The sequence below is a fragment of the Equus przewalskii genome, chromosome 1, assembly GCF_037783145.1.
Source record: "Equus przewalskii isolate Varuska chromosome 1, EquPr2, whole genome shotgun sequence".
In the NCBI taxonomy this organism is placed as follows: domain Eukaryota; kingdom Metazoa; phylum Chordata; class Mammalia; order Perissodactyla; family Equidae; genus Equus; species Equus przewalskii.
The window spans coordinates 49,340,962-49,462,857 of record NC_091831.1 but is presented as its reverse complement, the minus strand read 5'-3'; the positions used below and the strand labels follow the sequence as shown (position 1 = coordinate 49,462,857).

The following is a 121,896-nucleotide window of genomic DNA, read 5'->3' as shown; positions in this document are numbered from 1 at the left end:
TCCTTGAGATTCCTTGGCTTGTAGACACATCACTCCAGTGTCTGTTTCCTTCGTCACATGGCGTTTCCATATCAGGCCACATTCACAGGTTAGGACGGAGGGTTAAGACTTGAGCATATCTTTCTGAGGGACACAATTCAGCCCACAACAGATCATAAGTGGCGGAGCTACGGTTCTGGAACACCCCCTAGTCATCTGCAGAGCGGGGTGTTCATGCCCCAGGAACCGGTAAAAATGACCCACTGGGAGTGTTAAGAGAATATTAGAATGTCTATTTTTAAATTATATCTTTTAAAAATTTCTACTTATGTTTTACAATGCCCATAATATATTTACAATAGTACATGAATATGTTCTATCCAGATACATATATATTCAGGGGATACTCAAAAATTTTAAACTGATCAGAGTATGAAAAAAACAATTAAGGCTCTGTACCTACTCTTCTCCCTCTCACCCATCTAGTAGACTGGTGTATTACTTTCTCTCTTAATCAACTGCCTCAGCAGGATAACACTCCACTGTGTGACGTTTGTAGTAAGGTGTGCTGGCTTCCCCACTTCTAGTATTTAAACACTTGAAAAAGGGTTTAGTTTGAAAAAAGAACAGTTACCAGGCCTGAACCAGGGAGACAGGCAGCTGGAACTTTAAGAACGAGGGAATTTGACAAGCATTTGTTCCCTTCAATTTGTATCTTTATATATTTCAATAGCTTTTGTCTAATCACCAATTTTCTTTCTTTTCTTTCTTTTTCTTTGGTGAGGAAGATTGACCCTGAGCTAACATCTGTGCCACTCTTCCTCTATTTTATGTGGGATGCTGCCACAGCATGGCTTGACAAGAGGCACTAGGTCCATGCCTGGGATCCAAACCTGTGAACCTCGGGCTCTCCAAGCAGAGAACGCAAACTCAACCACTATGCCACCGGCTGGCCCCTATCAGTTTTCTTTTGACACTTCAAACAGAGCTAGTGTTTAATATAATTTAGGTCTGAAGACATGCTGTTAATGGTCTGAACAATTTGATGTCAACTGTTGGGGGAGAGCAGGCATAGACTTGGACTTTTTTGAAATAGAGATTTTCAAAAGAGGAGAGCCACCACACACCAGGAACCAGGTCATCATCACGCTTCTGTTCTTCAGATTTCGATTCTACAGGTTCCCTTTTATGTTCGATACAATCCCAAGACCCACACCCCTCCCCCCAACACATACAGGTACTTCCAGGAATTGTTTTGCTATCTTAAGGGAGAGAGATCAATAATGCTCACAGGTAAACAAATCTCAAAAAGTTGATAATGTACATTTGAAAATCCATTTGTTTATATGTTTTAAAAACGGGGAAGTCAAAGCAAAGAAGACAAAAGTGTATAAATTTGAGAGATATTCAGATATCCATGGAAGAGAATTGCTCAGAAGAACAAAGCAGAGTATAACATTACATGAGTCATGGCCTTTCTCAAGAGAGTAAAAGTAAGCATATTTTTATGAGTTGATTGTTTAACTCTTAGAACATTTGACATGGGGTCTATTGATTGTGGAGGGGCTGATCTCCTCCTCGTGGGTTATTTGAGCTCCTCTGTGGGCCTAGGTATATTTTTGTCATAATTTATCCCACCTGTGTCTGTCAATTCCTTTCCACTTGCCTCCTCCCGTGACAGTCTGGCTCATGTTTCTTCAAAAAGCTCTAAGCCAGTTATTAATAACAGCCCAGAGAGTCTCCTGATCCATCTAGGAGCATATGGTGTTTTCACGAAAGAGAGAGATCATCTCCTTGACTTTGAACTTCGCTTTTTGAACGCCTGAACAGTAAGTTTTTTAAAAAATGTGGCATTTTAAAATGTTGATGTAGGAGGGAAGTTTAGTGTGACTCTTGTTTGCTTCTGGTAGAGGGAGAATATAGTAAGACAACACTTAGACTCCTAAAGCTTATTTCCCCTCCCTGCATTTCAACATCTCTCCAATTTTTATAAGGCTGATTATACAATAGATTAATGAATTAGAATTTTATTCCTTCCATTTCCTTCTGGCTAAATAAAAGCAGGAGGAGAAGCAAGGGGTTAATAATATCTAAAGTACTTGACCAAACCTTGTGGCTGTGCTCAATATTCCTGTCTCCTGGTGTTTCTTCTCCAAAGAGAGGATTTCAGTGATTTCAGAGAAATTTCACATACGGAAAGTATCTGCAGGGGAGTGTTCAACAGGAGACGCGGGCTGTGTCATTTTTCTGTCATTTTCTTGAGATTTGGAAGATGGTGCCTGTCCTGTTCCATGGATTCATTGCCTTCTGTTTTTTTTGTTTGTTTGCTTGTTTAGCCAAAGGCTTTGTCTTTGCAGCCTTTTAAAAAATAATGGTTGCTTCTGAGAGTCCTGCAAAGTAGGTCACTGTGTTTTCTGTCTGGAAAAGGAGGACCCTGAAGCTCAGAAAGACTGATGCCCTGCTTGGTCCTTGTGGGCAGAGATGAAACCTGATGCTCTGGTCCTTCTTCAGGACAATGGGCTCGTATAGTTTTCTGCTGTGGTTACATACATTCAACTCTCTTGAACATGCGCATTAGGCTTCTGTTGAAATGTGTGAGGGAGGCATCACAGTGAATGGGAAGGAGGCAGATGCTGGCCTGGTATTGAGCCCTGGCTTGGACCACTAACAAGCTGTATGCCCTTAAATAAGTACTCAATCTCTCTGAGCCTCAGTTTCCTTGTTTGTGAAATGAGCGTCATAAACTGTTTTACAGCATGGTGGGGTTTAATCTTAACGTATATAAGTGGTCAAGTATGGTAACATTAATTATGAAATCCTTCATTTGAATTTTTCCTAAATCTTCTTAATCATCGCTCATTTGTTTCAAATTCAAACCTAGAGCCCCCAATGTGGTCTTTGATGGGGAACATCGATCTAAATTGTAGAGACAATGATTGGCTTTTACTACTTTTAATAAGTTCATCTTTAGGATGGTGGAAGCTGTGTGAGTGCTGAGGGTGGGAGCCTTGGAGGATAGTGTGTGGTTAGCAGTTCAGGATATTAGGCTACAGCTAAGATCCAAGATGATGGGGAATTTCCCAAAACAATTTCAAAGCATAAGCTGGTCTTAATAAACTTATCTTCTCGACTCTGATCAGCATTCTAAAATTTTTCTTTTCCTGTGTGTTTCTATGGTTCCAAAGGACTGGTAGATTCGATTCTCTATCTGGATGAAACAGAAAGGAAGGTTGTCTCAGAGAAGATCTGCTTCCCAAAGTGCTACCCTATAACTCAGGAGGTACGATGAGATTTTTGCTGTCCTTTATGAGCTTTCGTTCTGCAAATGTTTATTTAATATCTACTGTGTGCAAGTCACAGTGCTAGGTTAACAAAGAGACAATAAACTCTAAATGTAGCAGGAGAAAGAAGTCATTTCATGGGTAAGTCTGATTGGGAGTCAGAGTGGGCTTGTTCCATGGTATATGAGAAGAATAGACAGGATACTGTAGGTATTCCACAGGGCCTTCACACCCAAAACTTACTCACTGAAAATGGGCATTATAGGTCAGACTTCCCCTTGGAAGCGTGTACTTTCTTGGAAAATGATTCAGTGATCTTCAGGGCTCCTCCTTGGGTTCACCTTCTAAGTCATGAGCCTGTGAGGCATAGAACAGCACCTTAAAGTCACATCTCATCCTTCCCACCAACCCCCATGTTTTTTATTGAGCACCTATTTTGTTCCAAGTTCTATGCTAAATGCTGGAAATATAATTCTGCCTCAAAAGAGGTCAAAATCTTTTATTTAACTTGAAATTCTGTTCTCCAATCTAGCCTCCAATCCACCTTAGCTAAACAACTCCAAATAACATTGAGCTGGTTTCAAAAATCAAATCTTCACTTTAATATTTTAAAAAATCATCGCTGATGAATTTATGGAGAGAAGTGTGTGTTACAGAATAAGAGGACAGTTTAAAAGGTTTTGCCAGTTGCTTTCCAGAACTCAAGCAGGTCCGGAGATTCTCCATGCTCCTCTACTCACCAAGCCCAAACCTGGGATGACACTTGTCTGGACGTATGAGTTCTGCAGATAAAAAGCAAAAACCTAACAAACAAACACCCTTAGTGCCACTCCTGCTTCCTCACATCATGAAAGGACCAGTGTTGGATGACCCTGCTGTGTTAGGGCTTCCGGGTGAAGCCTTTCAGGGCTGGTCCCCAGCCAGGGCTCTGGGCAGTTCCAGAGCTTCTGGGCCTTTCCGGTTTGGTCTTGTAAGAGTGCATTACAGCTGTGATTCATGGAGAGGGTTGGGGAACTTGGCAGGGAGAAGGTTGAAAACATTTTAAATATTTGGTTCCAGAATATTTCTTAATGTTAAGTGCCTGTAATTGAGTGATGTCTTCTTAGGGGTGACGCATAGTCTCCTATTTGGGGCAGGTATGTGGTTGGTGGGAAATCTCAGCCTTTAGGCATCTTGGTAGCGGATGATTAAAAGGAAATGTTTGTTCATGTGTAGAAAAATAGTCCATTTTAGGGCCAGAATCTTTACTTAAAGCATTTGAGCTATGGTCATAGATGGCTTAGGAAGGCCCAAACTGGACAGGTGTTGACACAGAAAGGACGCATGAGAGGGACAGTTGAAGATAAGAGAAGAAGAGTGGTTCCACATGGGGTGATCAGTGGACCCTCATGAGTGCTGCCAGATGAGCCAGCGCCCTGCTGTCCCCATGTCTGTGTGGCTGCTGCAGCTTCTCAGGACTTTCCATCTCTTAAGTCCATTTGTTTCCTCTCATCCGTCTGAGTCACTCTTCTCTCTTTGGGATAGTTGGGCTGCAGAGAAGTGGCATCTTTCTGATTCTGCTGCTTCATCGTACCAACCACTATTTTGTCCAGTACCAGGCAGCACGCTGGGCTCTTGGCTTACCTTTTTGTCAATCCTGAGATACTGCAGTGACTAAGACTTTGGAGCCAAACAGACCTCCACTTAAATCCCTGGTTATTCTGGGTCTGTGATCTTGAAGAGCTCACTTAACCCCTCTGGTCTTGTCTCTCCATCTAAGGAAATAGGAGTGTTAATAACTCACCTCATAAGGTTTTATGAGATTAAAATCGAAGCATCTGTAGGCCCGTCTTAACTGTAGTTACGAATAAAATCCTTTCAAACTCCTGCAAAACAGATATTATCTCTGTTCTCCAGATGAGGTAGTAGGTGAGGTTGAGTGCAGGGTACAAGGCTACAGAGTGAAGATCAGCCAGAATCAGGATCTAAAACCAGTTCCATCTGGCTCCAAAACCTACTCTCTCCCCACTCCACCTTGCTGATTGACCATCTGTGACAAAGCATATGTTTTTGTTTTCAGTCAAAGTTCACTTTGTCCAGTTCTGTGCCTCATGAGCCTGACCTGCCAAGTTTCTCAGTTTTCACTTGTGCTTTCCTTTATTCTGGACTCTCTGGGCTTACCTTGGCCTGAATCAAAGAAATTGGGAGGTGATGAAGGTAGAATATCTGCAAACAGCCAAGTCTGGTGAAATGCAGAATCCAGTTTATCATAAATGGCAGAAAATTGCTGAGGCAATTATGACAGTAGCTCTGAAGAAAAGTAACTGTGTGACATCAGACAAGTCACTGTACTTCTCTGGGCCTCGTTTGTCAAATGAGAAGTTTACAAAATCTCAAGTCTCTTTTCCAGTGATGACATTTCCATAATATTTCAGACCTTTCACTGCTGTTGGTTTTCTTAGCTAGAAAGAGAAACATCTTCTCGAAATCATATCTTAATCAGGAAACAAGGTACAACAATGATGCTTGCAATCATTTAAGTGTAAAGCCCTATGCCATTTAATATGATTCTCACTGAAGCTTTTTCTCATATAAGGCTCATAGCATTGATGAGTTAATTTCTCAGATGCATGTTGAATTTCCTTTATCATATAATTCAGCTTTGGGCAGAATCAAATGGATGCAACTTGAACTCAAAATAGTCAAGAAAGTGTAACTTTAACTCAAATTCTAGAAACTTACAGAACACACAAAATCCATGTACCATTGAATGTGCCTGAGTTTATAGTTAACTTCTAAATGACTCAAATTTGAGGTGTTTACATCTCCTGCCCTGCCACACCACCATCCATTTCTGGAGTTTTAAGGGCACACATCTCATTAGGCTGTAGAAACGGTAGCCATCCCAACAAGACACTTCTATCTTAAAATCCTGTAGCGGTGCCAAATTTTTGTTGTCTTCCAACAGCTTGACTTGGTTCCTTAATTACAAGCAAAAAACAAAAACAAAAGCAAAAACATAAACAAGACATAATTCCCATATGATTTCCCAAATTTCTAAAAGATAATTTTATTTAATATAAATTTTACGAGAAAGAGACATACTCCATTTGGAGACAAATTGAAAGCACCCAACTTTGGGATTTTATTTTTAAAATATTTGCTGGGAAAAGTAGTCTTACGATATGTGTTTTTCTTGTTGTGATTGACATTTGAACTTTAAGTCTTCCAAGAAAATTTCTACTTCATGTGCAATGATTAAATCAATATTTGTTGAAAACTAATTAGCTAATTAGCTTCAGATAGCATGAGGCACTGGGATCCAGGATGGGTAAGGCCATACCCACTTTCTAGAAAGACAGCAACTGCTTCTGGGGTGGTGAACGCAAACAAATAACCATAACACAGTGTAGTGAGTTGCGATGCATTATAGACAAGTGGGCAATAAATTCTGCCTGAGGAAGTCAGGATGGATCACAGAGGAGGTAACAAGGGTTTCAAAGGATGAGTAGGCATGTGATAGTTTTATGTGTTTAGGTGCTTAAAGAGAACCTGAGAGGAGTGATTCATTTAAGAGGTACTATCTAAGAGGTAATATGCTAGACTATAATTAATAATAATAGTCACCATTGCTTATTAAATGTTTGTTGCTGGGCACAAGTATTAACTCTTTTAATTCTCACACTGCCTAAGAAGTAGGTACTATTATTATCGTCCCCATTTTATAGAAGTGCTAACTGAGGTACAGAGAGTTCATGTAACTTGTCCAAGATTTCACGGTAAGTGGCGGATCTGAGTTGAACTCCATCAGTCTGATTCCAGACCCATCTCTCAACCACCACGTCCTAGAAGCATTCTTATTGTTTCTCCGTCCAGTTAATGTTAAGGATGTCAAGGGGAGAAATTTGTCAGTCATAAGTTGATCAGTGGATAGATAACAAACTAATAATAAACAAGAATAAAATTGCATATAGTAAAAGCTAATAAAAAACGGTACTTTCAGCTAACCTGATTGCTTGACAGTAAGCTCGTAGTGCTGTTCTGTGACTATTCCATTTACAAAGAGTAGACTGTTTAGATGTGAATAAATTAACAACTGGCTGTCGAAAAGATATTCTGGCAAATTCAGGGTTATGGGGGCCCAGAGGGGTAACTGCAAGACTGTCCATCCCAATCTTCAACATATTCAGTTCACATATACAGAAGGGAGCCAGAACCGAAGAGGAAGAGTGGCCATTAACAATTACATGTGGATATTTCCATTTCAGTATAGTCACTTTCCATTGTAATATAGATGTTTTCAAAAGTAATTTTTCATTTAAAAACATTAATAAATCCATGTAGTTGAAAGAGGTGACACCTGCGGACTGGAGTCCTGGGTTAGTAGTATTTAGGTTCCAGCATAGAATACTGAATAGTCTTGGGCCATTGCTCCATCTCCCAATAGTGCATAATCACAGCCTGGCACATATTACACCCTCAATAATCGTAATTATTATACTTTACTTAAGTTTCCTATTCAGAAAAAATGAACAGATTTCAATTATGTCTCATTTTTCAACTTGTGTCTCTAGGGAACTTCCATTAACATTATTTTGACCATTAGATATTGATGGAAGCAAAGAGTAGGATTCGCAAATTCTTGTCAAAAAAGAAAATATTTTTTGAAATGTGACTCATGCATCTAAGACTATAAACTTGAATCCAATGAAAAGTGTTTTTCTTTTGATTGAAGAAGAGACTTTGCAAAGTATGTTCTGTTCTTTGTCTTGACCAAGAATCCACGCTTAATAAAGGGAAATAGTAGAGGTTGAGAGAAATCAAGAAAAGGGTGAAGTCTTAGTACTAGTAATAATTTTATATAATAGAGGATTTTTTGTTTGTTTGTTTTGCATTGTTTTGTTTTTGCCAAGGGACCAAGACAGTTAGCAAATGCACTCTTCTTATAGTCCCAGGAGTCAGAGTTGATTTGAGAATACTCATTTTACATAAAAACAAAATTGTAAAGGTTTTAAAGGCAAGAGCCTATATGCTGATGCCAGAGTGAAGAAAGAGAATACAATGATGTTCAACCCCAGAGAGCAAAGATTATTGCTACTCTCCATTTGTCTAAGTTACTTTGTGGGATGCCACCATTCAACTCTTCAGTAAACAATCAACAAGTCAATTGGAATTAGATTATTTGGACTCATGATTGAGGTAAAAGAAAAAATAAAGACAAATTTTAAAAACTAGACGAGAGAATATTCATTCTATTTTCAGTACAGCGTTCCATAAAATAAATTGATCCCCAGTGCCTTCTGGAAATAGGGAAAAGAAAGGTAGGTAGAGGCATTAAGATGGGAGGGGAAATTATTTGCCGTCCTCTGAAATTTCAGTGTGAAATACATTTGGCCCAAAATAACCTAGGATATCTCATATCAGAAATTGGAGGTGATGTTATTTTAGCTATGATTTTTAAATACTACCTTCAAAATAAGAACACAGTCTTGAGATAGTCACACTCAATGTATTCTGGCTTACTTTTAGAAGTGTCCTAACTTGTTTGACATTTGTTTATATTTTTAGTGCACAAAAAACACTAGGAATCATTTTTTTTCTGAAAATTGCTGCTGTTAAATAATTTTCCCCCCAAAGAATGTCCCTGCGATCCCGAAGAAAAAACGCTTGATTAGCAAACTTCTACCTAAGTAAGTAAGAACTTATTAGGTCAAATGTAAACCAAAGTACTGTGACACGCATAACTTTAATCCACAGTAATATGTGAGTGTGTTAGCAAGCTTATGATGATACAAATTTGTGTCCTTCCAATGACTGAGCTCTTGAAACAGATCTAACATCAAGGAGAAGAAACAAACAGGAACTACCCACATTCCTCTTTCTAATGAGCATTTTGAATGAGACAAGAACATGTTCGTTAGCAAAAGAGACTTAATATGAACTCAAGGAAAATTAAATTTATCAGTGAAACATTTTAATGAAAATATTTGTTAACATGATTGGTTTGACAAAATTAAAATGAGTGTATGTTACTTTTCAATACACAGAGAAGAAAGAGGACTAGCAATTACGGGACTACTTTCTTTAGTTCTCTGAAGTTACATAAGCAACATCCTTTTAAATGAAAATGTGAGAAATGGAAAAAGCAAGGGAAAAAATATCACGCATAGTCCTTCTACCCAAACTTGGCTACTCTGACCACTATTGACATTTGTAGGTATTTCTCTGTTTTCCTTTTTTAATATTTCAATCGTAAAGTCTAACATACATACAGAAAAGCACGTAAAACTTCTATGTACGGTTTCACAAGTAGTTAAAAAGTGATTCCTAATGTAACTGCCACCCAGGACAAGAAATAAAGCATTGCTGGAACTCCCCACCTCTCCCTTCCCTTCGCTCGCTAAAGTCACCACTCCCGTGATTTTATAGTAGCCAGTCCCTCGTTTTTCTTGATAAATTTACCACCCACACCATTGCCACCCATATATACACCCCTGAACCATGAGCTTTTAACTGTTTTTCTACTTACATAAATATTATTACATGATATGTTTTCTTTTGTGTCTTGCGTTTTAAAAATTAAACACTATGTTTGTAAAACTGACCTCTGTTTTCATATTTATCTGTAGCTTAATTTCATTATAGTATAATATTCCATTATATGAATTTATCTACCTACTAATGGGCATTTGGGTTGTTTCTAAGTTGAGGATATTATGAGTAATGTTTGGATAGGTGTCCGGGTGTGGATATCCATGCATTTCTTTAGGATATACACCTAAGAGCGTAATGAGTGGTCAAAGGTATGGATTTTAATCATATTTAAATATTTTAACGTAATTTTCTAAGTAGTGTTCTATTCATAATTGTAATAACTATCATTTTATTGGATAAATAATCTTCCATTTGTGGCTGGATTTTAAAGCCTGATCTTTTGTAATAAATTCACTCCTCCATTTTCTAATTTTTTTGTAAAAGTGATGCAAAATCTTAAAACTGATAGAATTTACAGCAGACATGCAATCACATGAGTTATGTTCTCCTCTGCAGACAGAGAAATTTTGTTTGTTTGTTGTCATGGAAGATAATGAAGCCAATATATTTAAAATAATTTTTAGGGAATTGTTTTGTGTTGAGTTATATTTGACGTACAACATTGTGTAAGTTTAAGGTGTACAACACATTGATTTGACACATTTATATTGCAATATAATTGACATAGTAGTGTTAGCTCACACCTCTATTGCCTCACATAATTATCATTTCTTCTAATGTTGGAAGAATTAAAATCTAGTCTCTTAGCAGTTCAATGTTAACAACAGTTTTATGGTCTGTATTCACTGTACCGTGTATTAGGTCTTCAGAACTTATTTATCTACTAGTTGCAAGTAAGAACTCTTAAACAATATCTCTACCCACCCCCCTTCCCCCAAGAATTGTTTTTTAAAAGCATGGTGATTGTTTGCCCTGCCAGGAAAATCCTAGAATTCAGCTTAACCTTTCTGTTAAAGGTTTAGTTTTTAGCTATACAATTCTGTAATAAGTTGAAATTAAAGCGTCATATTTTTCAAAGTGCACTCTTTGACATCTCCTTCCTGACTTCTTCGAGAGTAGTTTTAGAGTTTCTCCATGCAGGCTTTCTGCCCCTCCACTTCATACACTACCTCACTATCCAATAAAACCTTTTGATATGCTTTGACACAGGAACCAAGGTTGCTAAGAGACCACCTGTGCTGAATCCACTTTGTTCTAGCAAGAGCAGACGGAAAGAACACCAAGGAGCAGTGTTAGCTGTCACTACCTGGGATTAAGGCAGGTGAGAAATGGGTTTCTGCTCACTCTTCCATCCCCACCAGTTGTCTGGTCTTTCCCTCACTTGCTATTTCATTCTCTCCCTTACTGTTACTGTCTTACTGTGGAGAAAATTGAAGGTACCCCTCAGAGCACAGACTGAAGAGACACAAGCTGGAGGCTGAGGCTGTAGGAGGGAAGGAAACTCAGTTTGCAAACCCATGTATTATTCTTACCCCTTGTTTCTGAAACATAAGCAAAGGGAATTGTTGAATGTGAGGGAGATTCTAGAAGTTTACTTTGCCAGCGATGGCTGCATGATTTGCCACACATCGCTCTCTCCTCTAGGAACGAGGCTGGTTATTACAGAAATTAATTAAGATTGCTAAAAGTGGGAGAAGACAGCACCTGTATAAATCTCGTATATCTCTTCCTCTCTCTTTATCCTTCTCTCTTAAAACTCAACCTGCCTTTTTGGTTTTTGAGTGAAATTAGCAGAAAATATTTCCCTACCTCAATCTTGCCACTTTCCAAAGGTATTGATGTTCATCTTAAATTGGGTGTTAGGGACTTTGATGTAAGGCTTTGAAAATTACTTGACTTATTTGACTTTGCATTCCTGAAAAGGGCATTAAGAATGGTTCTAAACTCCCTATCTGACAGGCCTTTGGTAAAATGTTCCAACAGTGTGCTAAACAAGTCACAAATTAATACCTTTTACAATTCCATAATACTTTTTAAAATTCCAGCTACTTTTTAAACTGTTTGATTAACATAGAAATGTGGAGGAAATAAAACGTTTAATGTCTTATTAAGTGACCAAAATATTAGAGAGATGATCTTGAGGAAAGATCAAGGAAATGAAAAAGAACTTTTATTGTTTAATTTTTAAAAATTTTATCACCTGCCTTTTTCCATGTCTTCAAATTCTCATTTCCTGGTAATAATGACAGCACAGGTTGGAAGAATGGCAATTTTACTGATGCCAGTAAAAAGGATTATAAACACTTTCCAGATAAGACTTCATAAATAATCTTACTACTGATAACATGAAAAGAGATGGGTCATTCTGATAGTGCCTTGAGCTGTTTCCTTTAGAAAGAAAAGCAAGTTTGGCATATAGAAAAACCTATGAGTATGGCAAAAAGTGGTCAAAATTAGCAAGTGAACAATATTTTAATTAGGCAGAAAAATATTTTAGTTTGTTGGTTGATTACAAATACGTACAGAGCACTGCCTGAAAGACATTTCTCCATCATTTTTTTACGGTGCAAATATTAGGTTGAATTTAAAGAATCAGGATTATAAATGTGCTCATTTGAGGATACTTTTCTCTTTTTTTTCCCCTAGGGAGCAGGAGCTTTCTGAATATGACGTGTAAAAACTGGATATTAATTTCTACTACTACCCCCACAAGTCTGGAAGAGGAAATTGTGGGAAGACTTCTAAAAATTTTGTTTGTTATCCTTGTTGACTTAATGTCTATTATATATGTTGTTATTAGTTCTTAGTTCTGACTTCCCTTACTTTACATGTAAATTCCATATTGAATTCCAGTGAATAAAAATTTGTAGTCTAATATGTTGAGTAAATTTAATTTGATGACATCTCCAATTATTCTCAAAGCCAACAGAACATTACAATAAAAACAATATTGTGTTTAGTACTTTATGGTTTATAAAACATTCATAAATTGAAGTGGAATTCTTTCCCCCCAAAATCTACACTATTGAGTCATAAAATTTCTTGACTTTTAGCACAACTGTTATTTGGTAGATTGACTAAACTTTGTCGGTAGAATATGAGTGAAGTTGATTTTTTAAGGATGCACACCTATGTGAAATTTTATATGGTTCTATTTTTAACATAACAAGCTTAACATAGGATAATTTTTCCACCCGATATACCAATAGTTTATATTCATTTTCTTGTACACATACTTCATCTGTGTGGTGGTAGATTGTTTTTCTTAACCCCGGACAATTTTTTTCTACCAGCAAACACTAAGAGGAATAGAAATACTAAAAAGAGATTCTTTTAGGAAAATAGAACTTAGAGAAAACAGGGAGCAACCTGTGTTGATTTTCCATTTTGGACTAAATACTCACAGTATGTGATTTAACATAAGGCTCATGATAATCCTTGGAGGCAAGTGTTTGTTGTCCCTATGTGACAGACACAGAAACTGAATTTTGGAAGAATTATTCTAGCTTGAGACCACCACCAGGAAGTGGTAGAACCAGGTCTCAGGCCTTTACAGTCCGTGATATCGTGTTGCCTCCAAAGATAGACAATAAATAAAAAGACAAGTGTGGGCTCTGTAGAGCTCAACTTCTTTTCGTAGTAATGTTTTATTCAAGATCCTATGGTTGTATTTTAGTGTACCCCTACTTATTCTTATTCCATATTTAAAAATCTTTTATGAAGAAGAAAGATTGTTTACTCTTTTCTTATATCTAAATTGATAATGTATTTTCTTGATTCCCTCATTTTCTGACAGTGTTAAAATATAAATGTTGAACTTCTGCTTTTTTTCCCTAATTAGTGCAATATATATTTATCTATTTTACTGAGGTAACATTGGTTTATAATACTATATAGATTTCAGGTGTACATCACCACAATTTTAAGCTTTTGAAAAACAAAAGTCTCTGTGTCTTTTAGACTTTTTGACATTTTACATGGGACACACATGCTTCACAAAATTCTGATATCTTCCACGTGCTGACCATCTTCTCAGGCTTGGCCCAATCATTAATGCAAGGTTTCATAAGAGACCTAATGAAGTGTGAAAAGGATCTGAGACCTTTGAGACTTAATACTTAACTGACCCTTACTTAACCTTTCAGTGGTGTTGTATATTTAACCGTAAGCCAAATAGAGTCAAACTATTTGAGCATTTGCTATAACAGAAAGTCCTGTTTCTTTTTCTACACTATATTCTTGGACCCTTCCTTTTTGATATATGGGCCACCTCCTTTTGATGTGATGTGTTTCTCTCCAATTTCTTCTAATTGGGATTTGTTGGAGCCAATTATCAGGTGACAAGGGAGTAAAGTCACTCCCATCTTCAGGCAACCGTTTCTTTTCTCTATGTGCTTCCAGGCACTAGACAACATGGTGGAGAGTATTGACTCTGAAGTGAGACTGCCTGAATCCAAATCTTTACCTCTTACAGTTTAATAACTGTATGTCTCTACTTCCTTACCTATAAAATAAGTGCCTGTGTCTAGGTTTGTAGAGAGGATGAAATGAGATGACTTGTCCAAGTGCTTAGCACAGTGCTTGGCATATGGAAAACTCACCATCCATGGTGGATTGGTGTTATCAGCATCCTCAGGTGGGAACAGAGGTGATGTGGCTCCCTTCAAGCTGAGTGTTAGCAAGCCTCAATCACCCTGCCTGTTCTCCACTTCCCCCTTGCCCTTAGAATGACCTCGCGTTAACTCATCCCATTGGCCCAGGGATGTGATTGTGTTCCACTGGACCCTGGCATAGTTCTGATGGATGTATAGGTCTAAACTGGTTGACTCTGCAAGGCTTCTTGTGGTTAACTTATTTTGGGACCTGGCAATTACAAACAGACATCACAATGTAGATATTTTATAAATATCCTTTTTCAATAAGTAATCAGAGACTTAATATGCAAGTGTTGCTGCTTTGTGATGGGAAATAGGTCACTTTTCCAAAATGCTTGTTCAGTTCCTTTTTGCCAGTCATGGTGCTGGGCAGTGAGGTCAAAGCAGAGAACAAAGCATAGTTCCCGCTCTGCTGGAGTTCATAAGAATGACTACCCAAATGGTGCAATTGCAACTGGGAGAAGTATGAGGAAGGACATGCCCAGGATGTTATGAAGGGTATGGCGAAGGATGTTCTAAGGACTACAGTAGTAGCAACTCTTGGGACTTTGCTAAACATGCAGAATCATAGTTCCCCCCAGACCTACTGCAGAATCTGCATTGTAATCAGATTCCCAGGGATTCATATGCATGCTACAGTTTGAGACACACTGATGTGGAGGGAAGCTCACTGGATTAAGTGTTCCTACTGTATGGCTACTGAACAGCTACGTGACTTCTAGGCAAGTGGATTAGCCTCTCTGGGTCTCATACTCTTCCTATGTTAAAACAAAACAGAACCAAGAAAAAACCAAAAACAGCATTAATACTACTGGCTTTGCATATCACATAGAAATACTGTGAATATTAAATGAAATGGACTGAAACTTACATGAAAATGTATAAGAAAAAGGAGTTACATAAATCGAAGACATTGTTATAAAAATCATGAAGACTAGAGTAGCTCTGTGAGGTAAGAGACCTGTGATGACCTCCAGGAGAATTGGAAAAGGATTGTTTTCATAAATGGCAACAATATCCTCAAGACGTCTGTAAGGATGCAGCCTGGGTTGGGTACATTCTTCCTTGGTTGGATTTCTGTGGAGTTTCATAGAACTTAGTGTTCACGTGCACTGTTATAATCAACCCTCCAACTGAACTGGATGGTGTTTCTTGACTTGCCACTAATAGATATGAATTGTCTGGCCATGCCTGAGCTCAGATATGTACATTCTGTTAATTTCATAATCTCTCTTGGTATCAAGTGGCCTTGCATCCTTCCCAATTTTGTGGTCCCTTGAAGAAGTTATTCTGAATTTGAGAAAAGAGGTCAGAAAATGTCTACTAGAATTCTTATTTATAAATGGCAATACCTGGAATTGAAGTGCACTGTGCTAATTGCTTTGCATACATTACACAATTTAATCTGCACTAACAAGTCTATGAAATGTCTCCATTTTGCAGACGAGGAGCTGCAGGCTCAGAAGGACTAAATAAAATGCCCAGGTTCACACAGGACATCCTGACTGTGGTGACACAGTAAGGAAATGAGAGAAGCAAGACCTTCAGCTCAAAAACATCTGCCTCTAGAACTCTGTTCTTGAGCATTCGGTTATTTTGCCTCATACCAAGCAGAAGTTAATTACCTCACTGGCTCCTCATTTGGAAGGCAATAAATTTTCTCTGCAATGAATCATCCCAATCCTACCCTCAGGGATTCAACGAGTAAAATGCAACCTGTTGCATTTTCCCTAAATGTGTTATGAAACCTTGCGATGTGTTGACTACCCACCTTCCAGGTAACACTTTCTCTTTTCCAAAGCTTCAGTCTGTGACAAAATGGCTTATGTATTCTCCAGTCATTGAGCTCCATTGTTTCAGGTTATCAAATATGAAGTGAGGTTTTATAAAAGGGAGTCTTGGATCATTGTTCTGCATTCAATATACAAATAAGTTTAAATTGCATCTATAAAATCATTTAATGTAAATTTTTTATAATTAAAAAATCTCAAATACCATTTTGAGTAAATTGTTTCCAAAGAGCTCACAAGTAACATCCTGGTAAATGTGCCAATTGCTTGGGCTTAATAATAACACCTTTTGAGTGACAAGCACTCTACAGTTTATGAAGCATTTAGCGATTCTTTAAGTGCTCACTTGAATGAAATGACTTTCAAGAAAAATAGGCCAGATAGCCATTCTGAGTTAGGATGGACAGTTCCTAACTCTGGGGCATGATTAGGATGAACAGCTTCTGTAGAGACTGAGGTTAGGGTTTGAGAGAGGATCTTAAATGTGTGGTGTTTGTGTGGCCATGCAGACCAGGTTTTTGTTCTGTGTTGCTCTCTGCATGACTGTTATTTGCTGACCTTACTGGGAGCAGTCCTACTAACTGAGCAAGCTGAGGGCGAGTTGCCATGTAGGCCAGTCTGGGATCAGCAATAAGCCCAGACTTATTTATAAACCCACAGGATAGGTCCCTGAGTGTGCTCTGCCATCTCACCTGGGACCATGGTGAGGGAAGATTAGCACGAGAGCACAGAAAGTCCTCGGTGGCCACTGGGGTTTCCAGTTTGAGTCATTTGCCCTTTCGTCTGGGAGTTGGCTAAGGACTGTTCTCTGGATGATTAGTGTCCCTGGACTTCTGTACAAGGTGTGATCTCAAGGTACAGAGACTGACCTTTTGGGTGTTGCTTACGAAGTTGATTACGACTTGGATCATGGAGATCGTTTACTCAATAAATATTCATCAAGCAGTCACTGTCTCTCCGGTAGCATTCTGGGCACAGGGAAATACTGTGGTTCCCGTCCTCATGGAGCTTGCCTTCTGGTGGGGGAGGCAGACAACAAACTGATAAACACAAGAGAATGTCAGATGGTACTAAGTGCTGTGGAGAAAACAAAACAGAGCAATGAGAAAGAGAGTTTATGTGGGGGAAGAATATTTTAGCTAGGAGGAGGATCTCATAAACCTTTCCTGAGAAGGGGACATTGGAACAGAGGCTTGATTGGCGAGGAGCCAGCTAGGTGGAGACCTGGGGGAGGAGTGACGACTTCAGCTGCAGGTACGAAGGCTGTGAGGTACGTAGAGCTCAGCAAAACATTAGGAAATTCAGTGTGATGACAATAAACTCTCTCTAGGGATTGCAATTTCTCCAGGATTGTTCCAGGCTGATCATGTCTGGCCCCTAACTTGTGACAATGTTAGGAACCTCCATCGCTCTATTAGTCGAATTAAAAATCTGTATTTTTAAGACCATACAACTCATCTGTTTGAGGTGTTCAATTCAATGATTTTTAGTATATTTATGGAGTTGTGCAACCATTACCACAATCAATTTTAGGACATTTTCATCACCCTAAAAAGAAGCCCCATATCCATTAGTACCCATTAGCAGTTACTCCTCATTGGCCACCAACCTACTCTCCTCCTAACCCTTGAAGACTACCAGCCCTGGCAACTACTAATCTACTTTCTGTCTCTATAGATTTTCCTATTCTGGGCATTTCACATAAATAGAATCAGACAATATATAGCCTTTTGTATTTGGCTTCTTTATGGCCAAATAATATTCCATTGTATGGATATACCACATTTTATTTATCCACTCACCAGTTGTTGGACATTTGGATTGTTTCCACTTTTTGGCTCTTATGAATAATGCTGCTATGAACACTCACGTACACATTTTTTGGGAGGGCATGTTTTTCATTTATCTTGGATATATACCTGTTAGTGGAATTATTGGGTCACATGCATCTCTACATTTAACCTTTTGAGGAACTGCTAAACTATTTTACAAAGCATTTGCCCCAAATCTATAGTTTTTGGAAAAGTTTTCACGCGACCTCTAGGGGAAAAAGAACTTTTTTGTCACTCTGATAATCTTCAGAATTTCAAATGTTAAATAGGTAGATTATGAAATAAAGGCTAAAGATGAAAGCATTTGCCCTTTTCCTCTTAATTTGATCTGAGTTTTAAAACCTCCATCTATTTTCTTTAGATCTCTATTTTATGTCTATCTAGCAATCACAGCTTATTATTTAGGTCATCACCCATTTCATGTCAAAAGTTAATTATATAAGAAATTCTTCTCATTTCCATCAAGTACCTTAGGTCAGATAATAAAGGTCCAAGTTAACATGAGATTCTTTTTCATTGATTGAGATTAGATTTATTCAATTAATATTCATTGGGTACCTACTCTAAGCTAGGCATGTTCGAGGTTCTCGATATTTTCCTGGCTGTTTTCTACTTTAGGAGGTTCACTTTATTAGTTATGGGTTGAGGAATACTGTGCAGTACAAATGATTCTTACAGCTCATTTTCTATAAGAAGTCCCTTTGCAGGTTGAGTTTTTGGCTTTTGACATTCATTAGCTGCATACTTCTCCTTATAAAACATACTATTTGGGCCGTACTTAGTGAGTCAAACTTATTGTAGATTATAGTTGTCAGTGCGACAGGAGTTCCATTATCTATTTCTTTTCCCACCCCACAGCAATGTTCATTTTTTGATTTATTTGGTGGTGTATTGTAACACTATTGGCTAAGGAACCTGTTGAAAAATAATCTTGACCAGCCAAAGAAAAGTTGAACTAACAGCCTTTCCAAGAATTACATCTAAATCAGAATCCAACCTTTTAGCTCATTAAGACCGTAGTTTACAGAAGGTGGACCCAAGTTGACACCTGAGGAACGACTCAAGTCTTCTTGGTCAAAAGGCTAATTTTCAGACTGTGTTAGTCACTGGACTCTGTTGATCTCCTGGGCTGGTTATCATACCTGCCTGTCACCACAGAAACTCTTCTTGAATGAATTTCAAAAATTCAAATGCAGGTTTTGATGAGACATCTTTAAAAGATATTATATATGACAACCATTCATAATTATTGCAAATTTGTCAATGGATAGAATTTTCATCTTCTAACTATATATAGGAGAGGTAGGATCAGAACCCTAGTTGGGGTTCACTGTTATACTCATGAAAATAAGCACTTACTATGTGTTAGGCTATTCTAAGCATTTTATCTGGTTTAATTCACTCAATCTTCAGAACTACCATATAAGATGGGTATTATTCTCCTCATTTTACAGATGAGGAAACAGGCAGAGAGGACAAGGAACCTCATCAAGGTTACAAAGTTAATAGGTAGTCTTGGCTTCAGGGTGTGTGCTCTTATCCTCTATTTCATCTGCCTCTCATCATTTAACCTCTTGGAGTTTCTGTTTCTTCATCTGAAAAATTAGAAGATCAAATGCCACATTGAGTGTGAGGTTATACCTGCTAATCTCCAAGGCCTACTCGAGTTCTAAGACTCTGCTTCAAATTTAGCTGTCTCAAAAGAAGCATTCATGACTATGTGTGGTTAAGAGAAACAATCAAAGCACAAAGTATCCTGGGAATGTTAAAATACCCAGAAACAGCCTCTTTGAGTCTCCAAGGACGTCTGGAGGACCAGATTCCATGGAAGGAAATGCCCATAACCGTTATTATGCATGACATTGAGAGTTAATTCAGCTTTCCCTTGGCAGGTGCCAGAGTCTGTGTGATCAATCCAAGTATTTGTACTGTGGGTCATACCACTCTAGATTTAGCAATGTAATGGTTTTTCTCTAAGTGCAGAGTGATGGATTTGGTTATGGATAATAAGGCTATTGGCATGCCTCTGTCTGAGCCAGCTGTACTTCTGGGGTTTGATCGATGTTTGCTTGTTGCTGCCAAAAGATCTGGCCCCTTCCTTCTAAGGTCTCTTTAGCTTAATAATTAACCCTGATTCTTCTTGGTTAAGACAGGCCTATTTCCAGGGAACCTTTTGCATTTACTTTGCAGGCACCACTACTCACCATACTAGTATTGAACAGGTTTTCCACTTTTTGTTTCTGCTGCATATGTTCACCATCCATGATCATATTATCCAAACCACAAACCAGGAAACTTGAGTCTGACAAAAGAATTTTGTACCATTTCCAACTGCAAACGAAAGCTTGGAGATATATTTTAGATTTGGAGTTTCTTGGAAATTTTTATACTTTACTGGAACAATGAGATACGATGTTTGAAATTTGGACTATTCTAGAGGGTCCTGTAATTTTCCAGCAATTTTTTATAAACTCTTATGGGAAACCTGGAAGTCATCCCAAACCTTTCTTTTTACTAATCCGCATATCCATCAGTTGCATGGTACTTCTTAATCTCTCAAATTGGTCCCCCTATCTTTTCATAATTTTATAGGTTTTGGCTCAACTATTAAATCAGCCTTCTAACTAATCTCTCTCCCAGTCTATCGTCCAACATGATTTCTAAGAGTGATCATTTTGAAACACCAACTGTGTCCATCTGTGTCATCCCACTGTTTAGAATCCTTCAGCGGTTCCTCTTTGCTTCCTGGATAAATCCTTTATATGGAGACAAGAACTCACATGGCCTAACCCGTTGTAGAGGACATTTATTGTGTTTTGACTAGTCAGCATGCCAATTTGCTTTGGGAGAATTCTCTCTCCCTGAGTGAGTACTCTCAAAGTGCCCCATCTTCCCCTGAGAGATGATTATATTGCCCAAGCCAGGTCAGTCACACTCTTTCTTCTGGGACTTTGAATCTTGAACAAAAGCCTGCAAAGATGGAGAAAATAGTCAGAGCCCATTGATTTCCTGAGGAGGCTCTGTAGTCCTTGCCAACTAGATCTCCAAGTGGACCTGCGTCCTCCCCAGTTCTCCATTTACTCTATCTTGCCAAGAGATGAGAACTGTTGCTTGCAATCAAAAAGCTCTATTTTTGTTTACCTTCCACTTCCCACAAATACTCTTCCCATTAATCATTTCTACTTACCCGTCGTAGTTCCCTAGCATACTATGGGAGTCTCTCATGCCACTAAGACTTTGCTAATGCTCTTCCCTCTGTCTTGGGTTACCTCCCTCTCAACCCAAGCAATGTTTCCTTCTCGGGGTTCCCTTAATGCCGCATAGGTATCTTGACTAAGGTATTTAGTGCATTCTAGTAATTATTTACCTGTTACTCTTCTTCCCTAGATTGCAAGACCCTTTGTTTTCACATAATGGCTGGCACAAAATAAGTGATTAAGAATTATTTGATGAATGAATAAATAAGAATTGACAATATGTTTTGTAGTTCATGCATGGGGATTTATGTTATAGACAAGTGGGGATCATTTCCAGAATTCAAGAAACAGGCTGCAAGCTGTAGTTCATAGAATCATTATAAAATGCATGAGACTTGCCGTAAGGTAAATTGCTGTTGAGATTAAAGCAAATTTATTTACAGTAGGGATGGTGATGATCACAAAGTCATGTGACAAACACAGAGCACTTATTCTACTAGCGAAGTTTTTTTTAACTAAGTAATTTTAAAATATTATTTTTAATACAACTTGGTTAAATAGTATAGTGGTTAGGAACACAGGATCAGAGTCAGACGGCCTGGGTTTAAATTCCATACCTCTGTGTTTTTTTCTTTTGAGGAAGATCAGCTCTGAGCTAACATCTGCTGCCAATCCTCCTCTTTTTGCTGAGGAAGACTGGCCCTGAGCTAACATCCGTGCCCATCTTCCTCTACTTTATATGTGGGACACCTGCCACAGCATGGCTTGCCAAGCGGTGCCATGTCCGCTTGCCAAGCGGTGCCATGTCTGCACCTGGGATCCGAACCTGCGAACCCCGGGCCACCGAAGTGGAACGTGCAAACTTAACCGCTGCGCCACTGGGCCGGACCCCCATACCTCTGTCTTTTCATCTGTAAAATGGAGGAAATTGTATGTGCCTCATACCTGCTGGTTATGGTCATTCTCTGTTTGCCACTCTCCCCAACACAATCCAATTTCTGCCCTTCTTTGCTTTGCTCTGTGCCTAGGAGGTTGACCCCTCATGGGCAACATTTCCCAGGCTCCCTCAGTGCCCGGCTTCTGCTTGGCTTTGGTCAATGGTAGGCACCACCAAGAGATCTGAGAGCAGGGAGAGAGGTGGGGGTATTCTTTCCACATTCGTTTGGCACTTTGGCAATAAAACTCATCTCTTCCCAATTCCAGCTCCCTTCAGGGGGGATCCCTCCTTTGCAGGTTTGTTCTCCCAGGAGCTGGTGACACTAGGTCTCCCTTTGTTACTCCCCAGGACCAGTAGTTGCTTCCTACTGTCCTTCGTCTTTGAGTGTCTCTTGTTGATTCCTTTAACCCTGCCCATTTCGCTACAAACATATTTTCCCTTAAGATTCCTTCACTTGACTACCTGGGACAAATTCTGTTTCCTTCCTGGACCTTGACTAATACACTGCATATATTAATTACTTAAAAATGTGAACTATTATTATATTAACTTATTAATATTAAATATTTAAATAATTAAATTAAACAGATAATTATCAATGTTAAATATTATCATGGTATTAAAACACACACGGCAATTGAGTAGAAGGCAGGATTCACATGCATCTTTAAAATAAAACAGACGACCTCAAACATTTCACTTCTGCAGCTGGTTGTTTTGCCTATGGTTTGGAATAACTCCCAAGTACTTTGATAGAAAAGCTTAAGAAGCTCTACAATGTGGTGGGTGGGGGGATAGAGATGAGCATACCCATACAAAGTGATGGGGTGGATGGGGGAAAATGCATTCACTCTGTTAGATTCATTCTATCTCTGTTGATTTCTGTCTACGTTCAAAATCTTACGGAAATACTTGACTTTACATTTTTTTCCCTCAAGGGTATACCTTTCTTTATAATTTTTAGTTTCATGGGTTTGCTACCATCTACTAAATCATACGCAATAAACCAAAGTTGCAGCATGCCGAATAGATCTAAGGTGACCATATTTTCCAAATAAAAAACGTTTACTTGCTGAAATCATGGGGCAAAGTTTTGGACTGCCCACAAATTTTGGACAGTGTAGACCCTTTACATAGAGGAGAGGTCATGCTTTTTCTCCTACATCATGTAATAAAGAAGAGAAGAAGGCTAACACAACATTTTGACTGAAATATTGTTTGGAGCTGTCTGAAACTTTGTTATGTAATACACAGAAGTCAGACACATAGGCACATTAAAAAAATTGGCACTGTTTCATGAAGAGATTCGATTCAATGGTCTTTGTTTATTTTAAAATAATATTCATCATTTCCACCTGTATTTTCACAAAAAGAAATTGGATCCATCGGTACATTTGAACTTGACAGCCTACCTTTGGGAATAAACCCTTCTCAGATAATTTATTATCTAATAGGATTACATCAGAGATCTTGCAAGCTGAATTTGTAACACACGATTCCATGAGTGAATTAAAATGTCGGAAATGACCTTAAATTATCCTGAACACATGAGGTAATTTTATCCCTCTCTCTTTCGTCTTTGTGCAGACGTTACTGTGGGCCAAGTGCTGTGCTGAATCCTGGGAACAAGCACAGTGAGAGGCCAGATAGCCTAATCTTACAAGTGTGGACCGTGGACTCACACTGCCTGTGTTTGCCTTCTGTCTTTGGTGCCCTCTAATTTGGGGCAGCTCACTTAACCTCGTGCAGCCTTAGCTTCCCATCTGTAAAATGGGTAAAATGTAGCACTTGCCCTATGGGATTAAATGAGATAATTCTTACGATTACTTGGAATAGAATAGAACTTGGCAGAGTAGGGCAACTGAAGAATTTCAATGATCCCTTGCAGCAAAACAATCACTGACAGTTGAGCATGCATTCATTCATTTGCTCATTTGTTCATTCATTCATTCAACAAATGTTCACTGAGCCAAGTTTTAATTTGCTGCTGCTACTGTGCTCTAGGGAACACTGACGAACAGGGCAGAACTGGCACCTGTTCTCCGGAGTTTATAGTTTTGCTATGTAAACAGACAATGAGCACATTAAAGATGTCATAATTCCTATATAGAGAGATATACTGGGTGCTTTGGAAACTGATGTACATGAAGGCGTAGCTCGTTTTTGGTTATGGCCTTGAAACCATATGATGCAAGTCAAAAGGATGTCAAGTGGAAAGTGCATATATGTGTACATACACACACACACAGGAGGACATGCACATTCTATGTAATTTTACATTTCCGATCTACTTTTATGAGAAAATAGAGTGATGGTTCAGAGCAAGGTTCTCTGTAGCCTGGAGGCCTGGATTCGAACCCAGCCCACCCCTCATTAACTGTAGGCAAATTCTTTAACTTCTCTCTACTGTCTTTTTATCACCAGCAAAATACAGATGATAATAATTCCACCTACTTCTTAGGTTTATTGTGAGCCTTAGATGAGTTAATACATGTGAGATGTCAGTCCTCAGTGTTAGCTCTTACCAGCCCTGAATCATTTTTCTAAGGTGCAGTGGGAAGAGCACAGGCTTAGCAATCAGCGAGACTAGGGTGTGAATCCCTCCAACATTTAAGGATTGAGTGACTCAGCAAGTAACTTAACCCCTCTGAACTTCAGTTTCCTCGTCTGTAAAATGGACATAACAATACTTATCCACATGAGATTGCTTTGAGGGGTAAATGAGATAGCATAGTTCTTGGCAATGACCAGGCACTCCAAGAACTACATTCATCCCTTTTCCCCCTTCCCCGAAGACTAAAACATCCTTTGAGCCAGAAAGCATGATGAAAATAAAGGCAAGAAAAAGATGAAATAATATTCTGGAGAATTGCAAGTAAAACGATGATATAGTATGTCTTTAAGGTCATTTTTAACACTTGAAAATTTGTCCTTTTAAACCAAAGCTCCAGGAGCATAAGAGGTAATGATTTATCCACTTCTCTTATTTTCTGATCTTTTTATCTGTTAGGGTGTGAGAGAATGAAACGGAATTAATAGAATGATCTTTAGATCTCTGAGCTAACTGCTATAAAAACTCTAAATTCTATTTTTATTTTTGGTTATTTTTATTTGGAAGTGTAGTGTCTTTGTAGCTACACTTTCATTCATAAACAGGGGAAGAACGACGAGAGCAGAAGAGAAGAAGCCTGCCCTGGTGTAATAAGTCAGGAAGGAAAGTCTCGTTAGCTGGGCAAGCGCTGGACCAGTGACTCAGGTGCTGTGCAAAGGTCCCATCCCCTGCCAACCAACTGATGCCTTCCTCTGTCCTCCATGTTTCCGGCTTCCTTGCTGGGATGAAGACAGCAGAGCAATTTTAGGTTAATTTCTCCATCTTATTCTCTAAAGGATTGAGGTAGCAGATGGTCTAAGAAGCGTGAAACTTCGTATAAATCACAAATCACAAATTCTTAATAAATGCTCCATAATAATAATAATACAAGGCAAAGAGTGATCGCCTTTGCTCAGGGCATCGTTTTTGTATCAGTTTTTCTTTAAATGCTTTCCCTCAGGTTTCTTTCTTCCCAAGGGAGGTTCATCTAAATCCAGCTCATTTAATGACCTGTCTTTTTTTCTTACTCCATCTTGTTGAAAGTCCATCGACTTCTGGGCCCAAGAGAGATCCAAAGGGCAGGGGCTGCACAGAACTGCAAAGCCAGCACTATTAAACTTATCTAACTCTCACCTTGCAAGCAGATCTTGCATCTTCGTGTCACTCGGATGAAAACTCTGGATGGTAGGGAGGTGGTTTTAGTCTTGTCTCTGCCAACTTGCTCCCCACCCCCCTCCACCCTGGGGGGTGATCAGGAGCACATTCCTTGCTTCTCTGGGTCAAATTCCATTCATAGGTAAAGCATCTGGGTTGGATTAGATTTCTGAGTTCTCTTGCATGTCTAAATGCTCTGCTGAGGTGTGACTGAATGATGAACCTTTATGAGGGGGTAGGGGTAATTTTCACATTCCAGCCTGGCATTAATCCCCTAAACCAAGAGGCCACCACTGCCCACAGAGCCAGCTTCCATGCTCCCTAAGTTCTGCAGGCAGTACTTTATTCACTACATTATGAGTCTGGACCCCCAGCCTTTTGAGTTTTTGACCCCCGAGATCCACTTTTATGCCAAAGTTGGGATCATACTGTGTGTAAGGATGAGCTCATTTCAGTTCTTAGTTGATAGAACTGGCCTGAGCAGACATGGGAGTGCTGGTCATACACTCTTTTTAAAAAAAATCTGGGAAGACTTGGTGGAGATGAGAACAGAGACACAGAACTTCCCTATAGCCTAAAAGTCAGTAAACTGTGTAGAAAGGAATGGTGTGGAGCAAAAGGGATGAACCACTGTTTTCATACTTGTGAGAAAACTTGAGTGTGGTCAGGGTCCACAGGTTTTTTGAACTCCCATCTCACACAGACTCCATGATGCTGGCAAGATGAGAAAACTGAGGCTCAGGAAGGTTAGGCAGCTTAATCTGGACTTCAGAAACCTACGCTTTGCAAGGCGTCTTTGTATAGGTCAGAACCAGAGGTGGTCAGTGTAAAAAGGGAATTGTCATCCTGGGGGATGGATGGCTCTAGCCGCCTTTGAGAAGCTAGTAGGAGGTATGGTGCCCTTCTCAGAAATATGTATACACACAGGAACACAAAAAGTGCTTATCTCTTTAGGAGGTTCCCACACCCGGCGAGCCCCTGGTACCTATGGACCGTCCCCAGTCTGCTGCAGTGACTCTCTGCGGGGATGCAGCACACATCCATCTCAGCGTCCTTGCCCACTACCTGTCAGCCAAAGATAGGAGTGTATTGTTAGTGCAGTCCACCTGGGGGACAGACTGAATGTCCTTAGATGCCGCCTCCCTCCCTCAGCACCCTGTGTGCACTGCGGGGGCGCCCCCCTTTTCCGTGGAGCTGTCACAAAGAACAGCACTTGGCATCCTCACTCCTCACTGCCCAGGAGCACCGACTCCACAAAGTTCTGGTGCCCGTTTCTCTGGGATCACTGCCAGCTGGGTATACAGCTCCGGCCAGGAGGGCGCCCGGCGGCCCCCGGAGCCTGGGAGACCAGGGGCGACTCGTACTCCTTTCTCCACTCCGGCTCCCCCCAAGTGCGCACGGTTCTTGGCTGGCGCGCGCGAACACGCGGTGGGCAGCCGGGGCGCAGCGGCGCCGGGGGCCGCGCGCGTGTGCTCACTGAGAGGGCGCCTGGCCGACGGTGTCCACCTCTCCAGCGGCCCTGGTGGCTCCGGGCCGGCCTCAGACCACGGCCCGGGCCGCGTCCTCCCTCTGCCTGGCCGGCCTGCCCTAGCCCGGCCCGAAGGAGCCGCGAGAGCAGAAGCAGCGCCCCTACCGCCCGCTTTTCCGCCTCCATCTCCTCCTCCTCCTCCTTCCCCCAGCCAACCGCGCAGTTACAACCGGTTCAGACTGGCCAGGGTGCCCCGCAAAGAAGAGAGAGAGGGGGAAAACGCAGGGAATAAGTTCCAGGGGAGAAGGAGAAGAAAGAGAAGGTGGAGCTCAGAGGAGGGGGCCGGCTCCCTCCCTCCAGGTGGCCGCCGCCGCCGCCGCCGCGGGGCTCGGCGGGGGCGGAGGGCGGCGGCTCCCGGGGCCGCGCGCGTAGCGGGACCAATTGCCCAACACTCCGGCAGGAGCCGGGCCGGGCCCGGGCCCCGGGATAAATAGCCGCCCGGCAGGGAGCGGCAGGGGAGAGCGGCGGCCGCGGTCCTCGCCGCACCACCCGCCCGGCCTGCCTGGGCCACCGCGCCCTGTGCTGCGCCCCGGCGCCCCCGCCGAGGCCCGTACCCAGGTAAAGGGCTGGAGCTCGCGGGGAGGGTCCCAAGGGTCGGCGGCTGCCCGCATTATCTAGCCGCCTGGAGGCGGGAAGTGACTCCTCCGACTCTGAGCGGTAGGGGGAGGCAGCGGCGACGCTGTCACCGGCGGCCGAGCAGCTTGGAACCGGCTTCTTGTTTGGGGTGTGTGAAAGTGTCCTGGCGCCCGCTCCTTCATACCCTCTTTTTGATGGAGTGCTTCTCCGCGGTGGAAGAGTTTTCCCAGGAATCTGAGGGTGGCATTTTGCACGGAGTTGGAAGAGAGAAAGAAAGGGGGAGAGAGAGAGAAAGAGGGAGGGAGGAAGAGAAAGGGGGACCGAGCCCTCGGTTTGGGTTCGGGGTGGAGATCTGCCCAGGGACTCCCCAGACTGCTTTTGGGGCTGCTGGTGGCAGAGCGATGAGTGGAGGGAATGGAACCCAAGTGGGCCTCTGTTTCCCAGAGGGCAGCGAGGCCTACAAGTGCTCTGGTTGGGAGCTGGTGCACGCAGGTGCCCCCGGGAGGGTCGGGCTTGGGGTGCCCGAGGTGCTCCTGGGCTGGGAGGAAAGCAGCGCCCTGGGCTGGTGGATTCTGCACCGCGCGCCGGTTCAGCACCACCGGGTCAGCCCCGGCGAGCGCAGGAGCACAGCCTCCGCCACCGCCGCGGAGGCACCGGCATCTCGGCCGCCGGGACGCCGAGCGGGGACTTGGGAAAACTTGGTGCTTAATGCTCCATCTGTGGCTCGCTCTAGGTAACCTGCTCTGGCTTCAGCAGCGTTCAGGTACTTTGGAGAGACCATTTAAAAACTTAGTCATCAAAAACAAGTCAGTGCTTCTTGGAATACCAGGTCTAATCCAGCACAGGTCAATCCATCTGGGAGGATTAGGCAAGATTTACCTTAAATATAATACTTATATAGTAAGTTATTTAATATAACAATTTTTTAAACAATTTCCTGGGTCACGGTTAGTTTGGGTGTATTTTAAAAAAATCTTCAATTACTTGGATGATAGTTCAGATTGCAGGTGGATCCCCCCACCTCCCCCCGTAGGACTTTTCAGTTGTTCCATCAGATTCTGTTCGTTTGGTATGTCCTAACAGTTTCTTGACTTGGGGTGGCTTCAGCTCTGAGAAATTGTTCTGGCTGGTTCAGGCAGAGCACTGAGGCAGGGAGAGAAGATTCTGAATGAAAGCTGGAAATGCAAATAACAGGGTTAGTACCCGTATCATTGCCAGAAATAAATTTGTTTTCTTTTTAAGGCCCTGGGAAGTGGAAATTACATGATAAAATAGTTTGTCTGCAATTTTCCAATAACATACTTTTAGCACCACTGGCTGCCTAAGAACATCCTTCTCTGTTTCTTCCCTTTTGTGTGTGGGTGAGTGGAGTCACAAGGACCCTTCATATCTATAGAATGAATGTAAGGAGGGACTAAAGATGTGGAGAGGTAGATCAGGACCCTGGGCAATCTTTTCCCACTTCTGACTTTGACTCTGAAAAGATAGTGATGGTGTGCATTGGTTGGTGTCTAAATCTGTATCAGGGCAGATCATGGTGCTTTGGCGGTGTATCTGGTCATGAAACTAGAGCTGGAGGATGACAATTAGACAGATTTGGTTGGATTTTCAAGCTTTACTTCTTCACCCCAATTCTTTGAACCCCTACTTTTTGTAGTGTTTTTCTCCAGTGACATATCTCTTGAACTTAATTCATAGAATGCAATTGCGTCTAGAAGGCCAGTGTGAAGGTGCAAAAGAAATGATGTTTTGCTTGTATAACTACAGCTTTCCAAGAAAGTATCACTGAGTGACTAATTTTGATTAAAGAGTGCAAGAATGCATATATTTTGATCTAGTTGGCCTTTTCTTTGAGAGGTTCTTTGTAGACACCAAAGTATCTCCTGTAGATAAGGAGATTGAATGATAACTTAAAATTGAGTTTGAGGAAAGATGGTCCCCACCTTCAAAGAGTTTAATCTGGTGGGAAAGATAGGCGTGTTTACAAAGATCTACAACACAAGATAGTATAAATGGAGTCATGACAGGAACATCAGTGGTGTGCTATTGAGTGGCCGAGAAAAGGACAGGTTCATTCAAGGTTAAGAACTTGTGGTGGCTGTAGCATTTCAGCTGGGACTTGAAGAAGGAAGATTTCCTCGATGGAGAGGCCTGCTCGAACTAGGAAATAGCACAGAGGTAAGGAAGTCTGGTATGTTCAAAGGAAGCAGAGCAATTTGGAGTTTGGAAGTTAAGATAACTTAAGATCATCCCAGCCTGGAGCCTGGAATTTAAGATAGATAAGTTTGGGAGATAAGACGCAGCTGGAGTATGGAGAGCATGACAAGCTATGCTAAGAAATAAGATGTGATTGAACAGTATTATGTTTATATCAACAACGTTAGCATCTTTAACTGAAGTTTATGCCTTGAAGTTCAATTTTGTGAGCTTCCCCCTAAAATAAATAAATGAATAAAATCTTAATGGTATTTACTTCTTATCAATGTTACTGTAAAAGAGTAATGTGTTCCAAAGAGCCTTCAATGCTTCATTTAAATCCAGCAGTTTTTTCCTCCAAAATCTGCAATCTTGTGGTATAACAACTCTTAGTTTATTAAAACTTTGGATAGGAAAACACCTCCGCTTTCCTGGGCCAATATGCAGAGTAAACCCACTTTCTATTTTCTGTTTCAATTGTCAATAACAATAATAATTATTATTAATGTTTACTAACGTGATATGTTAAGTGAGCCACATACCTTTTTTTTTGTTTTTTTTGAGGAAGATTAGCCCTCAGCTAACTACTGCCAGTCCTCCTCTTTTTGCTGAGGAAGCCTGGCTCTGAGCTAACATCCATGCCCATCTTCCTCTACTTTATATGTGGGATGCCTACCACAGCATGGCTGCCAAACGGTGCCATGTCCACACCCGGGATCGGAACCAGTGAACCCCGGGCCGCCGAGAAGCGGAACGTGCAAACTTAACCGCTGCGCCACAGGGCCGGCCCCATCGACATACCTTATTTTATCTAGGGAGCCATAATTTTTATCTCAGACTAAGAATTTTAATCGGGTCGCTCAGCTAAGTAAATGATGGGACCAAGAAGTCTGTCTCGAGAGACTATCCTTTGAACAATTGTGCTATCACATAACAAGGGCATAATGCGTGATAACTATTATTAATAGTAGTTACAAATTGGGCCCGCTACCTGTAGGAATGTTTCTCTATTTTTTTCTTTGCATCCTCATTCTCATCACTTTTATTTTATTTTACTTTGTTTTTTAGATTGAGATATAATTGACATATAACATTGTATTACTTTTAGGTGTACAACATAATGATTTGGTATATGTACATATGGTGAAATGATTACCACAATACGTTTAGTTAACATTCCCTCACCACACGTAGTTACAATTTTTGGTGATAAAAACTTTTAAGATCTACTCTCTTAGCAATTTTCAAATATACAATACAGTACGTTAACTATAGTTATCATGCTGTACATTACCCATTGTTCTGATTAATTGTACTTTACAGATACAATGATGGGACATATTACAATGCTGTAACACATCTTCAAACTGTTATATCATCTTGTACTTTTATGACCCACTCAAAAGAAGCCCTTAAGCTCTTTGAGAAGAGATGGGATGTGGGATGAGAAAAACATTAGTAAATGTGACAGCATTGAACACAAAGACCAGACCTGCCAGATTCTCTTAAAGACTGTCAGTTTCAAGTATTCTTCTCATTATTCCCAATAAACCCTCGAATGCACCAGATCTTTTCGTATTTCAGAATCCCATCTATGTTGTTATGTGTCTTGATTTTTCTATTCTGAAAGTGATATAGCAAATATACTAGTTTGTACATGACATACTAATGTGTGTATTCAGACAAAAAACTGGATTCTACATAATCATGTACAAATTATGCAAAACATATACTAAGCAAAAGGACACACCAATGTAGATAGCATCATCATAGATTTTTTCACCAGAACTAGTACTTGGGCCAAGCTTTGTGGGATATGGGTTGTGTGGGATAGAGATAAACTGTAACAAGAGCCTGGCAGTCTAGAGAGCATGATAAGAGTGTGGGATACAGGAAGATGATCATATCAACTTGTATCTAAGTGTCAGGCCCTCATTTTGCCTACATTTAACTATTAAATCTCTAGATCTTTTCATGTTTTCTCAGACTCTGAATGGTTTACAAATTCTGTTTTCTCTTGTGAGCCTGGGAGCAGGACTTGGAAATAGGCTGGCTGTTCGCTGGATTGGTCAGTAAGGAATCTTGATTCTGGTCTCCCTAAACCTCAGTTTTCTCATACAGATGAAGAAACTGAGGAGCTGATAAAATTGCTGGTGGCAAGTTTACAAGATTCACCCAGGGGGAACAGGCATCATAAATGACCAGAGCAGACTAGGGTTGGAGGGTGGGGAGAGCACAGGTGAAACTCTAAAAGCAAGTTAACCTTTGTCCTGTGTCAGGGAGACACTAGGGAGTGGAAGGAACTGGAGTGAACGTGCCCATGCACTGATGGCCAGAGTTACTCAGTTCCAGCCAATTGTTAGATAAGAAGGAGGGCCCACTGTTGCCAGATCTTCTGATTTTTCAATACAATATGGAAATTCAGATTTGTATGTGAACTCTTCCAGTTTTAAAACATTGACAATTCACTCAAAATTTCTGAAAGTAAAATAAAAATTGGGTGGGCCAGACAAAACACCTCTGGAGATCTAGAGATCAGATTTGGCCTGAGTGCTGCCAATTTGTTAGATCGTTTCCAAGGTTCCTTCTGGCTTCAACTTCTATGATCCTATACTCAATCCGTTTTATCTCTAACCCATATCTTCCCCTTTGCTAAAACATATTCTAGTACTCGCCATATCTAAAATATGAGAGCTTTGGAGGCGCTCTTTGGCAAGTGCTGGACTATGATAGACCTATAAGGCCTTTAAGGTCAAAAGATGTCCTTTTTCAGTGAACATGCTGTTGACATAATTCAGAGGCCTCAGCAGTTAAATACTTGTGTTAATTATCCTTTTCAGAGACAATTAGTGTGGTTTAATTCCAGGACCTAGAGTTGTTTCTCTAAACATTTTCCTTCCTGCTCTTCCTTCTCACCCCACTGTGAGGTAATAACCAGCTAGGAAATTGATCCTGGTTTCTACTTGGGCAAGGTGTATTTATAGACTTGACTTATGGTGCTCAGACGAAGAAATCTTCATCATCTTTACCCTGGCAAGATTTCACCATGTAGTCTGTCTGTCTTCTCAAACATAGAGCTCTTTGGGGATGTCCTTGAATTGCAGCTAGGTGAATAAGTTGAGTTAGGCTTTGATGAGCTGCGTTAATACAGCAGTTTAGTTTTTTTTTTTTTAAGTATGTTTATATGGATCCAAAAGATAAAAATGAAAACGAAAGTAATGGATTTGCATATGAATCCAATTCCACATTATTTTGAATAACTCTGACTCCTAGGAGAACTATGCACTAAAATTCTTTAATGTAAAATTTTTTTTTAAAGCTTGGATTCTTGAATTTGACTGGCTAGGACGTGTTCTTCATTTTATATCAATGAGCTATTTTACAAACAAGTGGACTGACTGTGTCTGAAGAGCTCAGAGTAGATATTGACAATGAGAAGGAAGCATCTGAGTAAATAAAACAAGATTGGCATGTTCAGAGAAAGCACATACCTTATTGTGACTGAGCTGACTGTGAGAAGACAAACAGAAGGCTCTGAGCTACCGTTTGTCCTTGTCTTGGCTCCAGCGATGTCACATTTCCTTGTACTTCAGAGGGTACATTAACTGTGTTTGGATGTTTAACATTTAAAACAAAGTCTAAAAGAATCAGGTAATTATCTGATTATTCGAGAGATACCATCTGATGTTATATTGGTAAAAAATTTGGATTAAAAAATCAATTTCTGTATTTTTACCCGTGTATTTGGGTAGTCCTTCAGATTCGATGATGGAAGCAGGCTCTAAGTTTCATGGAGGTGGGGACCACATTGCCATCACTCCATAATACCTTCTAAATCTACTCGATTCATTTTGTTGAATGAAAGATATTTGATTAATCAATATACAGGAGATTTAGGTAAGAATGTTTTCTATGCATTCATTCATTCTCTTCATAAAGATTTATTGAGTTTTTACTATGTGCCAAGCACAATTCATAGTGCTGGGGATATGGGCGAGGCTTATGGGTTAGATACCTTAACAAATAATAACAATATATTGTGATAAATGTTGTAATAGCAAGGCTGCCCAATCGCTGTGAGCCCTGTGAGGAGGAATGACTAACTGTTGGAGCGTCAGGATGGCATCAAGTAGCCCAAGACTTTGAGCTAAGTCGTGAAGGAAAAGCAGGAGTTTGTCAGGAGGCTGATTGGAGAAAGCATTACAGCCCTCTCTACCAGCTGGTGGGAACTGAGGGCTCAAAGGCATGGAGGAGGGAAAGAGTCTGGCTTAAGTACTGAATTGTGACAGTGACCTGGGGAACACAGGTTTGTGCGACGTCCTAGAGAGGTGTGGGGTTGGGAGCCAGATTGTTGTAGATCTTTAGACAAAAACCGAAAGAATCAGATAACTAGCTGAGTGTTTAAAGATCTAAATATTAATAGCATGTGGACAAAACATGGATTTGGAAAACCAGTTTTTTCATTTTTATTTATAAGTGTTGAATAACATTGATTGATGGAGGGCTGTAAGCTCCATGAGGGCAGCAACAATCATCTTTGATTTTCTTGTGCATTTATGATAATAAATTAAAGAAAAAACTTGTTGTCTGCTAATGGGTAAACTGTGAGCAGTGAGGAACCACTGAAAGATTTGAAAGGTTGGAAGCAGAAGTTGAGATGATCAGAAGCATGGTTTGAAAATATGGCTCTAGCGGCCGCCTGACAGATGCATTGCAGCAGGAAGAGACTGCAAGCAGAGGGATTCATCAGTAGGCGCTGTGACTGTCCAGGGATTTGCAGAGAAGATGGAGAGCAAGAGTCTGATTGCAGAGCTCTTTGTCTGCAGGACCGTGTTCCTGATTGACATGGGACGCTGGAGAGGAGGAACAGGGAGGGGATGAAAGGGGCTTTCTGTTTTTGGGCAAATGGAGGTATGGTGATGTTAGTTTTCCCCGTGAAATTCAGGAGGAAGAATTATGAATATGTTGAGTGTGAGGGGCCTGAGAACATGCAGATGAGCTCTTGACATAGAAAATGGTGAGAAATTGGTTAGAAATGTGGATCTGGAGTTCTGAAGAGAGGTCTGGCCTGAGAATGGAGACTTTGGACTCTGCCCTTGGCATATCTGTGATCATTTGATGAGGCTAGAGAGAGCCTGTGGGGAGTCATGTGGGAGTGGGCTCAGGAGAGTTAAGGAGGCAGCGGTTTGCAAAGAAGAAGAGAGAGGTAAACAGTATCAAGGCTGAGGGGGGTGCAGTGGCTCAGTGATGAGGAGGTAGGGGGCACCACAGGGAGAAGACTTTTCTTGTTTGGGTGCATGACAGCCAGAAAACACTGAGCTGGGGAATGATTAGGAGGTGAGAAAGTGGAGGCAGGGAGAGGACTTTTTCAGGTTCTTCTGAAAAAGCCTTTAAAAGATGCAACAATATCTATGAACTTTTACTGTATGCCAAGGACCATACCTAGTGCTTCATAGAGATTATTTCTATATTCCTCATAAAAATCCTGAGAGGAAGGAGTTCTTACTATTCCTATTTTATAAGATGAAGAAATAGAGAAGTTTGTTAACTTGCTTAAAGTCACATGGCTGATGGCAGAGCCTTAACTATGAACCCAGGAGAAATGACTCCAGGATCCCTGTTCTAGACCAGGGACTTTCAGTGTTTTGACTGTGACCCACAGTAAAATGTATTTTACAGCCTGGCCCTGTACACATACTCAGGCACATATATAAAGACTGAAATAGCATTGAACTCAAAATAATGCTGAACCCTTACCATCATGCTGAGGGTGCTCTTATGTTTTCTATTCTCATTTATTTTATTCTGTTCTAAATTCCAGTTTTACAAAGTGCTGTGCACAGTCCACAATTGATTTCACAACCCATGAGGCAGAGTTTGAACAACACTGCTCTAGACACCACTTTGTGTTGCTTCCCAAACTGTAGCTTAATACTCTTTTCTATTAAACTCAACAAACATTTATTGAGTGCCTACTATATGCATAGATATGGAAAGAACATAAAGCATATAAGATGTGCCTTGATCCCAGGGAATTTTCAGTGTAGTGAAGAGAAAGGGAGAAAGACGAGTCAATGGCTAATTATAATGCCTGCCAGAGTGAAATAAGAAAAGAGAGGTGTAAGCAACATATCGTGGAAGCATACAGGAAAGAGTGATTAATGTCGGCTCTGAATATATCTTGATTTAACTAGTAGTGTTTAGTGTCTTTTGTGCTACGAGAATATTAAAAAGCTTTTATGAAATGAATAGAAATGTCTTTGGTAAAGACTTTGATGCATAAAGACTAAAGGGGTCTGGCCCGGTGGCGTAGTGGTTGGGTTCACACTCTCCACTTCGGTAGCCTGGGGTTTGTGGGTTCAGATCCCAAGTGCAGACCTACACCCTGCTCATCAATCCATGCTGTGGCAGCATCCCACGTACAAAATAGAGGAAGAGTGGCACAGGTGTTAGCTCAGGGACAATCTTCCTTAAGCAACAAGAGGAAGATTGGCAGTAGATGTTAGCTCAGTGCCAATCTTCCTCACCAAAGGAAAAAAAAAAAAAGAATAAAGGCTAAAGGAGATTTGGAGACCATAATATTCTGTGTATTATACTCAAAGGTCTGAAGTGGTCAGAGTATAATAAATATTATTTAGATATCAGTTTGTTCAGTATAAGCCCCTGAATGATGTCAACAAGTTGAGTCGTATTAAAAGTATCCATTAAAAAAAGTTTTAAAATCAAGGTGCATTCATTAAAAAAAAGTTTATAATCAACTTCCCAAAGTAAAAGAATGCAGCCATAGTGACCCTTTATGAACCCGCATGAAGTGATAACTCCTGGGTTAAACGGAGAGAGGCTTAAATAGAATGTAGTAAAATGCCTGTGGACACTGGGGTAGACTGACGATTATTAATACCTACCTCATAGAGCTTTGTGTAGATTAAAAAGATAACATTTGAAAGTCCTTGGCACTGTGTCTGATACCTAGAAAGTGTTAATAGAAAATGGTAATTAAAAGTTATTCCATGATATAGTTAAGTAATAGTATATTTAATCCTTAGAAAAATTTAATTCCACTGTTTAGGGAATTCCTAAGAAAAGATGGTTTCACTATAGGGATTTAAGGACGTTTGAAATATTTTTCCATAGCCATGATTCAAGTGGGTTAAAAAAATGATCAATTTAAATAACTAAAAGCCGTCAAGTCTTTCATTTTATGCTTGTACACGAGGACTTGCATTTGTTTAAGATGGCCTGTAGTCCACTCCTTTTGCTCAATAACCACACAATGAAATCACCTGGAGCCCTTTAGCAACCTGGCCTCAACCACAGGGATCCTGTATTACTGGGTCCAGCATGGGCCCAGGCATTGGTCATATGTAAGCCCCCAAAGTGATTCTACTGTGCAGCTGGATTTGAAACCCCCTGCAGGTCTTCATGTATGCTCTGATGATTGGAAACACGCTCATGTGGAGATACAACCTTAAAATGGGGTCTTTCATTTGCTTTTTTGATGCACACAGAGTTACCACCTTTTCTTGAGAACTAGTTTAGAAAGGAAGATCTTAGGAGTCTTTGGAATAAGGGTGGGGTCTCTTTGAACTGGGGAGAGAGTATGAAACTGGGGTCTGAAGAATGACAGACAGACTTGACTTCACGCAATGCTTCAGAGACAAAGGAGCCGATTTTGAAAAGTCGTGTGTAGCCCTTGTCAACTTTGATATGAATTCTCACCTCCATTCTGCCAATGAGTACCCTAATAACTGCACAGCAGCCTCTGGGAAAGGGGTGCTTGTAGGCTCTGTAGTTTCCTGAGCTGAGAAGAAAAGGAAGGAAGGAAGGGAAAGGAAGAAAGAATGATGGAAAGGAAGCAAAGGCAAACCTTGTTTTGAGTTTGGTGCCTCTTTGCTTCATCTTCTCTTGGCTGTTGGTGACCTGAAGGCTCTTGGTGACCTAAGAGCATACCATTGTTGTCTTTGTGGTCTTTCCTCACTGAGACTTCCCTCTTCCCATTTGTCGACTTTTTCTTACTGTCAGGAAATTATTCGAGATGTTGAAAATGCCAGTTCCAGCGCCTATCGTTTTTTTGGAGGTAGGAATTTGGTAATAATTGTGTGTGTGTGTGTGTGTGTGTGCGTGCACATGCGTGTGCGTGTGCTTTTGTGGCAGGAAAGGAGGAGAGTCGTGGATGTTCTGGCCAGCTGTATTTGTGGGGCTAATACTTTCAGATTTTGAGGGGATCTATGTCAAGATAAAAAAGCAAATTTTTATAACAATCCATTAGGTTTAAAAGGATAAAAAGTAATGATCACTTATGCTGAGATGACTGTGTGCCAGATGCTGGGCTATGGGCTTTATATAAACTAACTCAATCATCACGACAGTTTGATGAAGTAAGTACTATTCATTCGCCCACTTCATAGATGAGGGAAGTGAGGTGCAGAGATATTTAAGTAACTTGTGAAGATCACAACTCTTGGCTGGTGTCAGAGCTGGGATGTGCACCAAGCCCATGCTCTTATTCCTTATGCTAAATTTTCTAGAATACATGTCTTCACGTGTTTATAGATATAAATAACTGTGTGTGTGCTTGTATGAAACTGTAGCTATTGACATAGCAGAAAGGTAGAAATTCTACTAACTATTCTTTGGGACCATATCATGCCATTACCAAAAGATCCTAGCTTCCTCCCCAATACCTTCTCCAAATTGGGAGGTTGTTTTGCTAATTTGAACAAATTAAAGTTGACTCCATCCTCATGTTGACAGCTTTATTATAATTATCACCATCATCATCAACATTATCCTCATCATTAGAATCTCTGAGTTTTGCCCGCCAACCCTATGCCTGCTCTGTTGGAGACTGTAGCCGGTGGCTGGGGCATGTGGCTTGGACCCAGAGAGGTGGGGCGGCCATTTTGGCATTGGCTGCCTGGAGGTTCTTGCAGCTGCTCCTCCCCAGGTCTTTTCCTGGGCTGCTGTACAGCAGAAGGATGGCATTATGGGTGGTTGAGTGATTCTTTAGAGGCTGTGTGCCCAGGCTTGGCCATTTGGGACAATGGGAAAGAGACAGGAAAAGACTCTCCTCTCTTCTGGCTGGCAGTGGTGTGTGCTTGCTCTCTCTGGAGCCGCAAGGGTGAAACTGTGCTCATTCTCTAGCCGAACACCAGCCAACAAATTTTGGGGGTTTGCCATGTCAAACTGTGGGGGTTAATAGCGTTGCCTCTACCAGTGGGGACAGAGCCAAATGTCACAGTGAGGAGGGAGCAGGCAACTCTCCATTCCTTTGTTCTCCTTTTTTGCTCCAGGGTGCTTAGAAAAATATCGTGCTCTCCTGAGAAGGTCCAATTATTCTGCTCTCTTGTAAAGTTCTGATCTTTAGAGAGAGATGCTTACTCTTCTATAACCTTCCAATTCACTTAGGTGAGTTAGCGCGTTAGAGTTATTTTTTTGAGTTGTTTGATAACACTTTTTCCTATTTTCATTAAAAAGAGTTTTGCTAATCTGCAGATAAATGGATGTAACCATCTTTTAAATTTCGTATCACAATGATTCCCTTCTGCATTTTCCCAAACATTTTATAGAGAATCAAGAAAATAACTTGTGCCATGGTCATCACTCCTATCAGAAGTTTTGCTTTTGTTGCTATTGGAATCCTAGATGTGCTGATCAATAGAGATTTTAGGGGGTAAATAAGCTTTGTTCTTGGCAGTGTGGATGACAGGTACAGCTAAAAGAACCACCAAGTGCTGGCTGTTGCACTGGGGTGGGTGGACTCAGGGCAGAAGAGTTTCCACTTGCTCCAGTCCCCTTCTTTACCCCTAACTGCCTCTATCGTCTTCCCTCCCTCACCTGTGTCCTTCCTCCACTGGGACAGAAGATGGCACAGCTGGTCAGAAGTTGTTCTTCTGTCCTATAGGGCAATGATTCTCAGCCCTGGCTGCACATTAGAATGACAGAAGGGTCAGGCTCACCCGGGGCTTGGCATCAGGGATGTTTAAAAGCTCCACAGATGATTCCAGCGCAATAGGGGTCAAGAACCACTGAGGTTGGGCAGCGTTGTTCAGAGTGCATCTGTGGATGGCCTGGCTCAGAATCGCAGGTTGACTTTTTAAAAAGGCAAATTCTGAGATTTCTAACACACTAAAAATGCTTAGGCCTTGAACTTGAAACTTGAAAGGAAACCAAATCGTAGGAGTAAACATCACTTTTGAATTATTCCAAATCGCAATCTGCCAATGTCCAGATCTTGGTTTAAATATGCTAAGTATTAAGAAATAACTAAAGATTAAAAATTCTCGGAAGCCCTAAATTTATAAATGATTCAGTAACTGCTTGCTGAAGAACTGTGGTGTAACTAGCAACTATTCCTTAGAAAGTAGCTATCAAATTAGCAGAAATCCCTTACTGTTATTAAAGTAATAGCTAACATTTGTTAACATTTTTTCTGTGTGCTAGGCACTGAGCTTTGCACTTTAAGTTCATTTTCATCTCATTTTACAGATGAGAAAACTGAGGCTCAGACATTAAGTAATTGGCTCAAAAACATAGCAAATAGCATAGTCTGGCTCGGAACCCAGAAAAGCATGTAAGAACAAAGCTCATGATTTTAATCATTACTCAGTTCCTGCCATTCTGGAACCAGATACTAGAAAAATTTTCCCTCTTCCTTTCTACCCCATCTTTACGGTAAAACTAAGAAGATTAAAGGGAAGCTATCAAGCAATTGAATATATTATTAACTCGCTCCCTATCATTTTCTTTACATCCTTCTTCTATATGTACATAAAGCAGCCAAAGATCACTGATGTTTACTTCAGAAACCCTGAATTTATGTTTGTTTTCAGTTGTTAGACACTTCTTTTATGACGTGTAGTCATTTCTGCTCGCGAGGAGAAGCTTTGCTCTCCTTTGCTCCTTTGGGGAGCCACACTACAATGGAATAAACAACACATAATCTCCTGATTTTATTGCCCTACTGTAGACCTGTTTAGGTTAAAACTCTGGGAGTGTCTGTGGGGAGGTGTGAGGGCATGAGTGGGGAGGACCGCTGGCCTCGGGGAGGGCTGCACGTCTACGAAAGGCCTCGTGAAGATATTGTTGATTTTAGCTCCAAATCAGGCTGTATATATGGTGATTGTAACCATGTGTGTGTTTATCGCTTTATTTTTGCTTTATAAATCAGCTTTATTGAGGTATAATTTACATACAATAAAATACAATAATTATAAGTGGACAATATGATGAATTTTGAAAAATTAATATAGTTGGGTTTACATTAATTTTTTTAATAACAGCTTTATTAAAATACAATTCACATACCCTATAATTCATCTATTTAAAGATTCTATTTTTCCTTTTCTCCCCAAAGCTCCCCCAGTACATAGTTGTGTATTTTTAGTTGTGGGTCCCTCTAGTTGTGGCATGTGGGATGCCGCCTTAGCGTGGCCTAATGAGTGGTGCCATGTCCGTGCCCAGGATCTGAACCTGCGAAACCCTGGGCTGCCGAAGCAGAGCTCATGAACTTAACCACTCGGCCACAGGGCCGACCCCTCATTCATCTATTTAACGTGTACAATTTTATGGCTTTTAGTATATTCACAGACTTATGCAACCATCACCACAATCAGTTCTAAAACATTTTCATCACCCCCAAAAGAAACCTCATACCCATCAGCAGTCACTTCCCATTTCCCCCCAAACATCCTAGCCCTAGGCGACCACTAATCTACTTTCCATCTCTAAAGATTTGCCTATTCTGGAAGTTTCATGTAAATGGAATCATAAAATATGTGGTCTTTTGTGATTGGCTGCTTTCACTTAGCATAGTGTTTTTAAGGTTCATCCATGTTGTGGCCTGTCTCAGTGCTTCAGTCCTTTTTGTTGCTGAATAATATTCCAGTGTGTAGATATACCACATTTTATTTATCCATTCATCAGTTGATGGGCATTTGGGTGGTTTCCACTTTTTTGACTGATAGCATTAATTTTGACAGTGTAAATGTTTAACAGATATCTTGATTTTTACAGACTCATTTTGGCTTTTGTTTTCCTTCAACATTTAATATGCCAGGAGTCTGAGGTAACTTAGTCTTCTCTGACTTCTAAGACAATCTTATTAACACCACCACAATTGGATTCACAGTTATACTAAAGTTATGATTTCTTTATAGCTATTTCATATTGTAAAAAATTCTTATAGAATTATAAATAGAGAAATACATATAATGAGGATGACTCAGTATGATTTTACAGAAAGTTTTAATAGTTTATTTAGAAGGACAAGAGGGTGGGTTCTTTTTGTTTTCCTTTATAAAATGACATTGATATAAAACTAAATTTATTTTACTTCAGAACAGAAATCTTAAACTGTGCTGATTATGAAATGTCACGGGAGAGGGACAAAACTGATCCAGCAACTATATCTTTTAAAGGACTAACTTTGGCATTAATGTGACAACGTTCACTAATATACGAATCAACAAATAGAGTAGACTCACTTGAAAGTTTCTGTCTCTGACTCAGATGAACTTATATTATTTTAAAGCTTTTTGGTTTATAATTTGTCAAAAATCCGTCTTACCTGTGTAGACATTTTTGCAACTGATGACTGCAGATGTTGCACTTTTCACCCCTTAAACATTGTAGAGTGAAACTACTTTAGAACTAGAAAAGTGAAAGTAGAAGTGGAATAATAGCTGTGGTAGGAGGCCGACTCAAGAATCAGAAACAGGCATTATTACCTGTACACCTTAACCGCCTCTCCTGTGCTTGTCTCCCATTAAACGACATTTAATTAATTAATGTTTGAAAGATGAGCTTCAGTGTGTATTAAAGTATATTTGTTTACCTATATTTCATTAGAGTTCCAAAAGAGTTGTTTGCTTATCTTCATTTTCATTAGCACACTCAAAGAATGATTTGTTTACCTACATTTTTATGACAATTCCCAAAGAGTTTTTTCTCAATTCCCAGAATGCCTTTACCAACTGTGGTGCTGGCGAATAAATGACAGATGTTTGGGGGGGACAAAACTCGCAGCCGGCAAATAGCAATGTCAACACTAAAACCGCTCTGGCAGAACAGGTCTGCTCTTTAGTTCGTGAAACTTGTGACCTATATAGGAGTCAGAACTGAAACTAATTTCCAGTAGCTTTTGAAGGAATTTTATTTTAACAGCTTTGTTGAGATATAATTCACATATGATAAAATTCACCCGTTTAATATGTACGGTTCAGGTGGTTTTATCCGTGGAGTTGTGCAACTTGCACCACAGTCTACTTTTAAAACATTTAAAAATAATTTTAAACCGTTTTCGTTACCCCCAAAAGAAACCTTGTACCATTTAGCAGTCATTCCCTATTCCTACCCCTCAAACTGTTTTCTGAAGTGGCTGCAGCCTTTTCATCCCCACCAGCAACATATGAGCGTTTCAGTTCTCTACATCTGGCTGTGGTTTATAGCCCTCCATAAAATAAGAGTGGCATAAATGGAAATGAAGGAAGGTCATGAAGTCCAGTATGACTTAGACATTTTTTTTTTGAGGCAGATTAGCCCTAAGCTAACCTCTGCCGCCAATCCTCCTCTTTTTGCTGAGGAACACTGGCCCTGAGCTAACATCCGTGCTCGTCTTCCTCTACTTTATGTGTGGGATACTTGCCCCAGCATGGCTTGACAAGCAGTGCATAGGTCCGCACCCAGGACCCAAACCGGTGAACTGCAGGTCGCCGAGGCAGAATGTACAAACTTAACTGCTGCACCACTGGGCCGGCCCTAGACTTTTCACTCACCTCATGGATGACTAAATCAAGACAAAGTCAACCTGGAATCAACCATTTTTTCCCAGGATGTAGTCACATGATCCTAGACTCTAAATAAAGTGCTTTAGCACCAGGTAATTTGGTAATGATTGAGACTCAAAGAAAAATTTGCTGTTTTAACCTCCTCCTGTAATTCAAGTGAAGAATATGTCTAGGAATCTTTTGTGAGATATTTGTAGATAACATTCAAAAAGAAGTTATTAGAGAATGATTATTGTGGTGGGGTAAAAAGGCAGGAGGGAACTGTCCACTGAAAATAAGATCAAACAATTGTGAATCACTTGGAATTTGGCAAAAAATAGTAGGTATGTTTACAGTTCAGGGACTGAAAGCTTCTGGATCAACATTAAATGTTCATAAATATCAAACATGCAATTCTGATGTCCTGCATTCGGCAGAATAGAGGTTTCCAGCCAGCACAGAGTTGAGAAAATAACAAAGAACTGGCATTATTTGAACAGAACAGAAGGCACTCTAAGCCACTGGAGCTTCAAAGCTTTACCGTCAGTGAAATGTGGACTTTCATCAACACTCCTTTTCGTTTTCTGAAGCAAGTGTCTTGGAACTTGCTGAACTCCCCTTTCCCTCTAGCAAAACAAATTCTGGCTTTAGGAGATTTGTTATCCTTTATACTAATGATAATCTAATTTGGTTGAGCAATGATATCTTATTATGGTTAGTTTTATTTCAGCTCTCCTCTCCTGTCCAAGAGAGATTTATAGTATGTGGAATATATTTAAATTTTTTTTTTTAGAAAGATTAGTCCTGAGCTAACATCTGCTGCCAATCCTCCTCTTTTTGCTGAGGAAGACTGGCCCTGAGCTAACATCCGTGCCCATCGTCCTCTATTTTACATGTGGGATGCCCACCACAGCATGGCTTGATAAGCAGTGCATGGGTCCATGCCTGGGACCCGAATTGGCAAAGCTGGGCCAGAAGCAGAGTGTGTGAACTTAACCACTGTGCCACTGGGCCAGCCCTGAGTATATTTAATTTTTAAGTTAAAGCTAAGAAATATACTTAAATTATAAGTTAATTTTATAATTTTAATTATTTTATTAAATTAAAATTAATTCTGTGATATCCCATCAGATCCTGTAATGTGACAAAACTGCCCCTAAATTACAATGCTTTTCAAATGGTCTCTCAAAATGGCTTCTAATTTTGAGTTTTGTAAGATGTCTCCTCATGCAGACTCTGAGTTTTTTGACACTCTGGTTAAAAGAGATTCCAGGGCTGGCCCTGTGGCGCAGCCGTTAAGTGCCCACGTTCCACTTCTCAGCAGCTGGGGGTTCGCCCATTCGGATCCTGGGTGTGGACATTGGCACCGTTTGGCACGCCATGCTGTGGTAGGCGTCCCACATATAAAGTAGAGGAAGATGGACACGATGTTAGCTCAGGGCCAGGCTTCCTCAGCAAAAAAGAGGAAGACTGGCATTAGTTAGCTCAGGGCTAATCTTCCTCAAAAAAAAAAAGCAAAACAAAACAAAAAAAAGAGATTCCAAATTCTCAAAGAATATACTGGAATATACTACAGTGTTTTTGTTTCCCAGAAGCATATTTTCATACAATTGTATGAATAAGAGCTCAAATCTTTGCATATACTCATGGAACGCTAGTCCCAATAAAACAACACCTTCTGGTACTTACAGATCTTATTATCTTTTAGGCAAAAAATCCACCACTTAGATAATATAATGGATTATTAATGCCAGGATTTATTATGGAAATTGTGAAAAGAATCTTTTCTTGGGGTTATAAACACAGGCTTTTTGAGACACTTTCTTATTCTTAAATTTTAACTGAGAGTGCCATGTTTCTAATCTTGTTTTCCTCAGTGAGCCCTCTACGACCTGCCCTCTTTACTTTCCACTGAACCTATCAGGCCTACCCTGATTCCACACCCATGTTTGTATTGTACCTGTTGCTGGAGTCACCCTTTCGTAAGTCTCTCCATTGTTCTTTAGAACCAACCTACTTCATGAGGCCTTCCACTCCTGCTCTCTCCTTGATTACCTTCATTTCCCTCTGATTCCTAAACGTTTAGTATCTATCCACCTCTTGGGTTCTCAATCATATGCTCTCTTGTGTACATATCTTACCTTCCTAACTGGATTGTAAGCTTCTAGAGGGCAAGGGCCAGGCTTATATTTATTCTGACTTCCTTTGGTATCTAGTGCAATATAGTTTAAATTGTGATCAAAAAGACTTTTTGAATAAAGATCACTTTTATAATTCTGTGTTTCTGTAATTTTAGGGTAAGTGGGTTAGTATAAATTTCAGTTAATTTAGTTTTTATTTAAAAGAATACCAGAGAAGGGATTTTATCATATTGGATCAAAAGATATGAAGAAGAAAGGTTAATAAGATGATATATTCAGAAAAAAAAAGATATATTTGATATATTCAGGAAAAAAGATATGGTATCTGTATTTCCTATATTTTGTGGTCATAGACTATACTCCTAGGCTTAATCTTTGGCCCATATGGGACCAAGTAGGGTACGGATGGTTAAAATAATCAACTTGAAATTACTGCATACTCTCAATATGTTTATTTTGTTCCACATAAAATAAACGAATACTAGCTAACTTAACAAGTTTACTAGGTTAGCTCATAGAGTGAAGGCTGGATAAACCAGGCTTGGGTATTGCTAGGGAGTTAAAGTAGTGGGAACTGTCAGAGGGTCTCCATGATGTACTACCATTGGAATCAATAAACTCCAAATATTTTTCTTTTATTATAGCATTTCACTCAAGATTCAGGGTCCTGGGAGAGAGGTCCTGATGGCCTCATTTGGGTCAAGTACCACAGTATGGGTCAAGATCAGGGCACCTTGATTAACAGTCCCACCAACTCTCTACCCGTAAGGAAGATACAAGTTCCCCAAAGGGAAGTGGTTCCATTACAAAAGGAAGGAAATGAAGACCAGACTGTTTGTGAAATCACATTACAAAATATAGAATATCAGAGAACTAGCAGGTGAGAGACATCTAAGGAATAGAGGGAACTACAGAAGAAAGGTGTTACCCTGACAGAAAACAAGAAATCCTTAAATGGTATTCACCATGTTCTACTAAGACTACATATATCTCAAACTATGAGACAATTAAAGGTCAGAAGCTGTTAGCCAACTCTTTGTAAAAACTTATCTTTCTAGTCAGAGTTGATATATATGGGAGCTTTGTATTTCAAAGATTTCCTCTCCCACGTATTTGCTTACTGTGTGAAGAATTTCTCTGGCTCCTGTCCTATGTGTCAGAATGTCACCTAAGGCAAGACAAGGCAAGGCATTTCTGTTGACTTAGGTTTGAAAACTGGCAAGGGAGATATTCCTCATCCTTTCACTCACTTTCCTCATCTAGAAAATACTGGCTTTATTCATGATTCTGGTGCTTTACCTATGTAAATGTGTACTCTTCCTGATGTGCTGTAACTTGTGGATTTAAATGAAGGACAATCTCATATGCATTTGTTTTTGCACAACCTTTTAGTCTCATTAGATGTTTGGCTATGTTTGGCTAGTTTAGGGAGTTGACTCTATTTTCTTTAAAAGGGATTCTGTACGGGAATTGCAAAGTACTAAATTGTCGTTAGAAAGACCAGAATTATGTTGTTTACTTTTACAATAGTGTAGGTACTGGAGAGACTAAACTTCTGATGAAGGGGCATATCTGATTACCTCAAAGGATTTCGGTATTTGGAAGTTTAGAGCATTCTGTCTGCTAACACAATCATGTGGTCTGAGAGAATGGATTTTAGACTCTACAGTTTTGTGCACAAATTGTAACATCTTTCAGTTTTCAGTTATTAAATATTGAAGTTGTTAATTTTTACAAAGGCCTGTGGCAGGTGATGGTGTTATTTTTGCCCAGTGCTCTGAATGTCAAAGTGAAGAAATTTACTGAAACCCAGGTAGATTGATGGGTGTAACCATGACTCTCTTAAGGTAGCCAAATGCCTCACCATCTAGTTAGGGACATGCATGAATGAATGAATGATATTCCTGTTGTCTTTACCTATTATTTGATAAAACTGCAGCCAGGGGGATGGCTGGGCAAAATCTGTGGGCCGAGAAGACTCTGCTGCACTTGATTGTAAACCTGGCATGGTGAAGAGGCACAGGAGGTGTAGATTAAGTGGGAGGCCCTGTTAGGAGCAGGGACGTCAGGCCTTGAGCCTCCAAATCCATGGCCATGTAAACTGTTTCAGAACTTAGAAAAAGAAGGAACATTTCCAAATTCTTTTTAAATATCATTTTGATACCAAAACCAAGTAAAAATTAAAAACAAAAATAGACAAATCTCACCTATGAATTTAAAAATTCCCCCCCAAAATACACTGACATAATCAAAATAGCACATTAACCAAGGAAGATTTAATCTAATAATTCAAGGATGGTTCAATAGGAGAAAATGCAGATTTTTTACCTTAAAAGTTATAAGGAGAAAATCATAATCTCCCTATGCACTAGAAATGCATTTGATAAAATGTAATAAGCGTTCTTTATAACAACACTTAAAAATAGAAAAATATGAATCCTTTCTTCACTTTCTGAAATAAAGCTATCTACGCCTCACAGGCAGCACCATGCATTTGAAAGCATTCCCACAAAAGTGAGGAACTAGACAAAGATGTATACTCTTATTATTTAACATTATTTTGGATGCCCTGTTCAATGGCAAAGACAAAAGAAAGAAATTAGAGGTATTAAAAATTCAGGGCCAGCTCCGTGGCTAAGTGGTTAAGTTCACGTACTCTGCTTTGGCGGCCCAGGGTTTCACCAGTTTGGATCCTGGGCACTGACATGGCACCACTCATCAGGCCATGCTGTGGCGGCGTCCCACATAGCACAACCAGAGGCACTCACAACTGGAGTATACGACTATGTACTAGGGGGCTTTGGGGAAGAAGAAGGGAAGAGAAAAGAAGATTGGTAACAGATGTTGGCTCAGGTGCCAATCTTTGGGAAAAAAAGTATAAAAATTCAAAATAAGGAGGTAAAGCTATCACTGTTTGTAGATGATTGTGTAACTGCATTGTATTGTATATTGTATATACCCAAGAGAATCATCCAAAAATCTACTGCAAATGAGAATTTAGTAAGGTAGTGGGATACAGAATTAACATGTAGACATCAATAATTTTTACACATACAAACAGAAGACAAATCCAAGAAATAACCCCAATTATAGTATTAGCAAAAAGGATAAAATACCTAACGATAAAATAAAAAGAAATATTAGGGAAAACTTTAAACATTAAGAACACAATAATAGACTTGAACAAATGGAAAGGCACACGTTCTTAGATAGAAAGACTTGACAACGTCATGAAAGGATCAATTTTCCTTAAGTCAATTTATAAATTTAACTCAATCCTAGTGAAAACATCATCAGATTTCTTTTAGGACCTGACAAACTGATTCTGAAGTACATTTTAAAAAGTAAATAAAAGCCAAGAAAATTGAAAGAGGTGTGCAATGATGGAGAGAGAGAGAAGGAATGTGGCCCCACTAGAATTTAAAATATATTAAAAAGACAAAAAAAAAAAAAAGACAGTAATTAAACTAATGTGGAAATGGTGAGTGAATAGACAGATCAATGGAACAGAATAGAAAATCCAGAAATACATCTATATATACCCAAGAATTAGATAGAAATTACAAATGGCTTTTCACCTATGCAACCACACACAGCATTCAGAGAATGCTGAGAAATGCAAGTCAAAACTGTAACGAAATACTGTTTAAAGCCAACAAATTGGCAAAAATCCAGAAGTTTCACAACACACCCCAAATTGCTGAGGAAGATATAAATCAATTCAATCCCTTGAAGCCAATTTGGTAATCCTATCGTTATAATTACAATGTACATACCTTTGACTCAACAATTCCTCTTTTGGATTTTACCCAACAGATAGGCGTATATGCAAAAAGATATATGTATATATAAAGTTATTCACTGTAGCATTGTTTTTCATTGTAAGCCATAGGGATTGGTTAAAGAATTAAGAGAAAGCCCTATACTGGGACACAATCCAGCAGGAAGAAAAGAATGAGGAAGCTCACTATGCGTTGCTGTGAAAGATCTGCAAGAGATTTATCAAGTGATAAAAAGCAAGACGTACCAATGTATATAACATGCTATTTTTTTTGTGTAAAAATTTAGAGGAAATCTATATATATATATATTTTTTAAGATTTTATTTTCTCCTTTTTCCCCCCAAAGTCCCCCCTTACATAGTTGTATATTCTTCGTTGTGGGTCCTTCTAGTTGTGGTATGTGGGATGCTGCCTCAGCGTGGTCTGATGAACAGTGCTATGTCCGCGCCCAGGATTCGAACCAACAAAACACTGGGCCGCCTGCAGCGGAGTGCGAGATCTTAACCACTCGGCCACGGGGCCAGCCCCAGAGGAAATCTATATTTGAGTTATCTTATATATGCATAAACAACCTCTAGAAGGATATAAAAGAGACCAGAAGTGTTGGTTACCTGTGGAGGATATGGGAGTTAGGTGGGAAATAGGTACATATAGACTGTATACCTTTTGTCCTTTTTTCATTTTTGAACCATATGAATGTTTTGCCTGTTCAATAAGTAAATAAATAAACAGGTAAGTGTACAGCCATATGGTGAGATATTTTGTGCTTATTAAAAAAAAGTCTAAGGATACTCTCAATGTATCGATAGGGAAAAATCTCCAAGGATGTTAAGTGAATAAAACAAGGTTTGGAATAGAATGTACAATACGCTACTTTTTGTTGAAAAAGAGGGAAATCTAAGACTCTTAGCTTGGTTTTGCTTGTGTCTGCATAAAGAAACTCTGGGAGGATTCTCAAGTTGGTGAACCTTGTGATGTGCTGCCAGCTCCCCTCCACTCCCCACTTCAGGAGGGAAAGGTTCTTTGCCCCCGTGGCTGAGAGGACTGCTGGCAGATGGCATTCAGCTGACAGCCCCTATGGGGAATGATTGCCTCTTTTGAAGACAGCCATCTCACCTAAGGTCATGCCCTCTTCCTAGGTGTCTGGCATCCAGTGAATGATCAACATGGAGGTGTGAAGGGCCAGCTCCCCATGCCCAACTCAGGGCATCTCTGAAAGGTCATCCCAGCTTTAGAAATCCCCTTCCTTAGCACCGCACGGCAGCCTCCCCTCTCCCTCTGCTGTCTATTCCCTTCCGTGGGAAGAGAGCACTACGAATAAACCTCCTTATTGCTGAGAGTCTGCTTCCTGGGGAATCTAACCTGTGACAAGAAATCAAAATCAGTGATTTCCTGTGGTTGAGTCTGAGTGGGAACCTGATGATTGGGGACAAGGTTGGGAAGGAGACTTTTCACTCTATGCCTTTTTATAATTAAAAAATGTTTTTGAACCCTGTGGATATATTACTTATTCAAATCATAAATAAAAATTTTAAAGTTAACTTGATGTCTTATGCTTTTCCATGTGTATTTTTAGAGAACCTCTTTTCTGTTTTAATTTAGGAGGAAATATTTTTCATCCAAAATACTGTGCCCCACCACACTCTAAATATGCTTTTCTTTTCTGTTTGTTTTTGTTTAGGACCTACAGAGAAACATCTCCTTGATTTCACCTTACAATGGAATTTAAAAAGTCACCTGATGGTGGATGGGGCTGGATGATCGTGCTTGTCTCCTTCTTTACTCAGTTTTTGTGTTATGGATCCCCGTTAGCTGTTGGAGTCTTGTACATAGAGTGGCTGGACGCTTTTGGTGAAGGGAAAGGAAAAACAGCCTGGGTTGGATCCCTTGCAAGTGGAGTTGGCTTGCTTGCAAGTAAGTGGATAAATATATGCTTGTCTTTACTCATTAGTCATTTAATTACTTTTGCTGCATCGTTAACACTGCAAAGCTTAGGAGGCTATTTTTTTAAAAGTATAACATGTATTTTCCTGCCTTCATTGAGATTATAGCACTACCTTTTCACTGTAATAAATCTGTGTATTCTATAAGATAGTTGTTCATTCATTCATTCATTTGCTTCTATGTGTCAGGCAGTGTGCTAGATGCTGGATATGAAAAGATGAACAACAAACGCATTGTTTCTGCCCTTAAGAGGCTCACAGTCTAGTGAGAGACATATGTACTTCTGTGAATAGGAATGAAACAAGGAGATGAGGGCAGTGATCCAGGTATGTCCAGTCAATGCTGATGACCAGAGGACCAAATGATGTTCAGCAGTCCTGGAAGCAGTTTCTATATGATTCATAATTACTCTTGTCTGATTCAGATATACTGTGATCAGTTCGCATGTCCTATGTTTGTGTCACCTTCATAAGAAAAATTTGACATGGCAAAGAGTAGTCCCATCTCACAATGATGATACTGTTAAGGACTTTAATATAGTGTTATGTTTAAGATATATGTGGTGTATCTTGTGTGAACTTTATATAATGTCTCCAAAAGTAATATTCCTCATAAACATTTATGTATGATGTAATAGTGTTTCCTGTCATCTTTAGAGAGAACAGAGGGGTTTTTATTTTCCTTTTAAGGATTAAAATCATATGACACTTCAGGGGGCTTGCTCCGTGGCCGAGTGGTTAAGTTCTCGAGCTCTACTGCAGGCGGCCCAGTGTTTCGTTGGTTCAAATCCTGGGCGAGGACATGGCACTGCTCATCAAACCACTCTGAGGCAGCGTCCCACATGCCACAACTAGAAGGACTCACAACAAAGAATATACAACTATGTACCAGGGGGCTTTGGGGAGAAAAAGGAAAAAAATTTTTAAAAAATCTTAAAAAAAAAAAATCGTATGACACTTCAATTTCTGAAGTCATAGTTTGAACTCTGCAGTAATATTTAATGATCATCAGTCTAACTTATTTGAAACTATTTCAGCACAAATGTGCTAAGACGGTGACCTAAATGGGGTCTCTTCCTTTGTGCTGTGAACTTGACATGATTCATTGAGCAGATCGCAATGTGAATTTTGTGGGGAAAATGAAGACATTGAATGTGGTGATTTGTAAGGTATTTTTTGGCTTTAAAAATCATTCATGAAAACAAAATGCATTAGTCATTCTTTCTTTTAAATATGTTGTCTTTCCTGATCACTATAGGGGACTTCTTAAAACAAAACAAAACAAAACAAAAACAGTTGCTTCCAATTGATGTATTAGCTTGTTAAATTAAAAACAAGACTTGAAAAACAATGCTGGATCATCTGGCCATGTCAGATAAGATAACTAAACATAACTAAACAAATGAAAATAATACTGTCATTATGAGCTCAAGAGAAACAGAAAATGTTTGCCCAATATTTATTTAAAAGAGTTTTTCAAAATGTGGATTGTTTGTAATGTTGTCCAAGTTCAAGTGGATGATAATTGATATGTCAATAGAGGGGTTTGAAAGTATTCATTTCTAGAAAATGATCTTGTAAGAAAAGGAGAGAATTTTTTAATGTTTTCCAATTAGTCACCATTTCTACTACAAATACTAAGTTAAACAGAAAAGTAATTACCTTGATTTCCAGCAAGTGACAAGGGACAATTGAAATGATATCTCAGTTAGCACAAACTCAGAGAACAAAGCTCCTTTTCATGAACTCTGTCCAGGTAGGACTTGAGAGTTCAGGGAAGCTGACATCTTCTTGAGGGTGGATGGGGCATTGGCAGTCACAGCTGATTCTCAGACTCTGGAAATTGAACTTGTCGCTCTATACTTTCTCCAAGTTCCTAGGTGGATGATCACTTTGTCTCAAGGAACATGAGCAGCCCCCTTTACTTATAGGCAGGACTGGTTACATAATTTGCAGGCTCAGGTGCAAAATGAAAAAAAATTAAGAATTTAAGAGAGCGACAGCAGAGCAGTAAACCAAGTGTGTGGCCCTTCTAAGAGCTGAGCCCTTTGCAACTGCATCGGTCTCAAGCCTCTGAGGCCAGCCCTGCCGGTAGGGGCTGGAGATATAAGCATCCCATGGAAGTCCAGGGGAGACAACAAGGACTGGGAGGAGCATTGGGCTGAAGATGGAGGCTAATTCAAGTCCTGGCTCTACCACTATTTTGCTGAATGACCTTAAACAGGTCACGTAACTTCAGTGTCATCAGCCATGATGAGGAGATACTTGGACCAGTTAATCAAAGCTTTCGAAGATGAGGCTAGAATAAGGAGACCAAAAGGTTCAAGAATGAGGAAGTGGTGGGAAAATAATGATGGCTGAAGAGCTACCACGTATGAGGATGTGTGTGTACATGTGTATGTGCACTTTAGTTAGTGTCCACTGAACATATGTGATGTTGGCCTCCCTTGGCTCTTCATAGCGTAAATTAAGAGACCAATCCTGAAAGCTGTGGTATTACAGTGTTAGCAAGAGGTGTCTAGCAGTGTGTGAGCCAGGTTAATTCTCTACTTTGTGGACAACTTTGTTCCACAGAGAAACAAACAGATTAATATTACCTTGGAAATGGGAAAAGTATATCTCATGTTGGTGACCCAAATGGTTATCAGTGGCTCCTAACCAGGGGAGTAATTGTAATCATCCATAGAAAATTTCAGCATACAATTGCCTGGATTTGACCCTTGGACTTTCTAATTCAGTCGGTCTGTGGTGGGGCCCAGATATGTGAATTTTTTTTAAAGCCCTAAAAGTCATTTTCTGATGGGAACTACCCCTGTGTTAAAACCATTTCAGTCTTGCACTTTGGATAATTTCCTGATGTACGATTTGCTTTGATTTATTTATAAATGGAACTATTGGAGGTTTCTGCTTAGGTGTGGCACTGCTCATGTCATATAAATCATGAAAAATAAATTTTGTCCAGTTACCCTAGTTCTGGTGAAGAAAATACATAAATGGACATCTTTGCATCATTTTTGATGAAAGACAATTTATACATATGTGTATACATATTTACATACATATTTCTTTTTGACAAAAGATGAGATTATACACACACACGCACACAGACACACACACACACGTATGTCTATACAAAGTTGCTCTTAAGTTCAGGAGTATGTATGAATTACTTGAGCTTGTCTAAAAAGCCAGTTTCCTACCCATCAGTGAGTAGGGTGGGGCCAGGGGTGATCCCAGGAATCTGCATTTTAATTAGTTCCCCAGATGATTCTGATATAGGTAGACCATATCAAATCTGAGAAACATGAATTTGCTTTCTTTACCCAGTCTTGTCCAGAGAGGGCATGGTAGGTGTCATCCTTGACCAGGTCTCTGATCCAACCTCAGGAGTTTCATAATTGAGTAAGGCACAGCAGAATAAGTACATTTGCCAAGCAACATACAAATTCTGCCTTTTGTGTACTTGTGCCTTAAGTTCAATACCAGCCACTTTCACTTAATTGATCTTAGTTGATTCTCTTAACAATGCACTGAGGTAGGTGTCATTGTCAAGGTTTAGTGACCTACCCAAGACAAAGCACATTCTCTAAGAGAAAGAGTGGCACCTCAGCTCTGGTTTTTCTAACCTGTTAAGCATGTTTCTTCATCTTTAATTTGGAGCTAATGAAAGTACCTACCTTATATGATTGTTGTATAGAATAATTGAGATGATGTTTGGCATATGGTAAGTGTTCAACAAATATTTGTTATTAGAGAACAAGAATCACCTGCAAGTAAAATTACTCTCCCAAGCAGTTCTAACCAAACTGTAGAACCCACAAAAGAAAGGGACCCTTCAGGATGAAAGACAAACACATGTCTAGTAGGATGGGCAGGAGGGAGAGTTGGAACTTTGTCTAGATTGTACCTGAGGGAGCCAGCCACGTGGCCAAGTGGTTAAGTTCACATGCTCTACTTCGGCAGCCTGGGGTTCACTGGTTCAGATCCTGGGCATGGACCTACACACTGCTCATCAAGCCATGCTGTGGTGGCATCCCACATAGAAGAATTAGAATGACTTACAGCTAGGATATACAACTATGTACTGGAGCTTTGGGGAGGAAAAAAAAGAGGAAGATTGGCAAAAGATGTTAGCTCGGGGCCAATCTTCCTCACGAAAAAAAGCGTACCCTTAAAAAGATTGTGCCTAAGCATCTAGAATTTAAAGGCCCACCCCTTGTCTCTGACAAATCTAGATTTTGACAGTAGGTCATAGTAGCATAGTAGAACTATGCAAGCATGTAGTTATGGACTTCACACTGTTCATATTCTTAATTCTTTCTCTTGGAAACTTGAGTAATTGAGGAGAAAATACTTCTTCCTCTTGTCTGAATTATTTGTTTGTCTAGATGATCCTTGGCATGAATAAAGCTGAGTATCAAGGATTCTGCCTGCCTGGGTTATACTTTGTGAATGAGCTCGCTATCATTACATACATCCATAGAGGCTCCTCTCCTCTGTAGTAGGGGTGCTAAGATAGAAGACATCACCTGTGCTTATAAGGAATTTGTAGTCTCAGGGAAGAGACAGAAAAAAAAAGTTTACTGATAATTTGAGACTTCACAAACCCAAGGAGAATAGCAAGGGCAAGACAATCTCTGGAGTTTTATAGAGATGCCTGTGAAGTGGGCCGGATGGGAGGATGGGCTGTGCAAGGTGGATGGGCAGGGAGAGGGGAGACCATGCAAAGTGTTTGTATGCAAAGGCCTGGAGTCTGCACGGCAGATGACAGGTTTGGTAGAGTAAATTTGGCTGGAGAAGGAGGGAGTGTGTTGGGAGATGTGATGGTCAATGTCAGCTTGACTGGGCTATATTCCCCAGTTATTCAAACACTAGTGTAGATGTTGCTGTGAAGGTATTTTATAGATGTGCTGAAAGTCCATAGTCAGTTGATTTAAGTAAGGGAGATTATCCTAGATAATCTGGGTAGACCTGATTCAGTCTCTTTAAGAGCAGAAATGAACTTTCCCAGAAGAAATTCCACCTGTGGGCTATAGTGTAGGCCTGTGCTAGAGAGTTCCAACCTGCCCTTTCTTGACAGCGTGTCCTGTGGATATTGTACTTGTCTGGCCAGTTCCACAGTCGCATAAGCCTGTTCCTCACGTTCAAACTCTTAATATATATCTTCTTCTGGATACAGAAGGAATGGAAAGTAACTACAAGAGAGGCCTATCATGGCCTTGTGTTGTTTTAAAATGAGCTAAAGCACTCTTTGGTTAGATGGCATTTGTCATTCATCAAATTCAAGGAGAAGGGTAGGGCCACTTTTCAAACAACAGCGTTGCTGAAACAGCATGGAGATCTTTTGTTCTGTAGTTTTGTACTCAAAGCGCATTTAACAGTCCCCCCCACGTTTTTGTCCTTAATTCTTGCTCAGGTCTTCAAATTGATCATGAGTCAGTAACTATGCTCAGTTTAATAGAGTCAGTATAGCCAACCCAGCCTGCTGAGTGAGTTGTGAGTGCTAGCAGAGCTGGGTTTGAGCATATCTGTACGATTTTACCCCCAAGCACTGTTAACTTCTTCAAGCAGGACTGAATTTCTGCCTCCTACAAGGATTCTGTTACACTGGCCAGTTCTCAATGTGCTAGGTGGTTCCAGGATTGGTAAGAATAACTACGGATTTTGATTAAGCTTTCCACTGTCTCTGTATATCACCAAACCAACCAACAAGCAAGACAGTCAATATACAGGAGATCAAGGATTTGAGTGGGTACAGCTCATTAGTGCCTTTCTCTTCCTTGGGGAGATGAACTTGAAATTCTAGGTCTCAGCAGGAGCAAGGAGTAAGGAAGCTGCTTGTTTGCTAGGCTCTCTGCATTGTAGGTGGAGGGGTAGGACACTCATGGGCCCAGTCAGTCTACTGTTAGGAAGTCCTTGCTGTCCTGCAGGCACACAACCTGGTGACTGCTGTATTTTATTTCTACTGGACCCTCAGCCTACTGACACGCCTTCGATGCTGTAGGCCTGTCCATCCTACCACTTTCGGGACTCTCTGAAACTAGTTGATTTATCTCCCAAAGGGAATAATTTGTTTCCCAAAGCTATCTTATAATAATTTCAAACTGGAAAAACATGTTATGTTTCTGTTCCATCCATTCAGAATGTATTTTCATCTATTTTGTCGACTTACCATACTCATGAAACTGGCAGTTAGCCATTGATGATTAAGTAGCTAGGAACTAAGGTTTTTCACCTTTTGGCAATTACTGATTATAGCTTTTAGCTGTTTAACCCGCCCATTGTTAACTGTGCTGTTTAGGCAATATGCTGTCTGACTCTCACTAGGCTCCTATAGATAACATCTTCCTGGAGCCTGGCCATGGTAATGGGTGTTTGAGCTACTTTTCAGGAATTAGAACCACTCTGTCCACTCCAGGTCGCTTGAGACCACCATCTCATCAGCTGGGCCTGCACAGATGTCTGATAGGTGACTTTTTGACGTCAAGAGGCTAAAAACTCCACCCTCAGATCATGCTCACGCCACCACTTTGTGAGCATGTGTCCTATAAAGAGGCATGGAGTCTGACTATGCTTGCACGCATCATCACTTACCTCACCTCTCCTCACCTACAATCACCTATCTCCCCATTTCAGACCACCTTGCTCCCCATCCCATAAATACCCTGAGTCCCTATTTTTGGGGAAGTGGATTTGAGACCTATGCTCTCGCTTCTTCACATGGCTGCCTTGTGATTAAACTCTCTGCTGCAATCTCGTCATGTTGGTGTTTGGCTTTCCCAGCAGCGGGCCAAAACGAACCTGGTATGGTAACACTCGTGGCCTGGTTCAAAGCTCAGTTCCTTGGCCCATGGTGCTGTCCCTTCTCCGAAATCCCCAAACACAGCATCTGAATCTTTCTTTTGGTGCTTATTGCCTGTGGCCTTGGGTTTTGTTGTGTGTTGGTTTTGCCTCCTGGCCTAGGTCCTGTATTGTGTGTGGTCTTCCCTGTTCCTCTTCTACCAGGATATGAGACTCCAGTGCTGTGCTGTCCAGTACAGTAGACTAGCTACAGGTGGCTACTGAGCCCTCGAAATGTGGCTAGTTCAAGCTGAGATGCGCAGTAAGTGTAACAAATATGCCCTGGATTTCAGAGACACTACAAAAGAAAAGAATGTGAAGTATCCCATGAACGATATTGAAATGTTGAAATGATAATGTTTTTGATGTATTAGGTTGTATTATGGTTAAATTTGTTTGTTAACATTAAATAATATTTAATGTATTATTAAAATTAATTTTACCTCTTTTTATTATTTGAATGTAACTACTAGAAAGTTTAAAATTCCATATGTGACTTCTATTTCTGCTGTGCAGCACTGCTCTAGTGAACGCTTAGGAAATAGTGAGGGAAGGACAATGATCAAATATCTACTATTTTGCCTGATTAATGCAGACCTAAATATAATGTTACTAATGTGATTTTTGATTTTAAGAAGTGCATTCCTCCTCCGTGCTTATTTTAACAGCCAGCAAACATTTAACTCTGTTGTTTCTTCCCAAATTGCTCTGAAGGCTGAAGGAAACAGTTTCGTCACTTGTGGATCTTTCTGACTTCCTTAGAGCAATTCATTCTTCTCATTTTCTAATTGACCCATGATCATAACAAAACACTTTTTCAGCTAGAGTTTTCATTTTCATTTCCCTCATTTTCATTTCCCTCATTGGTTGAAAATTACATCCAATGAGTCTGATGTATAGATGGCGAATACGTTATTTTATATTTTTGGGTTTTTTTGTATTTAAGAGGTTGAAATGCTCGAAATACTAGCCTTATCCTTCTTTTTTTCTTCACTCCTCACTTTGGTTTATAGGATTACTCCCTAATATATGTAGATTCTTACCTTTTTCAAGTGAACGCGTCAGCATTGTGCCTAAAATGTTGCCAGGCCACTGTGCAGGAGGGTAGAATATCTTTTAAGAGCCCTGCATACCCCCTGGGAAGGATAGAGCTGCTCACCTCTTAGGGCCCCACATCACCATCTGCCATCCTTAGGCAGTTCCTCTGTGCTGACTGCCAGCTCTGCTATTTAACAGTTCAACCCAGGATTTTCAGTTCAACCCCCCCACCCCCCGCCCACCCCCTGGTCAAGATCAATCTCCTGTACAGAAGGTAGTGATAGTAATAATGGCTCCTAAACACCAATACACATACGACTAGAAGTTCAAGAAAAATTTTCACTGAAAGCAACGTGAATATAAAGGCAATGATATGTACTATGAGGTGTCTCCGTGTGTATGAGTCTATGTAAGTATGTGTAAGGTTCCCACTATCTTCTTACAGTCTTGCATTTTATTCTGAAATTACATCCTTCTCACTATTTCCTTGTTAAAATACTCCTTTTTTAATGAAAAGGCAGCAATATTAGATGGTTTATTACATTTAAAAAATGTGTATGCTTGCTAAACTAAAACATTGTCAACCAGATGATGAAGCCTCTTCCTTATGTTTTTTCTAAAATTTTCAGGTCCCAGGGTGTGAAATCACTGGTTCATGTTATGTGAACTAACTTTTGTTCCAAGGGTCCCTTCTGCAAAGTGAAAGACCTGAAGCGTCATAAGAAATCTCCCCTGAGAGTAGTCCTTTGATTTAATTAATCTCTTGAGTTGAAACTAGCTGCGTGCAGAGGAGTAACCTGCGGTCTATCATTCTAGAGACCTTGCCTGTTATTACAAAGAGCTAAACATGGAAATGTGTCATGTTTTCATATGGGACTTAATGGTCACTTCCAGTTGCAGTCTGCCTTAACTGTTACTGATGAAATACGGGGCAGTTGTGGTTTAAATCTGTGTAAATAGAATCTGGAAATACCCTGGTTCTGAGGATGGGAATAAAATCATTTGCTCTAAACTTTTAAATACCAAAATGAGCGTAAGTGTTATGTTTTCGTCTGCCATAAATTCACAGAACTACTTAAGCTGTAAGATATTAACAAAAGGACATTGATGTTCTTTACTAGTGTTTTTATTTCTAGAAGAAGATTGAGGTATTGATTGAAATTCTTCTCAGTTGAGGACAATGCTGGGCTGACTCTGGCCTTAGCTCTGTCATTGGTTAGCGATGGATTCGTGGTCAAATCACATGATCTTTCTGAGTTGCAGTTTCATCATTTTTAAAATGAGGTGTTTGGACCATTTCCCAAGCCTCTTTCAGCTCTAAAATTCGTTGTTTTTGACCTCTGACATCAAGATATTTTTCTCTAAGTAAGCAGCAGATGGCAGTGTGAAAGCAGAGAACTTTTTAAAAACAGTTTTCAATTTGTTGTTTTCATCTGTCAAAGAATTACTGCTTGTTTCTTCCTTAAACTTAATTTTTTTTTCAAAGAATCATGTATTAGGCAAAAATGGTTTAAGAATTTATCACATAATTGATAATGATATTATATATTTTATAAAATAGTGGTTTTAGTTGTACATGCTATGAGAATTGTTACCCTTCATCCCACCCCCAGCTTCCTGAACTCTAGGTTGCCTTGTGGAGTTAACGTGCATCCAGCAGCCTAGATTTAAATAGTCCTCCTTTGAGGATGAAGCTTGGGACTTTTCAAGTGTACCAGTAATAATCTCTGTGTTGCAATTCCATTGTGCTTATTAAATTTGTAAACACTGACTCCCAATGTCATCAGTTTGGTAAACAACAGAGAGGAGTCATGCCTTTATGATGTCAGACATCCGTTTACGAAATTTGACTCTTAAAATCATTTCTATTTTTGAAATATCTTAGTATTTCTCATTGGTTATACAGACAACTCAACTATTAGATGATAAGTTTGGGCTTTCCAATGGATTTTCTTTTTAAAACACTGGCACAGAATATTCCCCTCTGTTTGTCATATTACTCTATCAGTCTGCTCTTCTGTACTGGCTCACAGGGTAAGACCTGAAATGGCAGGGGCCAATTCATGAACAGAGAGGAATGTGGGATGACTGTCGTGACCTGGTCTTAAAGATGCGCGTCAGCGATTCTCTGGTATTGGCAAGAGTGTTGGGCTTGAGGTCATTGGATCCTGGCTCTGCCACTTACTAACAATGAGACTGTGGATGGATTACACCATTTCTGTTTGAGGTTATTTACATTTTTTTTTTATCAGAGTAAAAGATATATACAGAAAAGTGTACACATCATGAGCGTGTAGGTCGATGAATTTTTTACAAACTGAACACACCCATGTAATGAGCACATTCACATCAAGAAACAGAACATTAACAGTACCCTGGAAGTTGGGCTCTGCTCCCTTCTGGTTATAATTCCCTGTCCTCTGCCAAAGATAACCACTATCCTGACTTCTAACTTTAGATTAATTTTGCCTGTTTTTGTATTTTTTTTTTTTATAATTGGAATTGTGCAGTGTGTACTTTTTTGCGCTGGGTGTCTTTCACTCCACATATGTTTGTGAGATGCATCTGCATTGCTATTTGTGGTTGTAGAAACCATTCATTTTTATTGCCCTACAATAGCCCATTGTATGAATATGTCAGAATTTACTTATACATTCTACTGCTGATGAACATCTGGGTTTCCGGGTTTTGGCTACTATGAATAGTTCTGCTATGAACATTTATGTGTATGATTTTTGGTGTAGGTGTTTCTATTGGGTGTATACATAGAAGTGGAATTTCCAGATTATACAGTGTGTTATGTTCAGCTTTAGGAGATAATATCAGCAGTTTATGAGCATTCCGATTGCTCCACATCCTTGCTAAAGCTTATTATTGTCTGTCTTTAGCCATCCTGGTGAGTGTACTTTTTAAAAATTGGGGATAATAATATCTACCTCGAAAGGTTGTTTTCAACTCAATTAAGGTGTGTTTCTCTTTGCTTTCGAATGTTGTCCTCTTTCTTCTCCAGTGGGCTTGGACAACCTCTCTGAGCTTTAGTTTCCTTCCGTGTCAATGAGGCTATTGGGTTTACCCTTAATGTCCTTTTATTTCTAATATCCTAAGCTCTGTTGTCTTAGGTGCTTTCCGGGTACAGTGCTCATGGGAAAGAATTTCATTATCACTTAATCCTATTACATGAGCAGTTTCCCAGTTATACGTAGAGCAGGTCTGGCTCATGGTCACCCTTGCCTGTTGGTCAACAGTGCACTTCCTCCTCAAAATTCCAGGTTACACATGGAATGTAGGACAGTGGTACTGGTAGACTCATGCCTGGGTGGATAGAGTGGAGGCATTGGCCCCGCCTGCCAGAATATTCTTTAGACAAGGAGTAACCACCTCATCCTCCAACCCCCCATCCCTCTATAGGGTAGCTATTGGTTGTATTCAGTCAATCATCAAGTTTATTTTCATCATCAATTATATGACTGGCCTTGTGGTGGAAAGGAGCCCTGGGTAGGAAAGATGCATGGAACATGCAGGAGACAGAAATCCTCAGAGTAGTGTGATGGCTAAGACGGTGGGTGTTTACTTCTTCCTCTGTTACTGTGCTGATGCTGGCTGTTGCTGCCACTGTCATCGCTGAAGAGCAGGCAAGCATTGACTGGGCATTTACTTGTGCCAGGCCTTGTGATCAGCTTTCCATCTGTACTCTCATTTGTCCTCACAGTTACCCTATTATACACTATCTTATTACACTAATAATAAGAACTATTATTATTCCAATTTACAGATGAGGAAAGGAAGGCACAGAGCAATCAAATAAGTTGCCTGAGATCCAACAGCTAGCAAGTAGTAGAGCTTGAATTTGAATAAAGTTTGACTCCAGAACCCCAATTTCTCAACTATGTCACCTTACCATCCTGAGACTTTAATTTCCTTATCAAACAAGTGAGGCTAACGATAGTATCTGCTTTCCAGGAATGTAGTGAGATTAAAATGAAATGAGATTGTTTATGTGACTCTCTTGCATAGGGTCCAGCACTTAGGAAATACACAGTACATGTTTATAACTATTGTTGTTATTTTATGATGGAAAGACTCATTTTAAACTTATGTTGGGATGGATAGATAATGTGATTGTGGAAAGGAGGTTACTGTTAAGTAAGCAAAGATTTCATTTATTATTTTAGGTCCCGTCTGCAGCCTCTGTGTCTCATCTTTTGGAGCAAGACCTGTGACGATCTTCAGTGGCTTCATGGTGGCCGGAGGCCTAATGTTGAGCAGTTTTGCTCCCAATATCTACTTTCTGTTTTTTTCCTATGGCATTGTTGTAGGTAAGAAACCTGGTCACCATAACTTTTCCAAGCTTTGAGAGTTAAACATCATTTTACCAGTGTTAGGTTTGTTATTCAGTTAACATAAGGAGTGAAAATCCTCAGTAATAATTTACTTTCAATGACCACTTCACCAAAAATTGTTGCTTTTGTAAAATGTCCGCCCAGTGAATCAAAATATTTGGAAGGATAAACGTGTTTTGACAATGCACATTATGTTTTCTTGCAAGACGCAGGAAGGTTTTTCACTTCAGCACTTGCTCTAGTACACAGAAAAGGAAGAGAGGGAGGAGCGTGAAAGTTAGATGTCCCTGACATCTGTCACTTCTCACTGACTTAGGAAGTGGTCCCTTTCATATTGGGTGGTTAAGCGGGGCTCTCTTGAGCTCTTTGTGTTCTAAACATCCTGCTGTTCCACAGCATCTGTCACCAGGGCCCCAATCACAAAGTCACAGCAGAAGTAAAAACTAGATTTTAAAACATGTAATTATTATTACTTTTTAAAAAATAAGGCAGGAGTGAAGAAAACTAGGGGGGGTAGGGCGGGGATGGTTGATAACGATCTTGCTTACAGGAGAGGAAAGAGTAGAGGGCTCAGGGCCTGAGGGCACTGACAGTTGTTTGGCGGGAGAGGGAGATAGGACACAGGGACCCAGGGGATGGGCCGCTTTTGTGATGTATTGTGTTAATTGAAGTCAATGTTAACACGTCACCAGACTCAGTATTCCTGGGAGCTGTTGTGAGGGAATTTGAACAAGATGACTCCAGCCTTCAAAGTTTCTTCTCATTTTCTGAAAGAACTTAGTTTTGTTGACTACCAAGATTCCTCTTTTTTACTTGGGAATATTTCCCCGATAATAAGCATTAGATATAATAGCGGCTAATATTCATTGAGTACTTACTATGGTCTAGGCTCTGTGCTTTATATGGCCTTGTTTAATCTACACATGAACCTATTTTACAGAGAGGGAAAGTGAAGCTCAGTGAACTGAAATTACTAACTAAAGCCACATAGCTGGGAGACTTGGGGTTGAATCCACTCAGTCTGACACCAGATCCTGACTTCTTTTACATTTTTGTAATTATTTTTAGTGCTTTTAGAACTCTTAAAGTTTATTTTAAATTTAACTACATATCCAAATACTACTCAGATCTTAATCTAAATAAACAGGCCACTTGTTAGTTCTTTGAGAACAGGTAGTATTATGTTTGATATTTTATATTCCTTATGGTGCTTAATACAGTTTGAACCTGTGTGTACAAATATATTAATCTCTGGTGTAAAATTTGAGGGTCTTCATTGAATAATCATTCTGCATTCTTGTCTAAAATCATAAAAATAAAAATGTGGATATCTGTGTTTATACATGAACGTTGGATTGTTCCTTTTAGGACAAACCCCTTTTTAATAGAAAATCGAATCATTATACCATTGGTATGATTTGGGCATTTTCCCCAAAACTCTGGACTAACCATTTAAAATTCCATGGGGTTTTCCTCCAACACATGCTTTCAAGGTTATGGTGTATAGCCTTTCTGAGTACATATGCAAAGTTGTCACTGACTTAATAATTGATGAAAAGTGAGTGATATCATAGCATTTGCAGTAACTATAGATGAAAATGAATTTTTAAAAAGAAAAACACTAGCTTGCATTGTCTAAGATATATATACATTTGATTGTGTTGGAAGAATATCTAAGGATATATAGAAAGAAAAAGACAAAATTAACTAAATTCCATAACTAAATCTCAGAATTTCTGTGGCAATAGAGAGAACTTTACCAGCCTGTGAAACTCATTTGGATTTGGCTCATGTTGTTGGAACCTTTTGATAGCTAACCCGGTTCCCCTTTCCCCGTGAACCCATGATATTCAATTAATTAGACAGGATTTGATGTTGATCTTGATTTACTCTTTTGGCTGCTGGTGGTGGTGTGGTTACAGCTGGCTTTCCCCACTATGGTAACTCTTACTCCACTGGCCAAGAAACAATGTAAGGGGTTATGTCAACTACCATGTAAATATGCTCCAATTAAAAATCAGGACCTGGGGAAATGACTGTAGGATGGGTGTGTGGACTCAGTGGACCCACTGTGAGCCAGATCTGGGCCATGATCACATATGTTACTTGGCCCCCATACTACCCCACTCTCAGGGGTATTAACCCTTAGTTAATAATGCCAACTCATAGCCTATTTCCAACAATGCTCAAAAGTTATCCCACTTTCTCTAGTGTACAGTTACCTAAGTAAGTGGCCATAGTTCTCTTTGGGGAAAGATTCAGGATATCATTATCTATATATTTTCATAGTGTTTGTTGCAGTGTCCTTCCTTCTGGAATCCTGGCCTCTCCTTCAGTTAATGGATTCTGGGTCAGAAAACAGACTCAGATCTGAAGACTGTACTGTACAACTCTGAGTTGGCAATGGGTTCTGAATCCCCACGGCTAGAAGGAAATTGTTAGCTCATGAAAGAGCGCTGGGCTTCGGGTCAAGAGACACAGGTTCTGTGAGCTAGAGCAAGCCCCTTGCTCTCCGTGAATGACTGTCCCCCCATCTATGAAGGCAGACTAAGAAACCTACCTCATATAGGTCTTGTAAGGGCCAAATAAAGTCAAGAAAAATATAAATAAAATAAATAAAGGAGTTGAGTTGGATTTCAATTATAAAAAATCATTTAATTTTAACTTCAATAATTTTTAAATGATTTTAAAATTTTTTCAATAATTTTAGATAACTTTTAAAATTTTAATTTCAATAATTAAAAAATTCTTAGTAAACATATCACTCACTCTAATAATTACTGGGGCTCTGTGAACCTCTCCTTGTTAGCAGATTATTAACATTTATTACCATCGTTGACTTCTTTGTGGTTTTATTTCATCAGTAGGCTCATAGTATGGGCTCATAGGATATTTGCGGGATAAATAAGTGGGACATTAATGAACAATGACACTTTCATTCTGTCACTATTTGAAGTAGAGTATCCAGTTAAAAAGGAAGTACAGGAAATTATTACACAGTCTAAACTCATTCTCCTTTCTGTATTATGAGTTTCCTAGGAAAAAAAAGAAAGATTTGGTCTAACGATAACATTCATTGAGCACCAGTTCTGTGCAGAACTGTATTCCTAAGCACTTTCATTTGTCTGGAATGAACCAGATCGTCTCTTAAGATAGACAGTATGACACAGGAAGGAGCAAGCACTGATAGGCAGGCTCTGGGGTCGGACCATGTGGGTTAACCTTATCTTATCCACTTGCCAGCCATGTGACTCTCAACAAGTTATTAACTTCTTTTTTTCTCATTTTTTAAACTGAGCGTAATAATAGCATCTACTTTATAGGGTTTTGTGGATCAATGAGATAATGCAATAAATATTAGCTAGCATAACCGTTATTATTAGTTTTGTGACCTTGGAAAATTATTCAACCTCTCTGAGCTTCTATTTTTATTTATTTTTTATGAAATGGGGCTAATATAACTTCTCAGAGATATTGTGACTATTCGTGAGATCATGTATATTGAGAAGCACACAGAGGTGTTTCATACATATTTGTTCCCTTCTCCTTAAATTCCTTTCTGACCTCTCAATTCAAGACCACAGCAGCAGTTGTTTGCTACTAAAGAAGCTCTGTTGAATCAGAAATATTTGTATAACAGATTAAATAATATAGAAAAAGAAATTAAAGTTATATAGTATGTTTAGAATATAAAACACCAAAAGAATACTGAAGTGTATTAAGTGGCATAATTCTGTTTTACCATTGAATCAATATTTTTAAAAATGTCATCTTGAAAATATGATGTTATTTTGTTCAGCTTTTGTAGCTAGAATAAAATGGCAGCTTGCCAGTTTTCAAGTGATTATAAGCCATATTGCCAAACCTGGTAATTCAGGCTCCTATTTTCTCAATAACTTTACTAAATCAGGAAGGAGAAAGTGTGGTGGGAGACTGGGGGTGGGGTGGGAATAGGGGGTGCAAGAAATATGCCCTTAATGAATTGCTCAAGCTTCTTCCCAATCATTTCTCTTAGCTTTTCTGAAAAGCACAACTCAAAATCAATTTCTTGTATTCTCTTTTCTTCAGGATATGTTGTTATTTAGCTACTTGATTACTGTTTTCTTAATATTCTCTTCTTGATTTTTGGAAAAATTCAATTTCTTTTCCTTCATTTTCTTGGTAATCTCTGCATAGTCCATTGAGCTGGGGGAGGGGGTAAATCACGTTCACAGACAATCTCATTCTATTCTAATTATAGCAAGTGAGATAAAGTTCATTTCCTGTATATTCATTTTAGCAGTTACAGTTTTATAAGCCTTTTTTTGGTTTGTTTTTAATGGTTATATCATTAAAGATAGTCTTTTGTCTCTCATGGATATTCAAGTGTAATAAGGAACTATGATTTTCTAATTAGTCTGAGGCTATAGCTACATAATACCATAACAGGTGAAAAGTGAAAAGTATACCAATATATTGGCTATTTTTTAGTACTTATTATATTCCAGGCACAGAGACTAAATTTTTTACATTTTTTATGTCTCTTAATCTTTACAACTATCTTGTGAAACTGTTGTAAAGATAAGGAGACTAAGAATTAGAGAGTTTAAGTAAACTTGCAAATTCCTAAAGTCACACAGCCAGTAAGTGATAGAGTTGGGATTTGGGTCCACTCCTGCCTGATCCCAGGCCTGTGCTCTTAACCAGTCGATGTCATGTTCAGGGTACTCATGCTAAGCATTTGAAGTTTAGAGCCATGTCAATCAAAAAACTAGCCAATTGCTTGAACTTTTTAACTTTCCATACAGATGTTTTAGGCTAGAAACATATACAGTACCTGCATTTGGATACTTTGAGCTTATTTATCTTTTTCAGCATCCTAAGTTATATTCTCACAGTTTCATTTCTAGAAGTAGATATTTCTGGAATACTATATATGATTGTGTATCCTAACCTTTGGTCAAGATAATTAATCATATTGGCTCAGCTGTTCTAAGAGGTTGCCTAAAGGCTTGTTTCAAAATGTACAGAAGGGGAATTCTCCTAAATGACTAAGAGACAGTTTGCCCCACAGTGGCCAACTCTCTTGGTTTGCCCAAGACTAAGGGGTTTTCCAGGATAATGAGACTTCTAGTGGCCAAACCAGAGAAGTCCTGGTCACTCCCCGTAACCTCTACCCCACACATGGAGTCTGGATTCTGTAGCTTTGGCCTTATCACTTTTTAACACTGCCACATTAGAATGCACCGTTACTAAAACGTTTCTTTTCGTAAAAATTATACCGCAGGGGGAAATTTCCATATATAAATGTAGGGGCTTGATAGATGTCTGTTAAGTTACACACAAATATATGTATATAATGAAAGGATATTTAAAAGTAATTCATAGACATTTTTCAAAATATGTACACGATTTCAAATGTTTTATTGCTTGTGCCTCTTAAAAAATCAAAATTCCATTTTGCATAATTTTATTCATATGCTAGTTCCTTAGAGATGCTTGCTTTTATGTATTCTGAATTAGAAGCATTTTATAACATTAGAGTGTTTTACTTCAGTTATATTTTCTCCTTATAACTCTCTTATCAGTTTAATTGATCTAGGTGTTTTTTAGTTTATAGATAAGGATTGAGAAAAATGAGGAAATGAGGCAGTTTAGTGTTATTTGCCCAAAGCATCACACTGTAAAGCATAAAAGTTGTAAATTAAGTCTATCTTTTTTCAAACAGTGTAATTTTAATTCTGTATTTCTAATGATACTATCCTATTGCATAAATTTAGTGAAATAAAAAAATCTTGAATATTTTTCAAGCTAAGATAAAATTTATGGCCTAAGTAAAAACATCAACATGACTTAATTGGAAAGCAGACATAAATATATTATAAAATATATATATGCACTCAGACATGCGTACATACAGATAGTGTGCGTGTTTGTTAAGAAAGAATGACAACTGGAGTAAAAATAGAGGGAGATGGTTGACATTATCCACTGTGACTTAAAATTGGGGAACTCAAATGAGATTTATGGGGAAAAATAGTAGAATAACTTCTGTGGGGAGGTTCATTCAACAGACTTTTTAAAAACGCTCCCTCCGTGCCAGGCTCAGACTTGGAACTAGGATACTCAGATGAATAAACACAGCCTGCCCTCAGATAGCTCACTGTCTAGTTCGGGAAATAGACTTATAAATATTTAACTGGTAACACAACAAAATCAGTGCAATAATAGAATGAAACCAAGGTTTAGTGCTAGTGTAGTGTGTATGTGTAGGGCAGAGGGATGCTAAAGGAGGCTTCATGTACGTTTTTCTGCTTGAGTTGAGTCTAGAAGGACTGGTAGGATGTGATCAGGTGGGCACCGGTTGGAAGGGGGAGTGAGGGTTGTGGGAGGAGGACATTCAAGGAACTCCAGTGCTCAGAGGCGTGAGATACAATGGATATCAGCTGTGTTTTCATAGATATTTGTTTAAGGAATGCACAGGTCATGTGGGGAGTTGCAGATATGTCAAAGCATGGTGTGTAACAGAGGTTGGATGATAAAGGGTTTTATACAGATTTTATGGCAGGAGTATGACATGATGAGAATTGTATGAGAGTAGGTTAGAAGATAGATTGGTGGAAAAAGTACTCAAGGCTGAGATAGCAGTTAGGAGGCCATAGTTCAGATCAAAAAAGATGAGGAGGTGAATTGAGCCAGTGGCAGTTCAGAGAGAGAGAGTTGTTGATAATTCAGGCAGTGGGTGTGATAAAGAGCATGACGCCTGGTTTAATGTGAGGAGATGAGGGAAAAGAGGCCTCTGAAGTTGTGGTCTCACTCAGAGGTGTGTGAAATGGAACATAAGGTGTGAGAAGGAAGTGTTAGAACATGTAAACATATTTAGTTTTCACCTATGTAAGTAAAGCGAAACAATTATATTTTACTAATGTTTATGCTTTGAATTGTTAGTAGTACAGGCATTTAGCTGAAAAATTTTTATGCGTATACTGGAGGCCGATGCTCAGAATTTTTTCACTGGCAAGAGTCTTATAAAAAATGATTGGAGACCAAGGAATGCTTTAAGGCAGTGCTTTCCAAGCAGCACAAAAAAGAAAATTACAGGCCGATATCACTGATGAACAGTGACGCAAAAATCCTCAACAAAATATTAGTAAATCGAATACAGCAATACATTAAAAGAATCCTACTCCATGATCAAATGGGATTTATTCCATGGATGCAGTGATGTTTCAACATCTGCAAATCAATCAATGTAATATACCACATTACCAAATTAACAAAATGAAGAGTACAAATCACATGGTCACCTCAATGGATGCAGAAAAAGCATTTGACAAGATTCAGCATCCATTTATGACAAAAACTCTGAATAAAATGGGTTTAATAGGAGAGTACCTCGACACAATAAAAGCCATATGTGACAAAGCCACAGCTAAGATCATACTCGATGGTGAAAATCCAAAAGCTATCCCTCTAAGAACAAGAACAGGACAAGGATGCCCACTTTCACCACTCTTATTCAACATAGTGTTGGAAGTCCTAGCCAGAGCAATTTGGTGAGAAAAGGGAAATAAAAAGGATCCAAATTGGAAAGAAAGAAGTAAAACTGTCACTCTTTACAGATTACATGATTTTATATAAAGAAAACTCTAAAGAGTCCACCAAAAACCTATTAAAAATAAAAAAAGAATATAGTGATGTTGCAGGGTACAAAATCACCAAAAAAATCAGTTACATTTCTACACGCTGACAAGGAAATAGCAGAAAGAGAAATCAAGAATACAATTTCATTTACCATCACAACAAAAAGAATAAAATGCCTAGAAATAAATTTAACCAAAGAGGTAAAAGACCTGTACACTGAAAACTATAAAACGTTGTTGAAAGAAATCGAAGGAGACACAAAGAAATGGAAAGATATTCCGTGTTCATGGATTGGAAGAATTAATGTAAAGTGGCCATACTTCCTAAAGCAATCTACAGATTCAATGCAATCCCTATCAAAATCCCGATGACATTTTTCATGGAAATAGAACAAGGAATCCTAAAATTTATATGGAATAACAAAAGACCCAGAATAGCTAAAGGAATCCTGAGGAAAAATGAACAAAGCTGGGGGTATCACACTCCCTGATTACAAATTACTACAAAGCTGTAGTAATCAAAACAGCATGATACTGACAGAAAAGCACACAGATCAATGGAATAGCATTGAGAGCCCAGAAATAAACCCATGCATCTGAGGACAGCTAATTCTCTTTTCTTTTCTTTTTTTTAAGATATGCCTTTATGTGAGGAAGATTGGCCCTGAGCTAACATCTGTTTCGAATCTTCCTCTTTTTTTTTTTCCTACCCACAGCCCCACTACATAGTTACATATCCTTGTTGTAGGTCCTTCTACTTCTTCTATGTAGGATCCTGCCACAGCATGGCTTGATGAGCTGTGTGTAGGTCTGTGCCCAGGATCCAAACCAGGGAACCCCAGGAACCCCAAACTGCCGAAGCAGAGCACGTGAACTTAACTACTACGCCACTGGGCTGGTCTCGCTAATTTTTGATAGAACAGCCAAGAACATAAAATGGAGAAAGGAAAGTCTCTTCAATAATTGGTGTTGGGAAAACTGGACAGCCACATAGAAAATAATGAAAGTAGACTATTATCTTATACCATACACAAAAGTTAACTCAAAATAGATTAAAGGCTGAAATGTAAGACCTGAAACCATAAAACTCCTAGAAGAAAACATAGGCAGTGCACTCTTTCACATCTGTCTTAGAAGTATCTTTTTGAATATCATGTTTCCTCAGGCAAGGGAAACAAAAGAAAAAAATAAATAAATGGAACTACGTCAGACTAAAAAGCTGCTGCATGGCAAAGGAAACCATCAACAAAACAAAAAGACAACCTACCAATTGGGAGAGGATATTTGCAAATCATATATCTTATAAGGGGTTAATATCCAAAATATATAAGGAACTCATACAACTCAATAACAGAAAAACAACCCAATTAAAAAATGGGCAGAGAATCTGAACAGACATTTTTCCAAAGAAGATATACAGACGGCCAACAGGCACATAAAAAGATGTTCAACATCACTTATTATTAGGGAAACGCAAACCCAAACCACAACGAGATATCATCTCATGCCCATGAGACTGGCTATTATTAAAAAGACAGGAAATACCAAGTGTTGGAGAGGATGTGGAGAAAAGGGAACCCTTGTACACTGCTGGTGGGAACATAAACTAGTACAGCCACTATGGAAAACAGTATGGAGATTTCTCAAAAAATTAAAAAGAGAACTACCACATGATCGAGTAGTTCCACTTTGGGGTATTTATCCAAAGAACATGGAAACACTAATTTGAAAAGATATATGCGCCCTTATGTTCACTGCAGCACAATAGCCAAGAATTGGAAACAATCTAAGTGCCCATCAATGGATGGATGGATAAAGAAGACACAGTGTATATAAACAATGGGATACTACTCAGTCATGAAAAAAGATGAAATCTTACCATTTGCGACAACATGGACAGACCTCGAGGGTATTATGCTAAGTGAAACAAGTCAGATGGAGAAAGCCAACTACCATATGATGTCATTCATATGTGGAAGATGAAAAAACAACAACAAACGAGCACATAGATACAGAGAACAGATTAGTGGTTACCAGAGGGGAAGGGGAGAGTGGAGTGGGTGAAAGGGGTATAAGGGCACATGTGTATGGTAATGGATGAAAACTAGACTTTTGATGGTGAACACAATATAGTCTATACAGAAGTCGAAATATACTGATGCACACTTGAAATTTATTTCATGTTATAAACCAGTGCTACCTCAAAAAAAAAATGAATTAAACAAGCGAATGAACAAAAAAATGATTGAAGACTAAGCATTGTTTTAAGGCAGTGGTTTCTAAACTTTATAGTCTTGGAACCATTTACACTCTCTTATTTAGGACCCCAAGGAGATTTTAATTATATGGATTATACTTAGAGATATTTATTCTGTTAAAATTTACTGTATTAAAAGCTGAGAGGGGCTGGCCGGTGGTGCAGCGGTTAAGTTCACACGTTCCGCTTTGGTGGCCTGGGGTTCACCCGTTCGGATCCCAGGTGCCGACATGGCACCGCTTGGCAAGCCATGCTGTGGTAGGCGTCCCACCTATGAAGTAGAGGAAGATGGGCATGGATGTTAGCTCAGGGCCAGTCTTCCTCAGCAAAAAGAGGAGGATTGGCAGCAGATGATAGCTCAGGGCTAATCTTCCTCAGAAAAAAAAAAGAAAAAAAAGCTGAGAAATTAAAAATTGTTTGTTTAGTAATTAATTTAAAGATAACAATAACAAACCCAGTACATGTTAACATAAATAACATACTTATCAAAAAGAAGCTCTGTTTCCCAAAACAAAACAAAATTTAGTGAGAAGAGAGGCATTGTTTTGCATTTCTGCAAATCTCTTCAATGTCAGGCTTCATAGAAGACATCTGGATTCTTATATCTGCCCTGTACTCAATCTCTTGCAATATGTTTTTCTGATTGAAGAGTATGAAGAAAATCTGGTCTCACACAAAGATGTAGTTACAAAAGGGAGGATTTTTAAATAGCTTTTTCAGGTAATTGTAGATATTCTTCTTCGATACTGTACTGAAACTCAGTAAGTGATAGTTTTCCAAAGGTTAATTGCAGTATGGAACTTGATACCACATCAGTACACTTTTTGTACTCTGTTATATTAAATCTACTTGTTTATTCTGTACTTTGAATAGATCTGCATTCAAGCCTGATTTTGTAACATCATGAATTGGTTATTTGAAAAATAATGGTCGCTGAGTTGTTTTGAGCAAGAACTCAAAAATGTTGACACATTTCATTATCTATCTAAAAGATCACTTTTATTAGTATCCCCAACAGGCTTTTCAGAAAATCTTTATGTTTTGGGAAGTTGTCAAGTTCACAGTGATGGATTCAAGTTTCCAAAATTCTAATTTTTGCTAGAAAGCTCGAATTTCATCATTGGAAAATATTACTGTCAGTTATTTCCCTTGATAGTTTTGTTTTCAAGAAAATGTCTGCCACATACCCAAGTCTGAGTAACCGTAGTTTGTCTGTCAGACATTCTTTCAAATACAAACAAGATTACATGAAAAATGGACGCGTGTAGCTGGCTAATAAAACAATCGCATAAGTACTTTTCCTTGCAACCCACAGTTGTCATAATTCAGAGGAAGCATTTAAAAAGACTTCGCCTGCTTGTTTTTACTGTGAGGGAGTGGTATTGAAGCACATAAGGCGTAAAGTTTGGGATCAATACCTTGAATTGTGCAAAGACTTTTGCAGGTTTACTCACCAACTCTTTTCACTATCAGCATAAATGTGAACACAGTGAAAAAAGCAGAGAACATATTAGTATTATTATGAAAATAGTTTTGTCCTCACAATCTCCATGAAAGCTCTTGAGGACCGTCCCTTTAATAACTGCTTTAAGGTCATCCTGATACAGATGTGGGAAGGCATCATGCCACCTTCTGCTTTTTAAAAAGTTTAAAGGAAAGGCATTTCAGATTTCTGCTACATTAGAAAAAAAAAGTGAGACAATCTTATCTGAAACTCCTGGGTCTGAAATAATTTTTAAAACCTTCTTTCTTTTTAGTCGAAGGTTGAAAGTTTAAAAGTTGCTGTTTCAACTTTTCTGGCATTGGCATTTAGTAATCAGAAATGTCTTTTTTTCTTGTCTCTACTGCTTAATGTTTGACAGAGCCCTGACAACCAAATCACAGAAAAGTAAATTCCTTCCTCCTCCAAAGGCTTTCTGAAATAAAGTCTTACTTACGGGTGACGTTTTTGGCTTCAGAAAATTGATTGTTCAGTAACAAGTCCTATTTCATTGAAGTATTCTATGGCATGTAGTCATGACAACCGTATAAATCAACCCAACTCATATTTTAGTTAATGAGATAGCATTTTTTTCCCCTTAAATCATACAAAAGAGTGCTTTATTTTAAAAGGTTTATTTAGAGTTTAATTTTTTTAATCTATCTCATTTCTTTAAGAAGACTTTTTCGGCAATCACAGATGATCATCTGAGTCCTGGGTGGTTTTAAGCACTAATTTCTTAAAATGTTTATACAGTATATTTGTTAAGTCATGTGTTCTTTCTAATCATAGTCCAGGTGCAATTGAAAGTAATGAAAATGATCTTAATAACTCACCTAATAAGCCATGGTTAAAAGTCAGTTTTTAGATGATGGCTTATGTGTTGTTTGTAGAGTCACCCTCAAGGACAGATGATGCTGCAGAAGAAAAGCAAAAAGTAATGAGCTTGAAGCCAGAGGAAAATTTTATGAAAAATAAACTGGGGTTATCAGGTACTTAATAGGGAGGAAAAGATTAAGCTTACAAACAAGAGTCTTGGAGACAATCTGGAGATAAATATTGTCCTTGGGTCTCAAGAAAGGGAAATTTAGGTGTAAGATATTTTCTTAACTATAAAAGAATTTCAAATTTACAGAAAAGCAGAGAATAGTATGGCAAACTACCATCTGCTCACCACTTAAATTTAACAACTGTTAATATTTTAGTGTGTTTACTTCCTTTTTTTGTGACTATATTTTAAACTAAAGACATCAAGACATTTTGATCCTAAATAGGGTAGATTGCATCTCTAAAAGATGAAAACCTACAAATATACATTTTACTCTGAGGGGATGATCTGAGAACCCCAGAGGACCTGCCCGAGGTCCCTCACTTTGCAGACTGGGGTGTGCAGGCTACGAACTCTAGCAAGAGAGCTTGAGATGGTGAAGGAGATTTTATAGAAGTGTTGAGAGGACTTAGAGAAGATGAACACTGAGAGGAGGGCAAGATTTGAAAGAGAGACAGAGAGATGGAACGGGCAAGTTTGATTAAATTGTACTATTTTGTGTGTGGTTTAACCATTTTCTATATCTCCCCATAATGTCTTAATTTAAGTTTACATTATTCATTCATGCTTTAGAAATTGGATTATTTTTTTGACTTGACCCTGACCTTAGGGCGGATGTGGAGTGAAAACCGAGGCTGCCCAAATGTGTCATGGGAGCCACACAACTAACATCGAAGGAGTCTAGGAATCCACACTCGGAAGAGTTTTAGCCAGTCAGTAACAGAATGTCCTATTGGAGATTCTTAATTGTTCCCCACCCCCTCACTTTTTTTTTGCATTGAAGTAATACAGTCTGTCTTAATTTATGCAACGTCTTCTTATGTTTAGGTCTCGGATGTGGTTTATTATACACTGCAACAGTGACCATTACGTGCCAGTATTTTGACAGCCGCCGAGGCCTTGCACTTGGCCTGATTTCAACAGGTACGTTTTCAAAATAAGTGCAGCATTGCCATTATTCAGCCGTCTCATCACAGTTAAAAGTGACCAAGCACGGACACGTTTAACCAACCACTCCCCAGCTACCACTCAGGTAGCACAATTTTTTTACATTAGTCCTAGAAGGAAATTTTATTTTTCACTGTAAATATGAGCGTAGCTTTAGAAAAAACCCTAAGATATGTATATGAAAAATCAGGAGCTTTAGATGTCCAGTATAAAACAGGAAAAGAAAGCTTATGAGAGTCACGTGCTGGTGAGAGCCTTGCTAAAAGAAGCAGAGAGCACTTGAGTAAAGCACCTCATCCCTGAGAAAGATAGGAGAATTGAAAGGAAACTGGAGATCCTTAAGGCCACTGTCAGAAAGACTGATGCTGATGTCCCTCCATCTCCATTTACTATGGAATTACAGTTTTCCTAAAGTCCTGATTTATGAATACATCTCACTGACCCGTGCGTGTCCGAACGACAGGCTGTTTACCCTTGTTATTCCTTTAATAATCAAGGGATGACCACTGAGGGGGAAAATGTAAATATAGAAGCCTTCTGGACTCCCTCTGATATTTTAAAGTGTGCTTCACTTTTCAGATGGATTTTTTTCTAGGCTGTTTAGGGAACTTATCAAAATTTTCTGTGGTCAATGTTTTATAGATTTGTGTAGGGGATAAAGCAGCCAAGTTTACTATAAGTTGTAAGTTTTCATATGCTACTTGTTAATGAGTGGGTATTCCTGGGAGGTCAGGCTTTCAAATAAGCTGAATAAATTCAATAGCATATCTGGCAACAAGATCCAAACTGATGTTTTGTTCATGGGGCCAACCCAGTGGCAACAAAGTGATTCCAAATCAAATTAAATTGAGCTGGATATTTACCCAAGGTGGTTTAAGGATGCGTTACCAGGTGAGAAATGTGAACCGTCGTCTAGGAGGAGACAGAGTCAGAGTCTGAGGACAGGCTAAGGCAGAACTTGGAGAAGAAATAGAAAAAGCAGAAGACGGGAATCCAGAGCAGTTGGTACCCATACTATATTTTCTGTAGAGGCGCTATACTGTAGTGATGAGCACAGACCCTGGCGCCAGACCACCTGGTTTTGAATCCTGCCTGTGTCACTCACTAGCTGTCCAGTGATGGACAAGTTACTTAACTGGTCTGTTAACTGTTAAGTTAAGCCTCAGTTTTCTGAACTGTAAAATGGGATATAATAGTACTCATCACATTGGGTTACTGGGAATATTAAAGGAGAGTGTGCCTAAGACATATTGTAAGGGCTCTAAAAGCATTATAATTGTGACCTAGATTCCCCTTCAGGTCCAAATTTGCTGGTGCTGAAGATATCGGACATTGTATGCTGAGAGGGCTTTTCTAGCTTCCCACTCAGTCTGGAGAAGAGGGCAGAAGGGCTTGGGAAGAATTAGAAATGGAGCGACTGTGGACAGTCAAGATTTGGCAGAATTAATGAGTTTTCAGTTTCGGCTTAGATGGAGCTGGGTGAAGCAAAATTAAAGAGAAACATTAATCCCCTGTCTTAGTCACCTCAGACTGCTATAACAAAGAACTATAGACTGGGGAGCTTGTAAATAACGGAAATTTATTTCTTGCCATTTTGGAGGCTGGAAGTGTGAGATGAAGGTGCCGGCATGGTCTGGTTCTGGTGAGAGTCCTCTTTCAGGTTGCAGACTGCTGTCTTCTCACCGTGTCATCACATGGTGGAAGGGGAGTGGGAGCCCTCTGGGGTCTCTTTTATACGGGCACTAATCCCATTCATGAGGGCTCTACCCTCCCAACGGCCACACTTCCTAATACCATTACCTTGGAGGTTAGGTTTCAGCATATGAATTTTGGGGGGACACAAGCATTCAATCTATAGCATCCATCTTCAGAAAAAGAGATGACAAGCAAAACAAAACTCACAGAATTTTTAAAAAAATTGGAAAGAAACCAAAAGTCAAAATACTTGAAATATTGTGACTTGGTTGAAAGAAAGGAACATGGACATGAAGTGAAGGTTTTGGGAAAGCGATCTCCCTTCCTGGTGAACAGGGGTTGGTAAACTAATGCCCATGGGCCAAATCTGGTGTCCTGTCTGTTTTTGGACAGCTCATGAGGTAAGAATGACTTTTACATTTTTGTATAGTTAAAAAAAATCAAAAGAATAATATTTCATGGCATGTAAAAGTTATGTGAAATTCCAATTTCAGTGTCCATAAATAAAGTTGTATTGGAAGACAACCATGCTCATTCCTTTATGATTTTTCTCTGGCTGCTTTCATGCTTCAAGGGCAGAAAAGGGCAGTTGAGCATTTTTGACAGAGATTGTATGGCCCCCTATACTTTACACATTTACTCTCTGGCCTTTTATGGAAAAAGTTTATTGACCCCTAGTATTAATGAGTTAATCAAAGTGTGAGTGTATCTCTCACTGTTTCAGGTTCCCTGAACATCGGTTAATATCTTTCCTTTTTGTGATAATGTATAATTTAGGCATGCATAGAAGCATAATTGGTGCTTTATTTCACTTTTCCCTTTACATTGATGATTTTTAAATGGGAATTTCCTTCTTGAAGATTAAACATTATAGTTTTACAGTTTACACAGTTCCACCACAAAGTTCTAAATTACTCTTCGTTGCCTGAAAGAATTCTTGCATCTTTCTAAGCTGTGGTTGCGTTCTTGTGGGATGTAGGCTGAGGAAAGTAGTGTTCAATGTGTAATTTGATTTTGCTGCCCTGTCATATGCTTAACACATTATAGATGTTCAATGAATTTCTGTTGAATTGATTTGATATGTTTCCCTTATATTTCACGATATTGACAGCTAAACTTGGTTGGTGAGCAATGGGGAAGTTGTTCATTTTCTTAACTTAAGGTCAAAAGATGGAACTTGCAAAACACCAAGAGTATTTTTAAGTATTTAATGGTATGGCACTTTTTTAGAATCTGTACAAAGAAATGGTGTTAGACAAAAATATGAATTAACAGTGAATAGATGCTAAGTTAGTACAGAAGTACATGAAGTAGTCCTATTTTCAAATCTTTTAGTTTGTTTTCTGAAGTACTTTTAACTGTTAAAGTATGTGCCACTTTTAAAAAGATAAGGGAAGGATTACATTTGCCTACTATTATTACTTCTCAAAAGTCAACATAGAGACACTTATTCTCTTAGTAGCCACAAAAAGATACTATTTTAGCTGCCATTACATTAACATGAGCTATGAATTAACATTTGCATGCTAAGATTTTGTTTCTTTGAGGATGAAGGAGTTAGCTTTAAAAATGTTAGGAAGGGACAACCACGGTCCCAAAGAAAAATGTTTTCTTACAACTCTAAGACAGAGCCATTTGGTTATTTGTAAGAATGTTTGATGAGACGGATTTTTACTGCAAGCGTGGCATCCTGTTCGAGTTAAGATGTAATTTGGTATAGACTATTTTAAAGGTATGATCAGCTTGTTTAGAACTATTTGTGTGTGTGTGTGAGGAAGATCGTCGCTGAGCTAACATCTGTTGCCAATCTTCCTCTATTTTATGTGTGATGCTGGTGCAGTATGGCTTGATGACCAGCGCTAGGTCCACGCTGGGGATCCAAACCTGCAAACCCTGGGCTGCTGAAGTGGAGCTCACAAACTTAACCTCTATGCCACTGGGTCGGCCCCTAGACTCTTTTTTTTTTTTTACAACCTATTTATATCTGTTTCTTTCCTGCTTTTTCACATGATGTTTCTCAATGATATTTAAATTTTAAAATTCTCAATTTTTAAAAAATTGAAGCCAGAACCATGTAGGAACACTGAAAATTAATTGGGCCGATGTACCTTGCCATTCCAGCATGTCTAGTGTGATCTATGCTAAAAAACTGGAGTATTTACAGTGCTGCACAGACGCGCAAACCAGGCATACTTTGTAATTTAAATACCCTATCAAATTCTGCTTTACTCTCCTCATAGTTTATTAATATGAATCATTCTGGTGATTCAGCAGTGGATTTGAACTATCAAACCATTATAAATATCCTAAAACTAAAATATATTCTTCATCTCAAAAAATAAAATATGAGAATTTGTTTTTCCAAAGGGAATAAAGGGAATAAATATAAGCATGGAGCCTAGCACATCGTAAGTGCAAAAAAAGTAGTTGCATAAGGTATTTGTTAAGAAGATGGGCTCCTGGAGTTAGACTGATTGAGTGTGACCTACTTCTGCCATTTAGAGCTTTGTGATCTGTGGCAAATTTCTCAACCTTTCTGCCCTATGTCTCTTCATGGGTACATTGGGAATAATAATAGGACCTGCCCGACAGGATCATTATAAAGATTAAACAAGACTGGGCAATGGAAAGTGCTTAGCACAGTGGCTGAACTATAAATGCTAACTCTTAAAATAAATAGTCTATCAGTATTCCTATTATTATTATCATTATCTTCAATATTCTTGCTGTGATTTTAATATGAGGGCACACATGAATGCCAGTGTGAAAAAGAAATTCCATTATGATACTAATAATGCTTGTCCTGAAGGCTTCAAACTGTAAGAGATTACGATTGAACAACTCTCATTTCCTTTTCAGGTTCAAGTGTTGGGCTTTTCATATATGCTGCTCTGCAGAAGCTGCTGATTGAGTCCTATGGACTGGATGGATGCCTGCTGATTGTGGGTGCTTTAGCTTTAAATATATTAGCCTGTGGCAGTCTGATGAGACCTCTCCATGCCTCTGCTTGTCCTTTGCCTGAAAAAACAGCTCTGGAAAATGTACCAGATAGATACTCCATTTACAATGAAAAAGAAAAGAACCTGGAAGAAAACATTCTTGAAAAGAGTTGCGGTAGAGAGGAAACCTGCCAGAGCACCTTGCCCAGTGGTGACTGGAAACAGGAGAGTTTACTTCATAAGAACCTGACAACGGCACACACAAGAGAGACTGAAACCTACAAAAAGAAAGTTGCAGAGCAGACATATTTTTGCAAACAGCTTGCCAAGAGGAAGTGGCAATTATATAAAAACTACTGTGGAGAAACTGTGACTCTCTTTAAAAACAAAGTATTTTTAGCGCTCTTCATTGCTATCTTTCTTTTTGACATCGGAGGGTTTCCACCTTCATTACTTATGGAAGATGTAGCAAGAAGTTCAAATGTGAAAGAAGAAGAGTTTATTATGCCTCTTATTTCCATTATTGGCATTATGACAACAGTCGGTAAACTCCTTTTAGGGATACTGGCTGACTTCAGGTGGATTAATACCTTATATCTTTATGTAGCTACCTTAATCACCATGGGCCTGGCCTTGTGTGCAATTCCATTTGCCAAAAGTTATGTCACGTTGGCAATACTTTCTGCGATCGTAGGGTTTCTTACTGGTAATTGGTCAATCTTCCCATATGTGACCACAAAGACTGTGGGAATTGAAAAATTAGCCCATGCCTATGGGATATTAATGTTCTTTGCTGGGCTTGGAAGTAGTCTTGGACCACCAATTGTTGGTAAGATATTTGTTTCAAAGTCAACCCATTTTACTTTTCTTTGTAACATCTCCAGATATAGAAATTCAGATTGTAATAATAGTGCTGATTTGCACAAAATAAATCTGCAAGGAAGATCTCATGGGAATGATTTCTTCAAAATCACTTTGATATGGATGAAAAAGCCAATTACTTGCTCAGGGATTTGTGTTCATTATTTGGGAGAAGCTCAAAATGCCAGCTTACTCTTATCCAAATATTTGAGAGATTCTTCTCTTCTAACTCCCAATGGGCCACTTTAGAAGTCGGGGTGGCGGTGGGGGGTGGAGGGGGAGTAGTTTATATCCTAACCCAACTGTATATAAAATCGATGAAATTAGAATATGGGCTTCATATTCATGCTATTTCTATCAAATTCACTTTTTTCTTACTCTCTTTTCAGGTTGGTTTTTTGACTGGACCCAGACCTACGACATAGCATTTTATTTTAGTGGCTTCTGCGTCCTGCTGGGAGGTTTTATTCTGCTGCTGGCAGCCTTGTCGCCCTGCGATACATGCAACAAGCAACTCCCCAAGCCAGCTCCAGTGACCTTTTTGTACAAAGTTGCCTCTAATGTTTAGGAGAATATTGGAAGGCACTACAAGACTGTTTTCTTATAGCAAAATTTCACTATGGCTGACTCTGAATGAATTTTTTACATATCCTATTCTCTGTGTACTGTATACATAGCCTCTATTGCCTGTATTTTTTTTCTCTTTTTTCTTTTTCCAAGATGTGGGACTATTCTGTTTTGCTAGTATTCATGAGTTCTTGACATTGTAAAAATTTTGGCCAGCCTCAGAAGGCTTTCTCTGTGTCAAGAAATATAATTTCTCTGCACACTCCGTTGGTTCCAACGCAAGGCACCCAGAGGGAACTCTTCTGTTTTATAACTGATGCGGGCAGCCTGATGAGATATGTATGAAGGCCGCTGGGGACTAACTCATTCTCTTTTCTGTTAGACCAGCTAGTAAATAGAAGACTTCGAGCCAGTCAGGAAGTGAACATGGTTACTAAAACAGCCTTAAGAATTGCAGTGGAGCAAACTGATCCTTTGAAAAAAGATATTTTAAATTATAGTCACTGGTTTTCATGATTCTAATTTATTTACCTTGATGAAGCACCCACTTATTTGGTGTCCACTGAGCATAAATCGTTTCAATTCCGAAGGAGATTGCTGAGATGCAGGCAGTCTCCAAGCAGAGGAGCCGTCGCTGTAGCCTTTCTTCATGGGTGGCCGCTGTAACCTTGCTCACTTTGTCAGCATCCGCTAAGCTGTTGTTTCCCAGAAAGTGCTGATTTTACCTGTTTCCAAATTGGAAATGCATATTTAAACCATTCCATTCTTGGCAAATGGGAAACATCCATTTGCTTCGGGCACAGTGGGGATGAATTGCAAGTCCTTGCATATCTTCTCGATGAAGCATTTATTTGCTACTATTAGATTTTACTGCTATCAAACCTTAATTCAAGGACAGAACTAAAAAGTGTGTGTGTGTGTGTGTGTGTGTGTGTGTGTGTATTGTGCTCTGAGTCTGTGTGGGACATGGGAAGGGAAAAGGGCAATAGGAAATTGATACCCTAATCCAACTTCATTCAATCTTAAGAAAAATGTTCTAGGAAGAAAATCAATGTTTAATAAATTGACATTTTTCTAAAGAAATGTTTTTAAAACTTTGCTATGCATCAGAATCCTCTAGATCCTTTAAAAAATATAGTTGCCTGAGTAGCACTCTTAGAGATTTTAATTCTGTAGGTCTAGGCCGTGGGCTAGGCGTCCATATTTTTAACGAACTCCTCAAGTGATTCTGATAGTACAGCCTGGGTTGAGAATGGCTGTTCTAAGACTGGCAATAGAGAAACATTTATTCTCTTAAATAGAAAACAAAAACCCAATAAACCATTGAGGTAAGGGGTTTTTAAAAATAGCCAAGTGTGGTTCTTTAAATTGGAGGCACTCTTCCCATTGTGCCAAAATTATCTTTTCATTTCTTTTGAAATATGTAAGATTATTTTATACTTCTATGTTGCCTTTCTTCAAAGGCGCCTGAAGCACTTTATAAGCATGAGTCCCCACAACACCTCAGTGAGGTAGGTAACTAGCGCTTTTCTATGCAGTAAACCTGGAGTATGGGGAGCTTCACGGCTGAGTTAATCCTACTCCATAACGCAATAGTGGGGCTCCAAAGCGCCTTGGACTTCTGCTCCATACTCAGACTTCTGGAAAGTTTTCTGTACCTCATTCTTTAGTCACTGTCAAGGCTAGTAAATACAATAAGTGACATTTAAAAAAATTAAACTAAATGTTTTTGTGTTGACAGTTCCTTTTTGCCAATATTATACAGGAAATCGAATAACCTGAAAATTTTCACTTTTATGACATCTCCACATTCATCAATGTTGACAGCTGTTCAAGTGCATCTTCACTATGTCTGCTAATGTCGTCCGATGTGTGCATTATCTGTTGTCTAGGGAATGAGTTTTAGGTGATAATAAAATATTTTTTGTTTGTTTTGCATCCATTTGGTTGCTTTTTCTCTTCTTAGTCAGTCCCCCTCCTCCAAATTACAGTGACACTTCACTTGCATGTAAAAATATAAATTACCTGATATTCACTTCAGACCCCAGAATTTGGTGATTGGACATCAGCATATTCAAAAGTAAATTTGCTAAACTGTTTTGACCATGGCCTTCCAGAAAGCTAATATGTCAGTCCTACAGAATCCTTTTGAAGAAGAGGAGACAGGTTTCTCTTTGAGATTCTTATTAATTATCTCACCAATCATTAATGGAATCCTTAATATGTTCCAAGCACATTACATTATTTATCCCTCATAATAGTCATGTGAGATGGGGATTATGGTCCTCACTTATGGTATAAAACATCATTGCCATGATATGGACAATGTATGTATATATGTAATTTCCAAAAGTGCAAAAAAGGAGTTTCTAGTAAACCCTTAGATTTCTAATGTGGCTGGGAAATGGGGCCCAGCTGGGAGGGTTGCTATAAGGCCAATCCTTTAGTGAATAGAGAAGTCATGTTTACATGTTAATTATGTAAATGATTATTCATGACTTGCCCATTTCCCAAGAATTAATGTTTTTTAAAAAACAACAATGAAATTATATTAATTAGAATATAATCTTTCTTTTGTGACTTAAAAAATACTTGACATTCCAAGTACCTGGGGCTCTGTTGGGGAAGGTGTGAAGTAAGGTTTGTTAGGGACCCTATTCCCTGATTTTGTTTAATACCACCTCACTCCTTTCAGCCTCCTGCCTCTCTCTCTCTGATGAACCTCCTAGGAGCCAGTTGGTGATCTAGTTTTCTCTGGGTGACCATGACATCAGTGGAGAAGTTTCAGCCACCAACTTGTAAAGGCCCCAGGAGGAGCAATTCTCGAGAACCAGAAGTTCCAGCATTGGGAAATCATGTGCTGGTTAGAAAGTCTCATGACCTCAGATAGCCTCAACTTCTAGCAATCAGTGTAGGATTACCTTAACTCGGGATGTTCCAGGAAATAAAGGAAAGCTCTATTTTGAAGGAAAGATTGTCTCATTTTTTTCTTTTACGTAGAGAGAGTATTATGTTGAACACATAAAATACACAATTTACATTAGCAGTGCCATAAAATTTCTCCTCCATTAATAACAATCTCGGGACTCTTGGCTCTGCAGTCAAGGGTGTCTGAAGGATGTCAGTAATAAGATGCCTGTTTGAGTAAGGAGTTTAACCCCAATCAGTTAAAATGATCAGCAATCTATGAATACATGGATGATATTTGGCGATACATGTACATACTTATTAAAGTTGTGATTCCTGAGTTCAGATCCCAGCCCAGTTCCTGGGGCTGGGTGATTATGAGCAAATTCCTTAGCCTCTCAAAGCCTAAGTTTCCTCATTTGCCACACACCTCGTAGGGCTATTGTGGGAATTAAATAAAACAACTTGTATATATGCCTGGCACATATTTGGTAAGTGTTAGCTATTATTATTTTTGTTGTTGTCGTTATTCTTTAGTGTGTGGCTTCTGAATACCTGAGGGAGCCATCAAGCGTCCCTGGGCACGGATGTGGGGTAAATGTTTGCATCGAAGGGCCTCATTTAGGAAAAGAATAAGGAGCCTTCTGTTATCTCTAATTTATGCAACTGTCACAGCTCTTGCCCTCCTCCGAGCATGTTCTTGTCAAAATCTTTCATCTGTAGGGATTTGTGACTCAGCGCATTTTTCTGGAATTGCCATTCAGAAGCTCTGACACAAAACAGAACAGAACACATGCTGTTCCTCCACAAATCAAATAGAACCCACTTTGTAAATTGAATTGCTATGGGAATTTGAACTGTTTTTTTCCTTAAGAACTCTCATCTGAGCTGCTTGGAAGGCTGGCCTGAAACGGGGCAGAAAGCAAAATGCCCTGATTTGTTTATTGAGCACTAATTGGCTTCAGCTCAGGCCCTTACTTCACTCTCTTCCCAGTTTGCCTTTGAGATTTACTCTTGAGGGAGTGTACGTCCTTGCCAGGTCTTCTGGGATTCTATTCCTGACGGGTCTCAGTCACATTAGTTGCTTTCTACTACATGCATTCCTTGGCCTAAAGAGTCACTTACTTTTATTCTTTCTCCTTGAAAACATAAAAAATATACATATTTAACAATTAAATGTAATCAGTTTCTTTCTAAGTGGTATTCTAAAACTTTGGTAATCAGCATGTTTTCAATAAAGAATAATTAACTATGTGCAAGGTGCTGTTATGCTGTAGGTCACCTTAAATCTATGTAGCCACAGAGATATGCCTGTTTTCTCCTCCTGAAAACATTCCTCTTGTGATAAGTCATTATTCCTCCAGCTTAGATCTGAAAACTCCTGAACATCTATAGCTTTAACAGGGCATTTCTAAGAGTAGCCCGAATAACTTTAGGACCATGACAACAAAGGTGATGAGATGTGACTGGCTATATCTACCTCTGAAAGATGCTGGGCCAGGGTTAACAGCTCATTTGCATACAATCTCTAAGGCTTCTGGGAGGGTGCCATTTTGAGAACTCCTGGGCAGAATTCCCTCCTGAGGGAAATGCATCTTCCTGCAGGTCAGGTGTGAACAAGGGGTCAGTGGAGGTGGAGGAATTATTTGAGGCCAATGAGAGTACCACGCTACAGACAGAGTCAGGATGAGCTAAGGTCCCTGAACAGAACTGTAGAGTGTTGGTTTGTCCAGCAAAATGGGACAATATAATATGGGACCTTCCTCTGCACAAGACTGAAGACAACTGTAACTTCCAAGGGATGTTGTTTTTTTTTGTTTTTTTGTTTTTTTATTAATGTTATGATAGATTACAACCTTGTGAGATTTCAGTTGTACATTTTTGTTAGTCATGTTGTGGGTACACCACTTCCCCCTTTGTGCCCTCCCCCCACCCCCCCTTTTCCCTGGTAACCACCAATCAGATCTCCTTGTCAATATACTAACTTCCACCTATGAGTGGAGTCATATAGAGTTCGTCTTTCTCTGACTGGCTTATTTCGCTTAACATAATACCCTCGAGGTCCATCCACGCTGCTGTGAATGGGCCAATTTTGTCTTTTTTTATGGCTGAGTAGTATTCCATTGTGTATATATACCATATCTTCTTTATCCAATCATCAGTTTCTGGGCATGTAGGTTGGTTCCACGTCTTGGCTATTGTAAATAATGCTGCGATGAACATAGGGGTGCAAGGGACTCTTGGGATTTCTGATTTCAGGTTCTTAGGATAGATACCCAGTAATGGGATGGCTGGGTCATAGGGTATTTCTATTTTTAACTTTTTGAGAAATCTCCACACTGTTTTCCATGGTGGCTGTACCAGTTTGCATTCCCACCAACAGTGTATGAGGGTTCCTTTTTCTCCACAACCTCTCCAACATTTGTCGCTCTTGGTTTTGGATGTTTTTGCCAATCTAATGGGTGTAAGGTGATATCTTAGTGTAGTTTTGATTTGCATTTCCCTGATGATTAGCGATGATGAACATCTTTTCATGTGTCTATTGGCCATATTCATATCTTCTTTTGAGAAATGTCTGTTCATGTCCTCTGCCCATTTTTTTTTTAAGATTTTATTTTTTCCTTTTTCTCCCCAAAGCCCCCCAGTACATAGTTGTATATTCTTCGTTGTGGGTCCTTCTAGTTGTGGCATGTGGGACGCTGCCTCAGCGTGGTTTGATGAGCAGTGCCATGTCTGCGCCCAGGATTCGAACCAACGAAACACTGGGCCGCTTGCAGCGGAGCGCACGAACTTAACCACTCGGCCATGGGGCCAGCCCCCCTCTGCCCATTTTTTGATCGGGTTGTTTGTTTTTTTGTTGTTAAGCCATGTGAGTTCTTTGTATATTATGGAGATTAACCCTTTGTCAGATAAGTGGCTTGTAAATATTTTTTCCCAATTAGTGAGCTGTTTTTTTGTTTCAATCCTGTTTTCCCTTGCCTTAAAGAAGCTCTTTAGTCTGATGAAGTCCCATTTGTTTATTCTTTCTATTGTTTCCCTCAACTGAGGAGTTATAGTGTCTGAAAAGATTCTTTTGAAACTGATGTCAAAGAGTGTACTACCTATATTCTCTTCCAGAAGACTTATTGTTTCAGGCCTAATCTTTAGGTCTTTGATCCATTTTGAGTTTATTTTGGTGTGTGGTGAAAAAGAATGGTCAATTTTCAATCTTTTGCATGTGGCTGTCCAGTTTTCCCAGCACCATTTGTTGAAGAGACTTTCTTTTCTCCATTGTAGGCCCTCTGCTCCTTTGTCGAAGATTAGCTGTCCATAGATGTGTGGTTTTATCTCTGGGCTTTCAATTGTGTTCCATTGATCTGTGGACCTGTTTTTGTACCAGTACCATGCTGTTTTGATCACTGTAGCTTTGTAGTATGTTTTGAAATCGGGGATTGTGATTCCGCCGGCTTTGTTTTTCTTGCTCAGGATTGCTTTAGCAATTCACAGTCTTTTGTTGCCCCATATGAATTTTAGGATTCTTTGTTCAATTTCTGTGAAGAATGTTCTTGGGATACAGATTGGGATAGCATTGAATCTGTAGATTGCTTTAGGTAGTATGGACATTTTAACTATGTTTATTCTTCCAATCCATGTGCATGGAATGTCTTTCCATCTCTTTATCTCGTCGTCAATTTCTTTCAGGAAAGTCTTGTAGTTTTCATTGTATAGATCCTTCACTTCCTTGGTTAAGTTTATCCCAAGGTATTTTATTCTTTTCGTTGCGATTGTGAATGGGATTGAGTTCTTGAGTTCTTTTTCTGTTAGTTCATTGTTAGTGTATAGAAATGCTGCTGATTTATGTATGTTGATTTTATACCCTGCTACTTTGCTGTAGTTGTTGATTATTTCTAATAGTTTTTCTATGGATTCTTTGGGGTTTTCTATATATAAGATCATGTCGTCTGCAAACAGCGAGAGTTTTACTTCTTCGTTACCTATTTGGATTCCTTTTATTTCTTTTTCCTGCCGAATTGCTCTGGCCAACACCTCCAGTACTATGTTGAATAGGAGTGGTGAAAGTGGGCACCCTTGTCTTGTTCCTGTCCTCAGAGGGATGGCTTTCAGTTTTTGTCCATTGAGTATGATGTTGGCTGTGGGTCTGTCATATATGGCCTTTATTATGTTGAGGTACTTTCCTTCTATACCCATTTTATTGAGGGTTTTTATCATAAATGGGTGTTGGATCTTGTCGAATGCTTTCTCTGCATCTATTGAGATGATCAGGTGGTTTTTGTTTTTCATTTTGTTGATGTAGTGTATCACGTTGATTGACTTGCAGATGTTGAACCATCCCTGTGTCCCTGGTATAAATCCCACTTGATCATGGTGTATAATCTTTTTGATGTATTGCTGTATTCGGTTTGCCAAAATTTTGTTGAGGATTTTTGCATCTATGTTCATCAGTGATATCGGCCTGTAGTTCTCCTTCTTTGTGTTGTCCTTGTCAGGTTTGGGGATCAGAGTGATGTTGGCTTCATAGAATGTGTTAGGGAGTACTCCATCTTTCTCAATTTTCTGGAACAGTTTGAGAAGAATAGGTATTAAGTCTTCTTTGAATGTTTGGTAGAATTCTCCAGAGAAGCCGTCTGGTCCTGGACTCTTATTTTTGGGGAGGTTTTTGATTACCGTTTCTATTTCCTTACTTGTGATTGGCCTATTCAGATTCTCCATTTCTTCCTGATTCAGTTTGGGGAGATTGTAGGAGTCTAGGAATTTGTCCATTTCTTCCAGGTTGTTCAATTTGTTGGCATATAGTTTTTCATAGTATTCTCTTATGATCCCTTGTATTTCATTGGTATCTGTTGTGATTTCTCCTCTCTCATTCTTAATTTTATTTATTTGTGATTTCTCTCTTCTTTTCTTGGTGAGTCTGGCTAAAAGTTTGTCGATTTTGTTAATTTTTTCAAAGAACCAACTCTTTGTTTCATTGATCCTTTCTATTGTCTTTTTTGTTTCAATATCGTTTATTTCTGCTCTTATTTTTATTATTTCCCTCCTTCTACTGACTTTGGGCTTTGTTCTTCTTTTTCTAGTTCTGTTAGGTGTCGTTTGAGGTTGCTTATGTGAGCTTTTTCTTGTTTAGTGAGGTGAGCCTGTATTGCGATGAATTTCCCTCTTAGGACTGCTTTTGCTGCATCCCAAATGATTTGGTATGTCATGTTCTCATTTTCATTTGTCTCCAGATAATATTCGATTTCTTCAATGATCCATTGTTTGTTCAGAAGCATGTTGTTTAGTCTCCACATTTTTGCACCTTTGTCTGCTTTTTTCTTGTAGTTGATTTCTAGTTTAATAGCGTTATGATCAGAAAAGATGCTTGATATGATTTCAACTCTCTTGTATTTATTGATGTTTGCCTTGTTTCCCAAAATATGGTCAATCCTTGAGAATGTTCCGTGTGCACTTGAGAAGAATGTGTAACCTGCTGTTTTTGGATGAAGTGTTCTATATAGATCTATTAAGTCCATCTGGTCTAATTTTTCATTTAATTCTATTATTTCCTTGTTGATTTTCTGTCTGGATGTTCTGTCCATTGGTGTTAATGGTGTGTTGAGGTCCCCTACTATTATTGTATTGTTGTTGATGTCTTCTTTTAGTTCTATTAAGAGTTACTTTACAAATTTTGGTGCTCCTGTGTTGGGTGCCTATATATTTATAAGTGTTATGTCTTCTTGGTGGAGAGTCCCTTTTATCATTATATACTGTCCCTCTTTGTCTTTCTTTATCTGTTTTGCTTTGAAGTCTACCTTGTCTGATATTAGTATAGCGACACTTGCTTTCTTTTGTTCATTATTAGCTTGGAGTATTGTTCTCCATCCCTTCACTCTGAGTCTGTTTTGTCTTTGGGACTGAGGTGTGTTTCCTGGAGGCAGCATATTGTTGGGTCTTGTTCTTTGATCCATCCTGCCACTCTGTGTCTTTTGATTGGGGAGTTCAATCCATTTACATTTAGAGTGATTATTGAGATGTGGGGGCCTACCACTACCATTTTGTGTCTTGTTTTCCGGTTTTCTTCAATTTCCTTTGTTTCTCGTCCCATGGTTTAATCTGTTCTGATGAAGAGCTGCTGCTCTCTGTTGTTGTCCTTCTACTTATCTCCTCTGCTCTTGGTTTTGTAGCCCCTTTCCTTTTTTTGATTTTTCAGGAATGAGGGTTTTCCTGAGGATTTCCTGAAGAGGAGGTTTTGTGGCAATGAACTCCCTTAATTTTTGTTTATCTGGGAAAGTTTTTATTTCTCCATCGTATTTGAAGGATATTTTCGCTGGGTAGAGAATTCTTGGCTGTAGATTTTTGTCCTTCAGATTTTTGAATATATCATTTCACTCTCTTCTAGCCTGTAAAGTTTCTGCTGAGAAATCTGCTGATAGCCTGATGGGGGTTCCTTTGTAGGTTAGTTTCTTTTGCCTGGCTGTCCTTAGTATTTTCTCTTTGTCGTTGACTTTTGCTAGCTTCACTACTATATGCCGTGGGGTTGGTCTTCTTGCATTGATAAAGTTTGGAGATCTATTGGCTTCTGTCACCTGAAGATCCATCTCTCTCACCAGATTTGGGAAGTTCTCAGCCATTATTTCTTTGAATAGGCTTTCTGCCCCTTTCTCCTTCTCTTCTCCCTCTGGTATACCTATAATCTTTACGTTGCATCTCCTAATTGTGTCTGATAATTCTCGGAGAGTTTCTTCATTTCTTTTTAGTCTTACATCTCTCTCCTCCTCTGCCTGCAGCATTTCTATATTGCCATCTTCCAAATTGCTAATTCTTTCCTCCATATTATTGGCCCTACTGTTCAGTGCATCTAGATTTTTCTTAATCTCCTCTATTGTGTTCTTCATTTCCAGTATTTCTGTTTGGTTCTTCTTTATCGTATCAAACTCTTTTGTGACATAGCTCCTGAACTTGTTGAGTTGTCTATCTGAATTCTCTCTTAACTCATTGAGTATTTTAATGATGGCTGTTTTGAAGTCATCATCATTTAGGTTATATATCTCATTTTCTTTGGGATTGTTTTCTGTGTATTTGTATTTTCCTTCTGTTCTGGAGATTTAATGTATTTTTTCATATTGCTTGATGTTGTTGATTTGTGCCTCTGCATAGAGATAGAGTTTAGTTGCTCCTTCCACTTGTTTCTGCTGTTGTGGTGGGGGAGCAGCTGTTTATACTGCACCAACCAGGAACCCTATCCGCAGTTGCTAACTGGGCCTGGGCCCCTCCTCGTAGTCACAGTGGTCCTTTGGATTCCCTCTTCTGCTGTGGGGGCCGTCACAGGGGGGCTTCAGGCTGCTGGTGCCTACTGTTGCAGCCCACCTAGATGTGCTCCCTCCTTGGGGTCTGCAACAGCGTTATGGGCTTTTCCAGCGGCCAGGGGTAGGATCACTTATATTTGCCGCTCCATCACTGTTGGCACCCACAAATTCTCACTTGTCCACTATGGGTCACAGCAGAGCTATTGGCATCTTCTACAGTCTGTGGTTAGCTCACCTAGCTATGCTACTTTTGTCCCGGGGTCTTCCAGCCTTGTGGCTGCCAGATGGGTGCTCTCTACTAGTGCTGTGCAGAGGCTTTCCCTGAGGCTGCTGTGAGCCTGTAGGGTTTGCCCCTAGGCTACGAAGCTGGGTCGCTGGAACTCCACCCAGCCCCAGTCCTGTTCCCCAGGAACTCGGGGAGCCCTTTGCCCTGTCTAGGGGATAGCCAGAGATCCTGATTTCAGTGGTAGCTGGTCAGCTGCTGCCCTGCCTGATATTCTCCTCTCCGGGACCCTCCCAGTGTTGTGGATGCTGGGCGTGGCCCCTCCGCTAATAGCAGACAGAGAATTTTGTCTGCTGCCCGGGTAGAACTCTGGAGCTTCCCGTCCGGGCTGCAGGGCCAGCCTCTGGAGCTCCCCCCAGCCCCAGTCCTCTCTGAGATCTCCGGCAATCCCTTACCCCACGGGGTGGGCAACGGCAGCTGGGGGTCACCTCGCCCTCTGGGATTCTCTCCAGGACTTTCCCGGAGTTGTGAATGCTGGGCGTGGCCCCTCCGCTAATGGCAGACAGAGAGTTTTGTCTGCTGCCCAGGCGGAACTCTGGAGCTTCCCCTCCGGGGCGTGGAGCTGGCCTCTGGAGCTTCACCCAGCCCCAGTCCTCTCCGAGATCTCCGGCAATCCCTAGCCCCACCGTGCAGGCAGTGGCAGCTGGGGGGCCTCCGTACCCTTAGTGATTCTCTCTGGGACCCTCTGGGCGCCGTGAACACTAGGCGGGATCTCCCTGCCAATGGCGGGGAGAGACTCTCCCCGCGGGCTCAGGTGTGTAACTCTAGAGTTTCCCTCTGCGTTTAGGAGTAATTGCGGGGGGTTTAGGTAGTGTTCTGGTCACCTGTTTCCACTGTCGCTCCTCTGTTGTGTGCTTGCTCCTGCCCTAGGTGTGTGTTGATCTTCTGGGGGCATCTGTTGGAAGAAAGCCGCTTGCAGGTACTAGGCTGTTCGGTCGGGGTCAGAGAGTTCTCACCTATCTCCACATCCTCCCGGAGGAAAGTCCATCTGCCTTCCGATGTATAGTCACGTGGGTCTCTCAGATGTCCTGAGATGCTGTCTGGATATCCTTTGTTAAGCAATGAGTGTCCAAATAATTAGACTCGAAGGGGGAGAGATAAAGAGGACTACTCACAGTGCCATCTTGGATTCTCCCTAGCTAATTCTTAAGGGATGTTTTAGCAATCACTAGCTGAGAGGCATAAGAGGGACAGGAGCGGTGTCTGTGCCTTGTTCTCAAAGCCCTGGGAAGTGGTGTGAATCAAGAAAAGGTAACAACAGAAGCATCAAGGAACCCCAGCAGACAGCTGTGATGGAACTGGGAATGGATGTCCCAAAGAAACCTTAGAGAAAGTGTGTGTGTTCTCTCCTCTGATATGTTGACACCTTTAATGAGGTTCTAGCCAAGTGTTGCTGGTCAGAACCACTATGCAGATGTGTGCTTGGAGGCATTATGTTTGCATACTATATTGCTCAGAAGGCAGTCTCCTTGGGCAGAAGACCAGGAATCAGGTGAGTCAAGCAATGAACTCAAGGTTACCCTGCAAATGTCTCAGGCCCAGGCCCAGGTCCTATCTATTTATGGAGATGGGGCAGTGAATGTGCATATGGATATTATCTGATCCAACCCCATGACCTCACAGAAGAAAATATTGGGCCAGAAAGAGACAGGGTGCAGAACAGAACTCTCCTGCCTTAGTATTTACACCTGGAAATCCGTGACATCACTCCTGCCCCTTGAAAACAAGCAAATATTTACTATGTAACCAGAACTTTAGTATTAGCAAGAACTTTCTTCTCTGTTGTCCAATATGGTAGCTAGAAACACGTGGCTAATGAGCACTTGAAATGTGACTTATCTGAATTGAGATGTGTTATAAGTATGAAATGCACACTGCATTTCAAAGACAATACAAAACAAAAAGTAAAATACCTATTTACAAATTTAAATATGGATTATATGTTTAATGATTATTTTATGACTAGATGATAATATTTTGGATATATCAGGTTAAGTATATTATTAAAATTAATTTCATGTTTCTTTTTACTTTATTAATGTGGCTATGAGAAAATTTAGGATTATACATATAGCTCATATGGTATATTTTTGGGCAGTGCTGTCCTAGATATTTCTCTCCAAAAGCATATTTAAAAATTCTTACCACATATTATATTTGGTTGATATGAATCTTAAGTCTCTTTTAATTTAAACATTTCCCTTCAATTTATTTGTTGAAGAAATCAGATTTGTCCTATGGCGTTTCCTACATTCTGGATTTTGCTGACTGCACCACCCTGGTGTCATTTAATATATTCCTTTGTACACTGTATTAGCTGGAAACTGAAAGTTATATCTAGAAGTTTGATCACATTTAGGTTTGATTATTTTGGTAAGAGAAATTCATTGGTGGGTATACACTTCCACCAAGATGCACTAACTGTCTGGTGGTCTCATTATTTTTTTGGTGTCAAGACTGAGCAGGGTGTTCAGCGTGATCATCCTTTATAAATTTCCCCATAGTATTTTTTTTCACCTAATGGCTTTTGCAGCTATTTGTGTGCATTGACATGCTTATTATTTCATGAGAGATTGCAGAATGGTGATATTCTAATTCTATCGTTCCTTCATTTATTAGCTGACATACTGCTATAAAGAGAAGATATCCCTAGTCAACTATTTCCCCGAGGAAAAATGGATACAAGAAAAGTAAGAAATATAGTTGATTCTTTCTCTTTATTTATCAATTTCAGGAGAATAAGTTGGTTTTCTGGCATTCTCCGATGTCACTGATCAGTCCTTCTCTTCACCCCCCCCACCCACCCCCCCCTCCCCCGCCCTCAAGAGGAAGGCATTATTATGAACTCATGGATTTTAAATTTGGGGTCATGGAGGGTTTCCAGCAGTTGTAGTCTTGTCTTTTTTTTCCTGCTTTTCCTCCCCAAATGCCCCCAGTACATAGTGGTATATTTCAGTTGTGGGTCCTTCTAGTTGTGGCATGTGGGACACCACCTCAGCATGGCCTAACGAGCAGTGCCATGTCTGCACCCAGGATCTGAACCAGTGAAACCCTGGGCTGCCGAAGCAGAGCGTTCGAACTTAACCACTCGGCCATGAGGCCAGCCCCTGTAGTCTTTTCTTTTTTGATGCTCAAATTTTCCCATCAGGTCGACTCCTGAATTCTAATGCTCTGTAGTCTTTGCTAGTTTCTTTACTTCCTGATATGACAAGATGTTTTCAGCTCATCTTTTACATTTTCTGTCCCAGATGTGGAATTAGCCAATCCTCCAAGGAGCCTGTGGGGATGGTTTTTAGACCTCAATCTGAGCACTTGGGATGCTCATTGCTAGTGGGTTGGAGATTGTTTCTACAAAGTAGATATTTTCGTTTTTTCCACAGAAAACACATTATGAGTTTATACTGATAATTTTCATTTAAATTGGGGATCACATATTTTTACCTAACTTCATTGACTTTATTCTAAATTCTTTTCTTTGATGTTGAAAAACCCCGATTTTCTAATGATAGCATTTGCTCTAGCCTACCACGTGTATACCATTTTCAAAATAACGATATTACTATTATCACTAACAACGTGATTACTGAAAACACTTTAAGATTGCTTTGCAGTTCTTTTTGTCCTTAGGGTAACGAATTCAGGATGTGCACTCAGATGATTATGTTTTAGTCCTTTGAAATAGCTCCTCTCTGGGTGATTAAGTCACCAACTTCATACTCACTTGGGTTTATTTGTGCAGTTTTAATTTGCATTTCTCTTATTATGAGTGGGGTTGAGCATCTTTTCACATATGTAAAGGACATTTGAATTTCTTTCTTTGTAGATTCTTTCTCTAGAGAGTTATTGGCCTTTTTGCTCTCTACTTTAGAAACTATATGTTAGAGATACTTGCCCTTTGTCTGTACTACAAGTTGAAAGTGATTTTTCCCAGTTTGTCATTTGTCTTTTTACTTTGTTCATGATATCTTTTGCCATGTTGAAGATTTTTTATGTTTATATTTGCCACATTTTTTATTGGATGTTTTCAAATTTATATTAAATAAGAATTTGTATATTTTAGATGTTAGCTATGTGCATGTTTTTAAACTTTTATTTACTTATTTTTGTAATTATAATATAAAGTTTACATGTTACAGAGTGAACTTTATGAAAACTTCCATTTATGAGTTTTGGGTCATACTTAGGAAGGCCTTCTCAACTCCAAGATGATAAAAAAAAAATGTATCAAGATATTTTTGGCTACAAGCCATAGAATACCAAATTAAAAATTGTAAATATATTAAGAATATTTATTATTTTGCATAGCAAAAAAAGCTGGAGCCAGGAAAATCCCAGCATTTGTTAATTTTGTAGCTCAACAATGTCATCAAGGGCCCAGGCTCTTTTCATCTTTTTCTTTTTCAGTCACAATCATGATAGTTTATCCTCTGAGGCTGGGTCTCCTCCTGGCCTCAGAGGGCCACCACTGTTCCAGGTATCACATGCAAACAACTACAGACATAGACAATGGAGATACTTCTTCAGAATTCAGATTTTGAGAATATAGAAAACCATTCTAAGCAGTCCCATGGCAAGTCTCAAATCTAAACTGTCCAGTGCTCATTTCCAAGGCAATCATTGGCATTGGAGATAAATTGACAAGAATGACTAATGAAGATTTAACCCTGGAACTTGGGAAGGGTTACCACTTCCCAAATGATCACCACTTATCTGGGCATAATCTGGATTTTGTGAGCAAGGAAGAAGGAAGAAATCACTATTGGGTAGTTTTGCAGTTCCATTTTTTACATCTAAACCTTTGATCCACCTAAAATTTGTGTTGGTGTAAGCTGTGAGTTAGGGATCAAGCTTATTATTGTTTTTCCTAAACAACTAGTTACCTGTCCTATTTATTAAATAATTCATCTTTTTAATCTACTTTCTTATGACAGTTTCTAAAAGGAAACATCAGGAAAATCTGCTGATACCATGGGAATTTTTGGTCAAGTGTTCAAGTTCACTATTTCATATAAAATTCCAGTGAGACAGCACCTTCAAGTCACGCTGTTCATACATAATAAATCCACAATATAAGAACCTGATAGACGATATTCTCTCTCCATCTAAAACATGGACAAACAGTATGGAATATAACTTAAAATGCATGAATCACACAGTGACAAGTTACATGATATGCTAGCTATTTTTATTTTGAAAATTGAATGCTTAAATATGCCTATATCTTATTTATTATAAAAATAACTAAATGCCAACTATATGCCAGCCACATAGTGTCCTTGAAAAGCTTAGATTTTAGATAAGGACAAGAGACAAAAGCTAATATACCCTGTGTGTGTGCGTGTGAATGTGTGTTTGTATGTACACATATACATACAATGGGAGAAAAGCAGAGTTAGAAGGATGAGAGTGGGGATTCATGCAGATGGCAGTGTAGGAAGATTCTGAACTCACCTCCTCCCATGAACACAACCGGCTTACAACTATTCTTGGAAAAATTACCAGAGAAGGAATTGAAAACTGGATAAAAAGAACCCCCACAACAAGGGACAATCCTGACTGAGGTGGAAGAGGTAGAAATTCCTCTCCAGAGGGAAAAAAGCCACCTTTGTGAGCCGGAGAGCTTCACAGTTGGCTGGCCGGGAGCGTCCCTAAGGTATGCAGCCTTCGCTGGAGGAGCAGGGACCTGAGTTGGGGTGCGTTACTTCTATAAGCATACTTGGGACTTGGCACAACTGAGATGAGTGTCATAATATCTGGCTTTGCCGGCTATTAACTACAATGGGGAATACCCTCAGAAAAGCTATTGATATAAGTGGAAAAAATCTAGCTCTTAAAGGGCCCATGCACAAATTCACTTGTCTCAGAAAGAAACCTAAAGTCACCAGATAGAAAGGTACACAGTCCTTTGGTGAAAAGAGACTCACCTGGCAGGCTTTGGGTGCATCTGGGTGAGACCTCTCCAGAGACTAAGACATTGGCAGCAACCATTGTTGTGACATAGTAAGGTGTGCTCACACAGATGCTGGCAGATGCCATTGGAGTTCTTCCCCTGGCCTGTTAGCCCAGGGGTCTGCCACACCCACTAGAGTGCAGATCTAATCCAGCTTAGCCAGGGCAGGCAGCCACCCTAGGGACTGGCCCTACTCAACAGCAAGCCCTCAGGCTAATTGTAAGCCTGCATAGACTGGGTGTCTCGATCCTCTGAAGGCAGGAAAGTGTGTCTGCCTCTGTGGGGCAGGGCCTGCATGAAGAGCAGGTGAACTGTGGGGGCATTGGTGGAGAGGTGGGGGCCTCTGCAGTGGGGCGACTGGGTCTGCTCCAGGGCATCAGGACGTGTGCATAAGGCAGGACTGTTGACAGTTTGTGTTGACCTGTGGAGGGTGGGGCTTATCAGTGGCATGATAAAGCCGTGGTTCACAAACAGCCATATAGGAGATTGGCCCTGCCTTTCAAAGCCTGAAACAATTGGGTGCTCCCATGCCTGGGGCCAACTGCACTTGGCTGCAGTCCTAAAGGAGTTGACAACAGGCTTGCAGGCCTGAGGCCTACAGCAATTGTAAGCCCCTGAGCCTAGCAACCAGCCATGATGGGGGCCTACTCACTTAACAGAAAAATTGCCACAACAGTGTGCTATTAGACCTTGCAGCCAACTGTACTAGGGCTCCCCAAACCCAATTTACAAACAGCCGGCCTGGATGGGAAAGCCTAGATTCCCTAAGTGCCTGCAGTAAGAGCAACCCTGCTGCAGAAGAAGGACACACGTAGCACACACAGGGGTCACCACACAGATGTCTTGGAACATTTGGAGTGATGACAAGAGGGAAGCACATTGTTGGGCCTCAAAAGGCATCTCCTACATAAGGCCACTTCTCCAAGACCAGGAGAGATAGCTGATTCACTTAATACATAGAAATAAGCACAGAGAAAGAGACAAAATGAAGAGGCAAAGGAATATGTTCTAAGCAAGGGAAAAGGACAAAACCCCAGAAAAAGAACCAAATGAAACAGAAATATGCAATCTACCTGAGAAAGAGTTCACACAAAAACTCATAAGGATGCTCACTGATCTTGGGAGAAGAATTGATGAACACAGTGAGAATGTCAACAAAGAATTGGAAAATATAAAAAAGAACCAATCATAAATGAAGAATACAACATTGGAAATGAAAAATTCATTAGAGGGACTCAATAGCAGAGTAGACGATACAGAAGAATGGATCAGTGAGCTGGACGAAAGACTAGAGGAAATCACCCAAGCTGAACCGATAAAAGAAAAAAGAATTAAAAAGAACAAGGACAGTCTAAGGGACCTCTGAGACAACATCAAGTGCACTAAGATCCATATTATAGATGTTGCAGAAGGAGAAGAGAGAGACAAAGGAGTAGAGAATCTATTTGAAGAAATAATAGCTGAAAACTTTCCTAACCTAAGGAAGGAAACAGACATTCAGGTACAGGAAACACAGAGAGCACCAAAGAAGATAAACCCAAACAGGCCCACATCAAGACACATTATAATTAAAATGTCCAAAATTAAAGATAAAGAGAGAATCCTAAAAGCTGCAAGAGAAAGGCAACAAATGACATACAAAGGAAGCCCCATAATGCTATCAGTTGACTTCTCAGCTGAAACCCTACAGGCTGGAAGAGGGTAGCATGATATATTTAAAGTGCTGAAAGGAAAAAACCTACAGCCAAGAGTACTTGACCCAGCAAGCTTATCATTCAGAATGGAAGGAGAGCTAAAAAGTTTCCCAGACAAGCAAAAATTAAAGGAGTTTATCACCAAGAAAGCAGTTCTACAAGAAATGCTAAAGGGACTTATTTAAGTGGGAAAGAGAAGACTACAAACAGGAATAAGAAAATTATCCAAAAAACCCCGTCAGGCAATAAAATCATTGGTAAAGGCAAAAATACAGTAAAGGTAGCAGATCAACAACCTACAAAGAGAATATAAAGGTTAAAAGACAAAAGTATTAAAATTACCTATTTCAGTGATAAGAGGGTAATGGGTAGACACATAAAAAATAAGAGGTTAGATAGGATTTCAAAAACATAAAACATGGGAGGAGGGGAGTAAAAGAGCAGAGCTTTTAGAAAGCGGTCAAACTAAAGAGACTATTGACTCAATATGGATTGCTATATATGTAGAATATTATACATGTACCTCATGGTAATCACAAACCAGAAACCTATAATAAATACAGAAATAAGTAAGAGAAAGGAAATCAAACATATTACTAAAGGAAGCCTCAAACCACAAGGGAAGGGAGCAAGAGAAGAAGAAAGGAATAGAGAAGAACTGCTAAAACACCCAGAAAAAAATCTAACAAAACGTCAATAAATGCATATTTATTAATAGCTACTTTAAATGTCAATGGACTAAATGCTCCAATCAAAAGGCATAAGGGGGGTGATTGGATCAAAAAACAAGACCCATATACATGCTGCATACAAGAGACACACTTTAGACCTAAAGACACTCACAAACTGAAAGTGAAGGGATGGAAAAAGATATTCCATGCAAATGGCAATGAAAAGAAAGCTGGGGTAGCAACACTCCTATCAGACAAAATAGACTTTAAAACAAAAACTGTAACAAGAGACAAAGAAGGCCACCACGTAATGATAAAGGGAACAATCCAACAAGAGGATATAACACTTGTAAATATCTATGCACCCAACATAGAAGCACCAAAATATATATAGCAGTTACTAACAGACATAAAAGGAGAAATAGACAGTAACACAATAATAATAGGGGACTTTAACACTCCACTTACGCCAACGGATAGATCATCCAAACAGAAAATAAATAAGGAAACATTGGCCTTAAATGACATATTAGGCCTGATGGATTTAGTAGATATATGTAGAATATTCCATCCAAAAACTGCGGAATACATATTCTTTCTAAATGCTCATGGAACATTCTCCAGGACTGATCACATATTAGGCCACAAAACCAGTCTCAATAAATTTAAGCAGATTGAAATAATACCAAGCATCTTTTCTGACCACAAAGGTATGAAACTAGAAATCAACTACAGGAAGAAAATCAGAAAAGCCACAAATATGTGGAGATTAAGCAAAATGTTACTGAACAACGATTGGGTCAATGAAGAAACCAAAGGAGAAATCAAAAAATACCTGGAGACAAATGAAAAGGAAAATACAACATGCCAAAACCTATGAGATACAGCAAAAGTGGTTCTAAGAGGGAAGTTTATAGCAATTCAGGCCTACCTCAACAAACAAGAAAAATCCCAAATAAACAATCTAACAGTGCACCTAAAGGAACCAGAAAAAGAAGAACAAACAAAGCCCAAAATCAGCAGAAGGAAGGAAATAATAAAAATCAGAGCAGAAATTAATGAAATAGAGACTAAAAAACAATAGAAAAAATCAATGAAACTAAGAGCTGGTTCTTTGAAAAGATAAGCAAAATCGACAAACCTTTAGCTAGACTCACCAAGAAAAAAGGGAGAAGGAGAGAAGGTGCCAATAAATAAAATGAAAATGAAAGAGGAGAAATTACAACGGACACCTCAGAAATACAAAAAGATTATAAGAGAATACTAAAAAAGCTATGCATTGATAAATTGGATAATCTAGAAGAAATGGATAAATTCTTAGAATCATACAACCTTCCAAAACGGAATCAAGAAGAAATAGAGAATTTGAATAGACCAATCATCACTAAGGAGATTGAAACAGTAATCAAAAACCTGCCCAAAAATAAAAGTCCAGGATCAGGTGGCTTCCTGGGTGAATTCTACCAAACGTTCAAAGGAGACTTAATACCTATCCTTCTCAAACTTTTTCAAAAATTGAAGAGGTGGGGAAGCTTCCTAACTCATTCTATGAAGCCAACATTACCCTGATACCAAAACAAGAAAAGGACGAAGAAAATTACAGGCCAATATCACTGATGAACATCAATACAAAATCCTTAACAAAATACTAGCCAATCAAATACAACAATACATTAAAAAGATCATACACCATGATCAAGTGGGATTTATTCTAGGGATGCAGGGATGGTTCAACATCTGCAAATTGTTAATGTGATACACATAAACAAAATGAAGAATAAAAGTCACATGGTCATCTCAACAGATGCAGAGAAAGCATTTGACAAGATACAGCATCCATTTATGATAAAAACTAAATAAAATGGGTATAGAAGGAAAATACCTCAACATAATAAAGACCATATATGACAAACCCACAACAAATATCATTCTCAATCGAGAAAAACTGAAAGCTATCCCTCTAAGAACAGGAACTAGACAAGGAGACCCACTTTCACCACTCTTAACATACTATTGGAAGTCCTAGCCAGAGTCATCAGGCAAGAAAAAGAAATAAAAGGGATCCAGATTGGAAAGGAAGAAGCAAAACTGTCACTATTCGCATACAACATGACTTTACATATAGAAAACCCTAAAGAACCACTAAAAAACTTTTAGAAATAATAAATGAATACAGTCAAGTTGCAGGATACAAAATCAACATACAAAAAACGGTTGCCTTTCTATATACTAACAACGAAGTAGCAGAAAGAGAAATTAAGAATACAATCCCATTTACAATTGCAACAAAAAGAATAAAATACCTAAGAATAAATTTAACCAAAGAGGTGAAAGATCTGTACACAGAAAACTATAAAACATTGTTGAAAGAAATTGAAGAAGACACAAAGAAATGGAAAGATATTCCATGCTCTTGGATTGGAAGAATTAACAGTTAAAATGTCCATACTTCCTAAAGCAATCTATAGATTCAATGCAACCCCTATCAAAGTTCTAACAACATTTTTCACAGAAATAGAACAAGGAGTCCTAAAATTTATATAGAACAACAAAAGATCCCGAATAGCCAAAGGAATCCTGAGAAAAAAGAACAAAGCTGGTTTCACACTCCCTGTTTTGAAAATATACTACAAAGCTATAGTAACCCAAACAGCAAGGTACTGGCACAAAAACAGATACACAGATCAATGGAACAGAATTGAGAGCCCAGAAATAAACTCTTATGTATATGGACAACTAATTTTCAACAAGAGAGCCAAGCACATCCAATAGAGAAAGAGAAGTCTCTTCAATAAATGGTGTTGGGAAAAATGGACAGCCACATGAAAAAGAATGAAATTAGACTATCTCACACCGTGCACAAAAGTCACCTCAAAATGGACTAAAGGCTTGAATGTAAGATCTGAAACCATTAAACTTCTAAAAGAAAACATGGGCAGTACAGTCTTCGACATTGGTCTTAGCAGCATTTTTTCAAATACCATGTCTGACTGGGTAAGGGAAATAATAGAAAAAATAAACAAATGGGACTACTAAAAAGCTTCTGCACAGCAAAGGAAACCATCAACAAAATGAAAAGACAAGCTAACAATTGGGAGGAGATATTTGCAAACCATGTATCAGATAAGGGGTTAATATCAAAAATATACAAAGGACTCATACATCTCAACAACAAAAAAACTAACAGCCTAATTAAAAAACAGGCAAATGATCTGAACAGAGATTTCTCCAAAGAAGATATATGGATGGCCAACAGGCACATGAAACGATACTCAACATCGTTAACGATCAGGAAAATGCAAATCAAAACTACAATGAGGTATCACCTCACTCCCGTCAGAATGGCTATAATTAACCAGACAGGAAACAATAAGTGTTGGAGAGGATGTGGAGAGAAAGGAACCCTCATACACTGCTGGTGGGAGTGCAAACTGGTGCAGACACTATGGGAAACATATGGAGTTTCCTCAGAAAATTAAGAATAGATCTATCATATGATCCAGCTGGGTGTTTATCCAAAGAACTTGAAAACACTAATGCATAAAGATACACGCACCTCTATGTTCATTGCAGCATTATTCACAATAGCCAAGACTTGGAAGCAACCTAGGTGCCCATCAAGGGACAAATGGATAAAGAAAATGTGGTATATATACACAATGGAATACTGCTCAGCCATAATAAACAATGAAATCCGGCCATTTGTGGCAACATGGATGGACCATGAAGGTATTATGCTCAGTGAAATAAGTCAGAGGGAGAAAGTCAAATACCATATGATGTCACTCATAAGTAAAAGATAAAAACGACGACAAACAAACACATAGCAGCAGAGACTGGATCAGTGGTTACTAGAGAGGAACGGGGAGGAAGTAGAGTGAAAGGGGTGATTAGGCACATGTGTGTGGTGATGGATTGTAATTAGTCTTTGGGTGATGAACATGATGCAATCTACACAGAACTCAAAATGTATTACAATGTACACCTGAAATTTATATAATACTATAAACCAATGTTACTGCAATAAAAGATAAATTAATTTAATTAAAAAAGACTAAAATGAATAAATATGATGCTTATCAAAAAAAAAAGAAAAAAGAAGAAGGATGAGGGTGCCAGGGTATGGGGCATATTTTAAAATACAATTGTTAGGGAAGGTTTCACTGAGATGGTTACATTTTGGAAATGAGAGAGCAAGCTATATTATATGGCTATCTAGGAAGAAATCAGTCTAGTTAGAGGAATCAAGTGCCAAGGCCCTTAGGCAGGAGTGTACTTAGCACTAGGGGTGGAGTGGAGTCAATGAGCAGGAGATAAGATCAGAGAAGTGAAGGAATTTATAGGCTTTCATCCAGGGAGCCTTATGGGCCATTGTAAGGGTGTTGACTTTTCCTGTAAATGAGGTTGAGCTCACTCTAGTGATGAGGGAGTGAGAAAGAGAGAGGCTGAGAGAGAAAGAGACAGAAGGAGGGAGGGAGGAAGGAAGGAGGGAGGAAAGGAAGGAAGGACAGAAGGAAAGAAGGAGGAATGAAGGAAATAAGGAAGGAAGGGGGAAAGAAGAAAGGAGGAAGGAAGGAGGAAAGAAGGAGGAAGGAAGGAAAAAAGAAAGAAAGAAAGAAAGAACAAAGGAGAGAAAGAAAGATCTGATTAGTGTTTTAAGAAGATCCTCCAGGTTTTTGTGTTGAGAATGGACTATTGGAAGACCAGGGGAAAAGCAGAGAGATGAGGTAGGAAGTTATTGTAGTAATTCAGTTGGGAAATGACTAGGAACAGATTAGAGGTGGTGAGAAGTAACCAGATTCTGGATATACTTTGAAGGTAGAGCCAAGAAGATCTGTTGACAGGCCTGATGTGGAGTATGAGAGAGAGAGGCAAGGATGCTTCCAAGGCTTTTGGCATTGGCAACTGAAAGGATGGAGCTGTCATTTGCTGAGATTGGAGAAATTTTGCAGGTTGTAAAATAAGAGTTCTGCTATGGGTATATGACGGTTGAGATATCTATTATATATCCACGTGGAGATATTGCGCAGATAATTGGATGCACAGGCACGAAGTTCATGTCTGTGCATTAGGAAGTTATTGGTCACATAGAAAGTATTTAAAGCCATGAGTCTGGATGAGATCACTAGGAGTGAGGGTAGACAGAAAAGAGAAGAAAGGAATTCCATTGTTTAGAGATTTGGAAGATAAGATGGAACCAACAAAGGAGGCTGAAAAGGAGCAAGTTGATAAACAGGAGGAAAAAGAGAGAATAGTGTCCCTGAAGCCAAGTGAAGAAAATTATTCAAGAAGGAGGAGGTGACCAACTGTGTTAAATGATGCCAATGGGTCAAGTAAGGTGGAGACTGCAACAGTGTTGTTGGCTTTAGCAGTGTAGAAATCATTTGGTGGTCTTGGTAAGTAGTTTGGAGAAGCAGTCAGCACACGGTTTCTTATCAGAGTGGATTCAAGAGAGAATGGGGAAAAGTGATGGGAGACCATGAAGATAAACAACTCTTAAGGAGTTTTATTCTTATATATGATTACAATATTAACTCTGTTGACTAACTTGGACCCGGTGCTAATTAGCCCCAAATTCCTGTTTATGTCCCTAGGTATGGTTTAAATACATGGCCAATTAATTAGTTTTGCTTTGTCTCATGGCCAAAAATGAATTCCTGACTTTGATCACCCATGATAATCACCTTTGGGGTTGACCTGAGAGAGTATGGGACAGACCACTACAAACTCATCCACAGTCCTGAAAAACAACTTGAAATGTCTAGCTGATTCATGGGTGGTCCCTGGCCTTATTTCCTGTGAATGTTATCTCCACTGTGTGGAGTCAACTAGGACAAGCCACTTCCATTGGGCTTGTGGGGTGGCAGGTGTTCTGGGTGAGGCTGGCAAATAATAACCGCCCTTGATTCTACAGCACTGTCTGTTTACAAAGTGCTTTCTTACCCAGTATCTCATTTGACCCTCATAACAGCTATGTGATGTAGGCCAGGCGGATGATGATATCAACATTTCACAGAGGAGGAAACTGAGGATTTCAGTGGCTGAGGGATTACTTTCAGATGTAGAGCTGAGATAAACACCTAGAACTTCTGACCACCTATCTTCTGTTCAGTCAGATTCTACTGGCTGACTCAGCCCTATTGCACTTGGCTGGAGTGAGCAGCAGCTCAGATCTGCTCTCCTGGGTCACGTCTTCCTGGTAAGAGGAAGGGAAAAAAGGATGGCATTTAGCCCTCACCGCGGTACTTCAACAGCCTGGGGCTGCCCTGCCTCAGTGTCTGGAATTCATCATCTCTGGCCTGAGCTCTGATGTCTTTCTCTTGGGCCCTTTCAAATTGTCTGTTTTTCACAGTTTGTGTCTCAAAGTTTGATGGGAGGTGACAAGCCTATCAGATCGTGCTGGATGACATCCACTTCTATTAAAATTAAGTGTAGGTTCTTTTAACACCAAGGGATTAAAGCATTAGATGAAATGACATACTAGATGAAATGACAGGGGGCCCTTCATTTTGTGTTCCTAAAATTATATCTTCTCTTTCATTTCCAAGAATGTTCCAGAACTAATTTTAGAGAGTGTAATTCACATGTTAATGTTTCCAGTCAAAAAAATGAAATGCATCTTATACCTTATGCTAGGAAGGGAGGGCATAAAGGAAAAATTTAGAACTGAGGTGGTAGAACTGATGGAGCTGATTTTTTTTCTGAGGGCCGATCATTTGTCCTTTGAGATGTTATAATGGCTTTTAAAAGGCACCAAGGTGAGATTGTTAGTATCCTCAAGCAGTAAACACATATTGAGTGTCTGAGAGTCTGCAGAACGTGGGACATTGGTCTGATTACCGATTACACAGTAGGGGACATTTACATATGACAGGTTTAATTATTCCAGATTAACTTCCACTTTTCTAGCTCTAGACTCTTAACGAAATTACTGAGGACATCCTGAACTCAGAAGGGAGAGATGACAGATGGAAATTCCTCCACTAATCACACCGCACACTGTAGCCTGGACAGCCAAGTATCATAAGACAGTCTACACAAAGCAAAGGCTAAGAGATCATGGGAAAAATGGGTGGTGAAGCCACACATAGTCTGAGTGGTCCTCCTCCAGGGCAGCAGTAACTATGTATCCAAAGAGATGTGTGGTGGGGGTGGCAGAGAAGGATAAGAGGACTGCATGCCCCTGGGAGCCCTCAAACCGGCTTCCTTAAAAGGAGTAGACACACATTTGGTGAATGAGTGCTGCTGCTGGTACTCTCATATCCTCATGATGACAGGTATTAGAGTAAACTATTCATAGACAATCTGGCAATATCTATCAAAATGAAAATGTACATACTCTTTGATCCAGTAATTAACTATTAAGAATTTATATTAGTCTTGTTGATATGTGCAAAAATGTATGCAAATGCCTATTGCAGCATTGATTGTAAGAGCAAAGCTGGAAACGACCTCAATATCAAAGAAGGGGACTTGGTAAATGCATTATACTATATTGACATAGTGAATTACTGTGCAGCCATTAAAGACAATCATAGACTGAGATGGTATGTGTTTCAAGATACATGAAGTGAAAGTGTGTGTGCATGTGTGTGGAGGGGGTATCTGTGTCTTGTATGTGTGTCAGTCAGGATCTCATCAGGAAACAGAATTTGCCTCAAATGGTTCAAATATTGAGCTTTAGTGAATGGACTGTATACAGAGATGTCCGGGGCACTTAGACACTAGCACCAGTGGGAAGCCAGCACCACCCTGTAGTAGAAACTGGGGTTTTCCACCCCAGTCCCCTATTCAGGTCTGATGTACCCATTCATAGGGGCTGGGAATATCAACTGGCATTGGCTCACTGGGTTGCTCCTTCACTGGGTTGCCCTCAGCCACTACAGCGGACAGCTTTATTCAGGTTGCATTCCCTCCTGGAGTGACTACGGTCAATGACTATCTGATACGGGGATACAAAAGTCCAGCCTTCTTTTCTCAATTTGGGACAATTCTGAAGGGCTGTCCTAGCTCCAAACCTCCCTGTTACATCACCTGAAGCTTCATTGAACTGTATCTCATGTTAGCTTCTCCTTCTGGTCAATTCTACTTTCCTTATAGGTGCGTCTCCCAAGAGCATTCCTCAATAAGCGATCCGTATGCACCTCTCCATCTCAGTCTGTTTCCAGGAAACCTAGTCGAAGGTACACCTCTGGAGCTGAAGGTGCTGAAGGTGCTGGAGCTTGGAGTAGGGACTGCGTGCAGGAGCTATAGGTGTGGCAGGGTGCAGCTACCACCAGGGGTATGGGACTAAAGCAGAGGAAGAAGAGACACCCACATTTCTCTCTCCTCCCACCCTCCAAACCCCTTCCATTGTCTCTCACTGGACAAACCCAATTGGAAACCAGCCAGCAAGGGAGGTCTGGGTAATGAGTTATGAGGAGCCACCTTTTGGGGGCAAAGGACCTAAAATGGATTGGGAATGGGAGTGGCAAATGGAGAATAAGTAGCACAGTTTCTTCCATTTATATAAATAGGATGAATATATATACACATATATACACACACAAAATACACTTGCTTGTGCACAGAATACTTCTGGAATGATCTAGAATAAAATTTAGTGGTTGCTTCTGGTTAGGCCCACTGTGCAACTAGGGTATAAAGGAGACTTGCCCTTCATTTATTCTCTTTTGACCATTTGAATATCTTTTATATATGTGTATGCGTTTAATAGAGTATTTGGAAAAAATGTTAAAGTGAAAGTATTGAGTGCCTAGGTAGGGAATTAAAGAGAGAGCTTGGAGTATTCATCTTACATTGTGATGCATGAATACAAAGAGAGGTCCCTGCCCTCCAGGAATTTGCAGTTTAGTGTGGTGCAGATGATGAAAATAATACAATTAGACTGTAGAATGGAGGTGGATTGCAGGCTACAATGGACTAGAGGAGAAAGTGGGTCTAAATCTCTCTTAGCAAGTCTTCAGCTTTCAGGAGATAGAGCCAAAGCTGAGGCTGAAATGATGAGTAAGAGTTTCATCACACTTGGACAGTAGGACTCATTAAGGATAATGGGAGGATAATGGATAAATAAAGGCAAGAGAAAGAAGGATCTTGTATGTTATAATCAAGAGTTTAGGTATGGAGAACCCATGGAAGACAGTTGTTTTTTTTTAATTGAAGTCAACTTACATGTTGGTGGTCCAGCAGTAAGATTCAGCACCCTGAGCCTGGGTTCATTCCCCAGTCGTACTGTGGCAAGTGCGTGTTGCTGTGATGCTGAAAGCTATGCCCTGGTATTTCAAATACCAGCAGGGTCTCCCATGGTAGACAGGTTTCAGCGGAACTTCCAGACCAAGACAGACTAGGAAGAAGCGCCTGGCCACCGACTTCCGAAAACATTGGCCATGAAAACCCTATGAATAGCAGTGGAGCATTGTCTGATATAGAAGATGAGAGGATGGGGCAAAAAGACTGGGGAGGGTTCCGCTCTGCTGTACACAGGATCTCTAGAAGTCAGAACTGACTTGATGGCATTAACAACAAAAAATTAAGTGTACAAGTTGATGAGTTTTGCTAAATGTATACACCTGTGTAATTACCATCCCAGTCAACATTTCCGTTACCCTAGAAATTTCTCTTAGGCTCCCCTCCGCTCAATCCACACTCCCCAGAGTCAACCGCTGTTCTAATTTCTATCATTAAATGTTAATGCTGCCTGCTCATGAACTCCATATGAAAGGAATCACTTAGGATCTACTCTCTGTGTCTGACTTCATTTAACATAATGTTTTTGAGATTAAGCCATGTTAAGTTTGTCAGATAAAGTATAGGATGCCCAGTTAAATTTGAGTTTCAGATAAACAACAAATAATTTTTAGTAAAAGTATGTTCCATACAATATTTGTACTTTTGTTTGATAAATCTGGTAGCTCTAATCCATATTATTGTTTTTAGTAGTTCATTGAAAGAAAATGCTGAGTAGTACTGTAAGTATGAATGTACCACAATCTGGTAATTTTTTTATCCTGTTAATGGATATTTAGGTGTTTTTTGTTATTATGAATAAACCTGCGGTGAATATTCAGGTACAGGTCTTTTTGTGGGTATATGTTTTTATTTCTGTTGGGAGAAATACCTGGAAATAAAATTGCTAGGCTGTGCGGTAGAAATGCATTTGTTGTTATAAGAAACTCTCAGTTTTTCATTTTATACTCCACAGAAGAGTGACTTGGTCAAATTTGCAGTTTAGAAATATCCCTCTGGTGGCAATCTCAAGTCGGCGGTAGAAGGCAGTGGCAAGGCTGCGGGCAGGGAGTCTGTAGGAGGCCGTTTCAAAAGTCCAGATGAGGATGGTGGGTGCTTGAATTCTGGTGGAGGAGGGGATGATAGGAGAGACATTTAGGAGGCAGACTCAATAAGCTTCTTGATGAGTTATTAACGAGAGGTTAAGGCAAGAGGAGAAGTTGAGGTGTCTGGCTTTCCTGACAGGCCATTTCCGAGAACTGGTGGGACGATTTCTGTTTTATCCACTAATCTATATTTAGTATGGTGTCTGAGCACAGTAGGCTACAAATCAATATTTTTTGCCTGACTCTTATGGCCCGTGCCTCTAAGGAGAAAAAACTCCAGATCCCTTAGATGATTACATTTCCACCAATATTTTTAACTAGTATAAATGTGATAAATTCTATATACAAAGAGCTATCATAACACAGAGGAAAGGGAATATGACAATTAATGAGGATTACCTTTTGCCAGACACTATAATTTCAAATTCTTTTTAGCATCTGAAGTTCTCTAAAGTCACATGATCGTAAGACTTGGAAGGACCTTGAGAAGATATCTCATATACATATGCATATGTGTGCCTCAATAAGCTTTCTCTCTCTCCCTCTCTTCAGTATCTTGCAACAGTAGGTGATCACAGCTGTGTCCTTCTCACTCACAATTGATTGGCAGTTATTATGCTCCTCAAACAGCCCCCAAATCAGCCACTTGAGTTCAAAGAAGAGTTGTCAGGTGTTAACTGTGACCATACACGTGCAAGGTGGTACCATTCCCTCCTTCAATGCCAAGTCTCTTCCCCTCCACTTTGGGTACAGAGAAGGACTGGCGAGACTGACCTTTCTGCTAGGCCAATGTTTTGCATAGTCCCTTCTTGATTAATCAATATCTTCTGTGTATGAAAAGTAGCATTTTGTAGTGATTAAGAAGATGGGCTTTGAATTCAGATAGACCACAGCACCTATTTGCTGTGTGATATTAAGCAAGTTGCTTAGGCCCTCTGAGTGTCAGTTTCCTCTTCCGTAAAGTAAGGATCAATAATAGTACTTATCACTGTTTAGAATGATGACTAAGGCATGGTTTGGAAACCCCTTAGCGTGGAGCGTGGGACCTTATGAGTGTTTGATAAAGGGTAGCCGCCAGGCTGGCTGTGGTTGGGGAAGGAAGGTGCCATGTTCCTTTTTAGGCAAGGCCACCCTACTCTTGTCACCATGGGCTCATATCTGCTTCTCCTGCCTCCTTGCCTAGTGGAAGAACCTGGAAGTTCAGGAAATCTCACGAAGCGCTATGCATTTAGATGGGCAAGCCATTTCCTCCATACCCTCTGTCAGCTCCACAGCAGCTGTGATTAGAGAGTGGAGAAAAAGTGCTGGAGCAGAGATCCTTATTTTCACATCAGTGAAAGCCTAGTTGTGGTTGCCCCGGTGTGGGACACAGGCCTGATTCCTTTAGGATCTTTAGATCTTTAGATCTGCTGACACATTTAGATCTCCCCAAGGGTACAAAGAAAGCCAATGCCTTGCCCTTTCAAGCTGACAAGGGATTCGTCACTGGTGAGCCAGGGCAGCAATATCAGCTCTTTTTCCAATGATCTAGGTGAAAATGGCTTCATTTCCAGGGCCTATTGTTGTAAGGATTAAGTAAGAGCTACAGTCCGAGGAGAAAACTTTCTTATCCTGTATCCTGGAATTTTTGAGTTAAGTGAGAGCTTGGAGAGACTAGACATCTACAGAAAAGAAAAAAAACTAATGGGGATTTGAAGAACCAAATCGGATTGAGACCTCAAAGCCCAGAGTGAAAGTGACTCGGTCATTTTATGCCATGAGGATTTCCAACAAAATAGTTCAACTCCAGATTCTTGCTTTCTTCACTGTGTAAACCCGTCAGAGATTTCCCGCTCCTTGTTCTTCCCAAGTAGCTTAACACCAAGGAGAAAACTGACCTCAGAATCTCTTTGGGAGAAGTCAGCCTCCTTTCTGGATGTGAGAGGCTGATCTGCAGGGCTGCTGTGTGGCCTCCTGACACTGCTCAGGAGTCTGTCCGTTTTTCAGCTCCAACCAACATATATACAAAGGACATATGTGCAACATACATAGTGCGTATGCTCACAGTACTGGGAGCAGGGAGTAAAAGGCTGGTTACAATGTGGCCTGCCATCTATGAGCTCATGTTCTACTTGGGGAGATCGACATACAATTAGAGCACAAATTGATAAATATCATGGTACAGATAAATGCAAGTGAGATACAAAATATTTGACAACTGGTAGAGTCATTGCAAATGCTGCATTTCTCACGAACAACCATGATGGCAGGGTGAGTAAGTGGGTGCCAGATGGACACAGGGCATTTGTCTGTGTGGGGCCAGTAGCACCACCAAGAATGCCAACTCCCCTGTGGGTCCAGGCCCATTCTGAGGGTGGCGGGATGGACTCGGGGAATGAGGGGCTGACTGTGAACTGGCTGGGTGGCAGGTACTGCAGGGCTGAGGAACTGAGCAGCCAAGGCAGTAGGCAGTGGGGACACAGAGGAAGGTTCATGGACCAGGGCAGTGTTATCATCCCACTGATATAGAAGTATTTCAGTACTTTACAAACGACACAGTTGTACCAGGGCCTTCCTCCTAGAGCAACAATATCTGATAGAAATCCAATGTGAGCCACAGAAGTAATTAAAAACTTTTTTGGAACCAAATAAAAAAGTAGAAAGACATGAGAAATTAATTTTAATATTTTATTTCACTCAATAGATCCAAAATGTTATTTCAACATGTAATCAATGTACAACACGATTAATGAGATAGTTTACATTTTTTTGAAATCTAGTGTATGTTTTAAACTTACAGCCCATCTCAATTCAGAAAGTACCCAACAGCCACATATGGGTACTCCATTGGACAGCACAGGTTTAGAAAGATAGTGGGGAAGGCTGTCCTCTTTCTCTGCTCCCTGGCTTTTTGGGAGGTGACCTCCCAGTTGTCTAGAATTTCCTGCAGGATCTTCCCAGAGTTTCCTTCACTGCTTAGCACACCGGTAAATACACGCAACCATTAACAGGTGTAGAATTTACAACGGAGACACAGTGGCTTTTTTAGCTCTGAGCTCAATTACATTAATTACCTGGCCCATTGCTTAGTGCTGGCTTCATTACCAAACCAAAGCGTGAGTTAATTTGCTCTTTAAGTTCCTTTGAATTTTCAGACCTAATTTACCTGCAGCCTGGAGCTCCCGAAACTTGGGCACCTGTGGATTTCCTAGGAGAAAGGGGAATTCGCTGTGTGCCGAGGCTTTCCTTGCAAGCCCCTTCCTAGGCTTGCAGATTCCTTTTTCATTCAGCCACCTAAGATAATGGATCTTTGCCTTCCCTTTTTCCCTCTTGGCAGCAGGCGACAGCCGCAAGCTTGGGAAGCATTTCCTGTGCTCCAGCACCACCTTGTGGTTTAGGAGGAGAAGTCCAGAAGTAGGCCGCATCCATCTTGGGATCATTGAGCATAATTAACAGCCTTGAAGGGCCATCTGGCTTTTGTTGTCTCCTTCAGTCTGAGAGGAAATGAGATTTGTTCCTGACTATGGAACGTCTCCTACAGGCTAAACTGCCTGCTGAGAAATCAGGCGGTGTAGTGGGTTCAATTTGAACTAAGCAGAGAGTCATGCAGAAACATAAATCCAGGCTGCTACTGTTCTATTATTTAAATTGAATTGGGTCCACATTTCACAGATGACTTGGCTCAGCATCTCCGGAGAACTCGGCATCTCTGTCTGCCATTACCGTAAAATGTTGAACTAATGTTTTCAGTTGCTTCAAGTTAGGAATTAGCTCCTGGCTATCGGTGATACACCCTGGAAAGTGCGCTCACTTTATGGATCGGCAACCCAACCTGCAGCTGAATTTCACCAACAGACACATTGGTTTGGCCAGCATAGGTTGAATTTAAATGGCATTAGAAAACCGATAGACGGGGCAGAAGCTTTACTGATATCCATAACCTCACATACTTCCCTATTATCCAGCACCCACACTCCTTAATCCCTTTATCTTCTGCTTGTGCCAGGAAGGTGTATGAGTTTGCAATTTCTTTACTGGTCCAGAGACGCAGATTGATTGCCTGTGGTCACACCGTTAGTCACTGGCAGAACCTTACTGATTCACTTACCACTCTTAACGATTGACTGCTTCATCCCACAGATTTCCTATTAAAAATAAGTCATCAGATTTTTGGCAGAGATATGCTTGTACTCACAGTGATGAATAGGGTTAATATCCTGAGGTCCCAAGTCTCCAAACATCAGAACCTTGGTGGAAGCGTTCAACTATTGTCACCAGTTCAAATCCACGCTCTGTCTTTCACTAGCTGTGTAACTTGGGCAGAGGGTCGATTGGTGACATTTCTGTGCCTCAGTTTCCTCTTCTCATTAAATGAATTAATAACATATAAAGGCCTTACAACAGGGCCTGGCACCTTCTAAGGATTCATCGATGATGATAACTAGGACTATGACTAAGACGAGGCCGGTGAGAGTGCAAGTGAATGCCTCATTCTAGTCCCGGCCCTGATGATGATGATGATGATGAAGCTAATACTTATATGGCATTTGCCTTCATCAGTTTGGGCTGTTATAGCAAAGCACTTTTTGGACTAGGTGGCTTATAAACAACAGAAATTTATTTCCCATGGTTCTGGCGGCTAAAACTCTGAGATCAGGGTGCCAACATGGTTGGGTTCCAGTGATGGCCACCTGATTTGTGGATGGCTGTCTTCTCATGGTGTCCTCTCATGGCAGAGGGCAGAGAGGCAGAGTTGGTTGTCTCCCTCTTCTTATAAGGACACTAATCCCATGGGGACTCTACTCTCATGACTTAATCATCCCCCAAAGGCCCCACCTTCTAATACCATCATATTGGCGATTAGGATTTAACATATGAATATTGGGGGGACAGAAATATTTGGTCCATAACAGCATTATTTAGAGTGTTAACATCATTATGTCCAAAGTGGGCTGAGGAAATATCCTGAGGAGCAGCTGGACGGCCCTGATCCCATCATTGCTCTCTCTCCTTCTGAGATTTCACTGTCAGGGCTTCGTTCCTATGGTGATTCATGAGAAGATCTCAGAAGAACACCACATTAAGCTCTTATCCTGTCCGTACATTTTCCCAAGATTTAGCTGACAGGAAGTTTTAACAGGGACTGCCAGGGAGAAAAGCATCAGAGTGCGAGACACTCATGGATAGATAGGCTCACAATTGAGAGGAGAGAGGGGAAAGACTGCAAAAAGGGGTAGACTGCAGGGTTCCGGACACAAGCTTTTCTAACTTAATGACGTCTTGCTGAGTGTGGCTTTGCTGACCCTTCTTTGTCTGACAAGTGACCTGGGGGTCCCATGACCCTGAGTGGAGATCCTTCCATGTCAAGAAATGCACATCTGCCTCCAGGATTTTAACTACATATTCCAATAAGAGCAAGGAACAATGGCGGTAATTAATAAGGTCAGACAATTTACGCCCCCTGCCCCAGTGGCCAAAGTTAATGGTTTTCTGTCTCGGAACCCCCCTCCCCATGCCACCCCCCTCCCCAGCAGGATCAGAAGACACCTGCAATTCCAGATACTAAATGAAAACACACACAGTTCCTGACTTGGAAGGCTTCTGGATTGGAGGCAACACTGTGAAGTCCTGTCTGCTCTTGGCTCACTGTTCAAATTTTTGCTAAGCTCATGGGCTGCCATGCCAGTCACATCTGTGTCTGTGGGAGGAATGTAAGTGGCACAAGAAAAGAACCTCAGAACTAAAAATTCCTTCCCACCAGGTGGCCTCAGTACCTACAGTTCCTGTGTGAATCTCTCCTTTGGGTTAAGGCATTGGAAGTCCTTAAAAGTACAATTCTGCTAAGAGAGCAATTTAAGCTTTTATCTGCCACTTTAACCTTAGTATAAAAGTACATATTACATGGAGTTAGTGGAAGGTGAGTTTTGATGGGGGTGGATGGTATGCATCCAGAAGGAAAATATCAAGCAATATTGCAGGGGGGAGGAACACTCCTTCTCACCTGAAATGTATATCAGAGAGAGAGAGAGAGAAGGAGAGAAAGAGAGAGAGTGAGAGAATATAGGTATAGAACAGATGATGAGTTTATGATATAGGTAGACGAAATAGATAGATGATATCTATATCAATAGATATAGATAGAAGGATATGATATAGACAGATGATATCTATATCCATAGACATAGAACATATGATGAGTCTATGAGCAGAGAGAATTGTTCCACGGGCAGCATACTCCGGAGACTGACAGTGTTCACCTGGCAATCATTTGGCTTGGGCTATCAGGCAGCAGCCAGGCTCTTCTGTTGCCCTTGCAGGCACGAAGAGGAGGTTTAGTGCTTGGGATGCCTTTCCCATAGCCTAATCCTAAGGGCATGTTCAAACCTCGATGGAGGGGCAGACTTGGGGCCAATGTCAGCCAGTAAGTCATAGACCAAACCATTGCAAAGCAAGACCTAGGTCAGGAAAAGACGAAAGATATGTGAGGAGCCGAGCCTCAGGCCACATGTTTACAGGCAGCTGGGTGGAACTGGGCAGGGGTAGGAGTCTCTCTGAGTCTCCTTTGCATTCTAGGGTCTAGAAAGAAACCAGGAGAACCAGGGAGTTGAAACTCCTGTCTTCATAGGAGACAGAGAGTGGCCTTCAAACTTGCTCCTTGCTTTCGTGGTGTATTAATTAGGATGTTGGGTAATATTTACTCTCTCATATTAACAGGAGGTTGGCATCCAGTGCAGTTCCAAGGCTAGGAAAGCAGCACAATGGATTCCGTCAGGTACTCAGTTTTGTCTGTCTTTCTGTTCTGTCATCATCAGTATGCTGGCTTTCATCCTCAAAAATATTCTCTCATGGTAGCAAGATGGTTGCCATAACTCCAGCATCACATTCTCACACAATTACAGCTAAAGGTTAAATTTAAAAAATTAAAAAAATAAAAAAGAAGTTTCTTCTCATGCACTCCTTTGTATGAGGAAGGGAAATCTATCTCAGAAGCCCCTTGAAGCCTTCTCCTTGAGGACCACTGGCCTGGATGGGTCACAAGCCCACGCCCTAGATGTTGACATTTTTAGCCTCTAGAGTAGGAGGTGGACTCTGCCAGCAGGGATAGGGTGGGGATGATGTGGTCAGAGAGGCAACCAAGCGTCTAAAATGCAGGGCAAGAATATTAAATTCTCCATCCTCAATTTCTTCATCCATAAATTGGTGTTTCAGAATTATGTTCTGCTATAGACTGAATATTTGTGTCTCCTCAAAATTCATATGTTGATACCTTAACTTCCAATGTGACGGTATTAGGAGGTGATGAGGTCATGAGGGCAGAGCTCTCATGAATGGGATTCGTGCCCTTATAAAAGAGACTCCAAGAGCTCCCTTGCCCTTTCTGCCATGTGAGGATACAGTGAGAAGACAGCTTCTGTCAACTAGGCGGCAAGTCCTCACCAGACACCGAATCTGCTGGCACCTTGCTCTTGGAAATTCCCAGGTTCCAGAACTGTGAGAAATAAATTTCTGTGGTTTATAAACCACTCAGCCTATGGTTTTCTGTTCTAGCAGCCTGAGCTAAGACACGTTCCAAGCAGAATGCCTGATATACAAGATGAGCTCACAAAACTGTGTTGTTTCACTTCCAGTATCAGCTCAAGAATTTCAAGAGTCTGCTGTCCCACTAGTGATGTGTTCTTGGGTCATGAGGACCAGACAAGATAAATGATGGGGACAAGTGAACTTGACGTTGATAGGGTCTGCCCCTTCCTACTAGACCTCACAGAAAAGCATGGTGGGGCAGTGATGAGGAAGAGGAAGTGGGAAGGGGTAAATTCCACAAGGAAAAAAAACGCAGTTTTGAATTCTTCCTATTTATATGTGCAAAGCACTTCAGAATGTGGCTACTTCCAAGATCTATTTTATGATCCCACTTAGGAAGTTGATGACCCCATCCCAGCTGCCCTTATATGGGTGCCATTTCAAATAGCATTGTTGTAAAATAGAGAGGCATTGGGCACTATTTCATGAAGATGTGCCCAGGCTGTTTCCTCCATGTTTAATAGCACAAGGCAAATGTGGATGCTTGTACATTTATATGTGGCCATCCTAGCAGGAAGGCTAAAGGGACCATTGATATGGCTAGAATCCACAAATGGCTGGGCAGTCGTGATGCTCAAAGGAGGACAGACACTAAATATGCAAAGAAGGAAAGAAATACGAACATATCATTTTGGAAACTCTAATGAAAGTATTGGCATGATCAGTTTGTGTACAAAAACACTAGATGGATGGTTGGAGGACAACTGAACATTCCTATAGTGCCAAAGTAATACCACACAGATACGCGCCCAGATGCAAGGTGAAAACTTTATAATACAATGTGATATCAGACCATCATCACACTAATCCAGGGATCAGCTGTGCTAAGATATTGTGTCTGCTGATGGGATGCAACTTGAATCCATCAAGTCTTTAGACTGAATTTCTATTGTGTAAGAACAGCTGAACAGCACTGCAAGAGAGCAACAGAGACAAATCCAAGTCCAGAAGGTGGAACGTTCTCTGGGATATTGGGGACATCTATTTCATAAGTCAGAGTTAGATTAAAAGAGACTGAAGGGTGGGGCTGGCCCCATAGCCTACTAGTTAAGTTTGGTGTGCTCTGCTTCAGCAGCCTGGGTTTGGTTCCTGGGCCCAGACATATACCACTCGTCAGTGGCCACGCTGTGGTGGCATCCCACATACAAAATAGATGGAGATTGGCACAGATATTAGCTCAGGGTGAATTTTCCTCAGCAAAAAAAAAAAAAAAAAAAAAAAAGCTAGAGACTGAAGGGAAAAATAAAAAGATGCATTACCATTACCATCATGTACTGGAATAGATATTGGTTTGAACAAACCAGCTAAAGGACATTTTGGATCCATTGGGAAACTCTGAATATTGTCCTGATATTAGTTGAAATAATAATGTAGAGATCATTGAACAAACAGATAATAAAATAGTATATGATCTCATGTTGGTTAAACACACACACGTACATAATACACATAGAAAATGACCCAGAATGACATGCACTAAGGTGTTAACAGTGGTGGTCTCTGCATGGTAAAAATGTGATGGTTTTATTTTTTAAGTTTTACTTGTTTGCATTTTATTATTTTCTATAATGCATATGTCCTGTTTCTGTAATAACAGATTATTTTAAAAGGTTGTTTTAGAAATTATTAAACCAAATGCACAAAGAGGGGAGAGAATGGAAAAACCCTAGTTGTTTAATTCTCAATTTTGCTGAAATCTGGCTCAATCTAGGAAAATAGCTATGAAGAACAGCTGTGTTGTTTATTTTCACTCCTTCTTTCAT

At 39.8% G+C, this 121,896-nt stretch overlaps 2 protein-coding genes and 1 long non-coding RNA gene across 6 annotated transcripts; 2 read left to right on the top strand and 1 right to left on the bottom strand.

Moving 5' to 3' along the window:
* Positions 1 to 1,674: 1,674 nt before the first annotated feature.
* Positions 1,675 to 12,609, top strand: MRLN (myoregulin). Of its 2 annotated transcripts, XM_070611765.1 has the most exons (4): positions 1,675 to 1,808; positions 3,165 to 3,259; positions 10,944 to 11,055; positions 12,381 to 12,609. In XM_070611765.1, the coding sequence occupies exon 4, from the start codon at positions 12,401 to 12,403 to the stop codon at positions 12,539 to 12,541; it is 141 nt and encodes a 46-aa protein (XP_070467866.1). In that variant the 5' UTR covers positions 1,675 to 1,808; positions 3,165 to 3,259; positions 10,944 to 11,055; positions 12,381 to 12,400; the 3' UTR covers positions 12,542 to 12,609. The 2 variants fall into 2 exon arrangements, with proteins under 2 accessions (XP_070467866.1, XP_070467873.1); XM_070611772.1 differs by lacking the exon at positions 3,165 to 3,259 and having other exon boundaries at positions 1,691 to 1,808.
* An 8,232-nt stretch (positions 12,610 to 20,841) lies between these two features.
* Positions 20,842 to 28,101, bottom strand: LOC139082083 (uncharacterized). The gene is made up of 3 exons (XR_011537804.1): positions 27,973 to 28,101; positions 26,876 to 26,955; positions 20,842 to 20,981 (listed from the first exon to the last, which is right to left on the bottom strand). It is a non-coding gene; the product is annotated as an uncharacterized lncRNA (long non-coding RNA).
* On the top strand, positions 27,076 to 85,395 carry SLC16A9 (solute carrier family 16 member 9). 3 transcript variants are annotated; one of them, XM_070611756.1, is made up of 6 exons: positions 27,076 to 27,281; positions 51,561 to 51,793; positions 63,873 to 64,016; positions 77,276 to 77,371; positions 81,950 to 82,858; positions 83,280 to 85,395. In XM_070611756.1, exons 2-6 carry the CDS (start codon positions 51,598 to 51,600, stop codon positions 83,456 to 83,458), a joined length of 1,524 nt encoding a protein of 507 aa, XP_070467857.1. In that variant the 5' UTR covers positions 27,076 to 27,281; positions 51,561 to 51,597; the 3' UTR covers positions 83,459 to 85,395. The 3 variants fall into 3 exon arrangements, with proteins under 3 accessions (XP_070467857.1, XP_008528736.1, XP_008528738.1); XM_008530514.2 differs by lacking the exon at positions 27,076 to 27,281 and adding an exon at positions 27,345 to 27,976; XM_008530516.2 differs by lacking the exon at positions 27,076 to 27,281 and adding an exon at positions 30,032 to 30,172.
* Positions 85,396 to 121,896: the final 36,501 nt, after the last annotated feature.

What these genes read in the sequence shown, in the direction of transcription:
- MRLN (XM_070611765.1), top strand. Translation starts at nt 12,401, where the DNA reads ATGACGTGTAAAAACTGGATATTAATTTCTACTACTACCCCCACAAGT.
- SLC16A9 (XM_070611756.1), top strand. Translation starts at nt 51,598, where the DNA reads ATGGAATTTAAAAAGTCACCTGATGGTGGATGGGGCTGGATGATCGTG. An exon ending in ACTTGGCCTGATTTCAACAG is followed by an intron (nt 77,372 to 81,949) that starts GTACGTTTTCAA and finishes TTTCCTTTTCAG; the next exon opens with GTTCAAGTGTTGGGCTTTTC. An exon ending in TCTTGGACCACCAATTGTTG is followed by an intron (nt 82,859 to 83,279) that starts GTAAGATATTTG and finishes CTCTCTTTTCAG; the next exon opens with GTTGGTTTTTTGACTGGACC.